Source organism: Cuculus canorus, chromosome 27 (assembly GCF_017976375.1).
Source record: "Cuculus canorus isolate bCucCan1 chromosome 27, bCucCan1.pri, whole genome shotgun sequence".
Lineage (NCBI taxonomy): Eukaryota > Metazoa > Chordata > Aves > Cuculiformes > Cuculidae > Cuculus > Cuculus canorus.
The window spans coordinates 5,870,744-6,006,627 of record NC_071427.1 but is presented as its reverse complement, the minus strand read 5'-3'; the positions used below and the strand labels follow the sequence as shown (position 1 = coordinate 6,006,627).

The 135,884-nt window shown below is 50.0% G+C and overlaps 10 protein-coding genes across 21 annotated transcripts in view; 6 read left to right on the top strand and 4 right to left on the bottom strand.

Annotated features, from left to right (window-relative positions):
* The window catches only part of SLC25A42 (solute carrier family 25 member 42), a 22,199-nt gene extending 17,414 nt beyond the window's left edge, over positions 1-4,785 (bottom strand). For 2 of the 3 annotated variants that reach the window (XM_054050342.1, XM_054050346.1), the window contains exon 1: positions 4,681-4,785. The gene's annotated coding sequence lies outside the window, so the exon portion shown is untranslated. Of the gene's footprint in view, positions 1-3,816; positions 3,943-4,680 lie in introns of those variants that run through there. The other variant, XM_054050345.1, reaches the window with a different exon arrangement.
* A 971-nt stretch (positions 4,786-5,756) lies between these two features.
* ARMC6 (armadillo repeat containing 6) lies at positions 5,757-13,232 on the bottom strand. The gene is made up of 8 exons (XM_054050536.1): positions 13,074-13,232; positions 12,314-12,466; positions 11,775-11,857; positions 10,524-11,094; positions 9,884-10,029; positions 8,920-9,051; positions 7,945-8,082; positions 5,757-7,112 (listed from the first exon to the last, which is right to left on the bottom strand). Exons 2-8 carry the CDS (start codon positions 12,432-12,434, stop codon positions 6,900-6,902), a joined length of 1,404 nt encoding a protein of 467 aa, XP_053906511.1. The 5' UTR covers positions 12,435-12,466; positions 13,074-13,232; the 3' UTR covers positions 5,757-6,899.
* A 754-nt stretch (positions 13,233-13,986) lies between these two features.
* On the top strand, positions 13,987-31,497 carry SUGP2 (SURP and G-patch domain containing 2). Of its 4 annotated transcripts, none has more exons than XM_054050332.1 (10): positions 13,987-14,292; positions 15,850-17,466; positions 18,835-18,952; positions 19,634-20,142; positions 20,330-20,441; positions 21,527-22,047; positions 22,688-22,752; positions 23,422-23,558; positions 26,819-26,939; positions 27,134-31,497. In XM_054050332.1, exons 1-9 carry the CDS (start codon positions 14,172-14,174, stop codon positions 26,937-26,939), a joined length of 3,321 nt encoding a protein of 1,106 aa, XP_053906307.1. In that variant the 5' UTR covers positions 13,987-14,171; the 3' UTR covers positions 27,134-31,497. The 4 variants fall into 4 exon arrangements, with proteins under 4 accessions (XP_053906307.1, XP_053906308.1, XP_053906309.1 ...); XM_054050333.1 differs by having other exon boundaries at positions 27,986-31,495; XM_054050331.1 differs by having other exon boundaries at positions 13,988-14,292; positions 29,968-31,495.
* Positions 31,498-34,658: 3,161 nt separating this feature from the next.
* LOC104065829 (semaphorin-4E-like) lies at positions 34,659-42,925 on the top strand. The gene is made up of 14 exons (XM_054050308.1): positions 34,659-34,992; positions 35,384-35,529; positions 35,841-35,900; positions 36,099-36,197; positions 36,357-36,456; positions 36,633-36,743; positions 37,106-37,257; positions 37,573-37,748; positions 38,913-39,069; positions 39,401-39,623; positions 40,079-40,194; positions 40,601-40,770; positions 40,950-41,002; positions 42,052-42,925. Exons 1-14 carry the CDS (start codon positions 34,890-34,892, stop codon positions 42,669-42,671), a joined length of 2,286 nt encoding a protein of 761 aa, XP_053906283.1. The 5' UTR covers positions 34,659-34,889; the 3' UTR covers positions 42,672-42,925.
* Positions 42,926-44,812: 1,887 nt separating this feature from the next.
* On the top strand, positions 44,813-67,415 carry HOMER3 (homer scaffold protein 3). Of its 4 annotated transcripts, none has more exons than XM_054050310.1 (10): positions 44,813-45,373; positions 54,252-54,396; positions 56,266-56,422; positions 57,755-57,886; positions 58,305-58,412; positions 61,145-61,266; positions 62,193-62,349; positions 63,793-63,903; positions 65,005-65,085; positions 66,364-67,415. In XM_054050310.1, the coding sequence occupies exons 2-10, from the start codon at positions 54,383-54,385 to the stop codon at positions 66,550-66,552; spliced, it is 1,071 nt and encodes a 356-aa protein (XP_053906285.1). In that variant the 5' UTR covers positions 44,813-45,373; positions 54,252-54,382; the 3' UTR covers positions 66,553-67,415. The 4 variants fall into 4 exon arrangements, with proteins under 4 accessions (XP_053906285.1, XP_009566589.1, XP_053906287.1 ...); XM_054050312.1 differs by lacking the exon at positions 44,813-45,373 and adding an exon at positions 53,747-54,126; XM_054050309.1 differs by lacking the exon at positions 44,813-45,373 and adding an exon at positions 53,747-54,155.
* Positions 67,416-73,621: 6,206 nt separating this feature from the next.
* On the bottom strand, positions 73,622-79,386 carry DDX49 (DEAD-box helicase 49). The gene is made up of 13 exons (XM_054050396.1): positions 79,195-79,386; positions 78,994-79,117; positions 78,820-78,905; positions 78,291-78,412; positions 78,015-78,202; positions 77,719-77,859; positions 77,099-77,174; positions 76,909-76,985; positions 76,367-76,464; positions 75,956-76,030; positions 75,308-75,396; positions 74,846-74,917; positions 73,622-74,690 (listed from the first exon to the last, which is right to left on the bottom strand). Exons 1-13 carry the CDS (start codon positions 79,307-79,309, stop codon positions 74,514-74,516), a joined length of 1,440 nt encoding a protein of 479 aa, XP_053906371.1. The 5' UTR covers positions 79,310-79,386; the 3' UTR covers positions 73,622-74,513.
* Positions 79,387-79,466: 80 nt separating this feature from the next.
* Positions 79,467-86,080, top strand: COPE (COPI coat complex subunit epsilon). Its single transcript, XM_054050397.1, has 10 exons — positions 79,467-79,633; positions 80,502-80,564; positions 80,971-81,071; positions 81,266-81,418; positions 82,672-82,725; positions 83,187-83,268; positions 84,240-84,395; positions 84,859-84,927; positions 85,185-85,259; positions 85,726-86,080. Exons 1-10 carry the CDS (start codon positions 79,505-79,507, stop codon positions 85,771-85,773), a joined length of 930 nt encoding a protein of 309 aa, XP_053906372.1. The 5' UTR covers positions 79,467-79,504; the 3' UTR covers positions 85,774-86,080.
* A 3,151-nt stretch (positions 86,081-89,231) lies between these two features.
* On the top strand, positions 89,232-102,955 carry CERS1 (ceramide synthase 1). The gene is made up of 7 exons (XM_054050090.1): positions 89,232-89,508; positions 98,372-98,531; positions 98,999-99,179; positions 99,447-99,608; positions 100,459-100,606; positions 101,196-101,344; positions 101,671-102,955. Exons 1-7 carry the CDS (start codon positions 89,281-89,283, stop codon positions 101,711-101,713), a joined length of 1,071 nt encoding a protein of 356 aa, XP_053906065.1. The 5' UTR covers positions 89,232-89,280; the 3' UTR covers positions 101,714-102,955.
* Positions 102,956-103,285: 330 nt separating this feature from the next.
* On the top strand, positions 103,286-106,060 carry GDF1 (growth differentiation factor 1). Its single transcript, XM_054050092.1, has 2 exons — positions 103,286-103,925; positions 104,921-106,060. The coding sequence occupies exons 1-2, from the start codon at positions 103,649-103,651 to the stop codon at positions 105,754-105,756; spliced, it is 1,113 nt and encodes a 370-aa protein (XP_053906067.1). The 5' UTR covers positions 103,286-103,648; the 3' UTR covers positions 105,757-106,060.
* Positions 106,061-106,686: 626 nt separating this feature from the next.
* Positions 106,687-131,330, bottom strand: UPF1 (UPF1 RNA helicase and ATPase). Of its 4 annotated transcripts, none has more exons than XM_054050086.1 (24): positions 130,957-131,330; positions 124,878-125,020; positions 123,956-124,045; positions 123,248-123,415; positions 122,170-122,350; positions 121,508-121,669; positions 120,522-120,606; positions 120,262-120,360; positions 119,962-120,079; positions 118,942-119,101; positions 118,703-118,821; positions 118,262-118,447; positions 117,935-118,049; positions 117,598-117,741; positions 116,709-116,922; positions 116,387-116,504; positions 114,622-114,778; positions 113,481-113,623; positions 112,649-112,823; positions 111,838-111,919; positions 111,441-111,602; positions 110,879-111,096; positions 110,372-110,494; positions 106,687-110,260 (listed from the first exon to the last, which is right to left on the bottom strand). In XM_054050086.1, the coding sequence occupies exons 1-23, from the start codon at positions 131,179-131,181 to the stop codon at positions 110,375-110,377; spliced, it is 3,384 nt and encodes a 1,127-aa protein (XP_053906061.1). In that variant the 5' UTR covers positions 131,182-131,330; the 3' UTR covers positions 106,687-110,260; positions 110,372-110,374. The 4 variants fall into 4 exon arrangements, with proteins under 4 accessions (XP_053906061.1, XP_053906063.1, XP_053906062.1 ...); XM_054050088.1 differs by having other exon boundaries at positions 118,262-118,426; XM_054050087.1 differs by having other exon boundaries at positions 119,962-120,070.
* Positions 131,331-135,884: the final 4,554 nt, after the last annotated feature.

Sequence of the window (135,884 nt, the reverse complement as noted above, 5' to 3'; positions counted from 1 at the left end):
ATTAAACCATTAAAAACAAAAGAGAGATGCCCTGCAGACTCAGCTCTCCTCAGTCCCATCCATCTTGCAGTCACATCCAAACCCGAGCCCAAAACATCAGCTATGAATAGTCCATTGCTTTTCTTCCTCTAAAGACCTGTACAGAAACGGTTAGCATGGTTTTAGAGAATCACTCACTAAAAGACTCAGTAAATTACAATATCTGGAAGGGTTTCCTTTTTTTTTACATGCTTTCTTAGCTCCGAAGTACAAAATAAACGCTCCTCCTGTCTCCCCCAGCCAAACACAACTCAAGGCCGCCAATAAAAGCGAGGATAAAGACACAAATCCTCTGACGTAAATTAAGCTGAACCCTGAGAAACAGTTAAATCTGAACCTCTGTGACCAAAGGCAGCTGCATTATTCAGAGGAGCCCAGGAGCATTTTGAACGGCGCTTGGAAGGCAGGCAGGAGCCACGGAACAGAGGAAAACTTGGCAAGGAAAAAAAGAGTGCCTCATTCTTCGGCTGCTACAAGACGGCTGTTGCTTGGAACACCTCGACTACGCTTCCCACAGCCAAAAACTGACGACCAGTTCTTATCTGCAAGGCAGATAACAGCTTTATCTGAGGGAGAACAGGGCAGTTACACAAGGGGATGGAGTCACAGGGGCCCGCTGCTGAACCCATTCCCTCGGTCAGACGGCAACCACCTTCCTTCAGCAACAAGAGGCAGAAAAACAGCCAACCAGCCACACGCACAAACCCCCAAGCATCCTTCCAGCTTGAACACTCCTCTCAAAAAATCATTTCTCAGAGGTAACGTCATAAAGAAATAACAGTAAGATACAATACATGACCTCTCGGTCATCAGACCCATGCAAACACGAGCTCTCCCACCACCGAACCCCGGATATATCCACTTGATGTCACCACATGAGGTCCCAAAGCGACAGATCCCAGCAGAGAGGATTTGGTTTCTAATTGAAATTGAGATTATTTGGAATGCCAGCAACCCCCAGTCAATACACCAGCAATCTTTGCCAGGAACTATTTCAACACAATAACGGGTAATTGCAATCTCTGCTCTCAAACCCCAGCAGTTTAAATTGCTTATGCGAAAGAAAAAAGGAATATAAAGAACTAAAATCTTCAAGCAGAACGACCCACAGGCGTGCCAAGCAGGTGACATTTCCTAATGGCAATGCTTCCCACGTGGACTGCATGGCATCCTGCCAGACTGCGAGCTACCAGCCCGCTCTTGTAGTCACTCTGCGTTGTACAGAAGTTACTGCCAAGTTCAGCATCAGCTCTGCTTGGCCAAAGCGTGGCAGATTTCAATTAAGGCTGATTACCCAACACAACATGGATCTGTTGGAGTGATTCTAGAAGAGAGGGCCATGAAAATGATCTGCGGGCTGGAACACCTCCCACCTGAGGCCAGGCTGGGAGAGCCAGGGCTGCTCAGCCTGGAGAAGAGAAGGCTGCGGGGAGACCTTAGAGCAGCTTCCAGTGCGGAAAGGGGCTGCAGGAAAGCTGAGGAGGGGCTCTGGATCAGGGAGTGCAGGGAGAGGACAAGGGGGAACTGTTTGAAGCTGAAAGAGGGGAGATTGAGATGAGATCTTAGGCAGAAATGCTTTGCTGTGAGGGTGAGGAGCTCCTGGAACAGGTTGCCCAGAGCAGTGGTGGCTGCCCCATCCCTGGAGGGGTTCCAGGCCAGGTTGGATGGGCCTTGGAGCCCCTGATCCAGTGGGAGGTGTCCCTGCCCATGGCAGGGGGTGGGATTGGATGGGCTTTGAGGAGCCTTCAACCCAAACCGTTCCATGATTCTATGACACAGACACGCCATCATTAACCTCACAGCAGCAAGGAGCTGTGTTGGAGGAGATTTAAAGTATAACAAGAGAGCAAAGAACTCCAACACTGTGTCTGTGACCTGGAGTAAGTCGTTTGCATTCCAGTTCACGCTTCCACACAGCACAAAAAGTGATTGCCCTTTCTAAGACAGCTACCAGGAACTTGGATCTCACCTGGAAAACAGAGAACAGCACTGCAATGCAAAGTATTGGTATCAGTTTCACCTAAAGAAGGCACAAACTTGAATGCATCTTCCTACCATCAGCAGCACAGTTACTAGGAGAAAATTTTTCCCGGTTCCTGAGCCTTTTTTTCTATCTGCAAACCTGTCCAACCTGTACCAAGCCCTGCTTCCCCAGGTAACCACACACTCAAGGCTGTGCTGGTGCTCACCTTCTGTTTTACGCAACCTCTTGAAGGGAAGTTTAACCCACCAGATATGCCCCAACCACGCACTTGCAGCGGGGACTGCCCACTCCATACACTGGCTACAGCTGCAGGTTAAGCAAAAAGGAGTTATTGCAGCTCTTGACTCAGGAGTAGACTACTGTGCTACCAAGAGCTAAAATTCCCCTGCCTGAAGCAATCACCAAGGCTGAAATCCAACACCGAGGCCAGCCCTGTCCCCTCTCCGCAGCAGCTCAAGACCAATACTCAGAGGTCCTCAATGATGGCATGGATTTGCTGGGGGAAAGGAAAATAAGCATCGGGTATCCACAGCTCTAGAAGGACACGAAGATGCTCAGAGTTACCTAGTGTTTTAGACCCAAATAACAGGATTATTTTCAAATGCATCCCCCCCCCAAGGTTGCTGGTGATGACACCAGCCCTCTTGTGCCCTCAGTACCGTCTCCGTCTCTCTTCCCTCAGCTGTTTTCCAACACCCACAGGCATTCCTCCTGTTCCTTTATAACCAGGCCCTTCCCAAAACAGAGTCATTTAAAAACCCAGAATGTTTTCAAAACACTCTAAATTCATCAAACCACAGGAAAAACATCGGAGGAGCACATTAACTTCCAGAAAAAGCTTTGCCATTAATGCGACCGTGAAGCATAAGAACCTGACACAAATAAAGAGCCAAGTGACGGCAGACTCCAAACCCACTCCAGGCAGTTTGCTAAATTAGCAGCCAACAGGAAAAACACAGCCAACAAACGCAAACACATCTTCAACTCCTCCAGACTTCAGGGGAGCGCAGGTTTAAGGTCAACAAAGCAACTGCAGCACCAACTGCTACACCTGCGGTACAGCGAGTCACGCGTTCGCACCAGCGAGTCACGCGTCCACACGCGGCAGAGAAGGTGGAACAGCACTCATTAACCCTGCACAACCACTTCCAGCATTTTCCGTCTGTCTTTTTATACCTTCAACCCATTCTGAGACGCTGCTTCCATTTAAACATTTGAGGCAGAGGAGCCACTGCTGCTCTGCAACTTTTTGCTTCCACTGAAGTCTGACAGAAGCAGAGAATCATTTAGGCTGGAAAAGACTTTTATGAACATAGAGTAAACCAACTCCACCATCGAACCACGTCCATAAGTGCCACATTCACAGGGTTTTTGAACACCTCCAGGGACGGTGACTCCACCACCGCCCCAGGCAGCCTCTGCCAGTGCCAGAGAACCCTTGCAGTGAAGGAATTTTTCCTAATATCCAATTTGAACCTTCCGAGCACAAATTGAAGCCATTTCCTCTTGTCCAATCCCTTGTTACTCTGGAGCAGAACCTGACCCCCACCTCACTACACCCTCCTTTCCTCCTTTCAAGGAGCTGCTGAGGATGATGAGGTCTCCCATCAGGCTCCTCTTCCCCAGACTAAACAGCCGCAGGTCCCTCAGCCGCTCCTCACAAGACATCAAGAGATCTGCATTTTAATGCATTCCTCGTTCTCTGGTCTTGACCCTTCAGCAGCGAAACACAAGCTCGCCTTATCCTCAGGTTCACGTCAACTTAAAAAAACAACAAAAAAGTCACATCTCACATCTACACACGCATCTGGAGACAGGCGCTCGCCTGAGACGAGCTTGGATTGGAAGGCTTGGAAGGAAAGAGGAGCCTGAAGCGCTCAGCACAGAGCCCAGGCTCACACTTCAGGACAGGGACAGGCTGCACAGGTAGGAGATGGGCAAGGTGAGCAGCGGGACAGCCTGGAAAGGTGGGAGGGAGGGAGGGCAGGGTGGGCAGTGGGGCAGCGCTAGGGAGGCGGCAGGGCAGGACAGTGAGGCGTAAGGCAGACAGTGGGGCAGAGAGCACGACAGGGAGGGCAGGCAGGGAGGGAGGGCAGTGGAGCAAGGGGACAGGGCCGGCAGGAGGGGACAGGGCCGGCAGGAGGGGACGGGGAAGGCAGGAGGGGACGGGAAGGCAGGAGGGGACAGGGAAGGCAGGAGGGGACGGGAAGGCAGGAGGGGACAGGGAAGGCAGGAGGGGACAGGGAAGGCAGGAGGGGACAGGGCAGGCGACTGGGCGGGCAGGCCAGGCTGGCTGTGGGGCAGTGGGGCAGGGAAGGCGGGCAGCGCCGGGGAGGTGGCAGGGAGGGCAGGCAAGGACGAGCACGGGGGCACGGAGGGCAGGCAAGCCTAGGGAGGCAGCGGGGAAGGCAGGGAGGCAGCAGGGAGGCAGCAGGGAGGAGGGCGGCGGGGCGCTCAGCCCGCAGGCAGCCGTGCAGCGGCGCTGCCCCGGGCGAAGGTTCCCGCCGCTGCCCCGCGCTCCCGGGAAGAAGCGGGCGGCACCGAATCCCGGCCGAAGGCGCCAAGGCTGGGCCGGGGCGGCGCTCCACCCCCCCGCCGCGATGTCACCGCCAGGCGCGAGGCCGCGGCGATGGGCGCCTGGGCCGGCCCGCACTCACCGGCTCCGCTCACCGCCGCCTCCGCCACTCGCTCCCCGCGACCGCCGCCCCCCCGCCTTCCTCCCAGCTGCGCCCTAGGGGGCGGGGCCAGCGCTGACGGGCGGCCAATCGCTGCGCGAGGAGGAAAGGCGGCAGCCAATCGGCGCGGGGAGAGGGCGGGATTTGAGGACGAGGGCGGGGCGAGGCGTACGGGCAGTGATGGCAGCCAATCGGAGCGGGGAGGAGGTGAGGTGGGTGTGGCCAAGGCGGACAGGCAGCAGCAGCAGCCAATCAGTGCGAAGTGGGGCGGGGCTTACGGCTGGGGGCGGGGCAGGAGCACAAAGGGCGCAGTCTCCCTTCCCCCCCGGGCAGGGTGCGGGGACTGAGCCCCGTGCCCCGTCCCTTCACCCTGGATCGGTCCCTTCCCTATGAATAAGCCCCTTCCTCCCGAGATCGACACCTTCTTCCCGCTGCCCCATCCCTGGGGGTGTCCAAGGCCAGGTTGGATGGAGCTTGGAGCAACCGGATTCAGTGGGAGGTGTCCCTGCCATTGGCAGGGGGTGGGAATGGATGGGCTTTGGGGTCCCTTCCAACCCCAAACCATTCCCTGATTCGATGATTAAACTGGAGACTGCAGCTGGAAGCAGCATAGCATTACACCAATGTTTGTTTAAAGCCAAACAGAAATAAATCCAAGCTTTCCTGCCACTGTCAGGGAAGGACAACTTTGATTCATGGTCAGCACCATGTTGAGTCTGGGTGCTGCAGCTCACCCACCCAGCCCAGCAGGCACCAGGCTGCATCAGAGCCATCAGGCTCACCCTCGAGTGCACCCACGGGACTGAGCACCCCAGGGCTGCTCTGCAGCTCTTCGTGCCCGCTCTTGCACAGAGGAGCAGGGCACCTTCAGCAAAGGATCCCAGCGAGGCCAGAGCAGTGCACCAATGCACTGAGCAGCAGGAACAGACCCAGGCAGCCTTTCCTCACACAAACGCTCCCCAGGGTCAGAAGCCTTTGAAGAACATAGTAACCTTGCTGTCTGCTGACACAGGGCTGCAGGAGGCTTCACTCACAAACATCACCAAGGCATTTCCACCACCTTTGTTTTCCCATCTCAGAAAGGCTCCATGAAGACCCAACCACCCTTGTACACTTTTATGTTTTATAGGGTCAGCATTTGCACAGAGACTATCACTTTAGAAAACATCCACTCAAGTACAGCATCAGTAGCAGCGCAGGATGAAAGTTCAGTGCCTAGAGAAGGGCTGGGAACAATACAGCTCAGCAAAGATCAGGAACCATTTGGCTGAGGGCACACAGAAGCCTTTAGCCAAGACTTCAGCACCTTTCTAGCTGCTTCACCCCTCGTGTTTTGCCCCTAAGTCCTCAACTGCCTTCAGTCCATGAGCAAAACGGCCTCTTCATTACAATCAGCACTCTCAGATTCAGGGAAGTGCCACTCTGCTAAGACAGAACCAAAGCCTGGCCTCCCCCGTGCTGGATTCCTGCTGTGTTGCAGCACTACCAGTTTGTCCCAGCTTTGAAACTCCCATCCTCGCTACCTCTCCCCGATTTGCTCATGTCACTGAAAGAGAACGTGAAGTTTCCTCCTGGATGCAGATGGCAACATCATAGAGTACGTCGCTTTGGGCTATACTATCCAAAATCCTTATTTTGCTTGAAATATTATGTTGGTTGAAAATCCAAAAGAAAGAAGCAACACAGAACATGGTAAGCAATAAAATAACAGTTAGAACAGTACAACAAGACAGGACACATTCACAAATGACACGATTCCTCCTTGCCCATCCCAATACCGGATCAGGCTGTCAGCCTCCACCGGCAGAGAGCAGAGGAGCAAATCGGAACCAGCAGTCACAATCCATATCAAACTCCTACCAGGGAAGATCCACTTCTGCTCTCACTGCACAGAACAGAGCACGTGGGGGCGACGCTGTTCTGTACATGAATAACACATAACGGGGGGGAGCAGATCATCTTCAGGCATTAGATGATTCGGGAATGATTACTACATGGAGCTGATTTGCAGCCTGCGAATGCATAAAGCCATTTCACCTGTAGCTCCCAATAAAAAGTTCACTGCAGCCTCACAAGCCAGGCATTAGCTTCAGATATTCCAGTTCAACGTAACTGCAAATGAACCCATGCCACTTTGCTTCCCCCCTCAGAATTCCTGTACATCGATGTTTCGAAGCTCTGCTGCCCAGTGGGGTGAGGATTCACTGAGCGAGGCTTCCCCTCTGACCTGTCCACAGCTCCCGGAGCTCCACTTTGCAGCCCAGATCCCTCAGTGCAGCTTTGGCCACATCATCGCAGTCCTTGTGTGTCGCACGAGCTTCTGTTATCAGGTTCTCAGCTCCCATCTCTAAGATGGGCTGAGAAAAGTCCCGGCTCCGGGAGACCAAGTTGCGGATCAGCATGCAAGCCTGTTTCTGAGGAGAAAGGTAAGAGATATCAGCACACTTTGTAGGGAAAAACCATCCACGTAGGATGCTGGCACACATGGAACAGATCCAGCTCCCACTAAAGAACTTTTTCTGGGCAATCAAATGTGAGATACTGTAGACAGCAAAAAACTCTCTCCTGGAAGAATAAATCCACGGATAAAAGTATGGCTGCTATTTCACACTGAAGCTTTTACAACAAAACCTCCTGCTTCTGTCAGAACGCCAGCAAATCTCAACCACCAGCCAGGCAATACCAACACCGTGACAGAAGTCTCCACTTACAGCAGATTCGCCCTTCCACCCCCTTGTATCCCGTTCCAGGCACCTTCCCCATCACTGAGCTGGAGAGCACCACTCTCTGAGGAAATATTTCCTGTAGTATTTTTATATTCTGGAAGGCACAAAAGTGGACAGAGAACCTCCTGAGGCTTGCACGAGAGACCAGGGGCTAACTTCTTGCCATGCAGCTGTTTTATTCAGCTCTGGATGGCAATGCCTCCCATAGGATAGATAACACCACAGCACAGGCTGGGTCTGGATGAGCCTATCCTCATCCTGTTCTTTCAAGGAGGAAGAGAGGTAATGCCTGGGACACAAGCTTGGCATTCCACAGTCGCTAGAATCTGAATACAGGTGCGTCTGAAAAAGATTAAAACTTTGCACTGATCTCATCAGGGTGACAGATGTTGGAAGTCCTGCATTCCCAGCATACTCAGAATTTTTGATACCTGTAAAGTAAAGGACCAAATCCCATCGAAACAGTGAACAGAGCCAACACCAATCTGGAATAAATAATCAAGCTCTCTGAGGCAAATACCTGTACGGCCACTTCCCGTGGGTGTGCTTTCATAGCCTGAAGAGCTGCCAACGCCCCTCCACCTTCCATGATGACACTACAGTTCTCAGGCTTGCGCAAAGCCAACATGCACAAGGCTGCACAACCTTGCTCGCAGATCTGCAAGGCAAAGGGGAAGAGACACTTGTGGGCTGCAAATGTTTTTAAGGAAAAAAAAGCATTTGGAGTTTGTTTCTTTTGGCAACTTTTTAAGATTTTTTTTTTTTTTAATTTTTTTAAAGTTTTTTTTTACTGAAACACCCTGTTTCTCTGGCATGGAAACTAAGCTTTATATCCCAGAGACAGAAAACACCGTATCCAATATCCATTCCTCACATACTATAGCAAACACACCTTGAACACTTACACAAGTATCTGCCAAAGCATAGAATCATAGAATCATGGAATGGTTCAGGTTGGAAGAGTCTTCCAAGCCCATCCAGTTCCACCCCGTGCCACGGGCAGGGACACCTCCTACTGGATCCGGTTGCTCCAAGCCCCATCCAACCTGGCCTGGAACACCTCCAGGGATGGGGCAGCCACCACCGCTCTGGGCAACTGCTCTCCACCCTCACAGCAAATCATTTCTTCCTAACATCTCATCTCAATCTCTTTCAGCTCAAAAATGTTCCCCCTTGTCCTATCCCGGCTTTCCTTGATCAAGAGCCCCTCCCCAGCTTTCCTGTAGCCCCTTCCCATACCTGAAGGCTTATCTGAGCTCTCCCCACATGCACTTAATCACTCTACAAGAACTGGATGCTAAAGCTTTAATACCTAGCTCAGCAGCAATCATTTAACAACTGTATTCAGAATGTATCTGCTCCCAGCATAAGCTGTTTACAAGTCAGAGCAGGGCTGCAGGTTGCTCCCCTTCCCAAGACAGGTTACACTGCTGTATTATGCAGCCCAACCCTGATCTTGCTTTGAAGAGAACCCATCTGCCACTGCGCTGTGTACCTGGGGGTTGGCAAGGTGATGGCTGATAGCGAGCACAATGAGGTCCGTTGCCCCAGCATCAACGATGGCATCTTTCACGTCGTCATTACCTGCAACCGCTCGGATGGCGCTCAGCACTTGCTTCACCACATCCTGCACTCACCAGAAAAAGAAAACGGTTTGGAAAGCTGCAGGAAGAGCTTTACACGCTTTGGAAAGTGAGCCAGTGTTCCCCAGCAATTCTTGGGGATAGGAACAGTGGGAATGGGTATAAACTGGAGAGGGGCAGATTTAGACTGGACATTAGGAAGAAATTCTTCACCATGAGAGTGGTGAGACACGGGAACATGTTGCCAGGGAGGCTGTGGCTGCCCCATCCCTGAAGGTGATCAAGGCCAGGTTGGATGGGGCTTTGGGCAGCCTGCTTTAGCGGGACATCCCTGCCCATGACAGGGGGGTTGGAACCAGATGATCTTTAAGGTCCCTTCCAACACTAATTATACTATGATACTATGAACTCTATTCCTACAGTTGTCATTCCCAGTTCTGGACGACAACACTACCCTCCGAGACACTTTCTTGCTAGACAATAACAAAGAACCTTGTTAGATTGGCAGAGGGTTTCATTGAAGCTTAAAGAATCAAACATCAGTCCTCTAGGACTGGAGCATCCAAGTCCTCTTCAACCTCTTCTAGCCAGAATGGTGGAAAACCAGCAGCTCAGCTTTTCTGGGAGCAAGGAGAGTTCTCCTCCTGGAGCATGGAGGAAAGGAAGTAACCATCAATGAGGGGCTCAGAATTCTTACCTGACTGAGCACCTGTAACCTAGTTCTGCATACAAGGCTGTAAATAGGCATTGATGGTTGGGTTTAACCCTAATTGCACTTAAAATAATGCATAGTCTAAGGCCCATTCACAGCCAGGACTTGAAAATGGAAAGCACACCCTGTTACCTCCGCTGCCCGGTACACTCTGTATCGCTCACCGGATGGTCGATGCAATCCGCCAGGAGAGCCACCATAAAGTTTAAGCCACCAAGGTCCACAATTTCTTGACAGAATTCGTTCCTGACAGAGAGGCGAGAAAGGGTGGCACAGAGTTCACTGAGAACACTGGAGTTATCTGTGAATGCTGCAGAGGAGAGAGGATGAATGGAGTAACCAGGAGCGAGGAGGGGGGGCTGCAGAATCAAAGCGTTTTACTTTGCTTCTTTAAAAAAAGAAAGAGTAAACAGAGTATTCCACTTTATAGATTAAACTAGCACAATGACATCCCGTCTGCTCTGTATCTAGACAGAGACAGAATGTTTTCTTGGCAAGAACACAGCACCTCAGCAGGGACAACGTGCCTGAAAACCTACAATGGGCTGTAAAATACTTCCTACCTGACTGACACACAGCTCTGATAACTGTCACCTTCATGCTGCCAACAGCCTCAGGAGCTGTTGGGGTTTTTTTCTCTCTCAAGGCACATTTCATCAAAAGAATTAAATATCATTTTAGCAGCAAACTCCTGAATCACCTCTGGGGAGCTTCAAGTTATGACAAAGCACAGTTTTGAGACAAGAGGGCACAGAAGATTCAAAATTAGGATCAACAGCCCTAATTAAATAGGGTCAATTTTACCTTTTGCAGCTTCAATGAGGACTCTTAGCCCATCGTTTTCCAACACAATCATTTTGGCGTGATCATGAGCATGGCCAAAGGGCACACGTATGTCATCATCAAACGTCATGATCCTGAGTGCCGAGGAGGCTGTTCGGACGACATCGGCGCTGTCTCCGTGCTGGATTATCGCTCCAGTCAGAAGCGGGAGAACCCCGCCTTTCACAAAGTCCTGTCGATTCTGCTCGTGTTTCAGACAGGCGTGCCGAATGCAGCGGATCCCAGCCAGCGTCATCTCCGCATCGTCTCCATATTCTCTCAGAGTTTGTAGCAGTAGATCCTGGCCAGCAGAGTCAAGGAGGTCTGGCTGCCCGTCCAATACAGCGGACAGCGTATGAAAGGCTTTCAGCATTAAATCTCTGTCTCCCGAAGCCAACTGGCAGGCAGAGAATATCACAGAATAGGCGCCGTTCTGCCCAGCCAGGTAGCGGAAAGCCAGCTGTTCTTTGCACTGATCAGTGAAGACCACCAGCTGCTCAGCCATCTCAGCAAGATCAGCATCAGCAACAGCTCTCCCAAGGGAATCTAAAGTCTACAGAAGAGAACGAGAGTTACTTTTCAACCCAAAGGAACAAGAACAGTTCTTTACAGTCAACCAAATTTGTTAATTTATAACAGCAGTCGTCTTTTAAATTTAAAACTAAGAAACAGCTGTCTCTAAAGAGCAGCATTTTGCCTTCACACAAAGGACCCTTGGAGGAATGGGGGTTGCTCTGTACTCCTGCCTTCACTGTACCCCAGTAAGATCAGCAGAAGGTGAACCAGGTCCAACTAGAACATTCCACAGGCAACAGCAGAGTGCATGAGCGCTTTTATACTCTCGCCGGTGAGGGGCTTTATTCAATCTTTCCGTCTGCCCTCAGCAGGGTCAAATAACAGCTACCGCTCCATTGAGCTGTATTTCCTTCATTAAAGCCCTTCAGTGGTTTGAGTTCACCTGATAACAAAGAATCTGCTTCTAAGTTATGAACAGCAGTCTCTAAATTTCCTGGGTAGGGAATTCTGGCATCTGGCACTTCCACTGAAAAGTGCATGCCAGCTCTTTGAATATTTACACTAGTTTCAGTTTGGAGAATAGACGGGGTTAACTGTGTGTTGAAGAGCTCACAAAGAAACAGAAGAGGCAGATGTATATCTCATTTTTCTTAGTCTATTACTTAAACTATTCTATAACCTTAGCCCTTAAACAACAACATAAATTTGTGCTCCTACCAGCAAAATTGCATGCTTTTGCTTCTGGCCGTTCTCCGAGGCAGGCTGCCGCACCGCTTTTACGATATTGCTGAGGTCAACACCTAAAATGAAAAACAAAACCAAGATTAATATTAATCACAGGAGCCTGGGTAAAATTTGTCAAGCTAACCACAGTGAACAAATATAAACTCAATATCAAGCATGGATCAATGCACAAAGATCCTGAAATGTTGCTAAAGTTCAAACTTTATGATGGTCAAATACATTTGGGAACAAAGCATCAATTCCAGCTAAATGTCATCTGGGGGAAAAAAAAAAAAGAGCTTAATTTCATGGACCAAATTGCACCCTGCAGCTTCACTCGAAGCAGTCTTTCAGTCATAATTACTCCGTCAAACGAGGTTAATATTAATAGTGGCTGTATTCCACTTCACAAAGCCTTCTTTTCAGTACTGGTTGATCAATCTTTGCATGTTGGCTCTCTTAAATATTAAGATATTCAAAACCCCAGTCCATAATACCGTGACCTGCAAAAGCAGATGAATTTACAAGAATACCTTGGGACTCAAATTGCTGCACAGCTTCTCTCACCGCCTCTTCAGGATCCATTTCAAATTCTGTAATGTTTTCTTGCACTGCTTCATCAAACGTTTCCTGCGCAATCTGTTTTGACCCCATTTTACTTAAACGGGATAAGCTGTGTCTTCGTCCTGTCATTAAGATAGTCCACAACTAGTTTTGGTGCAAGTTCTTCTAATTTTAATCAAACCTTCTAATCAACTTTCTAATTTTTATCAAAAATGAAGGAAGTTTTTGCTCTTTATCAAAACAAAAGCACAGACCTCAAGACCAAAAATATATAGTTAAAGGGAGATTTGTGGGTTGGTTTTCTAGAGGTATTTTTAACGAGCAGAATTATATGAATTAAAAGAAGGAAGGAGAAGTTCCAGAGGCACAAGATTTGGATGGGGAAGCCGCTGCTGCCATGGGTGTCACCGTGACAGGGCTCTCGCCGCCCCACGCAGGGGGCACGGCAGGCAGCCTGTCCGGATACACCAGCCCCGAGACCCCCTCACACTCGAGGGCTGACACACACGGAGCCCCTGGGCCTGGCTCCATCCCCGCTCCTCCCCCAGCGGGCTCTGCTGCATCCCTGCAACTCCTCATCCCCTGCATGCCCTGCACCCCTTGCATCAGGCCCAGGCCCAGCCCCTCAGGCTCGCGGCAAGGCCATCCCGGAGAGGGCCCAAGAACCAGGAGCAGGTTCTGAGGCAGCTCCCGGGCTCACAAAGGGTCCCGGTTCCCCTCCCGACCCACCTCCGTGCCAGGCCGCCCGCCACGCCGCTCCCCGCCGGGCTCCTCCCGCCTGACAAAGAGCTGCGCGCGAGGAGGTCGGACCTTCCTCGGCCACCGTACAGCGCCAGATCCGGCCCTGCCCTCCTAGTGCGCATGCGCCAGTGTAAAAAGTCACTCCCGTGAGGAAGGACGCGGCATGAAAAAGGACCCGGGGTGTCCCGGTGCGCATGCGCCCTGCACTGCTGCCATGCAGGTGCGCTCGTCCGCCTTCTGCGCATGCGCAGGGGAGGGGCTTGTGGGGGGGGTGGGTGCGAAGCGGGAGGCTGAGAGGTCATAAAATCATGGAATCATTAAGGTTGGAAAAGACGTTTAAGCTCATCCAGTCCAGTGCCGACCAAACTGTGTCCCAAGTACCACAGCCACGCTTTGAGCCCCTCCAGGGATGGGGACTCCCCCACTGCCCTGGGCAGCCTCCGCCAGCGCCCAAGAACGCTTTCCATGAAGGGATTTTTCCCAATATCCAATCTAAACCTTCCCTGGCGAACCTTGAGGCCATTTCCTTTGCAGAGCCTCATCCAATGGATCAGCCTGTTCAGACCCCTCTGTGATAGAGCGCTCCTGCCCTCCAGCCCACGGATCCATACTGCCCAGACCCCTCTGCGGAGCCTCATCCCATGGCCCCAGCCTGCCCAGATCCCTCTGCAGAGCCGTATCCCACGGATCAGCCTGTCCCAATCCCTCTGCAGAGCCATCAGCCATCCCACCCCACAGTCCTTCTCCACAGCTCCATCCCACAACGCGCGGGGTCCCTCTGCGCATGCGCGGGGCGAGCGGCGCCGCGGGGGCTGCTGGGAAATTCCCGAGCGGCGGGGAGGCTGCGGGCGGGGGGACCGGGCTGGGGGCGGCTCCCCCGCTCTCCTCCTCCTCCTCCTCCTCCCGGCGCGGGAAGGCGGGAGGCACTGGTAGCTGGTTTTTGCCCCTCCTTTCACGTCCTTCTTCAGCTCAGCTGGGGCCGCTCCGTGCGGAGGAACCGGGGGAGCCGCCGGGCGCTGCGGGGTCTGGGGGAGAGGGAGAGGGAGGAGAAGGAGGAGAGGCCCCGGCTTTGTGCGGTGCCTCAGGATGAAAATGGCCTCTCGGCGCCTCACCCGGGAAGCGTTTGATGCTGTGGTGCAGGACAAAGTGAAAAGGTACCGCATGGAGCGGGGCGATGCCATGGAGGAGCCCATCCATCATTTTAAAGGTGAGGAGACCCTGGGATGACGCCAGCGGTTCCGGTCACGGCTCTCCTGGATTCCTTGCCTCTCGTTTTATATCTCTTTGGATTCATACAGAGATCCACTTTCCACATCCATTTTTTAGGGAAGAGGCCGGTAGCTCGGTGTGACCGGCGCTATTCCAGCGTGGAGTGCAAATCCCAGGCAAAAGAACCCAAATGTTAGGATATAGAACTGTTGGGATAGGTCCGGAGGAGGCCACAGAGATGATCCAAAGGCTGAGCACCTCCTGTACGAGGACAGGCTGAGAGAGTTGAGGTTGTTCAGCCTGGAGAGGAGAAGGCTGTGGGGAGACCTTAGAGCAGCTTCCAGTATGGGAAGTGGCTCCAGGAAAGCTGGGGAGGGGCTCTTGATCAGGGATTGCAGGGATAGGATGAGAGGGAATGGCTTTAAATTGGAAGGGATAAGATTTAGATTAAGCATTAGGAAGAAATTCTTCATGATATGGTAGTGAGATGCTGGCCTGGGTTGCCTGGAGCAGTGGTGGCTGTCCCATCCCTGGAGGGGTTCCAGGCCAGGTTGGATGGGGCTTGGAGCCCCTGATCCAGCGGGAGGTGTCCCTGCCCATGGCAGGGGGTGGAACTGGATGGGCTTTGAGGTCCCTTCCAACCCACACCATTTTATGATTGCAATTTCAAACAAAGGAGTTCTGTTCAGGCTGTGTTGAAGAGGGGGTCCAATTTCAGGGAGGTCTCCAGAGGCATGGCTGCAGGGTGGAATTCTGTTGATGTCTGAATAAGTTAAATAAACACAGGAGTGAGTTTGAGGCCTTTGGGGCTTTGAAGGAACAGCTAAAAACAGGACATTAGTCTTGTGAATGTATGCAAAACATGATCTGCAAATTCTTTTATCTTCTAAATTTGACACTTAAAATATCTAGAAAATAACTTGGATTACGTTTATAGGAAATTGAGACTTACATCTGTTTTCTTAAAGTTGTATAAGCTCCAAAGAAATGATTTATTTGGAATACTGAAGTTGTTCAAGTGTTCTTTACTTTCTGAATTAAAGAATAGGGATTCTTGGATGCTTTGCTGGAAATTCTGGTGTTTCTGACTTTTATGTTGTCTTAGATAATTGTGTGTGAGTTTGTAGAAAATACGATCTTGTTTTCAACTGTAGAATTTCATGTAGAAACAGAAAGTGCACACTTCTGGTATTATTACATCTCAGAAATGCAAGTAGAAGCATTGACAGCACATCATTAGCATCTTCCTAGGCTGAGAAAGTTGTGAGTACATAGATGGTGAGATTTATAGCAGAACTTGTGCTTCAGCTTTAGTGAAAGTAGAAGTTTTAATAAGTTGGTTTTGGGCATTGTTAATAATTTGTTGGGGTTTGCTTAATACAAATTATTTAATATATGTCCAAAAGGAAATGGGAATATCCAAAGTTAGTGAAACTTCTGAAGAACATTACGTGTATTTTTGTTCACTCTTGTAAGCATCTAAATATGCGTGTTTAATTTTTTTCCTTAATCTTACTTGCAGTGCATTGGTATTTTTATATTTTTATCGTCATAGCTCCTCCGAGGCTGGTCCTGCGACCAAGGTACGAAGAGAGCTTTCACGATGATGGAAGATACGCTCACGACAACGCCCAGCACCATCCACACGATGACTGGAACGAAGACCCAAGAGACAACTATCCAGGACCTTCCTACAGATCTGCTAGTCCTCTCATAAGAAAAGATAACTATTACCATGAACAGTATGGCCACCCGGCTTCTCGTGACCGGGAATATGGGCGTCCAGCTTCACATGACCGGGAGTATGGACATCCAGCATCTCGCAATCGGGAGTATGGGCGCCTGGCTTCCCATGACCGGGAATACGGACGCCCAGCTACCCATGACCGGGAATATGGAGGTGTGGCTTCTCATGACCAGGACTACGGCCCTCCTGATTCTTGGGAATCCACCCACGAAACTGACTTTAGTTCTTCAGATATTTTAGGTGATTTTAGATCACCAGGACTCATGGAAGATGAATATGGCAACATGGAAAATCAGGAGTATGATGTGGACTTTGGAATGCAATCTGACGGCGAGTTCCGACCCCCGATACGGAGGGGCAACCTCGGCAGGGGAAGAGTTCTGCGAGGAAAGCGTATTACGAGGGGTGTTATTAAGACTAAAGTTTTCAAAGGAGATATCAAACCTCCCCTGAAGAAATGGAACACTAAAAAGCTGCCTCCAGGCCCCGATCAGAAGCCGGACGCACAACCTGATCAACTCCCAGAAGCTGCTGAACAACCCAACCAGAGGCCGTTGACTGTCCAGCGCCCTAATCAAAAGCTGCCTCCACGACCTAATCAGAGGCCAGCAATAATGGCTCAGAGACCTATTCTCAGGCTCCCAAAGCCTGCGCATGTGTTCAGAAATCTCAATTTTGACCTTGTGGACAAATCGGATATTTTTTCAACGTTTGGAATAGAAATTATAAAATGGGCTGGGTTTCATGCAATAAAAAACGATGCCGAGTTTTCCCGGCTCTTCGGAGCGCTCTTTGAGCTAGAGACAGAAACCTGTGCTAAAATGCTTGCTTCATTCAAATGCTCCTTAAAGCCAGAACACCGAGATTATTGTTTCTTTACCATTAAGAGTTTACAACATGCTGCTCTGAAAACTCCCAAAGTGGACAATGAGTTTTTAAATATGCTATTGGACAAGGGGGCTGTGAAAACAAAGAACTGCTTCTTTGAAATAATCAAACCTTTTGATAAATACATCATGAGGCTACAAGACCGCCTCCTAAAAGGTGTTACACCCCTACTCATGGCCTGCAATGCTTACGAATTAAGCATTAAGACAAGCGGGTTTGGTAATCCAAGAGAAATGGCGAGTGCTTTTGAGACTACTGTTTCTCTCTGTCGTAAATCTTTAGCACTTCTGGGTCAGACCTTTGCGCTGGCATCTGTTTTTAGGCAAGAGAAAATACTTGAAGCTGTAGGGCTCCAGGAAATGGCTCCGTCACCAACGCTATTCCCCAACTTCGATGATTCAACATTATTTGGAAGAGAGTACATTGAAAACTTGAAGGCTTGGTTGGAGAAAAGTGGGTATCCCATCCAGATGAAGAAAGCTGAACCAGAGTCCACAGCAGAGCTTGAAAAACCCTCTCCTGACACACAAGCTAAAAGTGAGTGAACTGTCATAGGGTACTTTTCAGTGTCTAATGTCTTTATTTGTCACTACCATTTTATCTTATTTTTTATGGTTTCACTGGGTCAGGGATTCTGGGAATTCCATATAAATCCCTAGCAATGCTGAGGCAGGTGGGAAATACTTTCTTTTGTAACAATCGCTTTCAGCTTTTTGGGTGAAAGCATGTCTCCCTCCTCTCTTCTGCACCTGCTTATGCATCAGAAGTGCGACCAGAAGGATGAGGGACAGGATTCTCCCCCTCTACTCCTCTCTCCTGAGACCCCACCTGGAGTCCTGTGTCCAGTTCTGGAATCCCCAGCATAAGAAGGACATGGAACTGTTGGAAAGGGTCCAGAGGAACCCGTGAAGATGATCCAGGGGCTGGAGCATCTCTTGTACGAGGACAGGCTGAAAGAGTTGGGGTTGTTCAGCCTGGAGAAGAGAAGGCTCCAGGGAGACCTTAGCAGCTTCCAGTACAGACAGGGGCTCCAGGAGAACTGGGAATGGGCTCTTGATCAGGGGGTGCAGGGATAGGATGAGAGGGAATGGCCATAAATTGGTAGGGGAAAGATTTAGGTTAGACATTAGGAAGAAATTCTTCACAGTGAGGGTGGGGAGGCCCTGGCCCAGGTTGCCCAGAGCAGTGGTGGCTGCCCCATCCCTGGAGGGGTTCCAGGCCAGGTTGGATGGGGCTTGGAGCAACCGGATCCAGTGGGAGGTGTCCCTGCCCATGGCAGGGGGTGAGACGGGATGGGCTTTAAAGTCCCTTGCAACCCAAACCATTCCATGATTCTGATTTGCACGTTGTGCCCCAGCTGCCCTCCCCTCTGGCTTCACGGCTTCCAGGGAGGGAGTCTGGGACTGCTGCTGTAACCGGCTACATCACAGGGGGAGTGTTTGCATAGAAGCAAAGCTGGAGATGTTCCTGTTACTGCTTTTATCGGATGCAGGCGTATTTCTTTCAAGCTGTTTATATACCACCATCTACAAGAGCAGAGGGGCCCATAATTTGGAACTCACTCCTTTAGAGTGCTGTTCAAATATACTTCTTTTGCACAAAATCCTTTTGGAGCAACAAGAAATTGCTGTTTAAGGGTGACTTAACATGGCCAGGATGGCAAAGGACAAGTTTCTTAGACCGCAGTGCTTCTCATAATAAACTGTTCTAGAATTTAAGTTGAGTTGAGTTGAGAAAACAGTCGGAAAGTTTCTGAGGTTTATTTATACTAGTATTAATGCAGCCTTTTTTTATTAACCTGTTGGAATATTGCAAATATCAGCGTGTCAAAGAATGAAAAGGACTACATATTGATACTCTTTTGATGAGGATAACTGAATTACTGCATCATCTTTCTTCCTACAGCCCCACAGCGAGCGGATCGGAAAGTGGTGGAGACAATTGAACAGCTAGTGAACAGCATTGTTTCAGGAACCTTGTCTGCCAAAGAGAGAAATGCTCAAAAGAACTGCCCTGAATATTGGTAGGTGTTTGAACGGTGTGTCTTGATACTGGTCTCTGCTGAAGGTATTTGGAATGTATTTAATTACATTCAGTATTTCATTCGATTGGTGTAAGACCAAAGCCTATTGTATATTTAATCAGACTTACTGAAAGTATATTCTAAGCTCATTACTCTTCCTGATACCACTGGAAATTGTCCTATTGCTTCTGTTTGGTCTAGTAGATCATGTTCCTTTTGATCTGTCAGTAATGACTGTGTGTCAATCCAAACACAAGATTGTTAAAGCTATTTCTATAGAGAGGATAAAAATAGGAAGCAAATGTAGTCAATATAAACATACAATAAGATAACAGACTTATGGGTCTCATGTTCCATGAATAATGCTGGAAAAGGAAAGCTGAGACACTTCTAAGTGTCATAATCTTTTAATACGACGGTATCTCTTCATGTGTGCCTTGCAGCATAGCTGATTAATTACTATCCAAACGATTTATGTCAAAGCCCTCCATCATTTATTTCCGTGGCACACTTCACTTACTGCTTTAGAGGTGGAGGTGGCTGTTACGCTGAGAAAAACCTGTGCAGGCTACCATTAACTTGTGTATTCCCTTGGAAAAAAGGGTCTATTGCTACTGAATTTCTGATCTGAGAATTTGAGATCAGTTGTGCTTTCAGCTTTGTTTGTATGATTTTGTTTAGGTTCTTGTCTGATGAAGATAGTCTAGAGTACAAGTATTACAGACTGAAGTTGTCTGAGATGCAGAGGCGGACGTCCTCGGGAAAGGAAGAGGGTGGTGAGGGCAAAACACTAGAAGAATCTGCAACAGAATCGGTCAGGGCCATGCTGTATGCCAGGAAAGTTGCAAGCATTAAGAGGCGGCTATTTAAAAGAAAAAGGTTTGGAGCTCTCACACAATGTGGTATTCGAGGAAGGAGGATGAGGAGAGCAACCACAGGGACACAGACTGTGCTTTCAGCGGGGACAGTGCTCAAGCACCAGGACAAGCACCTTCAGGGGTCGGTCCAGTCGAAGCCTTCTGTGTCGGAAACCAGCCTGTCCGAGAAGAGCTCCTCCCTCGATGCAGCCTCAGCCTCGCAGTGTGCCTCCAACTCAGAAGGGGTTCTGCCAGCGGAAGAAAGAGCAGGTTCTGAGGATTTATTAGCACCACCTGAACTTTTCCCACCACTGTCCTCTCAGTTTCCTGATGGTAAGTGAATACTTAAGATTAGATTTTAAATTGTAAATTATATGAGAGAACCGTTGCATAGAATGTTCTGCTGGGAACTCTAAAAATAATTTATTGTGCTGAAGTATATATTCCTCAACTGCATTGACCTTTCAGCGATGCAGATTTTGTGTGAAGCTATAGGTAACGAGCTTTCTGTTTCTTGCAGTGGATGCTAAAACAATGGAAACTGCTGAGAAGCTTGCCAAGTTTGTTGCTCAGGTAGGACCAGAAATTGAGCAGTTCAGCATAGACAACAGTGCAGATAACCCAGACCTCTGGTGAGTAAACCACACATTGATCTGTGTAAAGAGGACAATAAGAAAAACCAAAATAGAATCATGGAATCATTAAGGTTGTAAAAGATCTCTCAGCTTGTGCAGTCCAACCGTCAGCCCAAAATCACCATCCCTACTAAACTGTGTCCCGAAGTACCATGTCTGCACGCTTTTTAACCCCTCCAGGGATGGAGACTCTACCCCTGCCCTGGGCAGCCTCTGCCAGGTCTTCACTCTCTCAGTGAAGAAATTTTTCCCAATATCCAATCTAATCTTCCCTGGTGCAACTCGAGGCTATTTTCTCTCATCCTCTTGCTTGTTCCATAGGAGTAGAGACCAGCACCCGCCTCACTACAACCTCCTAAACAATTACTAAAGAGAGATTTCCTTTTATTGTTTATTGGTGTATTCTTTTACTCACTGTGTTTAGGAAGAGAGGATTTTGAGCCTCCATTAATGATGAGTATCTGAAATAACTGAGAAAGAAAAACATTTCTCCCAAATGCACACAGGCACTGGTATATGTATATATATTGTCTTTTATATCTTAAGTAATTGGCTTGCATCTCGACACAGTGTTCTGCCAAAGTATTTTTAGTCTTGTTATTTTTTTAAGTGAGGCTTTGATTGTGATGGCCTGAATGCTCTAGAGTAAATTAGCACAGGTTTTTCTTTTAGTCATATGGAGCCGTGCTGTCTCTTCCGTCTCTCCAAATCAATACATCCGTTTGCACATAGACCGCAGGACTGCCATTTGGAAGACCTGGATTCTCTTCTGGGCTCTGCTGTTTGCCTTCTGGGTCACCCAGAGCTAGCATCTTTTCTTAGTTTCTCCATCTGTAGAATGAAGATAATGGTACTGAATTCTTTACAATGCAGGTAGAGAAGTGCTGGTAAAAAGCAGTCAGGATTGAGGAATGATTGCTTTTCCCAGTAGATGTTGTTGGGGAATCCTACAGCTCTCCAGAAACACAGCTGGAAAGACGGTTAAAAAAAAAAGTAATGAGAGGCTTATTTTTGATGTCTTGCTTCCTGCTATCTAAAGAAAATCTCTTTCTGATATCATTTTCACTGTAATTTTTGCTCAGGTTTCTCCAGGATCGAAACAGCTCTGCTTTCAAGTTTTATCGAATGAAAGTCTATGAGTTATGCCCATCCATTAACTTCAGCGCTGTGTCCGAAGCAGCCGATGCTGGGGAGAGCACTAAACCTGAAGAGAGGACCTTGGATATTTCAGAAGAGGAAGAGGAGGAGGAAGAGGAGGAGGAAGAAGATAATGAGGAGGAAGCTGAGTTTGAGGAGGATATCTCCCAGCCTTTGGAAGAGATGGAAATGGAGCAAGCGGAAGAAGGAGAAGAGGATGACATGTCAGCAGGTAGAAGTGTGGAAAACCTAGCTGAAGAGATGATTTCCAGAACAGAAGAGGAAATATCAACAGGTGAAATGCCACTAGCTGCATCATCTGATGGTGCTGTACCAAATCTGTCGACACAGGCATCGGCTCCTGCTCCTGGCACCCCCTTTCCTCGCAAACGAATCAGCAGCAAGTCTCTGAAAGTTGGTATGATCCCTGCATCTAAAAGGATTTGCCTCATAGAAGAACCAAAAGGTGAGCGTTACTTAAAAACATTTTGTAGGGATCAGTACAGTATTCTTGTTCTTTATGTACTTTGTACTGGCTGTCATTGGCTAAAAGAATTGCATTTCTTTAGCACAAAAGTGAACACAATGTTCACTTTAAAGGGTCAGTGACTGGATCTGGAGGATCTGAATAAATTGTGTAAAATTGTTTGTATTATACTGCAATAGCAAAGTTTGCTTCAAACATCAATCCTCAAATATTCCTTAAGTATATGTGAATGTAATCCTCTCTCTGCTGCATAGAAAACTCATGGTAGTAGGTTTTGCGGGGTTTATTTTATCAGTGTATGCAAGGTTTAACAGACTTAAGTGTAGCACCGAACACATTTTGAGTGTTTATCTGAATACATTTAGATTTGGATCGGCCAAATCCTTATCATCCATGAGTGTATTGCTGGCACAATATGCCCAAAAATAAGCACATGCAGGTATTAATTACCTTTTTTATGGTGGAGGGGAAATACCTTACTGTTTCATTTCTTGTAATTCCGATCTTCCTTGTTGGTTCAGACTTATTGAGTCGAGTCCCACTTGAGACGTGCTTTTGGAGTTCTGTATTACAGTTGTTTTTCTTTACAGCTGAATTTTGTCTTTGATTTGACTTGCAGTGCATGAACCTGTCAGAATTGCTTATGATAGGCCTCGTGGTTGTCCGGTTACAAAGAAGAAGAAGGTAAAGAACTCTTCTAGTTTGCCTTTGCACTCTGAGAAACAACTGTCTTTACAAGAGGCGGCCTCTGAAAAGATGTCACTGTCGTAAAACCGAATTAGAACCTGAAGAGCCTGATCCCGGCAAAGGCTGGACTAAACCTGAAGAAAGCCGTGGCTCCTGTTGTCTTTTAACTACCAAAATTAAGCATTTTGTGATTACAACACTATTGAAAAGCTGTGTGTTAATCTTGTCTTCCAGTTAAAAAAAAAAAATACAGAAATCAGTGCGTTGTTCTCTGCAAATTCCCAGACTTGGTGAGATGTTGTTTGACTGCTTCTGTATTTGTTATAGAGATTCAGTCATCAGATCGTTCAATATTTGTTAATAAAAAACATAAATGCGTTTTAAAATATGAAGGTGTACTCCTTGCCATTATAATAATGTATTTAAACAGTTCTTGAACCTGAAATAATCTTTCAAGCTAGCAAGGCAGATATTTACTCTTTGATAGACGTTCTCTGTGTGGCTAGAGAAGCACTGGAAATGTTTCTGTATATCATATTCTATGATATACAGAAATGCAAACACACTTAGTTTATGGGTTTATTTCTTTGAGGGACGTTCAATCCATTATCTCCCTGTATATCAAAAAAACTAAAAACTTTGTTTTTCTGTTTTTCCTCTCCACAGAAACCAAAAGATTTAGAATTTTCCCACAAGAAGCTGACCAACAGGAATGTGGGTTTCCAGATGCTCCAGAAGATGGGTTGGCAGGAAGGACACGGCCTTGGTACACGAGGAAAAGGAATCCGAGAGCCTGTGAAAGTGTATGTAACGCGAACACAGTGCCGAAATGGGACAGCTCTGGAAAAGGCTGGGATTCCAATAGTAACGCTGCTTATCTACCCCACCTAGCTGTGGCCAGTTCAGTGTTTTGTGTCCATCTTGACGTTGGCCTTTGGCCTCAGCAAAGCTGAGAGTGGCGAATTCATGTGTTTTTCTGGGCAAAGCTGCTTTGGCAGGTGGCCGATTCTGGCCACCCGATTTGGCATCACTGAAGGCTGCAGCATGACCATTGCAGCACGAGGACACTTTCTAAAGACATGTGGGTGCCCCTGTTCTCCAGGAGGTGTTTTTTCTTATTGATTAGTTTATTTTTAGGATTGTTTAACACAGTATTATCTAGGGGCTCTCCTTGCTACCACACCAGGTACATCATATATAAGTAGACATTAGTTATATCGCACGTGGTGTGATAACACTCCTAGGTTTAGGCAGCAAAGGTATTTTCACTCTAATTATGTGATTCATTCTGCCGCGTACTGAAAGAGGTAAGTGCATCTGCCAGAAGGTAAGCGTGCTTTTCCTTCAAAATATACTTCTCATTTTGAATCTTCATTTTGTCTTCTAAAGCTGCTGTATCCAGTGTCCGCTGCTGCCAGCACGGAGAATGGATAACGCCTCCTTCAACTCCCTGACTGAATAAGGAGGCAGAAATTTTCTGAACCCATATTCCAGTCCACACATGCAGTCTGTGATTTAACATCCTTCTTTCTGCAGGGATTTCTATGTTCCCTTCGTGCCTTGGACAGCACTGGGAACTCCTGGCTGTTTGCTTTCTTTATTCCGTTGTGCTCCCAGTGGTCCAGTGGCCATCATTATACTTCCTATAATTCCTTCTTCAGTGTTAATGGACAATGAAGAAGCACCTCACTTCACCTGCAGCTCTCGTGTTCACCGGTGTTAGAACCTTGGTGCTTAACCTCAAAGCTTGTTGGGACCAAATCTATGAGTAATTTGTTTCTGTAGCCCCTGGCACAAGTTTTGCTGCACAGCTAATTAGGAGTTGTTTAATTGTACCTGATCTGACAGCCCACCACATCCTAAAGGTTTCTGGCCTTCTTTAAGAACTGCATTTTTAATGAGTGAAAATACAGTTTTTCCAGGTTGAGTCCATTGCTGTGTCACCTTGTAAAGACACCTGGAAAGAGCAGTGAGGAACTGCGTTCTGTACCTCGTACAAAAGCTCATTGACCTTTTCTGTAATGTAAAGAGAACTCCATATTATTGTTTTCATGAACCACTCTCTGCTTTCCCATCAAGGTCGTTCTTTGGACAGTAGTACTTCAGGACAATTTCAGTGAGGATGAAACCAGTGCAATTTAACATTTTGCTTTCTCTGGTTGTTTGGTACAGTGCAGGGGTATTTTTATCCATTTAGCAATCTGTAGCCTCTGCTCTTTTCTCCCCTTTCGAAAACTACCAGCTCTTCTACTGATGACTTGTTTAAAAGTCCACGTGCTACCTAATTTCATTCTTTTAATAAAAGGGGAGGAATTAATAACTGGAGACACTCCGTTTCTAGTGTTGAGTGCCTCTTGATCATTATAGAGCGCTGATATCTAAAACGGATTTATTCAGGTACATCAGTTATTACATGAAGACATTTGAGGCCTTTTTTTTGTTAGGAACACCTAAAGCCTGTCTTTGGCAGTGAGAGCAAGTCATGTTTGCGGGTTTGAGGAGGTGTTTATATGGCTTAGTAAAAGATCTATGAGCTGCATGGAGACTCCCTATGGAAACGATGGGTCCAGGGATTTTAAATGGAGTTTCATCTCAATCTTGTGAGCTGTTCCCTGTCTTGAGAACAAACTTGTCCCAGCTACGGGTCTGACCAGTTCTGTGGTTCAAGAGATGTTTTGGAAGAAAAGCGCACACAAAAAAAACCCCAAACCCACACTCAAAGGCTTGAATGTTGTTCAGGAACAGACCCTCCTCTAAGTAATTATCTCATGTCTTTGATTAGGGTTTTTTTTGTTCTGAAAGTAATATAGAAGAGGAAATGTGGGGTAAATAGGAAAAAAAAAATCTTTCTGTTTGGCAGTGAAGGTGGTGTGGAATGGAAACAGCAAACAGAGTCTGCTTCAAGTAGGTCTTATTACAAAAGATAAATAAATGGAAAGTTTTGGGAGGCCTTCTAGGTGACTTTACTTTTAACTGTAATTTAAAACATAATTTAATGTGATCATCCAGCTGCCCAGTCACACTCTCCGCCATTCAGAATTAAAAACAGCTCCCAGGGTTTCTGCTGTAGACTGTGAATTGAATTTGCTTTTTAAAGTCTGTGAATGTTCTTTTAGAACTGCACAACAATCCGCTTGGCTTCAGTGGACCTGTTATTGCAGAAATTGGATAAGAATAATTTTTCTTTATTCTACTTAAGGTTCTCAGATTTTACCCTGACAGCAGAACAATCCCAGTTTCAGTACAAGTCTTTAATAGATAACACTAATGCAACTGAGCTGGAGGGTAAAACTGGCACAAGGATCATTCCTGTGGCAGAGGTTTCATTAATCTTACCTTTGTTATATCTACATCCTAGGCACATAGCCTGGAAAAAGAGATGGGGTTTAATTATTTGTGCCTCTGCATTCTTGTGGGTCATCCTCTCCATCTACTTCTAGGGCAAAAAGTTGTTCTGATATTGTCGAGGCCTGCCTGCTTCTGTCAGCACGTTTGGATGAAGAGAGAGGAGTTAATAACTCATTTTTCCTTGGAGGGCAGGAGCTCCAGGTTTTGTCTGTGGAATGTGTCCTACAAGACTTCAGCTGGCTTTGAGCACTAGAAATTTTAAGCAAGCAGCATTACATTCCCTTAGTAACGTAGTAATGTGGTGTGTTCTGCTCATTCCTCAAAGTCTCTGACTTCTGTCATTTTTGAAATATAAGAAATAAGGCAATTTTTGCCATCTTTTCCAGAGAGGCTCCCATCTACCATGAACAGCGTGGTTAATACAGGCGTTCGTGTAAGAGTTCAATCTCTTAGATGACTGTATCTTCACTGCTCCCTTAATGTCAGAGGAGCATTTTCTTCTGGTGGGTATTTGCATGTGTGATGGGAGGTGGGAACGAGTTTATAGCTGATCTGGTGTGTAGGTACCGAGCCTCCGCTCCCTTCTCCCACAGTTGAAGGAGAATTGCTTTCCACTTGAATTGTGTCTATGTTGAAAGCTATTGTTTAGATCTCTTCTGCACGTTGTCAAATGTAACAGCAACAGAGTGTTCTAACTATTCATTTTACTCCCTAGGGGTGCTACCTCTGCAGGGGAGGGCTTGGGTGTTGCAGGGGAAGAAAATAAAGAAGATGCATTTGATGTTTTCCGTCAAAGAATGATTCAAATGTACAGGCAGAAAAGAGCAAGTAAATAGGTATGTGCAATGGACACGTCTGGTTTATGAATTCCTGCAAACATTAAAATACCAGGGGGTTGTTTAAGTCTTCCCTTTACCAAGAGAATGTTGCTGTTTCCATTAGTATGTCTGGCTTCTTAACATGTCGTGAAAATCCAGACCTACGTTGAACTGCTTTGAACTGCTCAGTTACCCCAAATCTTACTTTCTAGGTTTGACATAAGAGACTCGCTCTCTAGAAAGCGCACGGATATGCAAAGGCTGCTGTGGGAAAGACCTGCGGCAGAGTATGCCAGTACGAAGAACGCTTTGTTTTATAGTAGCGGACTTGAACACTAATGTATTTAAACACTTTCCAAGATTAAAGTTAGTCTTGTATTTAATTGTGCAAGCTAACAACTTGGATGTCATCTTCTGAGGAAGAAACAGCTGATTTTGTTCTCGGAAGTGCCTGTTTACCTCTCTCTTTGGCCAAGGTTGCCTGTTATGTGATGAGATGACTTAGCACAAAACAGAATAAGCAACATGAAAAATATGCCTAGCCTGTTTTGGCTTGGATCCTTTCTGAAGTTAAGAACCTTCTCAAATTCAGATCTTCTTGCAAGGCAGTTCAGATTTTATTTTATTCCATTTTACGGATGGGCTGATCTGATCTACTTCTGGATGCTGTGTAAAGCAGTTTCCTTTCCTCCATATGCCAATTTTAAGAAGAGCCTCTACCTGCGTGCTTATTTTATATAGGATTCTAAACTTTAAGTGTAGGGTGAATAACTGGGCTCATCTGAGTCTGAGAACACTAAACTCTTCCTTTAAAACCTTGGCTGCTAAGGTTTTTGACTGTAATGAACAGGTAGTACCTATTTTAAGTATATTTTTTATTTATACGCACACTTGCAGCTCTTCCCCCAACAAATTCTTGCATAATTTCTTTGCCTCTCAAAGAAGGTTAAGCCATGAGCAGGTCCTATCTATGTGTCTGCAGAAAATACTGAAGAAGACACTTAGAAGTCATCTGGAAATGGATCATCAGTTTTATAAGACCATCATTTCTGTTTCTGTTTAAGGTTTGCTTTGCAGAAGTTCTTTTATTGAAAAATCCCAAGAAATATGACAAAAAGCTTGTCCTTTAAGGGACTTTACCAGAACTTGCTGAAAAGAGAAGACTGGATTAATCTACTGTGCTTCAACAAAAAGCATTACCTCTCTGGTGAAGCATGACGTGAAAGATTTAGCAGTGTTACCACAAACAAACATTCAAGGTCTGATCATTCATCTTTTCTCGACTTGCACATCAATGAGGGAACTGTGCCTGGATTATTGAGAGGGACAGAATTTAATACCACACTCTTTAGTGTACTCCTTCTCCATCATTGCCTTTCTAAAACTAGCCAGGAGTCTTCACTTGAATGTTAGAGCACCCAAACCTTCCTCAGTGAAGTTCTCTTAAAGGAGTGGAGCATGAGCTGACGCATGTTTTGTGGCAGTGAGTGCTGTCTTGCCGATGTTTCCATCCCGCACCACGGTTCTTGTAGAGCACAGAGCGTGTGGGACACCACTAATAGCACCCCATGGTCCCGAGGCAGCATCTCCAGTTCCTAACTGACAAATATGTAAGAAAACGTGTTCTTCAGTTACCAACTTGCCTGTGCCTGCTGTTTAAAGAACGAAATTATATTCTCTCTTCATTAAAAGCCCTGCCGGTTGAAAGGGAGCGTCTTCCCTTTCATTCCATAGCAACAAACTTTTCCTTGCTTGTAACAACCAGTTTTAGTTTATGAATGCAAGGGTTTTTTTCTCTTTACTGCATGGATCTTTGAAACCACAAGAAAAACAATCGTGTCAGTGCAATTTTCTGATGGCTCAGTTTTAGTTGCCTTGAAGCACGTAATCACCAAATAAACCCACGATGGCAGGTTAAGAAAAACACGCTGGTAGTTCTGGTTTTCCATGAGCATCATGTGTTTCTTCGCATTTACGTTACAAGAAGTTGAAGCATGAAGGCTATAAAATACAAAGGAGTTTATCTGTCTGTCAGGCTTGATTAAGGATGTTTCGTAGCCCAGAACATTTCTCATAGGCTTTACTCAGACGTTTAAAATCCTTAACTGTTTTGCACCTCAGGCTGCTTGAAAGATCATCAGTTGCAGTATTTGGCAGTGGATGCTTACCTGTTAAGTTCCTATTTGGGTGTGTTCTTTGCTGCCCCTCTTTCTTTCCTGTGCCCAATTAGTACTTACAGTGTAAAATGAGCCTTTTTAAAGGCAATCTGCCAGTCCCAGGTTTAGAATGACACTGGAACCGGTATTGTTGGCCTCCAGGTTATTTCTCAGACCCGCTCCAGAGGCTTGAGCTGTTCTTTTGGTTTCAGTGATGAGGCTGCCGGTGTTTCTGTTCACAATTTTTATGTCCCCACAAACTTCCAGTTCCTCTCTTTGTATTTTGGAAGGTTTCTTGATTACGTGTTACACTATGCAGGAAGGCAGGAGGCGAGGTGGAGCTTCACACGAGATCAAAATCCACTCTCAGCCCCCAATGAGTGTTCTGCACTGCTCCAATTTAACCTGAGGTGGTTGGGCACAGTGCTATTTGGGGCACGTTTGATAAATGCTTGCTTACCCAATCTGGGAGAAGCGTTGGGATCCCGACTGGAAAAAGGTGCCGTCCTTTCCAAGTGCAATTCAGTTTAGAGTATAACACTACCTTGAGAATAAAGGTGACCCTTGGGCAAACCCTAACCTGCTGCCCTGGATTGCTGTGGAATGGTCTGTCCTTCTTGTGCCAAACTTTAATTTTGGACAAGGTCTCGGTAGAGCAGTGCTGGTGCTGAGATTCCAGTGTTGCTCTCCAGTGGGTTACCCTTTGCCCCTTTTTATTTTACCAAGAGATGACTTTACACTCCTTTTGCAAAAGGAATTTCCTTTGATTTTGACCTGCTTTTGCAGGCAGCTCTGATTTGCCAGTTATAAATACTTGTAGATGTGAAACATTTGTTATGCAGATGCATTGCCTTGTTTAAAGTTTACTAGCTTCTTTTCTGTTATTTTAGTTCCAGGCTCTCTTCCATGAAGACTGCAAGCTTCAGTGAACATTTTAACTAACTTCAGTGGTGTGTCTACTGTCTTTGGGTTGGTTTTTGCCATTTAAACTCGTAGGGCAATTTGCTAGTTTCTGTTCCGTGCACATTGGCCGCAGTGCTAAGCTAGTGACGATTAGATGCTTATGTTATTGGGTAACTGACATTTCTTTTTAGTGTAAGTAAACCTGTTAGCATTGTTAATCTTTTAATATCCGCAATAAATGTAGAACAAAACAGTTTTCTGGTTTAAATGTTTTACTTGTGAATTTGGCCATTTGTAAGAGATATGCATCATTTTGGCACAAAAAAGTTGAACTGAGATTATGCGGTGTTAGATTAGTGTAAAGCAGGATTTTATGGTGTGCGAGGGAAGGAAAGTCCCTCTGTTTCAGTGCTGCTAAATGCCTCTATTGAGAATTCCCACTAAATCTCTTCTGAGTTACTTCTTCATGTGGCTTCTGGTGCATTCAGTCCAGCGTTCCTTTCCATATGAACGCCAGATCCGCTGTGCCCCAGCCAGAGCGTAAGAGTTTTACCCTTTATTCACACATCCCAGGAATTAGTCGTCTTTCTGACCTTCTTCGTGTACTGGCTTAAACAACTAATTTACTTTCTATTTATGTACGTGTGTGGTTTACTTACTTTACATTCAAATTCGTTTTTTAGACAGGATTTGAGGGGGGAAATAGCAATGAGTGGGGATTCAACGCTGGTGCAGCTGCTCTGTCGAGAGGTAAAGCAAGAGTATTCATTAAGTCCCTTGCGTACTGACAGCTTGGAACAGCTTTGTGGAGCCCAGGGCAAGCCCTGGCTGCACCTTTTTTCTCCTTTTCCTTAAAAAATGTGCTGTCTACAAGGCCCTGGTTCTAGGGGAAAGGAGATCCCCATTTTAGGGGAGGTGCCCTAAGAGTGAGAGCTGCAGTCGGAGGAATTGTGTTGGACTAAGGAGGTGCTTTCATTTTTTGCCTTTGAAGCTTTCCTTTGGTGTAACACCAATAACATTTTTCCTATTTATTATTTCATATTATAAAGACACTATGGCATCCCTAGTGTGAACACTTCATCCGTGCTGAGATGCTATTGCTCACAAATCAGTGTATGGCATTTTTTTCTATTGATATTCCATTCTGCTTTAAATTTAACCCTGATGTGTTGTGCTCAAAGAAAGTCTGGACTCAGAAATTCAAGTATCGCTATTTTGGATTGTTTTCTATCCTACAGGAAGGTGTATTTTCTAATTAAGAGTGAATTCCTGAAAGTCCTGTGTCCTCTTTAATCCTGCATATCTCGTGACTGAGTGGCCAATCACAACCAGACTGTAGATTTGAGCAATAATAAACACCTGAACTGAGAACATGCTCAAAGAACCATAGGGTACGTCTGAAATCAATAGTTTTTGTGAACCTTGTTAAGTAGGTAACTTGCTGAATTGCAGCAAGGGTGGAAAATGTTTGCATTATCTGTGGGCAATAAAGTTACTGCTGTTTAAGAAAGTGCTGGCACATGGTGTGTTCTCTTCAGCTTTTTGTGCCTATTTCATGTCATTAGAAGTGCTGATTTCCTTTGGAATTATTTCCTAGGCATTGAAGGGGAAGTCATATTCCGTTATCCTGCCATAAAAATATTAAAGCAACAGCAAAGCAGCAAATAGAAAGAAATAACATCTGATTTTTAAAACAGGTGCTTCGTTGGTAGAGGTTCGGCATCAATGATTGGATTAGTGGGGGTAACAGAAGTTCTGTCTGAACAGTTTTTGCAGAAACAAACTGGTTTGGGATGGGAAATGAGAATTTTGAAGAACATAATGAGGTCACACAACACAAACATGGAAAGGGAATCCATAACTCCTGGCTTCATTTGATGCCCTGTCAGTTACTGGGTGTTCTTTCCTGGTGCCAGCAGGAGGAGGGTTTGCAGAGGGAGTTCAGCCACGGTCTCACTTGTGCACACCAAGTGCGGAAAATCCAGTTTATTTTACTGTTCAACCCTGGTAACTGCGTCACTAGAAGGATGCAGACCCATTCTCATCCATACACACACGTAGTTCATGTCCCTAACTCACCAAAATGAATGTGAACATGAGTTGTTTGGGGTGTAATGTGGCACAGAAATACTAGTGTCCCTGCTGAGCACAGCAAGAGCTGCTGTTCCCTGCTCCTGCAATGGGGATCAAGCAGGAAACTGAACGCTGGGACAGGAGTCCACTACCTGCCTTTAATTGGGCTCAATCCCCTACTGTTGGCTGGAGGGTATCTTAATGGGCTGCAAAAATTCATACGAGCATAAGAGCATCTGATTCTAATAATAGATTAGGAATTCTCTTTTCATAACATATGGCTGATTTGATAGATATATAACGGATATATAAAAATGGGGGAAAAGCACCTCATATACGTGGCCAGGCTGGGAGAGCTGGGGTTGTTCAGCCTGGAGAAGGCTCTGGAGAGACCTTGGGGAGCTTCTAGTACTGTAAAGAGCTCCGGGAAAGCTGGAGGGGGGCTCTTGATCAGGGAGGGGAGGAAGAGGATGAGGGGGAACAGTTTTCAGCTGCAAGAGGGGAGATTGAGATGAGACCTTAGAGAGAAATTAATGAGGGTGGGGAAGCCCTGGCCCAGGTTGCCCTGAGAAGCTGTGGCTGCCCCATCCCTGGAGGGGTTCCAGGCCAGGTTGGATGGGGCTTGGAGCCCCTGATCCAGTGGGAGATGTCCCTGCCCATGGCAGGGGTGGGACTGGGTGGGCTTTGAGGTCCCTTCAACCCAAACCATCCCACGACTGCATTATTTAGTTGATTTCTCCGTGGTTCTCCCTGCAGGCTAACGCCTGCGTTCCACAGCGCCCACCTCCCCGCCAGCCCCCGGCCCCGTGCTCTCCTGTCCTTGGTCGGGGCGGAGGAGGCAGTTGCTCCGCTCGCAGCACCGCCACGCGGAGGCGGTGGGCGGAAGTCACGTGGGTGGAGTGGGCTGTGTCACGTGGACTGGGTCACGTGAGCGAGGCGTGACGTGTCACGTGGTGCGGGGCGTCGGGGCGGTGTCACGTGGGTGGCGTGTGCAGTGTCTCGTGGCCGCGCGGCGAGGCGGGAGCGGCCGAGCCTCGGGGGACGGGGCTGAGGGGACGGCGCCATCTTGGGGGGGTGGGCCTGGAGTAGATCTCGCACCTCAGCGGTGGTTGCTAGAGCCGAGCAGGGTGGCAAGGGCGTCCCCTGAGGGGTGGGGGAGTAAAGCTGGGCTGGAGTGAGGTTCGAGGAGCCTTAGGCTGTGAGAAGTAACGCCCCACCTGTCCCTCAGGCCGGGGCCGCCTCTCCTCTGTGGCTCCTGTGCAGCCTAGGATTGCCCCTCTGGGAAATGTTAAAGCAAAAGGTGCTGTAGGAATCCAGGGTGGGAGCTGGGGTTTGCCTGCTGAAACAAAGATGTGGTGGGACAGGGCAGCCACAGGCTCTTGGTGTCTGTTGTTGCCAGGGCTGCCTGTCCCAGGTGCTGCACAAAGAGGTGGTCACGGGGAGCACAAGCCCAGGCTGTGGAACAAATCTGCTCTCCAATACCGTGATCATGTCTGGGAGTTGGTGCTGTAAGACAAGGCAGTGTCTTGGCACGTGGGTAGGATTTGCCCATGCAGGCTGCTGCTCTGGCTTACAGGGGCCAACAGAGTTGTTTTCTGGAAATTTCTAACCCATTTTGCTAATGAAAAGCGTTCTCACCCACGCAATGTTTCACGTGGCTTGCACTAATACAAACTGTTTCTTTAGCTGTTGGCATTTGGTTACAGATGAAAATGCAGAAAGAGCAGAGATCCATTCTATGTGAAAGCAGATTTGGAATCTGACTTTGTGGTTTCTGCAATTGCAGATGATGAGTACCTGCTTTTAATTGTGCTCAAGGGCATCTTCCTTCAATGGGCTACTAAAATTCCAGGCACCTGATTCTAATTGTCTTACTAGAATAGGAATTTTCTTTTTAATAACTTACGGCTGATTTGATAGGTGAATCTATATAACATATATATACAAAAAGGGGGGAGAAGCGCCTCCTGTATGAGGTGAGGCCAGGAGAGTTGGGGTTGTCAGCTTGGAGAAGAGAAGGCTGCAGGGAGACCTTAGAGCAGCTTCCAGTATAGAAAGTGGCTCCAGGAAAGCTGGGGAGGGGCTCTTGATCAGGGAGCACAGGGACAGGATGAGGGGGAATGTTTTTGAGCTGAGAGAGGGGAGATTGAGATGAGACCTTAGGAGGAAATTCTTAGTTCTGATAGTGGGAAGGCCCTGGCCCAGGTTGCCCAGAGCAGTGGTGGCTGCTCCATCCCTGGAGGGGTTCAATTCTCCAAAAACTGGAGAATTACTGTAAATAAATCAGTTGTAGCTATGATTCTCTTAACTATTTAAACCAGCAAACTGCTGCAAAATGTTCCCACTTGTTCTTACTGTTTGTGAAATAATACTGGACACCCTGCAGAAAAGCCAAAACTTCAGATCCTGCAAATGAGAATCCTGGGTTTGGTGCAAAGCTTGATTTGCTTGGTAACAGCTTGGAATTGCTGTTAGATTTGTTTCTAATTCTGATTAGTTTAAATGCAGGTAATAGCTACAAAATCTTGTAACAGGGTTTGGTTTTCCGTCTGTTATAAAAATAAAGGGATGTTACAAATTTTACAGTGAACAAATATATACAAATATATACAAATATTACAGCGAACTTAAACTGCTTTTAATTTTAGGCCATCTGGAAGAAGTTATCTGAAAAGAAAACTTAAAAGGTTTTGACAAGTTTCAGAAAATATTTTAAGACTACAGATACTTTGGAAGGCTTTGCAGGAAGTTTTCAAGGACTAAGAAGAAATTTCTGCCTGTAATTATTTAATGAGAAGGAAGAACAACTGAAAAGAACTTATAGTGGAGTCTAAAAATGAGTAGCACTACTCTTGTCCTTTTCCTTGTTTTGCAATTAGCACACCCGGTAGAAACATCTGTTGCCAACTGCATTCCCAGAAAAACAGTGAAATACCAAGGTAAGTAACAAATAGGAATTTCAGAAGCAGAAAGAAACAGTGCAGGGTTAGGAGTTATTTTTTATTGGGCATAGAAAGAATGCAGTGAATGGTTTCATCTCGAGCATTGCAGATGCACTCATCCACATGTGGCGAGGAGTGTCTGCACAGTCCTTGTTATAGCTGAAGGGTCTGGGCTATAGGTAATAGTGGTAGTGTTTTTGTTCCTGTGATAAATTGAGGAAAGAATATCCATGAAGTTAGTCAACTGCTTTCATATTATTTAGAAGATGTTCTGGAAATGTGCATAAGCTTTTATCTTTGCTCTGTTACGATTTGTCTTCAATCCGGAAATTTTATTACATAACACTGATAAATATATTTAAAATAACTTATCTTCTGTGTTTTACAGCTGGAAAAATAACCGCTTTTATGAAAGAAGGATTATCCAATGTTTCCACTCTCCTTGTGAATGAAGAAACCGATATGTTGTTTGTTGGAGGCAGAGATGCAGTGTTTGCTCTTGACTTGAATAATATTTCTAGAGAAATAGCCAGGGTAAATTAAAGACTTTCCCCCCCAGGCATACTTTCTTTAAATAAATATTTTGCCTGGGGTTTTCTTAATTTGAACCTAATGTTCTGATTTTAAATATAATGTATAAGTATTACTGTTTCAAGGCTTGAAACTTTATCACAGAATCTTCTAAGCAAAGCATTACTTAACCAGGTTATTGCTTATGCCTTGTACGCCACAAAGGTGCATAGAAAAATGCTTGCTCACCCAATAAGTCCAAGGGTTTGGGTTTTTTTAAACACAACATTTTGTGATGAAAGAATTGCAACCTTACAAGTGTTTCTGGCTTTTAGGAATACTGGTTTGCTACACAGGAGAGACAACTGGAATGTATTCATAGAGGAAAGGACGAGGTAGGAACTTCTGTTTCCCTCTAAGTTATTACCTAAAATGAAAATGGTGATAGTATTGAGCTGCTTTGTTACGAACAAAGTCAAAGTGGATTCATTCATATCTGTTGGGCTTGTTTGCTTGCTGCTGCTAAAACACCAAGATGTCTTCAGATGTAAACCGCTACACTATGTAAATGTTGGTTCTATTTTCTGTTTTAGCTAAGATGCCAGAACTACATCCTCTCCCTCCATAAGATAAATAACTCTTACCTGTATGTTTGTGGAACCAACGCGTATCACCCGACTTGTGATTATATGGTAATAGTATTGGAATACAAGTTTTACTGACCATATTTCTAAAAATAATCCTATTGAAAATGAGAATTTTTCCTAATTCTCTTATAAAAGAATGGCCAGAAAAGTACTTATTAATTGTTTGGGGGTTTTTCATCCTATTTAAATGTTCATTTGCCTTAGCTTATCCATGGGATGAACCTGAGCTTGCAAGGAAGAGTTGAAGAGAGCAGAGGGCGGTGTCCATTTGAACCAACTCCGAATTATGCATCTGTTTTTGTAGGTAAGTTTGGACTGGCATGCAATCTGAAATGGTTTTCCTCATCTAAACGAAGGTGCTGGTTACTGTTACCCTAATCTGGTTTTGCATGTCAACCCCAGTTTGTTCCCTACATTATGTCTTTGCATTTTAAAAATAAGTACTTTATACTTTTCTGGGTTTTTTCCAAATCTTTACAGATGGGGAATTTTACTCGGCTACTTCAAATAATTTTTTGGGAACAGAACCTATAATACTTCGCAATATGAGAAATCCTGTAAGAACGGAGTTTAAAACATCATGGCTAAATGGTAAGAAGGTTGTTTTTTATATGTTTCAGTTTCTTGAACTTTAGTTTATTGTATGAATTCTCTCTGCAATGCAGTTGTATGTTACAGATTGATGTTTTTGAACAGGAGCTTTTCAACAAAGCACAGACTTTTAAACGAATTTGTGACCACGGACTACAGTGATAGATGAGCCACAGCCCCTTTCCATTCATGAAGGCACAGTTCCTTCTCTTAATGTTTGATAGATTTACAAATACTTCTCAGCCCCTTCCTTGTCCACTAGTCCACAAAAAAAGTTCAATTAGAGTTAATTTTAAATTAATATCTGGCATTTATGTTTTTCTTGGAATAAACTTAGTGTTTTGTGTATTGATGTGTTTCAGAACCAAGTTTTGTCCACATGGAATTAGTGCATGAAAGTGAATCTAATCCAAATGGAGATGATGATAAAATTTACGTGTTCTTCACTGAAACAGCTGTTGAATTTGAATTCTATGACAAGCTTCTGGTGTCCAGAATTGCCCGTATCTGCAGAGTTGAGTATATGTAGTATAAAGATCTTCTGTAGTGTATTTCAGCTGAAGTTTCATTGTGATGAACAAAGGTATCTACACCGGCCAACTGCACACAATTCTGTCATAGGTGTTTCATTTCTGAGCAAACTTCCTCTTTCCCTGCTAGAACAGCATTTGGTTGTCCAGGTTGCATGTGGTAGCTAAACCTGCTCTTTTTGTCTTTGTCTTTAACTGAGATTTGTATTGAAAGGCCAACTATCTTTTTTCCCACTAGGTGAAAATCGCATCTGTTTCTTTGTGCGCTCTACAGTGTTGGTGTTGTTCTTTTCATTTAGGGCGATCTTGGTGGAAAACGCATATTGCAGAGACGATGGACATCATTTTTAAAGTCCCGCCTTTCCTGTTCCATTCCAGAATTAAACTTCCATTTCAATATTGTCCAGGACATCTTTTTCCTTAGGAGAAGAAAGTGGCAGGAGAGCGTATTTTATGGAATTTTTTCCCAACAATGGTGAGAGAGAGGGCTATATTTGCTGTTCAGGTGTGTCATGAACTGAGTGAGGGTTCTTGCTTCACTATTAACTACATATGCTATGTGTTTTAATGGACTACATTTGTTTTTCTTACAAAAAAGCTTGATCCAAAACAAAAATGGGTTTGCTGAAACAGCTGAAAACAAAATGGGTTTGATTCCTGGGCCAAAGCCTTCCATAAAGACCAACCAAAAGCTTCTAAGCCAAGTTTTGAGAGTTAGTTGGATGGCAGGGCAGTTAAAACTTACTAGATATAAAATTACATAATTATGTAAACAAAGCCCTGAGTTCTTCTGGTCGTTATTGCAATGAAGGAAATAGCTGACATGTCAAGGTGTGGAATTATTTTCCTGTTCCAAAAGGACTATCTGTCATGGCCTGTTCATCTGATGTTCTGTGAGAATGAAAACAGAACTCCAAAACAAATACCTTGCAAGTTTTAGGGTTAACTAGCTTTTTTTTATTGCTCTCACTAATGAAGAAAAACAAGACAAAGGGTATCAAAGCTTTACATGTCAAACAACACTAATGACAAGGTCACCGGAGTAGGTAAGTAGATTCCTTTGGGTGTGGCAGAGGCTCTGGCTTGGCATGCACTGGTAGAGCTCAAATCACATCAGTGCCTGATCCGGACACTCCTAAAACGCTACCTGGATCTCCCGGCATCATTCTGAAAAGTATTGTAATTGGAGGCAAAGAAGGAAAGTATTGTGCTTTTCAGTAAGAAGAGCTAAAGGGATTAGGAGAGGAATTAATGGTCTGTGTCAGCAGTGTGGAGCTAAAGGGAGGAGAGTTCTGTCAAACATTGATTATTGTGATAGTTGGGCTCATCTGTCTGTTGACAAGAAAGGTTGTCAAAAGGTCTGCTTCTCGAAGTTTTTCCAATTGATTTCAGGGCGGTTACTTGATTTTTAACAAAAGCAGATTTAATACCATCTTTTATGAATATTTTGTTGTATTGTCGTCTTAGTGACTCATAACTGCAACAGGGAAGTGGGTTTAGTGTTGGGTACCTTCGCACTAATCCTGGAAAAGATACAGCCATGCACGCTGTAGAGATGGGATTATTTTGTAGTAGTTCTTTCCATATAAAATAATAAAATGTGCTTTTATTTTGTGTTGATATTTTTTTTCCTTCTCAGGGGAAGATTAGACATCTCAGCTGTTTGTGCTTACAGCATGAAAAATATTGAGGAAGTCTTCTCCAAAGGAAACTACAAAGTAGCTGTGGCTGTTGAACATTCCCCTGTTAAGTGGATGGTCTACAGGGGAGAAGTGCCGGTTCCACGTCCGGGCGCTGTAAATATAAATTTATTTGTTCTGATTAAAGAATAGCCTCTGGATTATCTTTGGTAGCAAATCTTTAGCTTGTGTTTTACCGATATAAAGGCAGTGTTTATAACTGGCAGAGAGATCCCTGCTTGTGAGGGCTCCTGGAAAAGCTGCCTTGCTAGCAGCTCTCCTCCACAGAGATGTGGGGATATTAGCTTGTTCAGAAAGCGTGAGGAGAATACTGATTTTGAAGATAAGTAGAAATAACTGAGTGTTTAGAAGGAAATACTCCTTTTTTTATATGCCTTGGTGAAATATAAAAGCAATTGTAATCATGTTCGCTCTGTTTTGTTCCAAGTGCGTTGACAACTTTGCCCGGAGTCTTGGCTATAACACTTCTTCTGACCTGCCTGACAAAGTTCTGCAGTTTGTTAGAGATCACCCTCTAATGGATAACTCTGTAAATCCAATTGGTGACAGACCTGTGCTGTTGAAGAGAGGTTCCACCTACACCAGGATTGTTGTAGAGAGGGTAACTGGCCTGGATAAACACACGTACAATGTCATGTTTCTAGGAACAGGTAAGTGCTTTTATTTTAGGAAAAGATACTCTACTTATGTATTTTGCTCCATGATTTTTTTCTAGACTTCAGTAAAGTGAAATAATTCATCAGCTGTTTGAAGTTTTGCATTCAGAAGCTGTCTTGCTAGTTTAATGTTTTCATCCCATTTAGATTAAATGTGTTTGTCTTGTTGGACATTCAAAGGCTCTCTTTAGAAACTTTCCATATCAAAGGGTATTTGACATAATAAAATTTGGGGATTGTTTGAGGTCTTTTTTTTTCCCCTGGAAAAAAAAAATTACTTCTCTGTTATTGAAAGCAAAAGTCGGAATTGCTTTGAAGAACTAAAAAAATTCCCCGTGCCCAGGAATGTCTTCTAACTCTCAATCTAATTTCAACATGAATTATCAGGCGAAAATGTTAGGCTGTGTTTAAACGAGTTTATCTTTAGAAATCCATTTCATTTTATGTAGATGATGGATATTTGCATAAAGCTTTCAGTTGTGATGGGGAAATGTTCATTGTGGAGGAGCTCCAGCTGTTCCTGTCTCCTGAGCCTGTACGAGCTCTCCGGCTGTCGTCTGAAAAGGTAGAACTTCTGTCCCTGCATACAGAAAGTGACTGCTCTAATAGCTTGCCTCTGGCCTTGCTCTGCTCTGTTGTTCTGGCTCTTAAATAGCCTGTAAATGTATAACTATTCTACTTCTATCATTTATACTTTAATAACAGAAGCACAAGACATCTTTTTTTTCTATAGAAGAAATTCTGTGTGTCAACATAGAACTGAAACAAGCCTTCATTAAAAAATCACGGAGGGAACTCTTCAGTGCTGTGGCAGGCTAGGTTTTTCCCTCAATCATAACCATCTATTATTACAGGATTGTTAGTTTGCTGATATTTTTAATAAGTACTAGAAAATCCTGCAATCCGTATTCAAAAACAACAGCTTACAATCTCAGTCACTGTTGTAAAGGAATTCCCTCCTGCTTTTATAGGGAGTGCTCTATGCAGGGTCCCAATCTCAAGTGGTGCAGCTTCCAGTTTCGGAATGCCGGCGATACAAGTACTGCCTGGATTGTGTCTTGGCACGGGATCCGTACTGCGCGTGGTCTCAGTCTGCTAATGAATGCGTCCTCCTGACAAAGCAAGCTGGCTCAAAGACTACGTAAGTCAAAAGCTATTGTTTCAGCTGCACACCTGAGGGGAGCTTGCTTTGTAAGTGTCCTCTTAACGGCTCTAACACAAACCTGGGATGGTTCCTAGAAATGGAATGACAGAAGCTGGAATGCTTCTGTCTGTGTTTTCATCTGTTTGGTCTTTGGGTTGTGTTGTTTTGTTTTTCAGGAATTTAATTCAAAGTGTGAAATATGGGGATGCTTCCAGCTGCCTCAACGTTGGTATGTGAATGTTTGTTTTAAGAAAGAATATTCTAACTTCCTGCGAGCTCTGATCTCTGTGCTCACTGGAATCTTTGCATTATAGAAACCTGCAGAATTAGTATTACATTTTTGAACTACAGAATTAAAATTACATTTTGTCACTTTTGAACTTAGACCAAAAAACCCCACGCTGAGCTGGTGCTGCCTGGTGCTCTTAACCCTCTTAAATGTCAGTGCCTCAGTTTAGACTGAAACTCTGACTCTCAAGGGGAGCGTAAATGGGACCTGTTTGGAGTTACTGGTGTCCCTCCCACTTCCACCTTGTGGAAATCACACACATCAGCTGTCCTGTTAAGTCTGTCACTGCTTCAGGGTGCTGTTCTGAAGATAATGATGTGATCCAGGAGCATGCTTGAAAAGAAGGCTGTTTGTTATCAGCCACTTAAAATCAGTTTGTTTGCTTTTTTAGTAGGCTTGGGAAATTGATTATTTTAATGTAGAGCTACAGATGTGTGGGATCCGTTGTGCAGGGACTCCATAATGAGTTGTAAGACACAATGCTTTTTGCAGTGACAGAAGGCGTTTCTCTTATCCTCACTTAAGTCTCTTCAAAGTCAGAGTTGTTTTCAGCCGTGTGTATTTTAGACGGCACAACAAATGATAACCAGGGAACTGGTGGGACAGTGGAGGAGCTCTGACATAGCTGATAGAAGCGCTGGGCAGGCAGATCAAAGCATTTCTGAGGAGAGATGTCTTTAACCAATATAGAAATAGAGGCATACAAAAGTGAATCTATTTATGCAGACAAAATCAGCCTAAAACCTGGAAGTCTTAAACTTCCAGTCCTGTATTCATTCTGTTCCATGGCAGTGGAATAAGGCCGGCGCGATGTCCCTGACAGATGGTCAGACCTGTCAGTAATGGGATTTCCTTGTCTTTACCCCTTTTCATTTCCTGTTGTCAAGACTGGTGAATGAAATTTGGTATTTATTTGAATATGTATTTGGTTTAGTAAGTTAAACTAAATCCCTGGTGTTCTTACTTAAAAGAATTCTTTGTAATTTCAGAAAATAGAGTGAGAAAATGTGTCTTTACCCTTGGAAACAATGTGTTTCTCAAATGTGTTCCCCTGTCCAATCTGGCAAGTGTGGTGTGGAAGTTTAACGGGAGCAGGCTTCGGACTGAGGACTCCAACTACCTCCTGTATGATGGAGGAATGGCAATATTCAATGTGACGCTGGATGCGGCCGGATTCTATGATTGTCTCTCGGTAGAGAAATCCAGAGGGAAGGAATTCCATATCATTGTGGCCCGCTATGCCCTTTACGCCCAAGAAAAGACAGAGGAAGCAAATGTTATTGCCATGGCAAAGAAGCACAGTGAAAAAGGAACTGAGGAGTTTCAGTCTTTAGAACCATCTTTGTTACCAGACGAGGCAGTGATACAGGAATCTCTGGGGAGCCGAAGAGAGAAGATAAGTTTAAGAGTCCTAGGGGCTGGTTCTGTTATTCTTTTCATGTGCTTATTGATTTGGAACTTCTGCAAGGGTCACTTACCTCTGCTGTGGAAGAGCAGAGAGGCCAGTTCAAAACCCACTGATGCAGCTGGCCCGGAAAGTGCAGTGCTGGCTGCAGAGGGTTTGGGCGGTGTAAGGGAGAGTTCAGACACACAGACGAGCATGTCTTAATGAACGCTTGTGAGCTTTTCATTAGGAGTGCAGCGGAACGCATAGCAGTGCGAGTTACACAGGGCGCTCTGGGAGCTTGCGGCTCCCAGAGCCCTTTGGGGAAGCTGACATGATGTTTCCTGTTCAGGAATGTAGGTTTGGGTGGGAGTCAGAGGCTCTGGTTTGAAGACGACAAGCTGTGCTGTCTGTCATGTTGTGTTACCAGTTATGACTTTACAAAAGCAAAATTCCATGTTTGGGTGCCTTTTGGACATGATAGAACCATAAGAATAAATTTCTTTCAAAAATTGACACTGATCCACTTTTTTGTAATGCTGGGGTTGCCCAATTACAGAAATTAATCCTTCGGAAGTTATTAATACTCAGCATTTAGTGCTTTCACCTTCAGACTCTCTGTTTAATCTACGAATAGCAACTAATTAAGTCTCCCAGTGCCCCAGGAGGTTGCTGCTATCCTCATTTCACACGCGAGGTTTACATTACTCGCCACTGACCACAGCCACTATTGTGTCAGATCTGGGGCTTTGTTTGAAGTTCCTGAGTCTTTTCCTATATTTTACCTACCCTTTTTTCCTCTCCTTTCCCTTTATTTAACTTTCTAAACTCTTTCCATGCATGTATTTTTACGACTTGCAAGAAGCCAGTTCAGGGATTGCTGCATCAGTCTGTTACGCTGCTGCTTGGCAACGTAGCAGTTTCCACGGAAGGATGCGAGGTGGGAACAGTGTCAAGGTAAAGCCATAGGCACAAAGTGTGGACAAGAGAACCAAATCAGATGGACGTCTGACAGTTGGAAGGCCACTGGCAAACTGTGACACCAAGGCCTGCCTGGCTGCCTGTCTGCAATGGTATCAGTGCCATGCAGGAACCAGATCGGAGGTGAATGTTTTGTATTGGTTTGAAAGGGAGTCTCCTTCCTTGCGGCTCCTTTGCCTCCCTGCTTCCTCTCTGCAAAGGGCTTAATGGACATTAATGATGCGAGCTGGAGGGTGCCATGTAACTAATGCACAGGAAGGGATCGAGACATCCATTCCTGTCTTTGGGGACACTTGATTTCTTCCCTTAGTGGCAGGGAATGCAGGTGGGATACAAAACTCCATTGCAGAAAATCCTCACAAGGCTACCGGTATTTGGTTTCAGTTCAATTCCTGCTGATGCAATTACCCTAATTTAAACGTGTAAAATAATTAGCCTCTAACAGAAGTTGTAGATGAGTTACAGTTAACAGGTTGATAGGAAAGATGCTGTGCCCTACTTTTGGTGGTGTCTGTGGTGCAGTTTCAGTCCCTTTGTCATTGGGTGCCACATTGTGCATAGGAAGGACAGAGGATTTGGGGCAGGAGGAGCGCTGGGATGCTGCGCCGGAGCAGAGGCCGTCCTTGGGCTGAGCAGCCCTACACTGCTCCAACTTGCACCCTGCAGCAACTTATCCGAGTACGCTGAGAACACCGACCTTCCCCATCGCTTCTGACCACAGCTCGGAACTCCTGAGTGCTGCCAGCTGCTGCCTTTGTTTCAAGCAGGGCATCACCTTAGCGCGCTCAAGGTATGTCCGGATGGCACCGTTCAAATGACAACTCCAAACACAGTGGTGGTAACAGTGGGGACGCTGGAGATGAGGAATTATAGCCAGTAAACTGCCCTTCTAGATACATCGCAAAAAGGGGTGGGGGTGAAACGCTGGAAGCTGGGTATGAGAAGCAGCGTTATTGCTGGTGTTTGTGCTATTGGGGTTGAATCTTTGCCTCTGGGAAAGCTGAGGAGGGACTCTGTCAGCGGGTGCAGGGACAGGACGAGGGGGAGCAGTTTTCAGCCGGAAGAGGGGAGATTGAGATGAGACCTTGGGGAGAAATGTTTTGCTGTGAGGTTGGGGAGGCCCTGGCCCAGGTTGCCCAGAGCAGCGGTGGCGTTTTCCCACTCTTCCTGAGCCTTCCCAGCTCTTTCTACTCTTCCTGGGTCCTCACAGCTCTTCCTGCTCTCTCTGGCTTTTCCCACTCTTCCTGACTCATCCCAGCTCTTCCAGGCTCTCCCGGTTCTTCCCACTCTCCCTGGCTCATCCCACTCTTCCTGGCTCTTCCCTCTCCCGTCCCTTCCCTCTCTCCCCGGCAGGTGGTGCCGCCGAGCCGGCCCAGCCCCGGGAATAAAGTCTGGAGAAGCAGCAGCCTGGAAATGTGAGCGGGATGGGGCAGCTGGCAGGGGGAGGAGGCGGATAGGGCAGAGCGAAAGCAACGCGAGCGGCCCCAGGCGTTGGAGCTGCGGCGGCACTTGCGGAGCTGCCGCCGGCTTTGTTCTGACCGGGCGGGGAAAGCAGCAGCTCAGCCCGCTCCGGGCTGGAGGGAGCCCGGCATCCAGCGAGAAGGAGCGGGGGCGCCGCGGGGTCCCTGTGCCTTCCGCCCAGCTCCGGGGAGCGCCGCGGGGTCCCTGTGCCCTCCGCTCAGGTCCAGGGGGCGCCGCGGGGTCCCTGTGCCTTCCGCCCAGGTCCGGGGGGCGCCGCGGGGTCCCTGTGCCCGCCGCGCCGGGGCGTTCCGAGCCCGCAGCAGCGAGGGCTCAAAGTGAAATTCCGGAGGAAATTTCAAGAGCATCCGGATCCGGAGAAAGACTGAAAGAAAGAGGAAGGGAGAAATAAATCAAAACGTGGAGAGAATCCCCGGCAGCTGAAGAAAGAAGGGGAGAGAGCGGGGCTGACGCCCAGCAGCGATGGGGTGAGCCTGGCGCTTGATTCCTGTCCAATTCCTTTTGTTTTCATAGCCGCTGAGCTGGTTTTAAGGGAATTGCAAAAGAAATGGAGGTTTAAAATTGCTTTTTTTTTCCTTTTTCCCCACGCTGGAAGCTTTAAAGTTTAGATTTGCACGTTATTTTGCGCGTTAGAAGGTGGGGAAATGCAAGTCTGCAACTCCTTTCATTAACCTGGAGCGTCCGGGAAGGCTCCGGTGGTCCCCGGGATCCACACTGGGAGGAATGGAGCCCGGGCTGTGCTCACAAACTTTTCCAGTAGCTAAAATTAGGGATTTGGTTTGGCAGTTGTGACTTTGGCATTCAGTAAAACGAATCCTGTTTGCATTTCTGAATGGATAAATCCCTGATGGGAAATCCCTGGTGGCTTCGTTAATGATCCCCCTCAGCTTTTCCAGGCGTGAAATAAACGCTGCATGGGAGCTGGGGTGGATTTTGGCATGGAAATAAGGGCTTAGCCTGGAATTTAGTTTATGTCCTAGTTATAAGTCTTAACCACGGCTCCCTAAGGACCTGGTGTGGGGCGCGAGTTTCTTGGGCACGAAGAAACTTCTTATTTCGCTTTGCTGTTTTTCCATCGGCGACTTCTTGGAGGCTGTGTGGAATCCCAGCGGATCCGCGCCCGATCCGCTCCCTCCGAACACGTGGCGTTGGCAGCGCAAGAAGAAGAAATCCCATTCTTAGGGGCTTGTTTGCCTTCTGCTAATTTTCCTCTTGGGTTGCCTGGGTAGAATGATTGAACGCGGAGCCGAGAGGCAGAAAAGGCAGAGGCGAAGGCTGAGAAGTGACGGCAGCGGGAGCCTGGCACGGATCCTTTGAAGTTGGCAGCGCCTGTGCTGATTCAGGGTAAATCAGAGTGTCCCGGTTTTCCTCTGAGGCTTCCCGTGATCCAGAAAGTTGGTGTAAAACTTCTAGAACTGCTAGGAGGGATTTAACAAGCAGAGAGCTTAGGACTAAGCGCTTTGTAAGAGTTGGTGGATGGATCCTTCTTGGACCCTTCAGTGCGCCCGGCGGCTCTCTGAGTTTTCCAGGGGGTCCCCAGCTCCCACGGAGAGCGTTGAGGTGTCACCACCTCAGCCTGCTCAGACCTCACTGCGTGGTTACAGCAGTGGCAAAACCCTTTGTTAAGCTAGAGGTGACCTTTCCACCCAGAATTCCTTATTTCCACTTGATTCCTGAGATCAAAGTGTCTTTTTTTGCTCATACGTTGATTACACGAGGATATTGAGGAGCTTTCAGCAGTGTTTTGATTCCTCTGGATACAAAAGAGATTGAAAGCACAGAGAATCGTAGAATCCTCACCTCTTGCGTCACATTCTGGCAGATGGTTTTAGTTTATTTATTTTCAAAGCAACGATTCTGGTCTCGTTCCTCCAGATTTGATTTCTTTGTGACATCACGCTCTGGTTTTTATGGATAAATTCTCTGTGGACTCTGTATCCACATTACTGGAGGTATTAATGCTGCGATTCCTCTCTGCAGAGGACGGTTGTAAATAACGCTCGGTTCCAGAGGAGGTGAATTTGGTTGGATCCCAGCTGAGTCTTCAGTGGACGCTCACATTTCGGACTCAAAATTGTCAGATGTAAGGACAGGGAGATGGAAACTTAATGGTTTCTTATCTGAGAGCTTGTCACTTATATCAAGCAGATGAATTCACCCTCTTTTATCTACGCTGTCATCCCACCGACCTCTGCTGAGCAGTGATGGGAACTGCCCGCGTCAGAGGCTGCTGGTTGTGTGTGGAGCCCTGGCGAAGGCAGGTCAAAAATAGCAGCAGGTCATAAAATCACGGAATGGTTTGGGTTGGAAGGGACCTCCAAGCCCATCCATTCCCACCCCTGCTATGGCAGGGACACCTCCCACTGGCTCAGGGGCTCCAAGGCCCATCCAACCTGGCCTGGAACCCCTCCAGGGATGGGGCAGCCACCACTGCTCTGGGCAGCCTGGGCCAGGGCCTCCCCACCCTCACAGCAAAACATTTCTGCCTAAGATCTCATCTCAATCTCTCCTCTTTCAGCTGAAAACTGTTTCCCCTCCTCCCATCCCTGCACTCCGTGATCCTGAGCCCCTCCCCAGCTTCCCTGGAGCCCCTTTCGGTGCTGGAAGCTGCTCTCCAGAGCATCGTGGCTGCTCAACGCTGTCGTGCCGGGTGCCTACCACACAGTCTGTGCTTTCACCTTCCTGGGACAGCTGCTACTTCTGCTCCGAAGCTCCAGCAGCTCTTCCTTTCCAGACACGGAGGCTGTTGCTGCGAGCCTGTGCAGCAATTGAAGTTCAAAACCCCCAGCAGGGCCAGACTGCAGTTAAGTAATTCTTTATACATTCCAGAAAACACGTCCAGTAATAACGAGAACCGGAGAAGTGGAGATGCAGGCATAATTCACAATGTTCCGTGCCTCCAACACATTCTGCCTCTGCATCTTCATGATGAGCCGCAGGACCCGCTGTACTCCCCGGCACAGCCGCTCAGCTTCGCCGAGAGCGACTCTTTAAGGTTTCAGCTAAAAGAGGAGAGGTTTAGGTGAGATTTTAGGAAGAAATGTGTTACTTTGAGGGTGACTGAGAAGGAGATTGGTTTCCAAAAGGGGAAAAAAATGTCTCTCTGGGCTGTGTTGTGTCTTTAAATGCCCTCCATCCCTGTCTCTGTGCCTGACCTTGCATGCTTGTCGCTGTTCCCCACGCTGATCCAACCGGAGCGCGTTCAGCCCGGATTCCTTCGCTGCCCTTTATCTGCACGCAGGCCATGAGGCAGCTGCTTTCCATTCCTGCGCTTGCCGGGTAATCTCCCGGGAGCCGGGGGAGGCCGAGGGGAAGCTCCTCTGCCCTCCTACAGCCCGTCTGGACGCCGGCGGCATCTCTGCACGCTCCCCAAGGTGACATTGTGTGGCACCGAGCGATGGCAAAGCTGCGGCAAAAGAGGGCTTGGAAACCTGCTCAGTGGTTGGAACAAAAGCTTGGGAATCCACCCTCCCAACCTGGGTTCCCAAAGCGGTTTTGCAGTCTAACAGTCAGTATCCTGGGGGGTTGTTCCCAAATCCTGGGCAGGAGATATCAAAGCGCGCTCTCCACACCCATTCCCATCGGCTCTGGAGGGAGTTACGCCCCATCCCTGGCTCAGAGGAAGGGTTGGACTTCGGGGAGGGGCGCGAAGCGAAGGAGATGAGGTTTGACTCTTATTCCCCACCGAATGGCACTGATGTCCAGTGAAGATAAAAGGAAATGCAGACAGCGGGGAAGAGGAGGAGGAGAGCGGTTCTCGTGCCCTCTCTGTGCTCCAGATCTGCCCTTGGAAATACTGGGCTATGTCTGAAACCCATTTCCCCCTTCTGCCCCAGCCAACGCCTCTCTCGGGTTGTCCCGGACGGTGGTGCCGTGTGGGGTTTCTGACTGTCGTGCTCTCAGGAGCCCCTTTGCGCCCACAGCCCAGAAACCACCCGTGTCCTGGGCTGCATCCAGAGCAGCGTGGCCAGCAGGGAGGGAGGGGATTCTGCCCCTCTGCTCCTCTCTGGGGAGACCTCAGCTGGAGGATTGGGTCCAGTTCTGGAATCCTCAGCATAAGAAGGAGATGGAGCTGTTGGAACGGGTCCAGAGGAGGCTACAAAGATGATCCGAGGGCTGAAGAACCTCCTGTACGAGGACAGGCTGAGAGAGTTGGGGTTCAGCCTGGAGAGGAGAAGGCTCCCAGGAGATCTTAGAGTGACCTTCCAGCATCTGGAGGGGCTCCAGGGAAGCTGAGGAGGGGCTGTCTGTGACTCCTGTGGCTTAAACCAAAAAATCTCTTCACCTTTTTACTTCTATTCCGCTATTGGACTCATCCGGAGGTTTGGGAGCATTTTTTCTGTCGAAGATTAAAGAGAGCGCTCTGTGAAACCCTCCTGTTAACGACAAACCTGGCAGAGGGAGTACGAGAGCCTTGCTGGGAGTGTGATGTGTTGAACCCCCTGTGCGAGATGGGCTCCCAGCAGCCTGGGGTCAGCCTTGCTGCTTCATCTTGGCTCGTGTTTTACCGTGTGGCTGCGGTGTAGGTACCGATCCGTAGGATCCCGTGCGTTGCAGCTGCGTCCCGGCACCCGTCTGTGGTGTCTCCCACGTGGGAGATGCCGCGGTCCCTCTCGGGGAGGTGGCTCATCTCCCTTTCTGTTCGTTTATCCCCAGCAGCATCAGGTTATTCTAGAAGATCCCATTTGGGAGAAGCCCCGCGTGCTTGGAAGGAGGAGGACACTCAAGGACAGTCCATGCAGTGCCATATGTGTTCAGATTACGCGGAGCGGAGGGGGCAGCGGCACTGCTTTGAGTCTTCTCCAGGCTTTGGCACCTTTTGTGCCCGCTGAGGTAAAACGTGGGGCTGTGCGAGGGACTGAATTGGTGCCGTCTGTTCCTCTTGGCAAGAGCGGTGCTTCCAGGGTGTGCTTCTCCTCCAGGGTCTTGGCTGTTCATCCGTGTCTCCTAACCTAACGAGGTCCCTCATCCAGCCTCAGTGATCCTGGTCCCTTCGGCAGGCTTAGTCCATGCTCTGCTGAGACCGTAAATTAAGAGGACAAATAATGATTTGCTGTCCTGGCAATGGTGAAATAAGCAGCTATTTATGAAGAAATCAATTTGGATGCTGTAGAGAGGGGAATGATATAAGAACCGAGGTGGAAATGAGACCAGTGTGCAGTTTTACATCTTGTCTTAATGACCACTAAGTCAGAGGCTCCAACCAGTGAGCAAATCGGAAGCGATTGATCCATGCCCTGAATTCACGTGTCCTCACCAAACACACGGTGACCTTCTTCCAGCTTCTCTATCAAGAGAAGCCACGAGAGGAGGCAATCGGATCTTTACTGAGACAGCATCCAGGAGCAGGGGCTCTGCTGGTGGGAAGCATCAGGAATAGCTGAAGCAGTTGGGTCATAGAATCATGCAATGGTTTGGGTTGGAAGGGACCTCAAAGCCCATCCATTCCCACCCCCTGCCATGGGCAGGGACACCTCCCACTGGATCAGGGGCTCCAAGCCCCATCCAACCTGGCCTGGAACACCTCCAGGGATGGGGCAGCCACCGCTTCGCTGGGAAAACTGTTCCAGGGCCTCCCCACCCTCATGGCAAAACATTTATTCCTAAGATTTCATCTCAATCTCCCCTCTTTCAGCTGAAAACTGTTCCCCCTCATCCTCTGTCCCTGCTCTCCCTGATCCAGAGCCCCTCCTCAGCTTTCCCAGAGCCCCTTTCCGCACTGGAAGCTGCTCTGAGGTCTCCCTGCAGCCTTCTCTTCTCCAGGCTGAACCCCAACTCTCCCAGCCTGGCCTCATACAGGAGGTTCTCCAGCCCTTGGATCATCTTTGTGGCCTCCTCTGGTCTCGCTCCAACAGCTCCATGTCCTTCCTGTGCTGAGGACTCCAGAGGTGGATGCAGGACTCCAGGTGAGGTCTCCCCAAGCGGAGCAGAATCCCCTCCTTTGCCCTTCTGCGGATGCTGCCCTGGACGCGGTCATCCCTTCGTTTCATTGTCCGGTGTTCGGTGTGCCCCGGCACGGGGCACCTTCTGCTGGACTGTTAGGGAACGTTCATGGGGAAGAAGTCATTTTGCAGTGGGACGTGGGATATTGGATTTTGCCCTTCGGGCTGGGAGCAAACCCTGGCAGCGAGGAGACCTGGCTCCTCTCCAGTTGCCATCAGGCGTTTGCTGCTCACGGTTGCGTCTCAGCCAGATCTTTGTCCTTTCATCATTTGCTTTGGGTTTTCTTAATGATCTGCAAGGACAGCCCCGGGGAGAGGTTTTGGTCACACCATGCCTTTCTCGCCGCCGTGTCCGTGTTGTTACGGGAACTCCCAGCTGGGAGCAGGAAAAGAAGTGTCAGCAGTTGGGGCTGTGTGGCGTTTCCAGCATAAACACGGGCGAAAAGAGGGCTGTAACGAGAGAGAGAACACGACAGTTTGAATCCTAGGCACTTTCTGGACTATTTTTAAATGCTTTGTGGTGTTTTTGGAAACACGAGGTCCTTGGCCAGAAGGAAGCTGAACGCAGACTGGTGCTCCTTAGGCGTTGCTCTGTTCGTGTCTCAGATCTGGTGCTCAGCTCTTGGTTTTTTCCTCCTCTGAACATTCCATAGCATCCGTATTCCTGCCTGGATCCCCACCACACTCATCCTCTCAAACCCTGCCTTGGTTCTTTGCCACTAAAGGAATGGTAGAAGGGTGAGGGAGAGCCCTTTTCCATTTAATGAGCCATTTGCGGCTCGTGTCTCGAGACTGGCAGAGTTTCTTGCTTTGATTCTCGCTGGGTTTGCGTTTCTGCCCACTCTTTCTGTCTGCTTTTTGTGTCGTTCCACCGCTTGGGCTCTAAGAGAGCTTTTGTTGTGTAGCATTTGCTTTAACCCTGTCAAACAGGCAGCAAGTGCTGAAGGGAGGTTTCCAGCCCAGCGTCCTCGACAATCGGATTCTTGTACTCTCTGGATACAAACCGTATCGTTTGATGGGTTTTAAACAAACAAAGACAGATTTTTTTCCCTTGCAAAAGGAGCGTGAACGTCTTCGCAGGCAGGGCATAAAGCTTTTCTTGAGCATTGGTGTCCAGAGAAGGGCAATGAGGCTGGGAAAGGGGCTGGAGAACAACTCTTATCCCAGGGATGTGGGGGTGTTCAGCCTGGAGAAGAGGAGGCTGAGGAGAGACCTCGTTGCTGTCTACAACTGCCTGAAAGGAGGTTGGAGCGAGGTGGGTGCTGGGCTCTTCTCCCAAGTGACAATGGATGGGATGAGTGGAAATGGCCTCAAGTTGTGCTGGGAGAGGTTTGGGCTGGATGTTAAGAAAAATTCCTCATCTGAGAGAGTGGTGAAGCCCCGGTAGAAGCTGCCCAGGGCAGCGGTGGAGTCTCCATCCCTGGAGGCGTTCAAAAACCATGTGGCCATGGCGCTTTGGGACATGGTTTAATAGGGATGTTGTTGGGCTGATGGTTGGACTGGGTGAGCTTAGAGGTCTTTCCCAACCCTAACGATTCCATGATACCCTACAGGGCTTAAGCAACTGCTTCCTAGAAAGCTCTGTCCCTGTGCCAGGCTGGCGCTGTGCTCAGGTGGTTGTGAGGAGACAACGTGCTGTGCTCATCGAGCACTCTCCCGTCGCCGTTATTAAGGACCTGCGAGTTGGCAGCAGCTGTTCCCGTCTGCAGTGAGGAAAGCGGAGCCGTGAAAGGGAATTGCAGGAGATTTCTGTGTAGTTTGCATCCGTCGTGGGAGGGAGGTGGGTGCAGGACCTCCCTCCTTGGCACCAGGCAGGCAGGTGAAGCTCCTGGCAAGCCCTGGCACTGTCGGTGCCCGTTTGCTGTCAGCTGGAAGCAAAGCGCATCTGGTGTGCCTGGCAGCCAGAAGCTTCCACGCCTGGAACGGGAAGGGATGGACCTCTCGCAGACACCGTGAGGTTTTGTTGCTCCGGGGGAGACCATGAATAAAGAGCGCAGGGATGGTGGGGCTCATGGAGGGGTGCAAAGAGCGGAGCATCCATCAACACAGGAAAGCTGGGGAGGGGCTCTGGATCAGGGGGTGCAAAGATAGGATGAAGGAGAACTGTTTTTAGCTGAAAGAGGGGAGATTGAGATGAGATCTTAGGGAGAAATTCTTCATTTTTGAGCATTTTGCCCAGGTTGCCCAGAGCAGTGGTGCTGCCCCATCCCTGGAGGGGTTCCAGGCCAGGTTGGATGGGGCTTGGAGCCCCCGATCCAGTGGGAGGTGTCCCTGCCCATGGCAGGGGTGGCACTGGATGGGCTTGGAGGTCCCTTCCAACCCAGATCATCGCATGGTTCTGCAGACACCATCGTTACGGTGTGTGTCCGTGTACCGGGATCCAGGGAAAGAGCGTATGTGTGGGGTGAGCGGCCCCGTCAGCCTCACCCGGGCGGAAAAATCTTAAGCTAAATCCCGTGAAGATGGCTTTTCTCCCATCTGACAGGCCTTCCAGTGGCATTTTATTGTCCTCTCCTAGTGCTCAGAAGGAAAGTGATGGTGGCTTTTGTGGTCAGTGACACTGTAATTATAGGACGGATGACATCTGAGTGGCCTCCGGAGCGCCGCTGGGGGATCAGTGGGAAGGCGCTGGGGTTTCCCAAGTATTGAGACCCTCTACTCTGAGCTGCCTGGGGGCAGAGCGGCTGCGCGACGTGGGCTCCCTTCTCCAGGCAGCCTTCATCGTGCAAGTTCACTTTCTTACCCTTTTCCTCCCTTTTTGAGAGCTGTGGTCCCGGTGGACGCCGGGGAGGGCAGAGCGGGGGCTCTTTGCTGGAGAGGCTGATTTACAGAGCAAAGGAAGAGCACAGGAGAGCCACCCCGGGGGTTCCCTTCACCGCTTTGCTCTGGGATCAGATCTGGCTCCTCATGGTGGGGGAATGGCAGCTGCGAACGCCGTCCTTGTGGGCAGAGCAGGGTCAGCTGCGGGGCGGTTGGAGCGCTCTTGTCAGGGTGCCTGGCTCGGTCCGAGCCCTGCAGCGTCAGCAGGATGGTTTCCATTGACTCGTGCAGCTTTGCTGATGGATAGCGGGGCCGGGAATAGCAGCCGCGCGGTGATCTCGGAGGAGGGTTTTCCATCGTGCAGCCAGCGTCACGTGTGTGTGATTGGACACGGGGGAGCCTTCCAGGCTCCTCGGTGCCCCTCTCCCACAGCCGGCGCCTGCTGCCAAAGGGATTTACACCACTGACACAGCTCACCCCGTTATCTCCCGTGACGGAAAAGAAAAACTTGTTTGGTGGTGAGAAATCATTGCGAATTACGAGCTCTGTGAGTTTGGGAGAAGCGAAGCCCCTAAACGCCGCCTGGTTGAACGCTCGGTCTGTGCTCGGTGTGATAAATAACAGCTGATTCTTCCATCGGTAGGGAATGAGTCGTGGTGGAGGCGACCCCAAAGAAGAGCCTCAGCTCTGCTGGGACCCCTGAGGAGGACGCTGTCGGAGGAGAGACGCGTACTAACTCCACTGGGGCGTAGTCTGTCCTACCCTTACTAACAAATGTCAACAACTAGGTAACGTCCTTCCTCTGTCCTCCCTGACCCTAAACTGGGGGGTTAAGGGGCAGAAATGTTCTTTTTCTCCGTTCTGTCTCTCAAAGGACAAGCTGTGACCCATGTAAAATTCACTATGTGTTAGCAGAGTCTGGGAGATTTGGATCTCATTCCAAATCCAGACTGTGGATGAGTAAAACCAAGCGGAGAGGCTGCTGAGATGGGGCTGGTTGAGCCCCTTGTGCCCTCTGCCCCTGAACGAGAGATTTGAGTCGAGGCTGTAGCTGCGAATGGGATGGAAACCAGGAGGGAGCAGGGAGCGTTTTATTTCCTTCCTAAGTTTTGTGGTGGGTTCAGAAAGCACCAAGCACGGTTGTCTTTGGGTTGATGGAAAGGTCTGCTCATTGCAGCTGGGAGGGCTTGGAATGGGCAGGAAATAGAGCTGTCTGCATGCTGGGAGCTCCCGGGATTGCGGCTGTGCCTTGTTTGCGGCTCTTGGGGGCAGTGGGACGCTCCCAGTCACGTCGGGTTTCAGGAGGCTCGGGGACGAAGGGTGGCAGTGGCCGGCACCTTGGGTTATAACCAAGTCAAAGGAACTCCCCCCAGCCCTGATGCACCTGGGCTGTTGCATCATGGAAACATTCCTTCCTGCCGCCTGAAACGCTCGAGTTACATCCTGATGCCGGAGATTCAACTCCTTATGTCAGCTCAGATATTCCTGGTTGCAGAACACTGGGCAGTGCTTGGTTCAGTGCTTTCTCGCAGCAGCTGCACGTTGCGTGGCAAAGTGTTTCCTTTAATTCATTGTCCAGGGATTTGCTTTTAATCCCACGATGTGACCTCTCGCTGCAGGATGCGCTTCCCAAGCGTGAGTCAAGGGAGGAAGAGGTGTGCTGAGGGGGGAAGGCGCTTCTTGTGCTCACATCCCAAACGCATCCTCCATCCATCCATTTCCCTAGAGCTCCAGCTGGGAGATCTCTTCTGAAGTGCAAATATCGCAGCAGCCTGAGGAATCGTGTACCTGCGGAAGCTGCCCTGATCCGAGCGCTGAGGGGCTGAGGGATGGGGCGAGAAAGCTTCGAGTCAGGCTAAAAGTGATACCACCCCTAATCATTAGCATCACTCTGCGACGCCGGCTGTGTTGCGAAGAACCATCCGGTTTGCCCAAACATGAGATTTTGTGCTGTTTGTGCTTCTGCTTGCAAGTTGCGTGGCCATCCTTGGGTGAACGTGCGTGTAAGATCTGCTGACCTGAGGATATAGGCTGTTATTGTTGGAATAACCAAGCTGTGGTCTTTGGGGATGTCTGCAGAGGAGGACAGAGGAACTCTAGAGGAAGGTACAAACCTTTATCTGCAGTTAAACACCCTTGGGTGCTTTGTTGTTGTGCTAAGGGTGTTTTCGTAGACCAAGGTCACTGGTGTGCAGTGGAATCTGCTGTCCTCGTGCTGCCCGGATGGTGTGCGAGTAGGAAGCGTGAACAGCTTTTATGTTACAGGGTCATCAGCTGGTGGTTCTCCAGCTTCTCAAATGGGCTTTTGAAGGGTGCCAAGTATGCGGAGGGCTCCTGCGGGGAGCCCAGGGGTCTTGGAAAAGCAACTGAGAGGAACGATGGAGAGCTTGGGTCAGGAGTCCTCTAATAAGAAGGGAAAGTAGATAAGACCAGACCTTATCTGGTGGAGAGCTGCTGCTCCCCGCAGAGGCTCGGGGAAGGGCTGCTGGTTGAGAAGTTCTGTATCCTTGAGCGCTGGTATCTCAGATCCCCGAAGAGGAGGTAAATAGCAGAAGTTCTGCTGGTGGTGCCTAATGCAACACGAGCGCCGGGAGGTCGATCCTCTTCCTCCATTGCTCAACTTCCCCTCCTGACGGCCCCGTACGTTTCTCTTGCAGGGAGCAGCCGATCTTCAGCACCAGGGCCCATGTCTTCCAGATCGACCCTGCCACCAAACGCAACTGGATCCCCGCCAGCAAGCACGCCCTGACCGTCTCCTATTTCTACGATGCCACGCGCAATGTGTACCGGATCATCAGCGTTGGGGGCACCAAGGTAGGGGGCATTTGCTGTGACAGCCAGTGGGTTTTCCCAGCCAAAATCTGTTCTGGAGTTGATGGTTTTGGGGTCAGGTTGATTGGTTCTCAGCGTGGGCACTCTGATGTCTTCACTGCAGGGAGTGGGAAGTAAAACACCACCTCCGTGCTCAAGGGTGTTAATAAGTAAGCGTTAGACGCTAGAATCCATGCTGATCAAAAATGTCCCTGAGGGTTTGATGTTGTCCCTCCCCACCACCCCCTGTCCTCACCCTTTGCCCCCTGAGTGCAGAATAGAAGCTGAACATACAAAGAAGTCACAGGCACAGGTTGAGGGAGTCTGAGGTGATCAGCAAAGTCGCTTCCACTAAACGCAGTTAACTCTCCCTAAACCATTCGTGACAGACATTGTCCTGACTGGTTCTTGAAGGCCTCCAAAGGCAGAGTTGCAGTCTTCCCAGGCCGTTTACCCCTAACCAGCACAGGGTGTTTTGTAATACCCAGTCCTGAGTGCTGTTTAAGCCTTTTTTTTTTTCCTCTTACTTGCCAAGAAAATGGAGAACATCAGAAAGTTGCTCATTCCCCAGAGGGACGCTGTCTCTTGTCGTCTTTTCCTGCACTGGAGCCCAGTGAAGCTGATGATACTGAGGCTTTTTCCTCCTTTTCTTCCCCCTTTTCAGCAGACAAGATGACTGGAGTTTGTTCATGTCACATGGCCAGACGAGAAAGACTTTTGGTCACCAGAAGCCTGAACTGTTATCTTATAGAATAAAACCCAGAGCTTCTACCCCAGTTCTTAGATGTCGATCCCACACCACTACCCTGGGGTGGTGGGATGGAGCTTTCTGACTCTCACAGAGTTGTGGAGTGGTTTGGGTTGGAAGAAGGACCTCAAAGCCCATCCAGTGCCACCCCTGCCATGGGCAGGGACACCTCCCTCTGGATCAGGGGCTTCAAACCCCATCCAACCTGGCCTGGAACCCCTCCAGGGATGGGGCAGCCACCGCTGCTCTGGGCAACCTGGGCCAGGGCCTCCCCACGCTCAGACAAGAGCATTTCTCCCCAAGATCTCATCTCAATCGCCCCTCTTTCAGCTTCAGACTGTTCCCCCTCATCCTGTCCCTGCCCTCCCTGATCCAGAGCCCCTCCCCAGCTTTCCTGGAGCCCCTTTCAGCGCTGGAAGCTGCTCTGAGGTCTCCCTGCAGCCTTCTCCTCTCCAGGCTGAACAACCCCAACTCTCTCAGCCTGGCCTCATACAGGAGCTGCTCCAGCCCTTGGATCATCTTTGTGCCCCCGTCCGAACTCGCTCTGACAACTCCACGTCCTTCAATTGTTGCCTCTCTCTCTGCAGGCGATCATCAACAGCACCATCACCCCCAACATGACCTTCACAAAGACATCCCAGAAGTTCGGACAATGGGCAGACAGCCGAGCCAACACGGTGTATGGGTTGGGCTTTGCTTCAGAGCAACATCTCTCCCAGGTAAGGGCGCAGCTGCTCCCAGAAACCTGATCCTGGCAGAGGGAACATCCCTGAAACCCCAGAGGGGACATCAGCCTCTGGAAAAGGGGCTTTAGGAACCTGTTGTAACACTGTTCCCACTGAGCTGAAATCTAATGCCGGGTGCAAAGATGGTAGGAGAGCTTTAAAGGAACGCTTGCAGAGCGTGGTGAGCATCACGAGTTGAATTAGGGCTTTGGGCTCAATTTCTGTCACTGCTGTTTATCTCCGAGTGCCACAATCAGGGCTGGGAAGGGGCGATTCCTGGAATTTTATTGTTAGTGAAAGAGAAATTAAAAAGCACGCTGAAGTTGCAAAGGGGAGGGGTAACCCAGGCGTCAATTTGAGTTCATTCCATGTTTTGGTGTAGCGCTGGAGTGAATTTTCTGCTCCTCTGTAGTTTGCGGAGAAGTTCCAGGAGGTGAAAGAAGCAGCGCGTTTGGCGAGGGAGAAGTCCCAGGATAAAACGGAGCTGACCAATCCTGCCCTGAACATCACATCTCACCAGGTAACGCTTGGAAAGGGCCGTGGGGAAGGCCAGGTCGGATGGGGCTCCGAGCATCCTGATCCAGTGGGAGGTGTCCCTGCCCGTGGCAGGGGTGGAACTGGATGGGCTTTGAGGTCCCTTCCAGCCCAAACCATTCCGTGATGCTATGATTTGTTTAGAGCTGGTGACTGAGGAGTCTTGGCCGGACTTCTCCTGGTTTTGTCATATTCCAGTGTGGAAGTGAGAGCAGAACCCACCCTCTCCCCTTGGGACCTCTCCCCTAAGGTAGAACTGCACACGACAGCCAATTTTCTTTCCCCCAGGAGACCAACCCAGAAAGCTTCAGCCCATCACAGCTCATTCTCACGCGCGTCGCCCTTGCGAGTGTTCCCTCTCTCCCTGTAGAGCTAAAGCAATTCCAGCAGCAGTGGGATGGAGGGGGGAGCATTAGCCGTGAAGAACTCAATGCTGTTTCTCCCCATGGTGAAGTGGTTCAATGCTGATGGTGAAGTTGTCCTCTCAAATAGTTCACTCCAGAGGTGACTCTGCGTTTCCCAGAGCTTCCAGCAGCGGGAGAGGAGCTGTAGGATGGAGGACGCTGCGTTCTCTGGGCTGAAGACAGATGGAGTGGCAGCAGAGGAGGAGGAGGGAGTGTGAACAGCACCCTGGCCTGCAGGGAGGGGAGGGGGAGGCTCCGCAGACACTGGAAATATCGTGAATGGTGCAAAAATGGGGAAAATCTGCACAGCTTTTGGTCCTGCTAATTCTATGCTCTGTCCGAATGGGTGATGAATGAAGAAGGGAGTAGAGTAGAGCCTTCAGAGCAGAACCAAATCTTTATGTAAAGGCTCTGTTCAGTGATAAGTGCCCAAGAGAGATTCCCAGCCGGCTGCAGCCTCCGTCTCCCAGCGCCTCTGGACAGGAGTTGGAGGCTGGGAGCAGAGATACTCCCTCTTATCCTGTTTATATCGGGAAGAACTCATCAGGTGCTACAACTGGAGACATTCCTCTGTGCTGTGATGGCAGCTTCTACCAGAAGGGATGAGAAGGTCAAGACCTCCAGAAGGGAGGAGGATTGGGTTGAACAGAGATCAAGGAAATGGACCTAAGGCTCTGTTTGTCCTTCTGAGCTGACTCAGCAGCACCAAAACTGCCACGATGGGAACCACACTCCCTCTTTCCATCCAGCTGCCTCACCTCTTGGCGGGATTGCTCGGACACGGGCGTGCACAGCCCTGCGTGGAGCCATCAGCACGGTGACGTGCAGTGTCCCCTCCCTGTGGGAATGCAGATCTTGTCCTGCATTTCCTTCCCCAGCCTTCACGTACATCAGCCCATCAGCCCCTCTCCCGGTGCTCATTCGCAGTCTCTGCATTAGTAGAGCTTCAAACATGACTTTCGCCCTTAAATAATTGATTGTGTCTCCGTTTGCAAGTGAGCAGAGAGCAGATCTGTCTCCTGGAATTAAATCAGGGCTCCCTCATTTTCTGCATCTGCACTGGTTTGCGTAGGCTGTACATCCTCAGAGCCGGGGAAATCCCAGGACAGAAGCTCTTTTCTCTTCTCCGGTGCCTTTTAGGCCAATCTCCATCCCATTTAGCATCTCCATCACAGAGTGTGTCACCGTGGATAACATAAGCATCAAAAAAAATGTGGAGCATCCTCAACCGTTGCTTTCAGTTGGACTCATAGGGGTTCAACACACCAGAACAGAAACTTCTTCCCTGCCTCAGTTTCCCCACCATGTGGAAAGAGGTGAGGCAGGGTTGTGCTTTGCAGGTCTCACTTCTCGGTCACTCTCTGGAAGGCTTCTTGCAGCCTTGCACTGTTCAGTGCATCTCATTGAACTGTTTAGGGATGTTGGCCGACGGCATTCGGGGGCTACTGAGCAGCTCCAGCGGGCTCACAGCCACCTGGACTCGCAGCCCCCGGCTTAGCATCCCAGAGACTCATTGTTCAGTGTTTTTATAGCTCAGTTTGCCCTGCAAATGCCAAGCTGCCTCGCTGCGGTGAGAGGCGACTGTGCAGACAGGGTCTTCTGGAGGGGCTGAGGGATGTGAACGCTGCTTTGGCTTCTGCGTATTCAATCTCTGCTCCGCCAGAGTTTATTAGGTCTTTGCACTGCTCTGAGAACCAGCAAGAAAATCCTGTTAGGAATTCATCAAACCCTTGGAACGGGCAGCTCGAGGCGTTGTGTGCCGCCGCGGGACTCGGGTTGCAGGCTGTCACGTCGCTGGCGTTGGTCAAGGGGAAGCCGAGAGCCCGAGAATTCCTATCTCCGGAAGGGAGGGAGGAGTGGGTGGTGTGTGCAAGCTGGGAGCCCACCTGCTCGGGGTGTCTGGCGCTGGGATCGCTGCCCCAGCGCGGCACGGGGACAGCGCAAGGCAGGACGTGGCAGCAGGGCAGCTGCTGGAAGGGCTGAGCTCTAATGCCAAGCCGAGAGAAAGCTCTGTGTCCGCGTGGCTTCCAAAGTCATCGCTGTGCTGCTGAGCCGTACGTGAGGATCTTTGCCACCCTTTGTCACGCAGAGAAGCACAGCGCTACCCGTGTGTTAGGACTGAAAGTGTTTCTCACAGGAACACCGTTTAGGTTGGAAAAGACCTTTAAGCTCATCAAGCCCAACCGTAAAGCAATCTCACAAGAATGCAGGGGCTGAGAATTAGCCCTGCGACCCAGGTTGTGAATGCATTTCAGAGACCTTGTGGCCACGCATCTTCACTGCTGTGTGACAACCACCTCCTCCTCATCCCCAGGTACTCCCCAGTCCCATCATCAGCTCCAACGGTCCAGGAGAAGATAAGCTATTCCGGAGCCAAAGTGCTGATGTGGAGATAACAACGGAGAAGGAGCGGCTGAAGAAGATGCTTTCAGAAGGGTGAGGCTGCAGCAAGTTCTCTCTGTCTCTGACTCCTAAACAGTCTGTTCTGGCAGGATTTGGTCCATGTCTCTGTCATCTCAGTGCTCACAGAGACCTGAATGACTGAGTGGCCTCATTCGAAATGCTTTTGACCCACTGCTACTTCTTTAGGTAACTGAGTGATGGACGCCCCACGTCCACTGCTGCCCAGACCCTCCTCAGTACCCATTTCCCTTCTTCCCCAGTAGGAAGTTATTCCAGGTTGGAGTTGGTATCCACCGTTTAGGCATGGGAAGGCGAATGCTTTGTGCCGGCGGCGGGGATGAGCTGATGCCAGTTATCTACAGATCACTAGTTTGTGATACCAGAAGATGTTCACGCTTTTCCAGCTGGCCTGGGGCTGCGTTTCTGTTAATTCCCCTGAGAATTCCAGCACAGTCCCTGCTGCTTCCGTTCTTTGTCTGTACAAAAGGCTCTGGGCTGGATTCTGCCCTGTGGCTCCCTTTGAGCTCCCAGCTGAACACTTGGAGTATTTTTAAATCCAAAGTGTCTTTTTGCTACCAGTCCGGGGTGGTAGGGTTTTATTCAAAGCAAACTCAGATCTAACAAAGATGTCAAAAATGGATTTACAGCCCAAAAAGCTCCTTTCTAATAGCTCTATCTCCCCCACCCCATTAATCTCACAGCGAGGTTTCTGCAGCTTCGAGCAAGCGCACGTGGACTTAAAGTCAAATATTATCCAGGGGTAAAGGAAAGAGATGTAAATTCAGGGCTGGGTGAGGCATTTAGATTTGGGAAGCGGTGTGAAGGCCAAATGGAGAACAGGTATCCGCTCGGCACTTCCAAGAGTATGGTTTCGGTGCGTGTTAGCGTGGGGAAAGGAAGAAACCTTCATGCTTGAGGCTCTTACGCTCTCCTGCACGCTTCCCTGCTCTCTCACGCAGCTCAGTGAGTGAGGTGCAGTGGGAGGCTGAATTCTTCAGCCTCCAGGACAACAACAACAAGCTCGTGGCTGCTCTCCATGAAGCCAACGCCAACGTGGACCAGTGGAAGAAGCAGCTGGCTGCTTATCAGGAGGAGACGGAAACGCTGCGGCAGCGGGTGAGAGCAGGAGGGCCCTTGCGGTGGGAGGGAGCTCCGGCCCCGAGCCAGATGGTGCCCTTGACCCCGTTGTCCCACGAGTTTCCATAGGTGTCAGCAGGAGACGGGATGGAAATCCAGGATGCTGCATGAGCCTGGCAGGGAAAACATGTCAAGGAGTAAGGACTGGGGGGCTCTCGCGAGAGCTCTTGTTTCTGCAGAGGAAGATGGGGCTGTGCTGAGTCCCTGTGGATAAAGGGAAGAAACGAGAGCACAAAGTGAAAGAATACCAGCTTCCCTTTGGATTTTCTGGAAGCAATTCCCAGCTGCCAGCAATATTGAGTAGGAGCCATGCCCCCCGAGCATCAGGGTGATCTGCTGGCTGCGGACAGGCAGGATGAAGATTGCTCTATCTGTTAGAATTAGCTCAAATCCAAGCTGCAGCATCATGAAACCCGGGTGGCGCAGGACAAACCGGCCCTTGTTCGGTTGGAATAATAGGATCTTTTGACCTATGTCGTGTCAGAGAGGTCACGGATCAGCTGAGGAGGCCTGTGTGCATCTGGGCAGAGAAATGACGGTCCCGGGGCTGGGTTTGTAGGGAGGGAAGAGCTGCGGAGGACTCGGGAAAGGGTTTTAGGACAGTTGGGTTTGGCTGGGAAAGGGCTCCGGAGCCCTGGAGAAGAAGGCATAGAGCCATTTCGCTTTGAGACAGCTCATTCCAAAGACAGCAGGGATTTATAGCAATTAACAGCTGTTGCCACTTGATGGCTGTTGCGTGGCCAGGCCGTGCAGCAAACTGCCGTCGCCCAGGACTCACTGTGCCCGTTGCTAATTCCCAGTGCTGGAGTCGGGCAGGAAAAGAGCCGCACGGAACCAATTTTCTCCTCCGTAGCAGGAGCCTGCCCCGAGTCCAGCAGAGGTGGTGGCTGTGGGGGTTTGGGGCTCCGGGGACTGCTGCCGTTCCCGAGGCACACTCATCGGTTTGGTGGCCGCTCTCACAGCGAGGAGCTGGGACGGAGGATTTTGTGAGCCTCGGGTGAAGGGAAACCACTGGGGCCTCTGCAGAATCACGGAAGGAACCGCTAAATATCTAGATTTACCCAGAGAAGTCGTGGTTTCCCCAGCCCTGGAGGTGCTGGAAGCCAGGTTGGATGGGTGTTTGAGCAACGTGATCCAGTGGGAGGTGTCCCTGCCGGTCAGGCTTTGCTGGAAGTGTGAGGCTGCGGGAGAAAGCAGAGACACAGTCTTCAAACCGAGTTTCGCCGCAGTGCGTTTCTGTCTGTGGTGTAGGCAGAGCAGGAGAGAATTGTTTGCGAACAGCCCCAGACTGGGAGCTGCTCTCCTGTTGTAAGTCTGGTTGGGTTTGCAGGGAAGCCGAAACAGGGCAGAGGGTGACTGTGGGTGCTATGGTTCGGGACATTCCTGTATCTCCGTGTCTTCTCTGTGCTCGCTTCCGTGTAGGTAGCGGAGCTGGAGTCACAGGGAGCTCACGATTCCTCCAGCGAGAACAACAAGGAAGAGCTAAGCCAAACCCTGGAGGAGCTGGAACTCCTGATCAAGGCTAAAGACGAGGTAATAGCCCACAAAGCAGAGCAGAGCCTGAAACTGAGTGTCCCGTCGGTCACCGCCGCCCTTCCCGGGTGAGATCCCAGCCCGTTGCGCCGCTCCAGGCGCTGTCTGTGCAAGGACCCTCTGCACCCCCGTGGTGCTCTCCCTCCGCAGGGAGAGTGAAGGGTGAGGAGTTTCCCGTGCAAACAGCCCGGAGTGGAGAATCTCACTGCACAAAGAGCAGCGCTGGGTCTTCTCCTTCCCCTCTCGGCCATCGGCAGCTGCAGTTGGCCTCAAGCGTAGTCGTTGCTTCTCGCTTTCACTGCATTTAAATGAATGATTTAAAGCAGAGTTTTAATTACAGAGGCTGTGAAGGAAGGGAGATGTGGGAAGGGGAGGAGGAGCAGGCGCTGAGCTCTTCCCTCTGGTGACCAATGATAGGACCCGAGGGAATGGTAGGAAGATGCGTTAGGGTGGGTGTTTAGGGAAAGGTTCCTCCCCAGAGGGTGATGGAGCGCTGGAAGAGCTCTCAGGGAAGCAGTCACGGCACCAAGGCTGACAATATTCCAGAAGCATTTGGCCGACACCCTCAGCCCCACGGTGTGAATGTTGGGGTGTCGTGTGCAGGGACAGGAGCTGGAGTCGAGGAGCCTCGTGGGTCCCTTGCGGCTCAGGACGTTCTAGGGGTCAATGATTTCCACATCTGGGGGCTCTCTGGCGGCTGTGCTTCAGCAGCGGGGGGACAGAGCCTTGGGGTGCGGGGGGAGGTGGTTTGGGGTTCCCCGAAAGAGAAGAAATCTTCCTCAGAGCTACTCGAGGACTCGGGGGGGCTCAGAAGGGACTCTGTCCCCAAAAGCCGGAGTGAGGATTCAGCAGCGTGAAGAGAGCGCTGAACCTCACCGGCACTGAGCTGAGCATCCTGATTAGGGACTTAATGGCTTAAAGGGAGGCAGTAGGTAGAGCAGAAGTAGAAGGTTAGAAAAGGAGGTATTAAAACTTAGAGCCGAGTGTGGTTTTGTGATCCTTGGAGAGAGGGAAGGGGCCCTGGTTGGAGTGTGTGGTGGGAGATGGCCTCGCTGGGACAGGAGTGGGTCTGACGCGATGCTCTTCCGCTTTATGTTTCAGGAGATTCAGATGCTAAAGAGCCAGAAGTGTGGCCGATGGGAAGCGGAGGGCGAGCGTGAGGAGACGCTGCAGAAACTGCAGGTGACGATGGCAGATCTGGGACACCTCTGCACTCAGAGTAGAGGGATCCATCCCCATTTCTCCTCTGACCCAAAAAGCGAACGCTGCAAAGCTGCCATGTCTCACTCTGCCTCTGGATGAGGGGAACGGGTCCTCGCCTGTATCCCTGCATCTCTCAGAGATGGGATACGGGGTACAGTCAGCAGGCAGTAGCAAGCCCAGCTTTGCTACAGTCTCTCCCCTAGCACTGGCAGTAGATCCTGACGGTAGGACTGGAGCAGGATGGGTGATGTCCTGTGACTCTCTGTCTCTCTGAAATTCTGCTTATCCTGCCGGGTGGCTGCGGAGCAGAGCTCTGGCTCCGGCTGGCTGGCAGGAGGGACGCAAGCTGCTCTGCACCTCAGGGCAAGGGCACAGATGGAAGCGCGGTCTCTTGTGCGGTCTCTGGGGCAATGCCGGTCTGTGTTTACCTCCACGCTCCTGAACGAGAGGGGCTGCTGAGGGGCTCAGCCCCAAACACAGGCAATGGCTTTCAGGGCAGGATAATATCTCCAACCACATCCTGGGCTACATCCAAAGCAGAGGGACCGGCGGGGCAAGGGAGGGGATTCTGCCCTTCTGCTCCGCTCTGGGGAGACCCTGCTTGGAGCCCCGTGTCCAGTTCTGGAGTCCTCAGCACAGGGAGGACGTGGAGCTGTTGGAGCGAGTCCAGAGGAGGCTGCAGAGATGATCCGAGGGCTGGAGAACCTCCTGTATGAGGCCAGGCTGGGAGAGTTGGGGTTGTTCAGCTGAGAGAGGGGAGATTGAGATAAGATCTTAGGCAGAAATGTTTTGCTGTGAGGGTGGGGAGGCCCTGGCCCAGGCTGCCCAGAGCAGTGGTGGCTGCCCCATCCCTGGAGGGGTTCCAGGCCAGGTTGGATGGGGCTTGGAGCCCCTGATCCAGCGGGAGGTGTCCCTGCCCATGGCAGGGGTGGGAATGGATGGGCTTGGAGGTCCCTTCCAACCCAAACTGTTCCAGGATTCCATGATAGGCACATGAAGTCTGCATTTGTAGCACCTTTGCAAACTGCAGGCGGGTTCCTGGGCTCGGGGAACGTGTGCTGACATCCGTGTGTGTGCTTGGAGTGCTGTGGCTCGAGATAGGGAGGTCCCTTGGTGAAAGAGCTGAGGGAGACCGCGCTGGCTGGGTGTGGGCAGCCTGGCGCTGAGGCGCTGGCAGGGCTGGATTGTGGAGATAAGGGCGGTGGTCTCTGAGCAGTGTCTATCAGCCACCTCACTGCACTTGTGTTCCTTCGGCAGGAACTGGAGACACGCAACGCGGAGCTGGAGCGAAGCCTTCACCTTGCTGAGCAGACACTGGCAGAGACCCTGGCCGAGAGGGAGAAGATCCAGAACGAGGTCACCAAGGTAGCCGAGATAATGGATGTGAAGATATTTGAGCTCAGCGAGATCCGGCAGGGACTGGCCAAGCTGGTGGAGAGCAACTGAGTACCAGCACGCTCAGAGGAGGCTCCTCCGGAGGAGGGGAGCCCAAGCTGGGACTGGTCCCTGACGACAATTATGGTCACGGAACAGCCTCGAGGTCTGTTCAGGCAGGACACCAACATACCAGCAGCTGCCTGGACAGTGTAGAGACCAGCCGCAGCCCCATCCTGCCCACGGAACACCCCGACAGAGGGCAGAGGGGACCTGAGCTCCCGAATCCTCTGCAGGGAGCATCCACCCACAAGTCACAGCCAGACCTCTCTGGACCCTGCCCTGGCTCCCCCCGCGCTGCCTTCCCAGCCTCCCTGCTGCCACACTGTCTCCAACGTTTTTACTCTTTTCTAGGGGAAGAGGCTGAGCAGCCTTCGCCTTTTTTCAGTAGTTTTTTAGGAAACCACTTGCCTTTTGCCAAGAAGCTGCCCGTTTCCCACCCAGGGAGGGAGGGAGCGGCCCCAGCGCACTGAGGTCCATAGTTGCTCCTTTTCCTCTTCCCCAGCCCTACCGACATCGTGTCTTCCTACCAGGATGCAGCAGCACTGGTCACTGTCGGGAGCTTCCAGAGATAAGGGAGAAGGGAGCTCGCCTGCCCCTGTGTCCTTTCCACTGTTCAGGCGCATCCTCCAGTGGAAAAAAAAGAACTGCAGGTTTTAAAGCTCTTATTAGATTAACACAGGGGGGTTTAATGACTTCTTAAAACTTTCCGCTGGGAAGAGTAGAGGCTTGGTTTGGAAGGAGGCATCTGAGAAATGGGCCATCCCCGCAGGGACTGCCAGCAAACTGCTAGAGGGGCGTCTCTCCGGGCCTCTGAGGGCTGCAGTTAATTGAAATTAAATGGAGCAAAGCGCAGTTGCTCTTGGTTTCTTTTTTTTGTTGTTTTTTCCTTGGGAAACAATCCCCGGGGACGCCCTGCTCCGTGTCAGCCCAGCAGTGCTCTTTGTGAAGAGTACGCGTCCCAGCTTGCCGTGCTTGGCCAGGTTAGGTGAGAGCAGGAGGCAGCTGGAGCGTGCTGGGACCGGTGCCCTGTGGGAAGGTGTGAGTTATGGTAGATCTTCCAGGCCAGGTTGGATGGGGCTTTGGAGCCCCTGATCCAGTGGGAGGTGTCCCTGCCCATGGCACGGGTGGGACTGGATGGGCTTGGAGGTCCCTTCCAACCCAACCCATTCTATGTTGTCTACTAATAGGGATGGAGCAAGGCCTGAGGGAGGCACCATGGAAGCCTGGGAAGATGCGTGTCCTCCCCGGCCCCCGCTGCGCCCCCGTAGTTCCCTACGAGCATGCTGAGCCCTGCGCTGAGTGACGAAGCAGTGGCTCTGTAGAAGTAGTAACCTTACAGGAATGTGGATGGATTTGGACTTTGTCAGGTGGGGTTTTTTTGCCCTCTTTGCCACTATAAGTTAGGCAAAGACAGCAGGAATCCCGGGAACGGCTCCCAGGTCTGCAGAAACTCCGGTACTCGGTAAGCGCTGCCTGCCAGGCGCTGCCCTCCTGCACCCGCCGAGCCTCGGCACGGCCGCGCGGCTCCTCAGGGCCTTTCCCTCACCCGGTGACCCCAAGAGGAACCCCCCGCGCTGCCTGCGACTCCGGGCAGGATGAGGTCCGGCACCGTGGGAACCAGCTGGAGCGGAGACCTGCAGGTGACTGGGCTGGGCAAAGCCCTTCCCTCTCCCAGCGGATCAGGAGACCCTGAGCTTTCCAGACCTGCGCAGCCCGGGAAGGGCTTTTCTGGGTTGAGATTGGGTTTATTTTGTTATTTTTTCCTTTTTTTTTCCTTCTTTTGTTGCATGAAATGTTCTCTCAACTGTATGGAGCTGGAGCCGCTGTAGGAATACTCTGGAGCCGCTGTAGGAATACTCTGGAGCCGCTGTAGGAATATTTGTTTCGGGGTATTTAAGAAGCGAAGGAAGGAACTGGCTGGCAAACATTTCTAGGGACTTGTTTACCACCTCACGCCAATGTTGATATTTTATTCCCACAGGAGCAGCCCTTTTTTTTTTGGAAATAGAGACCAGCTTCAAGAACGTGTGTTTGGTTTCCATCGCTGTCAGATGGAGGGGGGCGGGTGGGATTTGGGAGTGTGGGAGGAAGAAAGTGGAGGAGAGGTTTCTTCTGTTCTGCCCTCACACTTGCGTTCCGCGGCCGTGACACGAAAGGTGGAGCTGAGTGCGTATCCCTAACCTCCAGCAGCGCCCATTCCGTAGCCGTGCGCCCTGGCCGGTGCCCCCCTGGTGATGCTCTTCCATGGGGGAGTCATCACCCCCAGGAATGACCACGCTCCAACCGTTCCCAAGCGGTGGCTGCCGCATCCCTGGAGGGGTTCCAGGCCAGGTTGATGGGGTTTGGAGCCCCTGATCCAGTGGGAGGTGTCCCTGCCCATGGCAGGGGTGGCACTGGATGGGCTTTGAGGTCCCTTCCAACCCAAACCATCCTATTACTCTCTGATCTGCTGTCCTCGCTCTGGCGCAGCCCTGGCTTCGCTCTCCCACTGTCAGGAACAGAGAGCATTTTCCTTCTGGCTCTTCCCCACGGGTACTTGGCTGCAGTTCTCCTCTTTGCCAGAATCATCTGAATAGTGGCTCTTTGATGAGATCTGTCCTGCGCTCGGCAGTTGTTCAAAGCCTTTTATTGCGGGCTGGTGTGATGGATGGTTCTGGGAGGCACTTTCCGTCGCAGTCTTCCCCTCTTCTGAACTAATGAAAACCCATTCATCACCGGCTATTTCCACGAATGCCCTACATCTACCGTTAGCAGAGAAACAGCTCTGCCGTCGACGGCAAAGCAGCAAAGCTCAAATTCTGCCCCACTCTAGCGAGCAGTTATAAAGGACTTAATTGTGTTTCAGATGTGACACATCCCATCCACTTCCCAACCCTCACCCCTTCCCCGTTTATGCTCCTCTTGCTTCAAAAGGAGAAAAAATCTCGTGTTAGAAAAGCCGGTGGTGATCGGCAGGGCTGCAGTTTGCTGTTTGCTTCTGTCTCACCGTAACAATTACTGTCAGTATCTAACGAGCAGTGGCGTCCTCGCTGGAGAGCTGCTGATTGCAGGTGCCTTGAGAGACCTAATTCCGTTGGCAAATGAGGATCTTAATTATTCATAGGAACCCTAGACAGAACGTTCATAAACGGACCGTGGGGAGAACGGTTCACGTATGAGATCAGGATGAACAAATAGAAGAGTTTGCTGCCTTCCCCTCTGTGCTCAGCGTTCCGATGGGCAGCGGCAAGGTGGGATTGTGCTCTGGGTGGAATCCAAGACCTGGGATCTGCTCAGCGAGAGGAGACGGAGCTATCGCTGTGAGATCTGAGGGATGCCAATATCGGCCATCCTGGCTGAAGAGGAGTGCGGATGGAGTCCAGGTCTAGAGCCAACCCGGGAGTCGGCGCAGCTGCCCCCCTCCAGCCCTGCCTCGCCCTGCAAACTCCCTGGAATCTCCCGGCTTTGATTCCTCCTCCTCCACAAAGCAGGTAATTGCCCTCCTTGAAGGGCTGGTGGACTTCAATTCCTGGCTGGACTTCAATCCTTGGCATCTCCAGGGTGCCTGGAGAGCTGAGAGAAGAGAAGGTTAAGGCAGGCCAGGCTGGTTGATGCCCTGAGTCCCTGAGTGATTTTAAACAAGAGGTAAAAAGCTTTTTCTTCCCCAAAAGAGCCTCCTGGTAGCGCAGGTCGCGTTGTTAGCAGCCTCACATCAAAGCCACTCGGCAGCTTGTCTTTGAAAGCTCCATTTGTGTGAGAACACCGAAGTTCTTGATGGAGGGGAAGCGACCAAGCGCTTTGTTTTACATCTCCCAAAGCCCTAACTTGGGGCAATTTGTAATTAAATAACACCATTAATAAGAAAAAAAAATGAGTGAGCTAAGCCTTTAGAGCTGCTGCATTAGGGCTGTGGGGATCAGCGGCTCTGTGGCTCTGAGGATGGGTTATTTTTAGTTCAGAAATGGTCTGTTTACACTCGACAGCCCCGGCAAGCGGAGTGGGAGCGTCACACCCCAGACACAAACTGGCGCTGAAAGGTGATTTCGCCGTACACCAGAGAAGGCAATTAAATATGTGTGTGTTCTGGAAAATGCCACAAACGCGTAATAAAGCCCCTCAAAGATCCAGCAAGGTTCACAATCCCCTTGCCCAGAGTAGTTTATAATTATTATTGTTATTTAATTGTGGTGTGTGAAGGCAGTTTCTGCTCCAAGGGAAAAGAACGTGAGGGAAAGCTCGGGGGAGACCTCAGAGCAGCTTCCAGCGCTGAAAGGGGCTCCAGGAAAGCTGGAGAGGGGCTCTGGATCAGGGGGTGCAGGGAGAGGAGGAGAGGGAATGGTTTGAAGCTGAAAGAGGGGAGAGTGAGATGAGATCTTAGGCAGAAATGTTTTGCTGTGAGGGTGGGGAGGCCCTGGCCCAGGTTGCCCAGAGCAGTGGTGGCTGCCCCATCCCTGGAGGGGTTCCAGGCCAGGTTGGATGGGGTTTGGAGCCCCTGATCCAGTGGGAGGTGTCCCTGCCCATGGCAGGGGTGGAACTGGATGGGCTTGGAGGGCCCTTCAACCCAAACCATTCCATGATACTATGATAACGTGGAGCATTCCATGATGAGCTGGAGTGGAGCATCGCAGGGCTCAGGATCAGCTCTGCCCTTCAAAGATAGGGAAAATGCAGAGGCTCAAAGCGCTGACCGGGGCGGATCCCGACAGCAGCAGCACCCAGCTGGAGCCTTCTCCTCCCAACTATCTCCCTACCTTTTTAATGTGAATCTTTAACATCCAGCTGCCCACCCTGAGCCGGATCTCCCTCCAAAGAAGGTTGCGAGCACCCAAACTGACCCGGCTGCACGCGCGCTGCCCCGGGAGAAGGGCTTGGAGGGGGGGAAAAGGCCATTCCTGCTAGAAAAGCTTATTAAGCAGCTTTTCAAGGCTTTTAAAACAGCTGATTTTGTGTTTTCAAAGAACGTTCACAATGCAAAGCAGCAGCGGACGCAGCGCAGGTGACCAAGAAGATTTTGGACAGGAGGGAGAACCCGCGCGGAGCCACAGAGCGAAACACTGATGGAGATGGGGTGTGCAGCCCCTGCCAGGGAGAGCTGGAAACGCTGCACCTGCAGCAGCAAAGCTGGAACGCCAGCTCCGATGCAGAGCTGCTGTCGCAGCAGAGAGCAATTCCAAAGCCTGGCCCCAGCATTACCCTGGATGATTTAATTGCAGCTGCCTTTTCGTCACTGTAGAGACCCAGAGCTGTCCTGCCTGGTGCCGCACGGCAGCTGAAGGGGATGCCAGCTCCTCCTGTGTCACCAAACCTCTCCCTGCTTCCCTATTTCCTCGCTCTCCAGAGCAGTGGGGAGTTCTCAAACACCATATCTCACCTAGGAGGATCCCAGCGTCGCCCTTCTCCACGCAAATCTCGTGGGAAGCACTCCACAAAGAGGTCTGAGGGGCAGGGATGGGGGGAATGCTCCAGGAATACACAAATATTTCCTTAAGGACACACAAACAGCCACTCTTGGCACATGCCTGCAGCTCCGTGGGTGTAAGGGCGTAATTGCCCCCCAAGGTGGAAAGAGGAGGAGTGCATGCTTTCCAAGCCCCTTGGAGCAGGCTGGGGGATGGATCAGCACTCAGGGGAGACCGCAGGACGGGGAGGGCTGGCAGGGGGGCAGGATTGGTGCTCAGCAGCAGCACACGCGAGAAAAGGCAGCAATCCAAGATGCTGAATTGAGGAGTTTCCATGGCAACTCAGCCAGGGAAACCCCTCCAGAGCTGGGGCGCTGGGGCTGACGGAGAGAGTGGAGTGCGTGGACGGCAGCACCAGGCGATGGGCGCCCCAGCGGAGCGGAGCAAGGAGGAGCAGCCGCGCTCCAGCCACATCTTTCACAGCGCAGACAGCGGAGCTGGCGAGCTCCGAGGCTTCCAGCCCTCCACACAGGGCAGGAGGGCTTCAGCCACAGCACAATCCGGGCAGCGACAAGAAGGAAGTCCTGCTGTTTCTAGGGGATCCCAACCGTTCATAGCAACATTTAGAACATCCAGAATGGAATATCCCACCCTGACAGCACGTGCACAAACATCACCCGCTGTCCTTTGCCCTGGGCAAGCTGTAAATTCCTCATCTGGGAATTGAAGGCATCTTTCTACATCCCCACTAGCCCAGCAACCTCTTTTTCTGCTCAGCCACTCCCAGGCTGATCCTCTGATGCCAGAACATCTCAGCAGCGCTACAGAGAGCCCTTCTTTCCAGCACGTGTCCTACCCTCACAGAGAAGGCTGCTCAAGACAGACAAGGGGCGTATTAAAAGGAATTTTGAATAAAGCTTCAAGACAAGAGCCTTGATCAAACTCCGCGTGTCACAGTGTGCTGGAAGGAGACAAATTGAGCAACCCCTGCCAGGCTGGAGCAAAGAGACTTCAGAAAGCAGGTCAAGAAGCGTCTGCGGGAGGGAGGGGATCAACTGGCACATAAAGGCACCATCAGCACCCTCCCCGGCAAGGCAGGAGCTGCCTGTCCCAGACAGAAGAGCTTTTTAATCTAGAGCTAACAGGTCTGCTCCAAAAACCAGCATGCACGAAGCTGTAGAAGCATTTAGTATTCAGAAAGCATCAGACCGATACAAACCTATGTGCTGCTGCGGCAGCTGCCAGAGGTGACGGTGAGCTGCGCTACAAGGCGGGCGAGTGCTTTTTCCTTCCTGGAGGGCACCCAAGAGGACAAAGAGAGGAGGAACACCTTTGGGTATCTTCCAACCCCTCCACACCGCACCCATCTCACCTGCCATCCCCCAGGCCCAGCTCAGAGCTGCCTCCTGCACAGCCTAAAGGCACCTGGCAGGGCTTTTCCCAAGGGAAACACCAGCTTCCCTCTGGGCAGACCCCACCTGAGGCAGGGAATGGCATCACAGGGGTCGCACGCCCCCAGGAAAGGAGCCAGGCTGGGCTACGCCAAGGGACTGAGGGATGTACCATCAGCTCCATCCTTCCCCACCTCCTGAAACAAAAAGGATTTCACCTCCCAGCGGTTTGCCGATGCAAGCGCTGCTCCAGCCCAGAGATCCCACAACTCCCCCGTGTGTTGGAGAAGGTCAAACACTCGGGCACTTTTTGCAATAAATATTTACTTGGGCATGGACCATAGAAAGTATTCTCATAAGCCAGAGGACAGAAATAACCGATCTCCAGTCATAGAAAGCTCCGAACAGTAAAGAAGGCACCGAGGATCAAACCTGACATGAGAACAGGGCTGGCCAAGCTCTGGGATTTTAAGCTCTGGAAGGAAACACAAGTCTCCTGGGAGCCGAGTCCTCTCCAGCCACACCAAGGTCCTGTTCCAGCCACACAGGAGGCAAACTGACACAGAGGAGGGAGCCCAGAAAATCACACAGGGGACCCAATTATAAATCACACTGGTTACTCTGGGATAGTGCGTGAAACAAAGCAATCCAGCTCCTGGGGCTGCTCTTCTGTGCCAGAAACCATCTTTGAACCAATGGATCATGCAAAAACAGAGGCCCCAGCAGCTCCAAACCTAGACCCCGCTGTCCCTGTGGAGAGCGGCCCCAGGCTCGAGGCTGAGCCAAGGCTGACTCGCAGGCATGAGTATCGCTGCAGTGTTTCGATAAACAAGTGTGAGCGGCAGCAGCCCTGGAAAGAGCAGTGATGGAATGAAGGGGGAAGCGAGAGGGGATCTTTATTTCCCTTCACGTCACCAGGAATTCAGGTCTGGCCTCTCCTTTGCTGGAGGAAGGAAACATACTCTTGAGAGACATTCTTCCAGGAACCTGATCCAGCCTTCCAGGAACGGCCCAGGCCAGCAGCATTGTGCAGGAAGGAAAAACAGCGGAGACAGTTTGTCAAAGCATCCCTCCTCTCCTCACTCACAGCCCTCACAGTCTCGAACACTGACTGCGAGTCAGAAGCAGCCACGTTAAGAAGTGTTTGATCCCACTATTCCCAAAGCAGCAGCAATGTCAGGGCAACCCAAACTGAAGGAAGTTATTTCTCCTCCACAGCACGCACTTTGTTTCTCCGCTCCATCTTCTTCTGCAGTTTCCTCTTCAGCTGCAGCTGCTTTTTCCTCTGAAGGACCTGCTGCACCTTTTCACGGCACTTCTTGTTTTTCTTCTTGATCTTGGCCAGCTCTGCCTTCCTTTTTGCCTCCAGATCCGGATCCTGCAACGGCAAATGCCAAGACACTAGCGACGTGCCGAGCGCCAGCACGGAATGGACCTTAAAGCTCACCCAGTTCCAACTCCCTGCCACAGGCAGGAACCTCTTCCTGCAGGAACCTCTTCCACTAGAGCCATTTTTATGGCAACAATTCTCACCTTCCCTTCAAGGATCATTTGTTTCCGCTTATTTATTTCTTTCTTCTCATCAAAATCCGTTCCCTCCAGTTCCTGTCAAAGCAAAAACACAGCACCGCAATCGGTACCCAAGGTCTGAGCGGACGTGGGGAGAAGCCGCACAGCTCTGAAGAGTCGGCAGGGTGCACACCCGTGGTAGCCCACACACCTTCCCCTCAAAGCACCAGCCTCAACACCCGGCAGCACAAAAACGCTCCAAAAAAGTGTAATAACAGAGCAAACGCAGCAAAGAAAACTACAACCACCCTCCCAGCACACGCATCTAAGTGTTTCCCCTAGAAAATGGAATGAAAACTCATGTGCTCAAGAGGAAAGCTGAGTATCCAGAGCTGTGTATTAGACTGCAACAAACCTCCCGGCTGCGCCCTGCTGCCCGAGATGTCCGCTCCTCTGAGCAAACGGGCTTCGCGTTCACACACTTACTATTTCACACTCCCTCCTGGTGACATTCACTTGGGTGACGATGTCGAGCACAGACTGCTCCTCCACGGAGAACTCCTGCAGCTTCAGTTCTAAATCAAGGCGAGACATTTACAGACCATGGTTGGTGACAAAACCCAGAGGCAGACCCTCAGCTAGCAAAAATTCCCAAGAGTTCCACTGATTATCGGTGCAATTGGTGTCCTACTCTGTGACCGCTCTGACTCCTTCAGCCTACAACAAAGGATTAAACCCTCCCTCTGCCTACAATTCCCCGTAGCATGCGATGTTGCGTTTAGTAGGTCTACTTCCTAAAAAAAACCCATGAAGCCTGAACCAAAGCAACCTGTTCTTTTTATCCGCGACAGCATACACAGTAGCTTGGAAGTAAGGAAGAAGCTCCCTGGTTTAATAAAAAGGTTACAGAGAGAAAAAGCAGGAAGACAAACGCATTCCTGCCAGGCGCACTCAGGAGTGGAATCAAAGCTGATGGAGATTCCAGTGCTCCTGCTCTTCTCTGAGCCTTGGCCACCCAGGCAAGAGAAACCATTCTTATGCTGATGTTCTGACTGCGCATTGAAATCAGAGCTGCATGTACGACGGAACAGATGTGATCCCACATTTTAGCAGCATTAACGGTGTTGTACTTACTGATCTCCTCCTCAATGGTGTGTACGAGGTGGATGTCGTACTGCGTCACCAGCGTAATCGCTATTCCTTTCCGACCTGGGTGATAAAAACACAGTGATAGATGTGATAGAATCCTGATAGGCAAAGGGAGATGGAGCCTAACCCATGGCAAATTCCATCCATCCCCGTCAGCCAGCCCAGCACATCAGGGTGCCGCGGTGATCAGAGGGGTCTTTATTGCTCTGAAAAATCAGGTAACTGACTTTTAAACACAAGTTGGGGTGAGCCATCATTAAGGCAGGATGCCAAGCCAGTGATCCGAGTAGATCTGGCGCTGACGGAAAAGGCTGTATGGCAGCTGCTGCGAAGCCTCCTCGCACCCCCTGGGATCCCAGTTCAGCCAGCGACCCGTCGGCACTTCGCCCCGCTCACCCGCACGGGCTGTCCGGCCAACACGGTGAATGTAGATTTTCGGCAGGCCGGGAGTGTTGTGGTTGATGACAACTTGTACAGTCGGAATGTCCAGGCCTCTGGAACACGGGGAAAAAGAAGAAAAGCTGAGAAACGCCGCTCTAATACATGGAGTTTAAGTTCCTGCCCTCTGCTTTCTCCAAGAGCCCCATACTCTCGTTCTTTAGTGGCTTGGGCTGATTCAAGGCCAAACTCTCCCCTCACACAGCTCTCCAAAAGCCACAAAGGCAACATCACTTTGCGTCCTGCTGCTCCCTCCCAGACCCAGAGAGCACCCTGAGGCTCACAGAAATCCTTCTCCCGCTGTAGCAAAACAAGCCTGGACCAGAGCTACATGGCACACAGCTCAGAGATGTCCCACGCAGGACAGGAGCAACCCTGTCCTACCCAAGTGGGGGAATTTACAGCTCTGCTCTTGCTAAACCCAGCCTAATCCCCATGGTGCTTCAGGTGCTTAAAAAACCGGATAAGACCCTCGGCAAGAGAACGCGTTTTTCCCTTACCTGGCGGCAACATCGGTGGCAATGAGGATCTTAAAGATGCTGGACTTGAACTTGGCTAAAGCTGCAAATCGTTGTCGCTGTGAAGAGACAACGAGGGATGTTGTGGTCCAGAGGAGCTGCAGGGCCTGGAGAGCTCTGGCTCAGGGACACAGCTGAAAGCAACCACCTCCCAGATCCGTCCATCGCTCACCTGTTTCATCATGGAATGCAAAGCTACAGAAGGGAAGCTGTACTTCCTCAGCATCATGTTCAGGACCTGGCAGTCCCTTGAAGGGAAAGAGGGCAGAATATGACACGGAAATGTAAAGCTGATGGATTGGGACAGAGGTGGGTTCCTCGAGGAGCCCTCACACTGCCATCACCCAACACAGATGGTTCCTGAAGTGCTCGGACAGAGCGAGGGGACAGGCCACACTTGCTCACCCCAGAGACAGACAGGATCCCACTTGGGCTTACGGGAACATCACCAGCTCCACAGCTCAATCCCAGTCACCTGAACCCCCAAAGGACGGGAAGAGCACAGCGGGGCAGACGGGCTGATATTCCCCATCCCTTTTCCAGTATCCATCAGCAGGAGGAAAGGAATATACAAGGAGACAAAGCAGCTCAACCCTTTGGTGCAAGACATTTCTGGGTGGCCCTCCAGCACGACTGCTCAAAGGAAAAGGTATTTCTCTCTCAAATTTCAGAATAGACAAAGGAAGCAAACCCCATCCCAGCCTTCTGCCCAGCACAGGAGGAATTTGGAATCTGAACTGGAAACGCAAAGGTACCTCTACGTTAAGAGCAACCCCAAGGAATGCCACTCACTTGCAGGTTTTGGTAAAGATAATAATAGACCAGTCTTCGTGCTCATCCTGGAAGGTCTGGATTAAATGGACAAGGTAGGCATCCTTGATGGCCTCAGGTACGAGCAAGTAGCGCTGGTCCAATTCGTCCACAGTCCGCACCCTGTGGGAGGGAAAGGGAAAGCACCAGGAAGCACCGGTTTGGCAGGGGGAGAGGGAAGGCAGAAAGAAGGAAGAGGAGGGTGGGCAGAAGGGAGACGAGAGAACAGAGAGGAAATGGGATTCTTCACCTGCTCAGTGGAGTAGGTGAGGACTTACTCAGACACAGCCTCCCAGAAGAAGGGCCTATTCTTGGCCAAGCTCTTCAGCTCCTTCAGAGTGTCGGTCAGCGTGGCACTGAACAGCAGCGTCTGCCTGCGTGCGGGGACAGCCTCCAGAATCACCTCCAGATCCGCCGTGAAGTCAGCGCAGCCCTGCTCCAACAACCGGTCGGCTTCATCCAAAACCTGGGCACAGCCAAAACCAGATGAGCTCCTCTGCGCACACAGCTGACGATGTGACAGGCGCCGGAGCAGCCCCAGCGAGCTGCCTTACCAGGAACTTTATCTTTTTAAGGCTGAAGGTGTTGGAGCTGCGGAGGTGATCTGCCAGCCTGCCCGGCGTAGCGATTACGACGTGGGGTTTGCGGGAGAGCTCCAGTGCCTGCGCCACCATGTCTGCACCAAGATCCACAAGAGCTGAGTTACTGAACACGGGCACTAAAGTCCTTTGGTCTGTACAGCTGAGAAATATCACTGTCCCTATTCCCACGAGCCTGCGCTGCCCTGGGTGCTAGATAACAACTCCTCAGTGGGAGGAAAACAAGCCACGGGAAAGGAAGGCCTCCCTGGGCACTCTGCTCTTTTCTAACTCACTGGATTGGACTGGAAGGAACGCCTCCCCAGGCAGTAGGCTCTTTCCCAACCCAACCGTGCTGGAGAAGGAATGTCTCTGCAGGTGCTCTGTTCCTTCCCAACCCAACCGTGCTGGGGAAGGAACGCCTCCCCGAGTGCTCTGCTCCTTCCCAACCCAACTGTGCCAGATGGGAAGCGTGGAGGCTCCCACCCTCTGCACCCACACTCACCCAAGCCGCCCACGACCACGCAATCCTTCAGGCCGAGAGGCTTCCCCAGGACGCGGAACTGCTCGGCGATCTGGTAGGCGAGCTCCCTGCCGGGGGTGAGCGGGGAGGAGAGAGCTAAAGCGGGGCCGGGCCGGCTCAGGGGCCCGGGGAGCCCGGCTCTCGCCTCTCCCCTACCTGGTGGGGGTCAGCACGAGGCAGAAGATGCCGTAGGGGTCCTCGGAGAGCACCTGCAGCACGGGGAGCACGAAGGCGGCCGTTTTCCCGCTGCCGGTCTTGGCGCAGCCCAGGCAGTCGCGCCCTGCCGGGGGAGAAGAAGGGGCTGAGCGGCCGGTCCCGCGCGGCGCCGTCCCGGGAGGGGCGGAGGGGGTGGCTCACCCTGCAGCACGGGGGGGATGCAGGCGGCCTGCACGGGCGTGGGGCGGCTCAGCCCCACCTGCCGCGCCTGCTCCGCCAGCCACGGCGCCAGCCCGAGCGCGCGGAACTCCCCCATGGCCGCGCGCCGCTCCCGGCGCTCCCAATGGCGTCACCGCTGGCTCACGCTCACTCCCATCCCTCTCCCCTGTCCCGTACCCCACGTGCTCGCCCGCTCGGCGCGCTTCGATGACGTCACATACACAGCGCGTCCCCATTGGCTGACCCGGTGAGGGGGCGTGGCCTCCCTGCTACTTCCGGGTTCGTGGCAGCCATGGCGTCCGGGGCGGCCGCGGGCCCCGCCGGGCAGGGTGGAGATGCTGCCGACGAGCTCTTCGACGTGAAGAACAGCTTCTACATCGGGGCCTACCAGGCCGCCATCAACGAGGCGCAGCGGGTGAAGGTAGGGCCGGGCCGGGGCCTCCTTCCAGGCTGTGTGCGGGGCTGCCTGCGCGAGGAAGCATCGGGGAGGAGGGAGGGGGCTCTGCCGGGCGTCGCTGAGCGATGGGATGGGTTGGGTTGAAGGGACCGAAAAGCCCATCCAGTCCCACCCCTACCATGGCAGGGACACCTCCCACTGGATCAGGGGCTCCAAGGCCCATCCAACCTGGCCTGGAACCCCTCCAGGGATGGGGCAGCCACCACTGCTCTGGGCAACCTGTTCCAGGGCCTCCCCACCCTCACAGCAAAATATTTCTCCCTAAGATCTCATCTCAATCTCCCCTCTTTCAGCTGAAAACCATTCTCTTTCATTCTGTCTTTGCACCCCCTGATCCAGAGCCCCTCCCCAGCTTCCCTGGAGCCCCTTTCAGCACTGGAAGCTGCTCTGAGGTCTCCCTGCAGCCTTCTCTTCTCCAGGCTGAACAACCCCAACTCTCAGCCTGTCATCCTAGAATCATACAATCGCTTGGTTGGAAAACACCTTTGCGTTCACTGAGTCCAACCATACCTGTCCACTACTAAACCGTATCCCAGAGCACCTCATCCATCTGTATTGTAAATGTCTCCAGAGATGGGGACTCCACCACTGTCCTGGGCACCTACACCAGTGCCTGAGAGGCCTTTCAGCAAAGAAATTTTTCCTGATATCCAATCTAAATCTCTCTGGGCATAACTTGAGGCCGTTTCTTCTCATCCCCCAGCCTGTATCAATACTGGGGCTTGCCTCGATGTCTGAGATGGGGGTCTTGTGTGGGGAGCGGGGTTGCTGTGGGGTTGTCACAGCTGTGTGGGTCCCTGAGAGACTTTCTGGTTTCCTGTCACCCCTTCAGCCATCCAGCCCGGAGAAGGAAGTGGAGCGGGATGTCTTCTTATTCCGATCCTACATCGCCCAGGTGAGGAGGCAAGCACTGATCTGAGCATGGCGCTGGCTGAGGACGTCGTGAGGCTGAGTCCTGTGGATAGAGCATTACACGGTTTTGTAGTAATTCTGCCTCCGGCCCTGGATCATAAGGCATTCCCTGGCAGTAACGCAGTTGTGAATGCAGCGTTACGTGCAGCGCCAGAGTGACCTGAGGGCACCTTCTGGAGAGGCATTTCTCTGTCTTTAAAACAGTATTTGGGGAAGCAGCCCCCAGTTATGACTTTCGGCTGTATTTGTGGGGTGTGATGGGAGAAACTAAGTAGGAATTTGTTGTTCTGGATGTTTGTTGTAAAACTAAGTTTTAGAAGGGGAACGGTTATTTCTTGTGTTCTTAAATAGTTGGTAAGTTAGAGATGATTCTTCTTTGCTTTCGATAGAGAAAGTACGGTGTCGTCCTGGATGAAATCAAAGGCAGTGCTAGTCCCGAGCTCCAGGCAGTGAGGATGTTTGCAGAATACCTTTCAAATGAGAGCCAAAGGTAAGGCTGATAGTCAGATCTCAAGCCCTGTTAAACAGGGAATATGTTTCCATGCGGAAAGCTTGTTGTAGAAGCATGGTCTTTATTGAGGTTGTGCAGTGGATGTCAAACAGGCAGAGCTGTGGGGGGGGCAGGAGCTATTTCTCTCGCTTAATAACAAAACACTCCCAAATTTTCACCCTTGCTCTTTGTAGGGATGCAATCGTTGCTGATTTGGACAAGAAAATGTCAAAAAGTGTTGATGTCACTAACACTACTTTCTTGCTGATGGCTGCTTCCATCTATTTCCATGACAAGAACCCCGATGCAGCTCTGCGTGCTCTGCACCAAGGGGAGAGCTTGGAGTGGTAAGTGTTCCTCCCCAGGAATCACGGAGCTGCAACGCCTCGCCTGGTGAGGGAGAGGTGCTGCAGAAATGGCTGAGGTTTGCCTTGTCCCTGAAAAGCCTTGAAACCACCGAGAAACCACTTTGAGCTTTGCCTCCTAAGTAGGACAGTGTTCGAGAAAAAAAAAAAAAGACTGTCTGTAACTCTTTTTATTTAACTAATGAAGAAAATCAGCTATGATCACCTTCATGATTGTTCCCTTCTGAGCTGGCCCACGGCTGTGCATGATGCTGCCAGTGGTCAGAGCCATCCCGCAGATCATTATCTGAAAGGCTGTTGAGGATCTCCATTGGTTTTGCTTTCACATCTACTACCAAGGAAACACGGGTTCCTTTGAGTGCTGGTGGGATCTTTCGGAAGAAGCAGGAGTTGCAGGGAGCCGGGTCTGGCGAACAGGGTCAGGGCTGAAGCACTGGGGTGTTGTTACCAGCTAAAACCAGCTGCACAGCCAAAGCGCTGGGGGCTGGTGCGGTGTCTTAGTGCAAAATCTGCTGTCGTGTGTGGGCAGCCTGGGTGATCATCACCTCTCCTGCTTTCTCTGCCTTCTGAAAATCGTTTGTGCCATTCATAACGAAACGTGCACTCTTCACGCTCTTCACCATCGGCCTCAGTCAATAACTGAAAGTTTCCATTGTGGATTTTTTTGGTTTCACAAGAAATGCGGTGTGAATTTGCAGTTCGCTCTTGCACAGCAACATTTTCCAACAGAGGGTAAGGAGGAGTCTCTGTTTGAACACGCATCCACTTGTACCGAGTGAACTGATCAAGCTGAGCCTGGTCTCACTGTGACAGGGTAGAACATGTTCCGTAACCATCTCTTTCTCTCTCCCCTCCCACTCTTGGTTCCTGAGATGTAGGGTCAGTCTTAGGTTTTTGTGTTGCACCTCGGAAGTGATCTGGTGCTCATCCTGAAATATCCAGTCCGTTGCTCCCTTGTGAAACTTCAGAACGCTATTTATTGGTTCTTCTGTGTTCAGAATCGCTGAAAAGTCCATCCTGTCAATGCAGCGAGGGAGCGCTTGGGAGCCAGGAGCAAGCTTCTCCATTCCAGGTCGTGCTCCGAGAGCTGCTCGCTCTGTTGGGGTCCGCAGCAGGGAGGCTTGGCCCTGGCTGTGGGCAGCATGTCTCTCCACAAATCGTCAGGCTCCCGAGTGAAGCATAGGGCACCGTAAAGCACGGATGGGTGAAAACTACTTTGCTCTTGTTTGTTGCAGCATGGCCATGATGATACAGATTCTCCTGAAGCTTGACAGGCTGGATCTGGCTCGGTGAGTGAGTTTGTGTCCCTTGGCTTCTTCGTGGTGGGGCTTTGACAAGGGAATTTTCACAGCTCAGCCTCCCCCGGGGTGCAGCATTTAACACCTGCAGGGACAGGGGAACTTAGGTGGAGGTACAGGTGCACTGCAGAGGGTTTTTAGTCTTGGAGTTGCAGAAGTTGTGAGGATAATACAGTTTGATACAGCTAAAGAAAGAAGTGAATCTTTAGGTTTGATCTTGCCTTCAACAGGATGTGGTTTGGGTCTCTGGTCCCGTGTTTCTGACTTCCCACAAGGAGGTCTTTCTGTAAAACCTGATGAGGTGGTTGTGCCACGTTACTGACTCGCTGTGGCTGTTGTGCTACAGCGCTGGAAGAGCTGAGAGAGGAAATGACAGCCTTTTGTTTGTAGCATAAAGAAGGGCAGAAGAGGCCTTGTCTGTCTGTTGCCTGACTCCACTGTTGCCTCTGCAGCAAGGAGCTGAAGAAGATGCAAGAGCAAGATGAGGATGCAACTCTTACACAGCTGGCAACTGCCTGGGTGAACCTTGCAGTAGTGAGTATCTGAAATGGGAATCCCTAGCCTACACCATCCGAGGAACACTGCTCCCCATCTTCTCCCTGAATCCTCTTTCAGAAAAGTGTGCAGGTTTTTGGTGGCTTTTGGATTTTTCTTCTCCCTTCAAGTGCACAGAGAACGTTGGCAGCTGGCTTCACAAACTGCCTGTTTTGTTGGCCTTTGTGCACCGTAGCCTCCAGCTCACAAATGGAAGAGCTAAACCACACTTAAGTGATTCCCAAACCACAAATCTGACAAAGGAAGCTGCAGCATTACTGGCATCCAGACCTTGTAGTTGGACTTCAAGAAACAACTGTAGCTTTTAATCAGAGCAGACTGTCTTTAAGCGTGTTGTGAATCAAACCCACTCTGCGTGGTAGTCCAGACCAGGCCGGGTGATTGAAAGTAAGTCTCCTAAAATCCAGTGAAGTCCAAGGTCACACATGCTCTAAGCTGTTACACCATGGAGTTCTTTTGTAGTGTTGCCTTGGTTTTTGTTATGAAACTTCTCATGCGCAGCCCGTGCCTTACAACAGTGTGCAGCGAGGTTTTCCTCGAGCTGTTCCCACAAGGTAAGGGGAAGCTTCTGCACGTGGAACTTTTCTGAAGCTAGGAATTCTTGACAAGCCAAGTGTACATACCTACGTTTAGTTATGAAAATCTCATTTCATAATCCTTTATTACATCAAACATCTGAAATGGTTCTTTTGAAGTGTTTTTTTTTTTTTTCTTTTTGAATGGAAGCCTGGCTCTTTTGATTATTTCAGTGGTTCTTAATGTCTAATATTTTTACATTTCTTTCTCTGTGGCCTAACAGAGATCTGTTGTGGTGCAGGAGATGGTTCTTATGCTGTGCTTTATAACCCTAGAAATGAACTTTGTGCCTAGTCCTTCAACCATGGCAAGAGCATTCAAGCTTCTCCACAGCACGTAGTGAGCCCGTGGGTGTGTGTCTCCTCCCTTGGCAGGGTGGTGAGAAGTTACAAGATGCCTATTACATCTTCCAAGAGATGGCAGACAAATGCTCCTCCACCCTCCTCCTCCTCAATGGACAGGCAGCCTGCTATATGGCTCAGGGCAAGTGGGACGATGCAGAGGGAGTACTTCAAGAGGCACTGGACAAGGTACTTTTGCCAGGTGGATTTGCTGTTGTGGAGATATGGAGTGAACCAGTAAGGGCTTTCAACTGAAAGAGGGGAGAGTGAGAAGAGATCTTAGGAAGAAATGTTTTCCTGTGGGGGTGAGGAGGCCCAGGCTGCCCAGTGGTGGCTGCCTCATCCCTGGAGGGGTTCCAGGCCAGGTTGGATGGGCCTTGGAGCCCCTGATCCAGTGGGAGGTGTCCCTGCCCATGGCAGGGGGTGGGACTGGATGGGCTTTGAGGTCCCTTCCAACCCAAACCATTCCTGGGTTGTACATTGGTCTTGGGCTTAAGGGTGGTTGCTGTTCAGACCTGCCTTTCCTTCTACTTTGCCTTTTCCCGTGAAGAGAGCTATGGGTTTGGCAGAACTTGTTCTGGCAGAACTGTGCTGGTTGTGACGCTCGATCACAGCAGACATAAGTTGCATAGATGATTGTTCTTGTTTTCAGGACAGCGGCCATCCCGAGACCCTGATCAACTTTGTTGTCCTGTCCCAGCACCTGGGCAAACCACCAGAGGTGAGGCTTGGGTCCCCGGGAAGCAGATCCCATCAGCCCGGTCCTACTGCTGAGGGTGGCTCCTGCCCTCCTCGTACATGTGATAACTTTGTTTGGGCTTTTTAAGTGCAGAGAATGCACTGGGGCCCTTCACATTCAGGATGCTGAGGAAATCAGGTCTCTGCTCACTGCAAACAAATAGAGTGAGGTGTGATGCTTCAAACTCTTTGCTTCTCATGTTGTCACAATATTTAATTGTGTCTCTCTCATCCCATCAGGTTACGAATCGCTATTTGTCACAGTTGAAAGATGCACATAAGAACCATCCATTCATAAAGGAGTATCAGGCAAAGGTAGTAATCAGTATGAAATGAAGCAGATCACGCCTCGTACCCGCATCGGGTGGGGGCAGTGGGTTCTTTCCCTGCAGCTCTGTGTGCTTTTTCTGTGCCAGCACATTTTCCAGCCCCTGTGAGGGATGCTGGCAAACACAGTTGGTGTTACACAGGGGAGGGATGTGCCTGAGCCTGGTCGCACCTGGAGAGAACAGCTTTCAATCTGAGTGAGAAACTTGGTACCATCAGGCCTTGCTTGAATAGTGGAAACGTGCTTCTGGAAGAGACAGTTTGGGAAAGGGGAAAGAAGGATAAAGCTAATAGCGAAGGAAAAATGGAACAAATTGAAAACAATTGAGAAACTGATAGAGGTGATCTTGCTTCTTGGAATTGATAGTAGTGTTTTCTTCTGCTGATGAAAGTTTAATTAAATTTTCAGTGCATTTCAAGGTTTGTTCATGTTATTTTTGTTTCTGCTTTGAAGGAGAACGACTTTGACCGGCTGGCCATGCAGTATGCCCCCAGCGCCTGAGGAGAGGGCAGCGAGGCTGCGGCGCTGCTCTGTGGGACCTTGAGAACTGGGGTGGATGTGCAGAGCCTCTCTGCTAATGTGGAAAAGTGCCCTCTGCGAGTCAGCCTGGCTCGCCTCGCCGTGGTGGGGTCTTACAAACCAGCGAGCCGACGCTAAACCAGTATAGAGCGTGTGGCTACTTGAGTCTGGTAGCTAAAAAGCCAGGGTTCTGGCTTGCCTTGGGCCTGAACACTGTTTGAAATACAGTGTGAACCAAAAGTATGTGATGCTGTACCTTACACATTCCCAATAAAGCCTTTTCGGGATCTGTGTGCCCCTTAATTCCTGCAATCCTGGCAGTTCTGCGCTGAGAGTGAGCCTTGCCTCTGTACCATGGCTGTGCTTGTGGGAGGAGTGTGAAGGCTCATTTTTAAGCACCTGCATTCAGTACCTGGATGAATCCTGAGTTATGGATCTGTCAGTCTGACTCCTCCGTTAACTCCGTCATCCTCAAAGGAGCAGACCCAGCTGCAGGGGTTACTGCTGGTGAGAGGGAAAGCTTCCCCAGAATAAAAATAATCTGCCTTTAATAGGCTCAGCCTTAATCTCAGGTTGGTCAGATGCAGCAGAGCAGCTCCTGGAGCCAGGAAGCATTAGGTCTTGGCTTAACGGAGTACATCCTGCGGTGCCTGTGGAAGTGCATGTGTCGCCAGCCACTCCCAGACCACGGTGGTGGTGGAACCTGCCGTATTGTGGAACGTGACATGATCCAGCGCTGCGTGATGGTGCTTTATTTTTGCAGCCTTGAATTCCCATGGAGCATTTCATACTGCTGTGAGCGATGGTGGGCTGCCAGAAATGCCAAGAGCAGATGTCTAAGTGGAACCCTCAGCTGGAACCTCCTGAGCTCCAAAACTGGAATTATCTTTTGCATTATTGTTTGGGGAGGGGAAGAAGAGGGGTTTATTCTACACTGTAAACGCATCTGACTGGCGTTTCCTTTGTGCCCACCCTCCCCGGGGTTGCTCTGAAAGGGCTCATTGTCTCCTTCGTGGCTTGTTTCGGAGCAGCTCTTTTCAATGAGGGGTTATTCATGGTCCAGTCTTGAATGAATGTTTCCTTTGTGAAGCTGTCTGAGGGAGACCTGAAAGGGGCTTGTGTGTTCAGGGCAGCCATTCCCCACTTGATGGGCCATGATAAATTGACTTAAAAATGTAAACAATAAAAGCAAGCGGCCTAGCAGGAGCCAGCGCTGTCAGCGTGAGAAGAGGGGAACATGTTGTTGTTCAAACCTCTGAGAGGAATGGGGTTGTTCTCGTCGGTGCCCCAGAGCAATTAAGAGAGGTTCCAGAGGATGTGTAGGCAGGATGGCTGTGGCCAGAGGAATGACTTTAAATGACACAAAATGACGTATTTTGTCTCTTTCTATCCCAATCAAGCCAGTTCAAGTTACAGCTGGTGATGACGGTGATTATTCTGTGCCTCCCAGTAGTGAGGATCCCACAGATGTGATGCAGTCTATAGTTTTGATGCATTAGAGGGCAACTGAATCCTACTTTTTCCCCTGTGGCTGAACCTGAATGCTGCTGTGCTGTTCCAGGGCCTTTGGGCTGAGGCTCCTGTTGTGCCTTTACCATGAGATAATGGAAGTGTTGGGATTTTAAGAGAATCTTCATCTTAAACTCATGCTTCTCCTAGCGAGCCAAGTGGCTGCCTGGCTGCAGGTGGCTCTGATGTATCGCTTTTAATCTTAAACACCTGCATAAGGAGTTCCTGATCTTTTAGGAGGGTGTGTTTGCTTCTCAGGTGCATCTCATTTTTCCAGAGCCTTCTTAACTGCAGCAGGTGTGGATTTTCAGCTGTGGTGGGAGAGTGGAAAGGCCCTACTGTTCCTCCCTGACTCTTCTGCTGCTTGGAGGCTTTTGCTGAGAGGTGAGGAAGAAAGAGCTGGAGGAATGTGTCTGTTTGCCTATCAAATGGAAGAAATGTGGAAGGGTGGATGTTCAGCCAGGTGTTTTGAGCGTGGAGGACTGTCCGAGCTCTGTGTTGCTGGCCCGTTTGCCAAGGTGCCATGGGTAACTTCCAGCCCCCCGCAGCCACCCGAGGGAACACGTGGGCATGTCCAGCAGTTTCCCATCGTTCTATCGTCGACTGCCACCTCTTGATACTGGAATATTGGTGTTTGCCTCCAGTTCTACTCTGCTCTCACGAGACCTCACCTGAAGCCCTCAGCACAGATCTGTTGGAGCGAGTCCAGAGGCAACCACAAAGATCTTCCAAGGCCTGGAGAACCTCCCATACAAGGACAGACCGAGAGCGATGGGGTTCACCCTGGAGAAGAGAATGGTGCAGTGAGTCCTTAGAGCAGCTTCCAGTGCTGGGAGGGGCTCTTGATCAGGGGGTGCAGAGACAGGAGGAGGGGGAAGGGTTTTCAGCTGAAAGAGGGGAGATTGAGATGAGATTTTAGGCATAAATGTTCTCCTGTGAGGGTGGGGAGGCCCTGGCCCAGGTTGCCCAGAGCAGTGGTGGCTGCCCCATCCCTGGAGGGGTTCCAGGCCAGGTTGGATGGGGCTTGGAGCCCCTGATCCAGTGGGAGGTGTCCCTGCCCATGGCAGGGGGTGGCACTGGATGGGCTTTGAGGTCCTTCTTCCAACTCAAACCATTCCATGACTGCAGCTCCAGCCCATTGCCCGGTTTACTGTCTAAGGGAGCAGTTGCATTGTTGCGCTGAGTTGGGTTGTGCAAGAAACTGCAATGTAGCTTCATTTAGAGCCTGTGCTGATTAACGGGCACCTAATGAGCCGCTGCTGCCTTCTGCGTTGCTGCAATGAGCATCTAAGGAGTCGCTGCTCCACTCTGTACCGATGAATGGGCACTTAATGAGCTGCTGCAACCGTGAGCTGCTGCAGCGGGCACCTAATGAGCTGCTGCTCCGTTCGGGGCTGATTAACGGGCACCTAATGAGTGTCTGTTCCGTTCCGTGCTAATTAACAGGCAGCTAAGGAGCTGCTGCAACCGTGAGCTGCTGCAACGGGCAGCGAAGGAGCCGCAGCTCCGTTCTGTGCTGATTAACGGGCGGCTAATGAGTCTCTGTTCCGTTCCGTGCTAATTAAAGGGCACTTAACGAGCTGCTGCAGCCTTGAGCTGCTGCAACGGGCAGCGAAGGAGCCGTAGCTCCATTCCTCGCTGATTAACGGGCACCTAATGAGTGTCCGTTCCGTTCCGTGCTAATTAACAGGCAGCTAACGAGCTGCTGCAACCGTGAGCCGCTGCAACGGGCAGCGGAGGAGCCGCAGCTCCGTTTCCCGCCGATTAACGGGCACTTTCACGAGCTGCCGCAGCTAACGGGTGCAGCTCCGTTCCCCGCCGCTTCACGGGCACTACGGAGCCGGCGCTGCCGCGGCCGAACGCGCCCCCGAGGCGGGGCCGGGCTGCGGGGGGGGGCGGCGCTTCTCTCCCGGTACCGGCGGGGCGGGGATGGCCGGGGCGGGTCCCGCCGGGCGGGCGAGAGGCGGCGGGGGCAGCGCGATGGCCGGGCGGGCGGCGGAGCCCATGCCCGGGTACGCGGAGCTGGTGCGGCGCGGGTTCGGCAGCGCGGCGGCGGCGGCGCGGCGCTGCGGAGGGTGCGGCTGGGAGCTGGCGAGCCGCACCTGGGCCGAGAACGCGCACCTGGGCTGGGCCGAGGTGCTGCTCTGCGCCCTCGCGGCGCTCGGCTGGACCGCGCTGCGCAGGGAGGCGGCGGCCAGGCTGTTCAGGGTCAGTGCGGGCAGCGGCGGCCCCGGGGGAGGGGGGAGAGGGGGGGACTGGGGAGGGATGGGGGAGGATGGGGAGAGGGGGAGAGATGGAGAGATAGAGGGATGGAGATAGAGGGATGGAGAGATGGCAGTGGAGGGATGGAGAGATGGAGAGATGAAGACATGGGGGACTGGGAAGAGATGGGGTGGAGAGATGGAGGGATGGAGAGATGGAGGATTGGGGAGAGATGGAGGGATGGAGAGATCAGGAGCAGGGAGAGATGGAGGGATGGAGAGAGGAGGGGAGTGGGGAAGGATGGAGAGATGGAGGATTGGGGAGAGATGGAGGGATGGAGAGAGGAGGGGACTGGGGAAGGATGGAGGAATGGAGAGATCGGGAGCAGGGAGAGATGGAGGGATGGAGAGAGGAGGGGAGTGGGGAAGGATGGAGAGATGGGAGGACTGGGGAGAGATGGAGGAATGAAGAGATGGGGGACTCCAGAGAGATGGAGGGATGAAGATATGGGGTCTGGGGAGAGATGGAGGGATGGGGAGTGGGGAGAGATGGGGGATTGGGGAAGGATGGAGGGGTGGAGAGATGGGGGACTGCGGAGAGATGGGGAGCAGGGAGAGATGGAGGGATGGAGAGATGGGGAGATTGGGGAGAGATGGACTAAGAGATGGGGCAGGGAGGGATGGGGGGACTGAGGAGGGGTGAAAAGATGGGGGGGGAGGGATGGGCAAAGAGGGGGGGATACCAGAGAGGGATGGAGAGTAGGGATGGAGAGACTGGGGGGTCTGCTGGCACTGGGGACCACTGGGGAACTGGTAGCACAGGGAGGAGGGATGTACCACTCGCCTCCATCTCGGGCACATTGTGGGTGACTTGTATGGGGAAGCACGTTCTCCTTCCCCCGGAGCTGCATCCGGGAGGACTGAGCGCCCCTGCTGCACCAGAGGGTTCTCCCCCATCCCCTGTTCCCTTGGCTGCATCTCCCCTTTAGCTGCCTCCTAGGAGGGGTCGGTGTCTCCTTCCACCGCCTCCGTTGCATCCTAGGAGAGGCTGACGTTGTCATCTGCCCTTGGCTGCATCCTGGGAGTTATTTCTTCCGTGGGGCCAGGTTATTTCTTGCATGGCGGAAGGAGAGGGCTACACGTCTGTGTCGTTTGTGGTTTGAACGAAAAATGTCCTTCCCCGCGTTCCCTTTGGTGGTGCGGCGGGGATGGCTGTACTGCAGTGCTGGGCCAACCTGCTTCAGAGCTTGGGGGATGCAGGGATGCAAACATCTGACCCTCACGGTCTCCCAGCGGGTTTGCCGGCCGTTGTCCCCTCCTCATTAGTACAGCATTTAGTAAAGGACAGGATGAACAGGACACCCTGAAAGTGAAAGACAGGCCCGTTGGATTTCTTGCTGTGAAAAGCGTGCGGAATGAAACGCGTGCTCCCCTCTCTTTCTGATGGCTCAGCCCTAGCCAAGGCGATTTCTTACACGCTGCTTTCCTGGAGAGATGCTGTGCGCTCTGCTCTGCCATCGCCCTGGCCTTGCAAGGCAGGAGCAAGAGAGATGCAGTGTTTTGGCTCAAGGGACAGTCCTCCCCAGCTTTTGGGGACACGGAAACTATCGTTGTCTCACGTACCATGAGTAGCTGCAGGAGCCCGTGTGGTTCTCTGCGGCTCCGTGGTGCCGAGCAGCTCCCCGGATCCCTGGGTGAGCGGCTTCCTTCGGAGGCTGCTCTGCACACTGAGGGCAGCTACATCGCATCCCATCCTTAGGCTGTCGGGAGTTCCTGCTGCCCTCTCTGCCCCATCTGCTGCTGAGCCCCTTTGGCTCTTCCTTTGCTCTTCAGAGCTGTCTCTGCTTATCTGGTAACACGAGGTGGATCTTGACCTTGCGCAGGGTTCCAATCTGAGCCCTCTGGGGTCATTGGAAGCTGCTGAAATGCTGTGCAGGCAAGGGAACGGGCTGCCTTTTTATATAAGACCAAATTTCTCCTCGTTACCTGCCCCCCCGACTGCCGGCGGCTATGGATCGGCAGCGCCCGGGAATGCTGGGACTGAGTTGAGCGAGGTTGGAGGTAACCTTAGGGTTGTTGTGACAAAGTGCAGGTGATTTCCTTTGCGCTCCGCTTTCTCCTTGCGTGAGGCTCACCTTTACACAGCGAGAAGCGATCAGAGCGTGAAAAAAGGCTCTTTCCGCTTGGTGCCCTCGGAGGATGCTCGGCAGCGAGCGCCGAGGTGTCGCTCCCATGGAGAAATGGGTCACGCTTGTAACCGCAGAAGGGCGAAGGGGGTTGGTTGGTTGATTGGAGCCAATTCTTGTGCCTTCATCTGCATCTGTTATAGAGGGATGAGACGCGTACCGGGATTGCGATAGCATCATTTTTTTCCCAGCTGAGAGGTGGAGGGGAGCTGGTACGGAGAGACAGTTCTATTTATGTATTTTTTTCAAAGGGTCTGAAGCTTTTCTCTGTTTTTTTTTTTGTTTTTTTTTTGTTTTTTTTTTCTGCTGGATTTGCCTTTGGAAAAGCTGGAGGTGGTTGCTTTCATCTCTGTTATTTAAGGAATCAGTTTGTATTGCGTGGTTGCTGTGCGGACAGCGATGGAATGGGTCATTCAGCAGCAGGGAAAGGTTTCATCGCTCGGAGAGTGGGGAAAAATGACCCATTTAACCCTCTGGGAGGAAACTTTTCCCGTGCTCAGGACTTTGCTTCCCACGCAGACTCAGAGCATCCTTCCTCAATTTGAATCTCTTCGTGTTCCCTGCAAGAACTGAAACACTCCAAATTATCAAAATGAATCCACTCGGTGTCCGGAGAGTGCTACCTTCCTGCGTGTTGCTTATAAATAATAAATCTTTCAGCTTTGATTGTGGTTCTCTGCGTCTCAGGAGGAAGTGACTCTTACCACAAGGCCTTGAAGCTCGGGGCATAAAGTGCACCTCATTTAGCTCTGGCCGTGACCGCTTCTCTGAGAATCGAGTGCGTTAAAACCATGAGCCTTTTCCTGTGCCGTGCGTGGCCCTATTTTTATCCGTGTGACCGAGAGAATAGGAGGAAGGCTCCTCACTGTCTTCTGGGACCACAGCAGCAGCATCCGAGACCATCCTGCAATGCACAAAAGGTCTCGCAGTTGGGTTGAAGGAGCGGTAAACGTTGTGTTTGTGATGGGAAGAGGTTGGTTGGGATTTAGAAGCGTGGACTTTGACTTGTTGCAGCAGATAAGTCAATGCCTGTGCATTAGATGTGATTTTCCCATTGCCCTTGAAGCGAAGATAACTTTTGGTCCATTGCTTCTTCACAGAAGCCTCATTTGCTGCAGATCCAGCAAGGAGTTGTTTTGGTGGTAGGAAGGATCCCACTTACCTGAGGAAACGTGGCTTACTGGGTAGGGCAGGACCCCAAAGTCAGGTGTACGGGGAACACCGCATCCCTGAGGGCCGTATCCTCCCTCTCCGGGAAGCCTGAGCATCTCTTGGTCCCTTTGACTTCTGAGTGCACGCACTTGGATGATGCTCAGGGCACGTCTGATTCTATGAGCTCACTGGAGCCGCCTCCAGAAACGCAGACTGAACCGCTTCCAGGTGAGCATTCCCACCCCACAGAGCCCCCCTGGTTTGTTTGCCCCCCTCGTGCTGCTGGGGGTGTCTGAGCTCCGTTGGTCACTGAAAGCCACCGCCCATCGCGTGCGCCCTGCAGAGAGCGTGGCTGCAGCCGGGCTCAGAGTTGATTAAAGAGCAGCAACCTGAGCATCTCTGTGTTAGTTACACATCCTGGAGCGCCGCTGAGGCCAAGTGGGAATAATACCCACCCAAGTGGGAATAATAGCAGGCAGCTCTATTTGGGAAAGGCTGGGAGAATCCTGCAATGGTTTGGGAGGGAGGGACCTCAAAGCCCATCCAGTGCCACCCCCTGCCATGGGCAGGGACACCTCCCACTGGATCAGGGGCTCCGAGCCCCATCCAACCTGGCCTGGAACCCCTCCAGGGATGGGTTCCATGCTCAAAGGTGATCCAGGGTGGTTGCAGCCACTCTCAGCCCTAAACTACTCCAATCATCTTTGCTGCTGGGAGTTAAAGTCTGCAAAGGTAGCTCAGTGCAAGTCTGTAAGGGGGCAAAAACCTCATTCTGGATCAGAGTTGCCTCTGGAACTGGCGACGTTCCTCAGGTATCGCCTCCACTTCTGCCTTTTCTCAGCAGTGGGGAAACGCGTTCCGGTTTTGGCTCAGGCACTACTCGGTTTGCTGTTGAAATCCAGAGGACATTGCAGTGTCCTCTGCAAGGAAAAGCGTTTGCTACGTTGAAAAATGTGCTCTGGAATGCAGGGTTTCTAGGAGAGCGATGCCGTTTAGCCCCGGGAAGGATGTGGGAGCTGGAAAATGAGGGTCCTTGTTATCCCTTTCAGTGATTTACGCAGCTTTTCTCCACCCTGGGGTATCGTCAAGAAGTTTTTCCAAGTCTGAGCGCTGTCTTTGTGACTCGAGGGGGAATTATTGCTGTCCCCAAACCCTGCCACCATCTCCGCTGGGAGCAGCGGACACCGGCCGAGCCCAGGGCTGGGAGAAGGCTCTGCCACACCGCCCTTTCTCCGGCTCATCCCGCTGTTTGAAGCCCAAACTCTGGAAGCTGAGGGGGAGAAAGCCACAACAATGGGCCCTTTCTCCTCCCCGGGAGGGAGGGAGGCCGTGCTGCCACGTCTCGGCGCGGGGGCCGCTCGCCCTGGGCCGCTGTGTCAGCGCGTCGGCATGAGGCGCTTATTCAGCCCCCGCAGCGCCCCGTGGGCACCTCCGTCTCGTCCTCAAAGCGTGTTCTCTGTCGCGTCTCTCTCTTTGGGGGTGAACTTACTAAAGAAGAAATGACGCCCGTTGGTTCGGTGCTGTTGTCACAGTGCCTTTTTGTAGGTGGAATCGTAGAGTGATTCTCTTTAATGGTTATATGTTAATCTGGAAGGTGTTGTCCAGAGTCTAACACAGCTTTGTGGTGTCTTAACCGCTGTACGGGCAGAGAAACTGAGGCACCGAGCGGCTCCCTGCAGGCTGCGGGGATGGAGCAGCGCGAGCTGGAGCGCATCACGCTGTGCTCAGTGGATTCCCCTTTCTGCCCGGGTGTCCATAGGGCTCCAGGAGACTCATTCCTTCAGGTTTAGAGAGCAGCGGTGTTTTCCCGGGTCTTTCCTTCCGCAGGGTGTGTGCCCCATCCCTGGGGTGGCAGCTGAGCTGGATATGGAGGGGAAGGCCACCAGCGTCCTGGCGGGGATCAGCTCGGGGAAGGGATCGTCCCTCTGGACTCGGTGCTGGTGAGGCCTCGCCTTGAATGTTGGGCTCAGTTTTGGGCCCCTCACTCCAAGAAGGACTTTGAGGGGCTGGAGTGCGTCTGGAGAAGGGAACGGAGCTGGGAAGGGGCTGGAGAACAGGGGCTCTTGGAGCTGCTGAGGGACCTGGGGGTGCTTAGGCTGGAGAAGAGGAGGCCGAGGGGAGACCTCATCGCTGTCTACAAGCCTGGAAGGAGGTTGTGGTGAGGTGGGCGCTGGGCTCTGCTGCCAAGCAACAGGTGGTGGGACGAGAGGAAATGGCCTCAGGTTGTGGCAGGGGAGGATTAGATTGGATGCTGGGAAAAATGTCTTCACTGACAGAGTGGTGAAGCCCCGGCAGAGGCTGCGCAGGGCAGTGGGGGAGTCTCCATCCCTGGAGGGCTTCAAAAGCTGTGTAGATGTGGCACCTGAGGACAGGGTTTAGTAGGGACGGTGGGGTTGGGCTGACGGTTGGACTGGATGAGCTGAGAGGGTTTTTCCAACCCTAATGATTCTATGAAAGGCACCTCCGCAGCACTGAGAAGCCGCACGCGGGGCTACGGGGAGCTGTGCCGCCGCAGCGGAACGGGCAGTACCTGCCGGTCGTGGCTTCCACGTTTGGAACGGGAGCTCCGCTTGCTCCTCGTTATCGTCTGCACTGAGTAAAAGCTGGTGTAAAGCTGCCAGTTCGCTGGGCTGGGGCTGCTCCGTGTTCCTCCAGGGAACTCGGCGTGCCCGGAGCAGCCGGGGCACGGCTGGGGTTTGGCCAGGCTCGTGGCTGGGGAGGGAGCAGAGGTGATGGGGGTGGTCTGGGGGATACAATTCTGGGGTGACCAACCTCAATTCATAACCCATCCCTGCGAGCCTCCAGGCTGCTGGAAGGGCTCGTGTCCCGCTGCTTTACCCCGTTGTAGATTTACGGACCCTTGGCTGCTTTCCTCTCGTGCCGGAGGCTGCAAAAAGGGAGCGAGCATGTGTTTGCTTTTTGCTGCGGGTATTTTTTTTGACGCTTCAGCTGAGCTGCAGGCAGCGATAGTTTCCATTCGGTTTCTCTTTGCAGCTCCCAACGGCTCTCGCGGGGCGCTCTCCCCCGGCTGCGCGGGAGCAGTCACGTCCCTCACCCCACTGCGTTTCACGGCTGAGTCAGAAGACGCCTGCGATGGTTTTTGCGTGGGGGGAGCGAGGAGGAGGAAGGAAGAGCGGATCGCCCTTTAAGCGAAGCCCCATTACATCACTTGCCAAGAGCCTTGGGCTCTTTCAGCCGGAGCCAGATCTGCTGTTCCCACCGCAGCACCCGTCACCCTTAGCAACAGGCATCTCGGCACCGTTGCCATGGGAACGGCAGGCGGGTAGCGGGAGGACATCCCTCACCCTGCATCTCCCACCCAGTGGCGGGGGCTGCTCTGCACCCCCCTTGGCTCGCGCTTCCCTCTGTGAGCACCCCAGCTTCTGGGGGGCCTGGATTTGTCCCCCCAGCCCCTCGTGTGGGTCAGGGCTCTGGGACATCCCTGTATCCAAAGCCTGCTCCCCCTTCTCAGGGCTCAGGGTACACCTGAGGTGCTTTTGAAGGGAGGAGGAGGGCTCTGTGCAGGGCTCAGCATTAACCATACGTGCAGTGAGGGCTCAAACCTTGCTGAGCATCGGCCACCACGAGCTGGAGTGGGCTACCCCTTCCCTGGTTTTGCTTTTTCTGCAGGCTGGGAGCTGCTGCCGTGCCTGCAGTGGGTTCTCCATCGCAGCGAGGATTTACTGCGCTGCTGCGGTCTCTGCCGAGGGTCTGCGTGCCCACAAAGCGCAGCGGGTCTCGGCACCGTGTCCCTGCCCCACGGGTGACGTTCTCGCCGTCAGCTCTGCCTGCCTGGGGTAGAACCCCGCGGTCCTTCCCCTTTGGCAGGTGGGGAACTGAGGCGCAGAGAAGCAGCGAAACGACTTGGCTGGTGATGGGCAGCGAGGCTGCGGCGCGGATTTAAGGCTGAGCTCAGCATCCTAAATTGAGCCCCAGCTGAGAAGGGCAGGAGCTCTGCAGCTCGCTGTCGTGGTGAGCTGACCCCGTATCTGAGACGTTTCTCTGCTCCACTGTATGGAGACACAAATAATTCATGCTTTCTGGGCTCAGGACTTTCTGTCTCTACATTATTTATTCATCCTTCAAGCATCCTTCTCTTTTTCCTCCTGTGGCTCCCGTTGGAAGGAGCCTTGGCAGCAGTGCGTTCCTGCTCTCGACGAGGACGGCCGTGGTCTGAATACGAGATGTGTCGGCAAGGGCAGGACTGTGCTGCTCCGGCTGGAGGGGTTCCAGCACCTCAGCAGAGCTCTGTAGGGCTGAGGCTTCCAGATCTGAACGGTGCTGGGAAACTCCCAGCTTAGAACAAAGCACTTTTAGGCTGGGACGATGCTTGGAGTGGAATTCTATGAAAACCTGACGCAGAGAGGGGCTAAAAGCCAGGCCAGCCCCTGCCTGGGGACAGCTGGGGTCTTAATATAGCTTTGAGCATCGCGGAGCTGAGCGCCGGCTGCAGAAAATGCTGACCTGGGCCAGGATATAGTTACTTTGCAGGCATTTTGTTTTCATCTCCTATGAGCTTATCTGGTCTCTCCCGTGGGAGCTCTCGGCCGGGGGCCTTTGGGTGTTATCTGGGTTTTAGGCAGTGATGATGCCCTCTGGACCCCGACCAACGCTCCCCCGTGCTGGCGGCTCCCCGGCAGCCCCCGCCGAGGGCTGCGGAGCTCGCCCGGGCTGATACGGCTCTGTCATTCTTGTGATGAGAAGCAGAAGTGGTGCCTGGCGTTGCTCAGCTGCCACCGAGGGAAAACATCCATTCCTGGAGCCTCTGCTGAGCTCAGGAGGCGCTCGGCATGTGGCACGTGTTCCCGAAGGCCAACCGTGTCCTGGGCTGCATCAAAGGAAGCGTGGCCAGCGGGGCGAGGGAGGGCATTCTGCCCCTCTATTCCTCTCTTGGGAGACCTCATCTGAGGATTCAAGGTGCAGCTTCACCAGGGGTTGATCCCTGCCCTGCTCCCACTGGCCACCCCACGGCTGATCCAACCGATGGATGCTGTTGGCTCTCTTGGCCGCCGCTGCTCATGTTCACCTGCTGTCCACCAACACGCCCAGGTCCTTCTCTGCTGGCTACCGTTCTGGCTGTGCTTCCCCAAGCCTGGAGCATCCAATGGGGCTCTTGTGGCCCAAGTGCAGGACCTGGCACTTGATTTTGTTGAACTTCACCCAGCTGGCCTCAGCTTATGGATCCAGGCTCACCACATCCCTCTGTAGAGCCTCCCCAACCTCAAGCAGCCCTCCTGGAGCGAGGGTGGGGGAGCAGTGCCCAGGCTGGAGATGCGCACCCCAGGTTTCTGCCTTCTCCCTGTGGCTTTCCGGCTTTCCCCTGGGATGGCCGGGAGGTTCTCAACCCTCCTGTTTCTCTCTTCTCTCTCTCAAATCTCTTTGCCCTCTCTGTTCGTGCTGTAAAGGCAGACGGAAAACCAGGGTTGGTGCTCCTGGGTTTGCCCTGTCTGGTGGCGTACGTGGGGCTCGAATCTCTTGGAGCTGTGGTGTCGTTCGGCCCCGTGTGACGATGTTTCTCCTCTCTCCTTGCAGCCCTTCGGGGAGTGGTGCAAGCTGCGGCCGAAGGATGCTGCTAAGATGCCTGAGAGTGCCTGGAAGCTGCTTTTCTACACGTTATCCTGGTCATATGGCATCTACCTGCTCTTCTTCACCGACTACCCCTTCTTCTACGACCCACCCTCCGTCTTTTACGGTACGGTAGGAACCAGATGGGTTGGGATGTCCAGGTTCATAGGATATCTGGGTTGAAGAAGGGAGTGGGAGTTGGGATGAGCGAGGGAGAAGCCTCAACCCCTAAACTGCCTCTTCTACGATGCTGTGGTTGCAGAAAGGGCCCACCAGGCTCTCTCTGCTCATTCCGTTACAGAGAGAGGCACCTAGTGGCTGTTGCAGCCAGGGCTCCCCAGCTCCCCGGGGAAGGGAGTTGAGGAGTTAAACCAGTAGAGAAGCAAATCAAGGTTTCTTCTTTAGATCTAAGAGGCCAAAGGTCCTCTTCCAGCCTTTGCCTCCTGTGAGGTCCTGAAAGAGAGGACCTGAGCCCAGCGAAGTGCTGGAGCTGCGTGGGGCAGCCCTGGCTCTGGCTTGCTCCCCGCTGTTTGCACTCCTGTCTCTCTGCTGCTGATGGCATCTCCGTGCTCATGGCTCTTTGTCTCACCCCAGACTGGAAGAAAGGCATGGACGTGCCCACGGACATCGCCATCGCCTACCTGTTGCAGTGCAGCTTCTACGGCCACTCCATCTATGCCACTGCCTACATGGACACGTGGCGCAAGGACTCCATTGTGATGCTCCTCCACCATGTGGTCACGCTGACCCTCATAGCCTTCTCATACGCTTTCAGGTGAGGCCCTCTGCCGTGTGCCTGGGCAGCGCTGGGCAGAGTTAGATGAGAGATTAGGAAGGAATTTCTTCACCATGAGGGCGGTGAGGCCCTGGCCCAGGCTGCCCAGAGCAGTGGTGGCTGCCCCATCCCTGGAGGGGTTCCAGGCCAGGTTGGATGGGGCTCGGAGCAACCGGATCCAGTGGGAGGTGTCCCTGCCCATGGCAGGGGTCGGGACTAAATGGGCTCATCTGGACGTCTCCCTCCCTGCTCTCCTCTTTCCCAAAGGTACCACAACGTGGGCATCCTTGTGCTCTTCCTGCACGACGTCAATGACGTGCAGCTGGAATTCACCAAGCTCAATGTCTACTTCAAGCACCGAGGGGGAGTCTATCATCGCCTCAATGACATCATCTCCAACATCGGCTGCCTCACCTTCTGCATCAGCTGGTGAGTTTGCCTCCCTGCCCAGCCCCGATCCCACTTCTAAACATCTCTGCCGGCTTTTGGAACCCCTCCCCGATGCCTCGGGGTACCCCAGCTGGGTTTGCATGGGAACCAGCCCTTTCAGAAACTGCTTGGGAAGAGGTTCCTGCAGCGCCTGACCCCATGCTGGGCTTGGAATCCTTCTGTAGTCACTTTGTCTGTCACCACAGAAGTGCCTGTGAAGTCTTGCTTGAGGCGAGACAAATGACCTCAGGGGAGGAGGAGCCCTTTCCATTTTCCCACTCCCTTGGGTTTTCTGCAGCGAGAAGCAGTTTGGCAAGAGGGGAACGGAATGGGGCTGTCCCAGATTCCAGCCTTGCTGCTCCTCTGGGGGCAAAGCAGGAGGGAAAAGAGGCGAAGCATAGAGCTGGGGAACTGGCAGGCGGTCACTCCTCGCTTGTCCCTTTGTCCCCTTCCTCCCTCTCCGTGGGCTGCCCTGGAAGGCAGAGGTGGCAATGGGAGCCTTGGGATTGAGGGGAGCTTCTCAGTGATGAACTAGGGATGCACGGGACTAAAAACCTTCCAGCTCTATTCTTCTCCTGTCCCTCATCCTGTTGAGAGGATCTGTGGTGCAGAGCTGCCTCTGTGCCCTGAAGAAGCCCTTTTCCTGCCCTGTGGCTGGTGCCAAGGTTTTTCTGCCCATGGGAATTGTGTTTTCCCTTCGGTAGCTGCCCCTTCCTGGGGTCTGTGGGGAGTCCTGTCCAGGGCCAGGCTGTGAACCCAAGCCAGATGCCAAGAGGCTGTGCTGGCTCTCGTGTCTCTCCTGGGATCCCCGTGGGCCGTTAAACCCACCCTGCTCCCTCTGCCCTGGCAGGTTCTGGTTCCGTCTCTACTGGTTCCCCCTCAAGGTGCTCTACGCCACTTGCTACTCCAGCCTCCAGGTGGTTCCTAATATCCCCTTCTACTTCTTCTTCAACGCTTTGCTCCTTATCCTCACTCTGATGAACATCTACTGGTTTCTGGTGAGTAGGGGAGCTCAGCAGCCCCTACGCTGGCTTCTCCCTCCTCTGCTGCTCCCGCGTCGCTCCCGCTGCCGCCCTCGGAGCCCTGGGGGGCTGCAGGGAGGGAGGAGGCTGCAGAGGACTTGCGGGATGGCTTGGAGGAGAGGAGGAAAAAACAGCAGCGCCTGGAGGACTCCTCTGTGCCGCAATACGGACCTTCTCGCACCCCAGGGAGGGACCGATAAGAGCAGTTGGGGCGGGCTGGGACTTGTCCTGGGTGCGGACGCTCTGGCACGCCACGAAGATTTGGGGAGGGAGTGGAAAGCGTGGACATGGAGAGCTCACACCAGCGAGCTCGCCCCTGGGCAGCGTCCAAGTTCGTGTTCCTGCGGGGGTGAAATCAGTTAAAGCAGTTGCAGGATTGCTGCCTCCACCATCTGGGGGTCACCAGCCACGTGCCAGGGCTTTGGCCACCCCAGAGGGATCTGCCCTGTCCTTCTGACAGTTGAGGACAGCGGAGAAAGGTCCCACTTGGCCAACGGGATGAGTCGGGTGGGTGGAGCTGCTCGAAGCCTCGGCGGCGTTTGGCTGACAGTGTCTCTCCCCGCAGTACATCGTCCTGTTCGTGGCCAAGGTGCTGATGGGGCAGATGCAGGAGGTGAACGATGTGCGCGAGTACGACGTGGAGGACAGCAAGAAAACCACAACGGCCAAGAAGAAAGAGGCTGGACTGCAGCTGCCCAGTGCTCTGAAAGAAGGGTACGTGGGCAGGGGGAGTATCATACACGTAGGGCATCGCTGGGCTTGGAGAACGGATGCTCCAGAGCCCTGGAGCCACTGTCGAAGGCTTCACCGCTGGGCTGGAAGGCAGAAGAGCGGAATGCCTCAACATCACGGGCAGGTGTCCCTGCCCACGGCAGGGGGTTGGAACTGGATGGGCTTTGAGGTCCCTTCCAACCCAACCCATTCCCTGATTCTATGAAATTATCTGTTAGGACAGGCCTGACCTCAGCAGGGATTTGCGAAAGCGAGGGAGGGAGCATCGGTGCGGAGGCCGAGCCTCACCGCTGTGCTCTCTTTCGCAGGATGCACCTGAAGAATGGACTTGTAAAAGCCAAGCGGTTATGAGGGAAGCGCGGCTGCTGCCGCCTGCGCAGCCTGGCTGGATCTGGGGACTGACCCGGGACCCTGCACTCAAACCCAGCAAATGAAAGGCACAAAGGACTTCATCCCCGACACCCCTTCGTCCCCTGCCCGGAGCCAGGGAAGAGACGCCACGGACAGGATCTGGCCCCTCCCAGGCCTTCACCTGATGCTGATGTGTTTTCCGTAGCCGGTCCGCGCGGGTTCGGTTGGTGGCTTTGCTGGCCCAGGTAGGATTTGGAGCTGGCTTTAGGTGTCCTGGTGCTTCTTCTGTCACTCCATCCTTCGGCTGTTCTCAGTCCCTCTGTGATTTCCCCTGTCTTTCTTGTTGGAGTCTCCCGCTGACCCTTCCTCTGACCCGGCATCAAACTGGGGAGGGAAATGTCGTCTCCTCCACCGGCAATCACCGTCCCGGGCGAGGGGAACCCACAGCCAGCTCTTCTCTTGCTGCCAGGCAGGGACTGGAGAGGTGACGCTGTGCACCTCGGAGCCTTCTCCCTCAGGAGGGGTCACCAACACCGAGCTGCCCACGGATATCTGGAGGCACAGCAGTTCCCACGCCTGGAAACCCAACCCTGGAGCAGTATTCCAGCCTCCTGTCCTGCCGGATGAGGGCCAGGAGATTGGATTTGCTTTAAAAGCTTATCTAAGTCTTAAGAGTTGTTGAAACAGCCGGTCCTGGTCCTGCAGGGCTGCGTCCGTGCTGCGGTTCCGCAGTCCCTCACCCCACATCTGTGCCATTGCGGTCGTCGCACGGGGTCAGGACCGTGGGCGCGGTGGGCACCGTCCCGGCTGGGGATCCCGGGCGTTAATTCCAGGCATCAGAGGGGGGTTAATCAGTGAGGTTTTTTCTTGTTTGTCTGTCACGTCGACTCAACCCCGGGCGCGTTGTGGGAGCTATGGGGAAAGCTCTTCGGTAAACAGAAAGTGCCGAGCGGAGGCACGGGCTGTCGCCTTCTCGCTCGGCATCGCCTGGAAGGGTTTCGGAGGGGAGCATCTTGGTGCTTTCTTTCCTTGTCTTCCAAGCGGGATTTGCAGAAGGAAATGAAGGGAAGCGATGTCCCAGGTCTCTGCTCAATCCTAGCAGAGCCGGGGCAGCAGCGGTGGGTGACGGCGGCGCCTCGACAGTGCGTGGGGCGAATTCTATAGTATCGGCTTGGCCAGGCTCCAGCATCGAGCCGGGTAACTCGTTAGCTGGGTAACTCGTTAGGCAGCACTGTGTGCATCATACCGGGCGTGCTGGCTGGGTTCTGCTGTGGTGGTTTGGAAGGGGCTGTGCCAAGGGGGGTGTTGGGGGCTCGCTCTGGCTGCCCGGGGCAGGGACCCCGCGCGGGTGGGTGCTGCCATGGGTGCTGCCATGGGTGCCGATGGCTTGTCGCGCTGGCCCCGGGGCTGTGTGGTTTGTGGGCAGGGCGGTGTGTGCCGCAGGGAGCCGAGGGGTTTGCAGACTGGGTGTGTTGGAGGCTGATGGCCTTGAGAGAGAGGTGTGGGATGCTGGGATGGAAAAACAAAAGCTGGTGTGGGAGGAGGGAGCAAGAGAAGACCCTGATCTGGGGATGGGATGTCCGCAGCGGATGGGAACGATGCTCAACTCACCGGCAGCTTTTTTGCGGGAAGAGCAGCCTCTTCCCTGCCACCGAGGACTTTGTTGGACCTTGATGATGTGGAGATGTGGGAGAGATTGTAGGAGCTCTGAGGGAGGAGAGTGACTGCCTTCTGGCCACACAGCCTCAAAGGGTTAACAGGTTCCAGGGAGCCTGGTGGGACCATTTCACACCCTCTGCCCAATCCTGGGAATCCCTTGGTGCTAATGGAGCACTAACCAGATCAAAGGCTCCCATCAGGCCACCGACACCCCCCTGGCCCCGTCCTTGGGTCCCCAGCCCAGCTGCTCTTTGTCTGGGGCAGGACAGCAGAGCCATGGGGCTTCTCCCCAGCTTCAGGGCCACCCTGGCCTGGGCTCTCCTCAGCCTGGTTCTGGGGATGGAGCTAAGCTTGCAGGAAAGTTTACTCTTAAAATCCTTGGGTTTGAGTGCCAAGCCCAGCCCAAAAAGCCCTATTCCTGTGCCATCTGTGCTCTGGCGGATCTTCCAGCGGAGAAAGACGGTGCCTCCTACAAACAAAGACCTGGTAGATGCCTGTAGGGTAGAGGAATTTAATGTCCCTGGGAACATCATCCGCGTCTTTGCTGACCAAGGTACAGAAACGCTGTGGTTCGGGTCCTGCCTTTTGGAAGCCCCTCTGATCTCTGGGCTGGGAGACTTTGTTCCAATCCTTCCTTTTCCATCTCTCGGGCGTGGGTAGGAGAAGCTGGGGGAGGACAGGGCGGCAGCCGGGATCGGTCCCCAGGAGAAATCACTGCTGTGCAAACTCTAGTCCCTCTGGATGTTGCAGATAATTATTTATGGCTTAGAAATGAGGCAAAGCAGCAGAGGAGGGTGGGGAGATCCGTCCTGGAGTCCCCTAGGGCCATCCAGAGGTGCTGCTCGGATCTTGGGTGCTGGGCTTGAGCCACTGGGCTCGCGGTGGTGACTCCTTGGGCTGTGGGTGCAGCGAGGGAGCGCAGCGCCCAGCTTTGGGCAGGGATGGGAGGCTCAGCTCTTTGGCGGTGTGTTCCCCTCCTCCTTTTTGTCCTCCTGCCTCCGGCTGACCATGCGACACATCTGGCTGCTCCAGCCTGTGGCCTCTCTGGGCCGTTCTCACTTCCATGGGAACTGTTTGGTCGGTGTCCTCCAGGTCTCAGGACACCAGGGAGCTCATTTCTCTTGTGATTCCAGGTTTCCGATGGAAACCGAGGGCTGGCCAAATGAGGCAGCTTAGCAGTTCCCTCAGTCTGCTGCTGTTTGCCCTCCTTCCCCCTCCATCCCAACCCCTCTGTGCTGGAGGGAGATATTTACAGCTGGGGAAAAAACAAGAGGTTAAGTAGCATCAAAATGAGATGGGGGGAAAACGGAGACGTTAAGTAGCATCGAAATGAGATGCTGGCGCGGCTGCAGCACCCAGTGCCGCACCTCCAGACCTTTCCAATAGCCCTTCCTGCAGCTTTGGCATCTCGACCGACGACTGCAGGCTTGGCCGCCCGCCGCTCTCAGCCCCATCTTCCTCTGGCTCTGCAGCCAAGAGCTTAAATTGGATCGTGGCCGGCGTAAGAGGGTTCAACCACCTCCACCTCTATTTCTCCTTCTTTGTCAGGCTCCTTCATTCATAGCGGGCAGCCCCAGAGGCTGCTGTGCCTCCAGAAGCGTCTGTACTTTAATCTCTCCGTGCTGGAGGAAGGTGAGCGCTTGACAATGGCTCAGCTCGAGATCAAATTCAGCCACAACTCCTACCACACCTCCAGCCAGGGGCAGGTTTTTGAGCTGAGGCTCTACCAGACCTCTCAGCTGTCTCTCCGAGGGATGTCCTCCCACGAGCACAGCCGAAAGCTGCTGGTGGAGCAGTCCTTCGCCCAGCTGCACAAGTCTCTTCTCTTCAACCTGAGCGGGGTGGCCAAGGACTGGAGAACCTACAGCAGGAATCTGGGCTTGATCCTGGAGATCTCCGTGAGCGATAGGGACGGTGCGACAGCCCTGATGAGCGAGGGGCTGCAGAGCCTCTGTGCCGGCATCGACTCCTTCCTGGACACCTCTCTCCTGGTGGTGACCCTCAGCCAGCAGCAGTGCAAGGCTTCCAGGAGGAGGAGAAGCGCTCACCACCCCCCGGTCACTCTGAGCAACCTCTGCAAGCCCCGGCAGCTTTACATCAGCTTCAGCGACGTTGGCTGGGAGAACTGGATCATCGCCCCGCAGGGCTACATGGCCAATTACTGCCTGGGCGAGTGCCCCTTCCCCCTGACCGCCGAGCTGAACAGCACCAACCACGCCATCCTCCAGACCATGGTGCACTCGCTGGATCCCGAGGGGACCCCCCAGCCCTGCTGCGTCCCCGTCAGGCTCTCCCCCATCTCCATCCTCTACTACGACAACAACGACAACGTGGTGCTGAGGCACTACGAGGACATGGTGGTGGATGAGTGCGGCTGCAGATAGCGGGGAGGTGCGGGGCCGAGGGGGGGAGCGATTGATGGAATAAATCCAAGTGTGTAAAACCCCTGCTGTGCTGGTGTTCGGGGAGTTTCCCCGTTGGTGCATCGAGTGGCAGAGCTCCTTGTGCAGCCAGGGAGGAGGTCTGGCACAAAGGGATCGTTCTTGGACTTGTGATTGAGTAAGAGCTGGGTGCTTGGCCCTCGCAGCCGCCCTCTGCCAGCGGGGCTGTTACGGGATTATGATCAAGCCTGGCGCTGGTTGCCTGCTCCGTCCTCCGCAGGCGATGGCAGCACCAGGCTGTGAATCCCCGAGCTGCTGCGGGTGCCCGCGAGGCACCTGGTGGGAGAGCAGCAGTTGGGTTTGTGCTTTGCAGCTTTTTTTGGCTAAAACACTGCAGCTTTCTCGGCGCAAAAAAGATTTTTGATGGTGAGATGATGCTTTGGTGGAGCCGTGGCCCAAGGGGGAGGCGGCTGCGCGAGAGGGGGTTCTGGTTGAGGAGTAAGAGTGTAAAGCAGGGGGATGTGGTGACACCTCGTCCCCTCCCAGCCTGCTGTAAACAGTAAATAATTTACCTCATTTGCTAATTGATGAGCCCAGGGTCCCTCTGGAGAGCCTGAGCTGCAGCTGGAGCCGGACGGCAGCCACGCAGCGGGCACCACAGCAGTGTTACAGCCCGGACACGTCTGGCACCGCCTTCACGGGGTCAGGTTTTGTGCATTTTAGGATTCTTTTAGTTTTGGTTTGTGTAGTTGTTTTCTTTCATGGCTGTGGTACCCAGTCTGTTCCACACCACTAACAGGAGCTGTGCAGGGACCCAGCTCTGCTCCAGCACAGGGACCGCTCTCCCTGCTTTTCCTCCACCTTTAGCACAGAGGGGAGCGCTCAGACCTGGTTTTGCAGCCTGGGCAGAGCTGCTCGGCTCTTCCCGTGCCGCGGTCCAGCACCAGCCCTGCCCGCTGGGGCTTTCCCAGCCCCCCTCCAGCTTTGCTTTTTGGGGGGCAAGGGGGGAAAAAGAGAAAAATAATCTGAGTTAGACTTGAATTTTTTTAATTCTTTTGAATGTGAGCCTGACCCTGTCGCCTAGGTTAGCATCGTTGTTTTGCACCCATGCTGTTTTCAAGGCCCAATGCAGTATTGTTGAGCTGAGCCAGGCCTTCTCCCTCCGGGAAGCACTGAAGGTTTAACCACTATTGGGAGCGCAGAGGAATCGTCTTCCTGTCCCTGTGACAGCGTTTGTGACCCCCTACCCGTGTAGCTGGAGACAAGCCTGGCGCAGCTGCGGTGAGTTGATGTTTTCATGCCCAAACGTGGTTCTCAACAGCGCACGGATGAGCGGAGGGCTGAGGGCAGCCGCTCAGCTTCCCTCCCGCAGATGAACAAGAGCGCTGTTGAAACCCACTTCAAGCACTTTGCTGTTTTAAGGGCTTCGAGTAGGGCTCCCCTAAAGCAAGCAGGAGCCATTCCTTTCCCCTTTGAGATGGGCAGGATTAAGAAAAACCTGAAGTATTTCAGTTGTCGTACCTGTGCGGCGGTGGAGCCAAAGGCGCAGCTCACTGAGCAGGGAGTGGGTAGCGCAGGCTGCTTCCCTGGCTCTCCAGCCTGACGGAGGGTGACGGTCCCCTCTGTCACCGCCCTGGCCGGCAGACAGCCCCAGCAGGGCTGGAACGAGCTCAGCGTGGCGCCAGGACCAACCCTGAACCCCAGAGCTGTGTTTCAGCAGACACTGAGCCACTGCCAGGGCAGTCAAGGGCCGCCTCGAGTCCCACACCCAGAGCCCGGCCGAGCCTGTGACACAGGTAAAAGCCATTTTCACCTTGACTGCAGCACACGGGAGAGGCGAGAGATCTTCCAGGCAGAAGAACTCCATCCCTTCATAGAACCAGCCTTTGGGAACTCCACCTGAGGGCTTATCCCAGTCCCTGGGAGCCAGAGGGAAGAGTTTTCACGGTTCATTTGCTCACCCATGTACGCTATGCACACCCCCCACTTTTGTACTAGTCTGTGTTTAAAAAAGTAATAAACAAAGTTTATACAATCAGCCTAAGTTTTAATGAGCGTTGCCTGGTTTCATCATTGAAAGTTAGGGGCCACCTTGAATGCAAGAGCTGTTTATTAATATTTTATTGATGACAAACAGGTTTAAAACAAACTTGAGACAAAATCAAAAAAGAGTTAACACCGTGCTAGCACTGATGTCTGGATTTATAAAACTCAGAGTAACCGCTACAAAGGAAAAAACCAGCACAAAGCAGAGGCAAGCATTCCCATCAGTGAAAGAAAGGGGGTGAGGGGAGAGGAGGGGGCTACATTACTCAATGGATTGCATTGCACAGAGGGTTACAGCTTAAACCTATCGGAAAAGTCTATGCAACTACGCAGCCTACGGAAGGAAAGAACTTAAAAAGCCCTTCGGCAATGTTAATAAATAAAACAGTCCATCTTACAGGAAGGAAGGTGGCCTGTGTCTCCATTCTTTCACATTTTAGAAGTCTAAACTCTGGAGGCTTTTTATGAGAAAAGAATGGTTTTCATTTCTGGAAAAGTTTCTTGTTTTGCAGCTCTCGAACTCCGTTGGCTGCAGGGCTGAACGCAAACTTTGAACACCTGTCCCGTGGTGATGTGCACGCTACTCGCGCGGTTTGTGGGGCTGCTACGCCAGGTCTGCACTGGGGGAGAGACACTCCGGAAAACTACAGCAAATACAGGTTATGAAGCGGGGCAACAATCTACAGAAAGGACAGCAATGAAAGGGCTTTCTCCCCAGTTACAAAAAAGTGGGGGTTTACATCATTTAAGTACATTCAGATGAGAGGTATTTTGAGATCCCCCCCCAAAAAAAAGACTAGAAACACTTGGAGCCCTTTGAGTATAAAGCTAACTTAATTCAAACTTTAAAAACATCTCGGTTAGTGAATCGCACTCTACTGATCTCGGCCAATTAGGAGGTAGAGGTTAGTCTAATTTAGGGATCGGATAAAAATGGGTCTGTAGGAATCTTAAATTCTCTGCGCTGTTTCTAAAAAGGTTTAGACAGAAATAAAATGCTCCCAGTGTTCCCATATGACTTATTTAAGACATGGGTACAACTTAGAAATTGGATGGCTTCTCTTATGTGCTGTTTTCAGTTCTGACTTCCAGCTATTTCTTGAGCCAGCATCGATGGCACAGCAGTGTCCACTACCTGAAAAATAGGCTCCGGGTTTGGTTTTCAACACTTGAATCTCTCAGCTCTCTGTATTAATCACCGAAGAAGCCACACCAAAGCCTGACCCATTATCTCTAGTTAAACCCAGCTATCAGAGGCCACCTTCCAACAACTGCCTGCTTTGTCCATGTTTCCAACCTGCTTCGGTAACGTTATAGAGTCTTTACTTCAGAACCAATATAATCCCCAGTTTCCACTACTTCTTCCCCAAATCTGAGGGAGCGAGTGAAGCAGGCCTGTTAGCATCTTTTCCTCCAGGGCCGAAGGGCACAGGAACCCATCCCCTTTTCAAGCGCAAAGTTCATCTTACAGAAAGGCTTGTTTTTCACAGAGTAGAGTCCAGACAGTAGCCAATTAAAGCATACAGAAAACACTTTGAAACCCTCCTCCTGCTCGAGCGCGCAGGCTCCTTCCACTCTAACTGCTATCCAATGTAGGAAGAAGAGGCTGATTGCTGCAACTTTAAATCACACTGAAAGTTCTCAAGGTTGGTGCTCTAATTTAGTTTTGTTTTAAACTTTTTTTGTAAGCTTCTCAGAACAAGGATCTCCCAGGTCCACCACTACGAATTCAGAGACAAACTTCTAAAAATTCAGTGCTCCTTTGAAATAATCTCTTTAAAACCACCTCATCACGAAAGACCCGTTCAGAATGTGGGCGACACGATGACACTAGGATTTCAGAGCCAGTGTTGGACAACAAAACCTGCATCTCAGAGTTGAGCATCAGCTATGTTCCGCTGGATTTCTGCTTGGCTTGCTGTCACTTAGGAACTCACTCTCTCTCTCAGATACTCTGCTTCTAAATTGTAAACAGTTACTGCTAAAATATAGTACCCCTTTAGAACGAGAACAACTCTGAGATGAGGGTTTTCCTCTCCCCATCTGCTCTGAAAAGTAATGCCCTGCTCGCAAAGAGAAGTATGGAATGAAGTGAAACCTGCGTAAGGCCCTTCTCTTGAGCTTGTTTGACTGGGGGAGCAGGGACTCAGCTGACCACTCATTTCAGGGTGAGTTGCCTTCCCCGTGAGGCGCCAGCCAGTCCTTCGGTGCTCTCTCTCCTCTCCGGTCAGTCTCCTTGTCTCAGTGAGCTAGCAGTGGGCTCTCTCGCGCGCGCTCCTTTCTCTCTCTCTCTCTCTCTCTCCTCTCCGTTGGTTGGTTTCTTTCTCCTGTTGCTCTCACACAGTGGTGCTTCAGTTTTAGCAGTGGAAAACAGGTATCCATTTTATTTTATTTTTTTTATTACCCAGAATAAAATGCTGATGAACTAAGCTCCACGCAAGCTTAGCTCTTCTTCCTCAACCTGAAAGCAAAACAACAGTTGTGTTACGAACATCATTCTTAAGACAAATAATTTGTCCGTGAACTTAAATGGGGGGGAGTAAGAAGCAGTAGTGAAGCTCAGGTGCCTTACACTCTAATACTGTGACAGTCCCGTCACTCCGCCATGTTGATAAGCACGTTCACCCTGGTAAGTAGAGTCCTGTGACAGCGCCACGTCAATCTGGGATTTAAACTCATCACCAAGGTAACTGTCCTGAAAATGAAAGTGGCTGTTAAGCCTGTAACTCATCATCAAGTGCCCGCTTACACAGCGGAATACCTGGCAGCAAAGGCTAACGAAGTCTGATAGGTTTTATTTTCTTGGGGCTTTTGGTTTGGTTTTTAAATCTACTCTTTTGGCTGCAGAGTTTCTACAAATACTCAGGTTTTTGCGAGAGCAGCCCAAAGCCAAGGCTCACATTGAGTCTGTATGTGCAGCATTTTACTTTTATGCCCAAGGGTTACTCAAAGTCCAAGTGAAGGGGTATGAAATGCTGCGGCTGAGTCACTGAAAATAGTTTTGGTGGATGTGCATGTACACGGATCACCAACCTAAAACCCAGGAAAAGGAGCAGACCATACAGCAAATCCTGCTTACCTGTGATAACTCCGGTTGGGAGAGCCCAGGCTGACTCATCTGCGATGGCTGACTCATGGAGATATACCCCTGGGTCAGTGGACCCTGGGAGAAAGGCTGGGACACCACGTCTTGGCTCGCTTGACTATTGGGAAGGTTTGACTGACTAGTTCCAGGAATCCCAAAACGATTTTTCTGGCGCCCACCACGACCAGTTTTTCCTTTTGGCGCCCCACGTCCTGGAAAAGCATTTATCCCAACCAACGGTGAGAAGTTTTACATGTGAAAACAGGCAAGAATTAACTGTTTCTATGAAGACTTGATGACTCACAACAGGGAACATTTTACATGTACTCAACGTAGCAGGGACAGAGAAATCAAAAGGCAGAACCACCAGTGCAGACACAGTAACAGAACACTCGCCGGAGGTTCCAGCGCTACTGTGTTTGTACCCAGGCAACCTGGATTCATTGCTGAGGCACATCAGCTATGCTCATCAGCACTGCTGCTGGGGCAGCAATCACCATTCTGTGACTTTAGACCTAAAATGTGGCTTTTGGACAATTTCACCCTTGCCCCGTACCTGCGGCTGGTCCGTTAGCCTGGCCAAAGTATCCCGGCGGCGGCATCGGTGGCATCACAAGGTTGAAAGGGATAGGAATGTTCATAGCAGTGACGTGGCTGGGGCCAGCACTGATCATCCCGATCTGATCGTGGGTCTGGAAGTACATGTTGGATGGGCGCCCTGCAGAGGAAAAGCCACAAATACTGAAAAATCAAGTCATATTCCTGCCTTTAGGAGTAATGAGAGGACTTGTGAGCAGGATAAATCAGAACTAGAAACCATAGTTCCATGTTTTTCTGTAGTGGCTCTTCAGACATTTTTAAAAAGTGAACTCTCTAGATCCCACACCCCACAGACCAGTTGAGAGAAAACAAACCCAAAACTATAAAGGGTAAATTTTGACAGCTTCCTTTACCTTGACTGCTCCGGTCATAGACAGATCCTGGAATAATAGCCTCACGTGCATCATACATGGCAGTAGTCATGAAACGGGCACCCTGGAAGCATCGTAGGAGTTAGACAAAGCCTTCACACAGAAAAAGTTGCATGGCAACTTCAGTGTAAGTAATTTTGGGTAAGAATCCAGTTCACCTCCCCAGGTAATGCATACTCTACACATGCTGAGGAAACTAACTACTTCTAATACATGGTAAACATCCAACGATCATTTTGACTACACTATGACAACAAGAAAAAAAGATTCTACCAGCGGCCTATCTGAAACTGTGAAACATCTGCTGAATTTTCAGTGTTTGGAGGCTCTGGTGATAGTTCTTCCCTTGCTTTATTGCTACCACTGTTCTTTTGGGACAGCTGACAAGCTTCCCCCTGCCCTTAAAACAATGACTTGTGTTAAAGAACAAAGTAGAATACTCAACCTGCAAACTCTGATGTCCAATGCTATTAATTTACCCAACGAGCTTACCATGTCTAAACAGAACAGTTACTTGATGTTTCATTTACTTCAGAAGTTACCCCCTCAAAATTTTGTGGTAAAGACCAAAACAGAAGCACCAAGAAGGCTGTTCTACAAACGCTCAACTTGGAAACTGCTGTTGCAGCAATCTCATTGGATCACGCTGCGTTAGCCAGGCAACCAAAATGGAAAGTCATGGGTGTGTGAGGCTATGTGGGCGAATGTTTATTCTATCCATTTGTGATTGATCAACCAACCCCCAACTGCTTCATCCCACAAACACATGAGACTCTGGGAGAGGACAGCTTACAGGGTTGATGGTATTGACGAGTTTCCGGGGCTTGCTGAACTGCATAAGGCTTTCCCGCAGGTTATTCAGTGGTCCCTCCACCAGCACCTTCTGCTCCTTGTAGTAATTCAGCAGGTGATTCCAAAGGGGTTGTTTAGACAGTGCTTTTGGGTTCCCAACAATAATTACTCCGTACCTGTAGATCAACAGACAGAATAAAGCCACGTTACATATTAATGTCAAACGGCCTCAAAGCCAACCTCTCTTGCACAGCCCCTAACGGTGGCCCATGGGCGTGGGAGACCCTGATGCAATTGTTTTGTTTTAAGCAGATGATTTCTGTAGGATGACAACACACTTGGAAGGAGACTGCTACAGCCAGTTTCTCAATAATCCCAAGCTTCCTTTTGCCAGCTTGCCAAACGTGCCGGTGCACTCAACCGACCACACTGTACTGGTTTAAATCTTGCAGAAACCAAGGAAGCCAGCGAACTTAGTATTGACTCCACATCACCCTTCTGGGTAATCAAATCCATTGTGAGAGAAGCAAAATGTTAAAAAAATGGTTCCTGGAAGGGATACAGAAGCAGATGAAGGGTTCTGTCCTGCAGACATCAGGGAATAACACAGAGGCTTCTACAACCTACTGCTGCCAAACAGTCACGCTGATTAGGTGGAGACTGCTCTTGCGAATTGTAGGTAACGTGGAAATCATTCAAGGCTCCCTGAAACCAGATCGGGAATAGGCCTACTCCCCACAAAACAGACCTTTTGTTAGTCGTGCTGCATGAAGGCTTTAGCAGACTGAATTAGGTCTCTAGAACAGATAAAAATTTGCCTAATTTTACTTCACCTTGCTCTTGTAAGAGCTACATTAAGACGCCTGGGGTCATTCAGAAACCCTATTCCCTGGTGTTCATTGGCCCTCACACAAGAAAGGATAATAAAGTCCTTCTCTCGTCCCTGGAAGGCATCCACACTTGCAATTTCCACTTCCTGAAACAGAGGAAAACATGTAAATCATGTAAAGACAGTGCTAAACAGTTATGCTACCAACAGGCATTACACAACATGTTGGCTGAGCACTTGCAGTTCTCATCATTTGACAAAAATGTTATTTTTGTAATGACAAATGATTTGGTAATTCCACTGGTCACTAAATAGTTTCCCTACAGGAGAACAGACGGTCTCAGTTTAGGACAAATTGCTTTTATGTTCACTGCTTTACAGTTCTCGTATTTCCCCAAACCTGGCATTTGCGCTATGGAAAGCATCCCTTTTCTAGGTATGTTGCCAAAGAGACTTCTGACTATTCCAACACCTCATAGTAAGCTGGATCCAAATGAGCACTGCTTCTCCCAGCCTCCAAGAAACCCGAATCAGAGGGACAGATCATTCCTGGCAGAACTAGAAGTATTTTCACCAAGTTTTCCTTCAATGAAAACACTGCTCAAGTTCTCAATATTGCAAAACAGACTACATTAAACGTATAAGCAACTTGTTTGTAGCAACAAATGTCAATGTTTGGTAGAGGAGTTCCACTGATGGGAGGACGTATTCCCAAGCAAATAAATAGTATGACCATCAGAATTTATGGAGCCTGGATCCCTGCACGTCTCTTGGCACGATGCTTTTATCTAAGACACAAGCTGAGTGAAGGTTTTCCACAGCTGAAGCACTAGTGACCTCTCCCTCCTGTGCCTCAGTGACTGCTCAGAGACACACGGGCTCGTTGAAGCCTTCCATTCAGAGACCTCAACAGGGCCCTCTCCTTTATCAGGCCAACCGCTCCCCAGACACTGGCATTTGATACCTCTGAGATACTTCTCCCTGGTCTATTTTAACCACAATCAACTAAACTCAAAAATTAAAGAGTAAACACAGACTGACGTCTAAGAAGCCACATTAAAAATGAAAACACTGAAGTTTCACAATATCTGACTTTTCTAGCTTCTCTGCATCTCAGCGTTCTCGCTTGTGCAACGACTCCGTACCTGGTAGAGCTTTGTATGCAAGGAACCACTGAATTGCATGTACTGCACCAGATAGGACCGTTGACCTTCGTAAGGGGTAATGATGCCAATCTGATCTGGTTTGGCACCGGCTTTCAGCAGTTTCGTAGTTATCTTTTCCACATTGGCAGCTTCCGTCCTATAAAAGAGATTCATTTATCTAAGGAGAATCAAGGTCTAACTTCTTGCAAGTTGAGTCTAAAACACTTCACAACAGTATATATACTGTGCTAGCTTTTTGCCAGAAAGGCTACTTCATGGAAAAGATCAATTCTACGCTGCGCTGCTCAAGCACTCCGAATAACTTGGCTTAAGCTTTGCATGAACACTCACTGCTACCACCTCTTGACTTAGGTCCTGTGTATTCTCAGCCAGAAGGAGATGGGCAAAAGCCAGTATCTCAGAAAGAGGTCTCAACAACACACATCTCCTTCATATACACCTCCACCTTCTCAGAACAACAGCACTACAATAACGCGAATAGCAAAATTCATGGTGGCCATCATTCCATAATGGAACTCATTAACAGAGTTAGATGTACACGTGTGCTTTGAGCGAGATCATTAAAAATGTTCCAGCCAGCCCTGCAAACAGATCCTTCAGTTGCTTTATCTTAAAGTTTTAAATATAGACTGTTTTTAATGCCAATCTCTCTGCCAGCCAACTATTGTGCCACTTGTTTGTGCACAGTCTGGCTCACCACGTTCGGCAGTCTTGCACATGCTATTCGCAAAATGAATCGAGATTAAAAATAACACAGCAGATATTTTTCGTAAGTCGGTCTGGTCTCCCTTCCCGGCACATGAACAAAAACATGCAACCAAGAGGAGCAAGATGTTTTAAGCTTACTCTTTGAAAAAGAAGTTGGAATGTGCAAAAAAGGGGTAGAAAGAAGAAAGTTCAATTCCCACCCCTTTCTCGCCCCCACCAAGGGCTCTGCTTCAGGAGCTACTGGAATTCTGGCTTTGAAATCCAACTTGATCAGCATTTTCTGGTGCAGCTGCAGTCAGTTTACTTGCTGGCCCAAATATATCCTTCATATCGGGCACTTCATTGTCTTGTGCTCCATATATCACCAGTTAAGGAGCGCATGCACCTCCACGGAACAATTCAAAGCCACGCAAGGTCTGAACTGCTCCCACTAGAGCTGCCTTTTTCTCTTTGTTTACCACAAAGGCAACCTAGGCAAAGCAACTTCAAAATGTGGCTCAGCTTGCACTGTCCCTGAGAGCAGCTTTTATTGAAAAAGCACACAACCAATTTCAATCATAGCTGTTAATGGGAAACAACATTTTACTGATTTAAAAGAACTCCTGCAGAACATAAGGATTGCTAGCAGGGAAGAGCTGTATCCCAGCACACAACACATGTGAGGTCTGTGGGCTGGACTGCTTGAAGCACAGATACCACCTTCACAGAAACGGCAAGTAACTAACTCTTCTTAGAAAACACAAGCCCTTATTTAGCCATTTTGCCTTTTTTCACATAGCAAGGCACTACAAGTTCTGGTGAATACAGAATACAATGAATGTTGTTGCAAAGATTGAGGCATAGAGAAATGCTTTGACTTTTGGTTTGCAGTGGGAACTGTTTATTGCACTTTCCCTTGACTTCATTAACTGCGACTGTCCCTGAGGGGCATCACAGAATTATTGACAGATCCATTTACAAACTTCCTTATATTCAAGATACTCAAAAATACTTTACCCCAATGTAAGTTTATATTTCAGCATTGAGTTTTGTTTACCTGTTTAAATAAGAGGTGCCTGAGCTGGCAATTTCTTCCTGACCTTGTGTAACATAGAAAAACATCGGCTTATCTGGCTGTGGCCACTGGAAATCAAAACCTTTCTTCACACGGTCCGCTGAGGAGCACAAAAACAGTAAGGAGGAAAAGTTAGCACTGCTTTACTAGCAAGAACACTCACTTTCATATCAAAGCATTTTAAAGACTCAGAACTAAGTGCAGTGGCAATTCTCTTTTTATGCGAATGTATTAAAAAAACCCTCAGATTTTGACCCTCAATGAATGGAAAAACCTAATTTGCTGGAGTACTACTCATGTTTACCTGCAGTAACACCATTCTGGAGTGAGCCCTCGTAGAAAATATTGGATGGAAAAGCACTGAGCGCGGGATGCATGCGGTACTGCACTTGCAGGCGGATGGGGCGAATCCCCAGCACCACAAGCCTCTCAAAGAGAGACTGAGACAGGCCGGCCTTTGCAGCTTTTTTACACATCACAACAGGGCCCAGCTGGCAGTGGTCACCCACAAGAATAAGCTGTGGAGAAGAAAGTTCACAGACATACATCTCAGTTTTTATTTGACGAAACTTGCCTATTAGCTAGAAACAGCAGCAATAAGGAATCACAGAATTGTTTGGTTGGAAAAGACCTTTGAGATCAAGTCCAACCACACCTACCCACTACTAAACCATCCCTGAGCACCCGTCTGGGAAATACCTCCAGTAATGGGGACTCCACCACTGCCCTGGGCAGCCTCTGCCAGTGTCAAAGAACCCTTTCAGTGATGAAATTTTTCCTAATATCTAATCTGAACCTCCTTTGGTGCAACTTGAAGCCATTTCCTCTCATCTTACTCTCCTACCGTAAACTACATTAAGACCTAATCAGTCTAATTTGAAATAGGCTTCAGATCTAAACCAAGGCTTTATAAGCCTTTACTGTCAACTCTCAGCTCATCATTTCTGAATGAAAACTTCAGCGTCCAGATTGTTCAAACAGGGCCAACATGTTCTTGGCAAACATTATGCCATGGAAACAGAGAACTACAGGATTAACACAAAATACGGTCATTTAAATCTATATTATGGAAATGTCTTCCACAAAAGGAAAAGATTTGGTATCCCTGGTTGCCTAAACTGTGAATGTTACTGCTTGATGCTACTTTCTCTATTTATAAACTCTCTCCTTTAATGCAGTCCAATAGCTCTTACCTGTTTTGCTCCGAGGACGACCGGCACCATGCACTCCGGCTCAGTGGCCTGTGTGCTCTCGTCAATCAGAATGGAGCGGAACTGCATTTTTGCAAGTCTCGGATCACCAGCTCCCACACAGGTGCAACAAATCACATCCGCATTCTGAGACAGAAACATAAATGACGTTAATCAAGTAGGATATCAGTGGATAATATTTCTATATGGAAAGGTATTCAACACCATTCCAGGAATCATCCAAAAGGTAAATCGCACTCTGATTCCCCCCAGCAAATTGCAATTAAGCCTCAAGCAGGAGAAGCAATGGTTTAAGCTGCTAGAAGCAATGCAACTTTACCATCAGTAATTCACGCTCTGCTGTTCGTTTCAGTGCACGGTAACGTTTCTCATCTGCAGATGACAGTTCTCCAGTTTCATCTTTAAGCTGCTGCAGTTTCTGAAGCTCTGGCATGCTGCAAAAGAAGGCATTTTGCTTTACAGCCTAATTAACAACTTTGTAGGATTACAGTGGAACTCATTTGTAAGACTAAATTACATGTATGGAACCAAAAACATTACCACATCAAGCTAATTGTCATTGTCACCATCACACAGTTAATCAGCTGTGCTCATCTCAACACTGAATTTGTTTTGGTTCCCCTGCCCCCCCTCAACCATTTCTTACCTATCCATGTTTCGGATCTGGTTATGCAATGCCAAGAAGGACACAGGGGAGTCAATCGCTTCGCGACTTTTAGCGCAGAGACGCACCACTTTCAGTCCAGTTTGATGGATCTTCTCAGTCAGCTGATCTACAGCGATGTTACTCGGAGCACAGACTAACACAGGCCTTGAAAAAATTAAGCAAGAACTAAGTCTCAATTAGCAGTATGCTTTTTCCACTAGACTCGTAACAAAGTAAGAATTGTGTTACAACACAAGTGCCCTAAAAATATGCTGGGAAAGAACGTCTTCTGAAAGAGGTACAAGTCTTCCCAGAAGAGTATACTTCTGAAAAGTCTTTTCAGTTCAATGATACACATTAATTCTTAAAACCAAATTGAGTCTTGGATCTTGGTTAATGAAATAACCTCATACATAAAGATTTAGAGAGAACGTTTCTTACCCATTGCCCTGTCTGGCCAGATGATAGACAATTGTGGCCGACGTCACTGTTTTTCCGGTGCCAGGGGGACCCTGAATAAGGCTCAGAGGGCGCTGCAGGACAGTCTTCACAGCATAAACCTGTAATGTTTTTTTCAATTGCTATTTAGCATTCAGTGCTTAGGAAGTTGCGTTGTTCAACCTCTATTCATAAATCCTTTATTGTATTCTTCACACGTAGTGAGAAGGAGATGAGGTTACCTGAGAATGGTTGAGATCAGGAAGTCCTTGTGCTGTAAAGCGCTTTGGCAACTGGCATTTAATGATTACATCTTCTACCTCATGACCTAGCAGTTTGTGATAGATGTACCCAGACACTGAGGTCTCATCCACAGCAAATGTTTTTAAAGCACTCTGCATCCTGAAATGAGGGAAGGACAGGAGAAAAGAAATTGCAACAGCATGACCTCAGATATAACTAGCCACAAGTGTCCTCTGCAACAGTTAGACACCAGGTAAAAATTAAAGTAGACCTTGGGAAAAGAGAACAATGTAGAACACATACTAACAGAATTAAGAGATAAAAATTGGACTCCGAGAACACAGATCTTGTTTTGCTCCCACGTGAATATCACAAAGCACTGTAACCAAAAAAATCTGCAGGGAAACAGCAGCCCTTGACAGATTCTGCAACAGTCATTTTAGGTGCAAGATCTGAACTAAATTTCTACTCTCTATCTCTCTTTCAGGATAACAAACAAACTCCTGTCTTACAAAATGCAGTACAGACATGTCTGAAGCCTACTGACCCCACAGCCAATTCAAATGCCTTGAAATTCCAGCTACTTAAAGAGATTCAAAGTTTAGGAAGGCCAATTAAAATCAGAGCGCACTTTGTGATAAAGCAGTGTTCAGGAAGCTGAACTACAAAGCAGTTTTTCTTCTTATGTTCCAAGTATTACTAAACACAAGGTAATGTCTCCCCTTTGGTTCACGCCTTACCTTGATGTATTTGAAACAAACCTTAAGTGTGCCTTCAAAGTGAGAAAAGTTGACAGTCTGATGGCACTCAGATTAGCTGAACTTCTAATAAAAGCAAGGCCTGTTGCTCTACAAAGCAGCTGTTGTGTTCAGAGACTCAAAACATTCGGTATAACCAGATTTCTGATTGCCAGTCTCATGAAACAACATCTTGTTCAAAAATTCCCATTGAAGGTAAAGGAAAAAAACCACACTAGCTGCACCCATTATCTGCCAAGTTTTGCAGTGCTTTCTCAGTACCTGTCAAACGAAGTAGACTTCCATACGAAATCCACTTGGAAGTTATGAGTAACTTCCACCGGCGCTCCAACGCTGCTCCTCAGCTCAATGGCTATCTCATCACCATAATCTGTAGAACCTCGTTAAGTAGTAATCTATAGCAAAACTTTGAATTTGATTTTTCCCAATTGTTATTGTTTTTAGCAGATCCCCACGACGAATTAAAATGATCTCAAAATTAATTTATACGCATTTACTGATTGTTCAGAGAGACTTCAGCCTTTGCTAAGCCTCCCTGAAGGCTCACTAAGTAAAGGATACTATCAGGAACTTTGATAACATGACCAATTCCTTTCCACAAAGGGGCCAGGTCTCCCTTATACCTCAAGCAGATCTCATCTCCTTGCATCAGACGCATATCTATGAAGGACAAAAAAACTCTCTCAGAACATTCACTAAAAACGATGATTCCCCAGTACAAAAAAAATTAGCATTACCTTATAGGCCAGGCCAGATCATCACAGGGATGTTACTCACCAGGCATAAACAACCCAGACAAAACACGTTCAAGCTGTGCTTACCTGAATCAGTCTTTGGCAAAGTGAAATAAGCAATTCTTTTCTTGTTCAAGCCCAGATCCCATCTGACAGTGATGTTATCTTGGGTCTAGTGGTAAAGAAAAGGCATCCATTATGTTCTTAAAGAACTGTTCGCCACCTACAACAGCCCTTGCTGCCCTACACTTCCAAACATTTGCTGTTCCAATGTCACAGTACAGACACATATCTGTATTTATTCTCTTGGACTGAGCTGACACCATCTGCAGAAGATAATTCTGTTCTACAAGAGCCAGTCAAGAGAAGCAAAATGCTAATCCCCATCTACATTATTCTCTCACCTCATCTTTAGAACATTCACCAAGTGCTTGCATCACCTCATATAACTCAAGTTTGAACAATCCTGACTGATCAAGGTAAGTGCCAGTTATGAGGATAACAAAAGAACTTGGTCAAGTTGCACAATCGTACAATAGAATATAGTTCTTGGAAAGAAGCTCCGAATGCAGAAAAGATGGAAGTTCAAGTGTTTCAAGCTCTTTTTTAAAAACCTGAGTTTGAGTATTTTTCTTTCCTCTCCTTGTTATCATATATCACTACTGTAATTACTGTGATGTTATAGTACTGAACGAAGACAGCTATTTCACTCGAGCACTGCTGTTAACAGTGCCCACATAGAATCATAGAATCACTAGGCTGGAAGGGACCCAGTGGGTCATCGAGTCCAACCATCCCTAACACTCCCTAAACCGTACCTCTCAGCACCTCATCCACCCATCCCTTAAACACCTCCAGGGAAGGTGACTCAACCCCCTCCCAGGGCAGCCTGTTCCAGTGCCCAATGACCCTTTCCATGAAAAACTTCTTCCTGATGTTCAGCCTGAATGATCCGGCAGGCTCAGCCTCCTGAGTAGCTGAGACCACAGGCACATGCCACCACGCCCGGCGGTGTTTGATACCAGAGAATTGGTCAGAACACCCCTCAAACAGGTGTATTTCAAGCACACTACCTGAGACTCCTTGAGTTTCTTGTCATAGTCTGCCTCAAGCTTGACCAGAGGACCAAATATATTTTGGTATTGATAAGCATCTTCATATCTAAGCAGGACGTGCTGCGGTTCTTCGTCAACGCCAGGCTTTTCTAAATCCTCAAGGGTTGCAGATGGATTTTCCTAGAATTTAAAGCATATTTTCTTTCAAAGTTTTGAGCATAAAAGAAGTAACAAGCTCTCACTGTGCAACAGGACTGATAAAACCATATTTTACCATTACAGGAAGTTATATCAAGGTATAATGTGTTATTGTCAGGGTTGTTATGCAGGAGATGTACAGAAAAACCTCTCAAAAAGCAATAACTGAATACCAAGTGTGGACTAACAGCTCCCTACTAAGCTGGTTATGTAAAGCAGGAACAAGTGAAAGACTTGACACAGGGAAGGAAAGTTGTTTTTTCATATTGCCTGACAATACGTAAGAACCCAAGGGTGAAACCTTCCAACTTGGACAAACTATCTCTCGAATCCTTTGATCAAATCCCAGCTGCACTGCTTGTCAAGTCAGCAAGATTTAAACCTCGTGTGACTGAAGTTCCCTGCCTTATACAGCTGCTACAACAATCTTGTCCCTTCTTCAAACACATAAAACTAGTACTTGGTAGAAGAGCAGCACATACCTTCCAAAGTTCTTCCAGTTTGTTAATCTGCTGAGCTGTAATCTGACGGGCTCGCAACTGCTCCTGCTCAGACGGAATCTTTACCAGCCATGAGAGGAAACAGCGATCCTGGATAAGAGGCTGCCACTGTGAACTGTCCCAGTTAATATCCTTTAAACTGCTCTGACTCGCACATGGCTGCCTGCACAACCAAAATATTGAAAGAAATTATTAAATTAGACACGTGTAAGGAAAAGTCTATCATGTGAAGTAGGAAAACAGGCTTATCATGCTTTTAGAACACATCAAGCATCTCAGTTAAAAGGAAAAATCAAAACCACCTTAGCCTGCCGGGACAATTTATTTTTCCGTTCCTATGTATATTATTTCACCACCAGGAAGGCTCGGCATCATAGGCGGTATTTCTTGAGTGTTTCTAGAACTCAAAATGTCAGCATCTAAAATATTAAATATGATACTCACCTTTGAAAGTGGTTACAGTCCATTAAGATTGTGCACACACATAATATAAGAAAACATTTGGGATTACTTCCCACCCGTTGTTAAAACAAACGGAAGAACTCACTCTGTAGGAACACACCTTCTACTGTCACACACAGTGACAGCAGTTAATTAAAATACACACTTATAAAATATGATTTCTGATAGAACCTGTCAGAGAACAATTTCCGATTTACTGTCACCTTCAAATGATTCTCCAAGCTGACAGAAAACCACTCTGTAACAGAGTCACCACTCCAGCAGGGCTCCAGAGCAATTTCCTGAACCAATCTGTTATTCTCCCAAATCTGAACATCAGTGTAAAAGAGAAGAACAACACTTTTCTTCCTTCAAGGACTGCCTGATTTGGGAGAAATACTTCTCTACAGAACTAAGACATCTGCCCAGCATAAACAAATCTTCCTTTACTGCATTATCTACTTGTACACAAGTCAAGAAGTCTACATATAAAGGAAAAATGGCGCAAGATTAGAGTACAGAACATGTTCTGGTACAACATGAAAGTGAGAGTTGCCCTTTAGAAATAAGGTGATGCAATAGCCTTGATGCAAACATGCCAATAAAGGCATTCTCTCACCTGCACAGCAGAACAACCACAGAGTCTGCCTTGGCTGGAATAAAGCCAAGGAGAAACACATTACGACATCCGCAGTTGTAGCATTCCAAGACAGTCTCTCCTAGAGGTCCATCTTTATGGAGAGTCACCTCTTTGCACTTCGCTCTCACAAGATGATTAACAATGTGGCTGAAACCAGAGAGGACATACATTTATATGAATAGGAAAATCAGATTCAGTCCTAACTTAATAAACTATTTCTCAGTTATTAAAAGACAAACAAAACCTATTTACGCTATGGCAGACACTGCTAAGATCCCACTCCTTTCATCCATGTAAAGATGCTGCTATCACGGTTTCTCAGTACATGAATGCTTTAAGGCAGGCAAGTGTGAAAGAAAAAGAAACGTGGAAAAAGTCCCTTTTATGTTACTGATAATTGAAAGAAGCCTCCTGAAGCTCCACAGGTCAAGGGCATGCGTTCTACTGTACTTTGCAGGAACACAGTATTGGAATGAAGCAGCAAACTCCACTCTGTGGCGTGATTCAAGTTTTGCTGAGATCAAAGTCCAAGCTGGTAAGAGCAGAAAAGCTAAAGAGGAAGCTGGAGGTTCACATTTAAGTCACTAGACTTTGATTACCACAAACATAAGTCACAGCCATCATTCCACTTCCAAGAAACACCCTCTAAACCAATACTGCCATTACTCCCATCATTTGACGATTTACCTGCCAGATGTATTCCCACGCCCATTGCAGAACCACTTTTTGCTGGTGTTGCAGTAAACCACACAAGCAGGGTCATGGATACCACAGTAACTGGAATTAAAAAGGAAAAAACAGGAAGCAATTGGGTACTGCTTATAGGAAAATTCCAATACAAGATTCAAACTACCTGGTAGACTACATAAATAATGGCAAGTGAAAACACGAGTGTTGGTGTAAGTATCAAACACAAATCAAACTTCTGTTTTGAGTCACAAGCATTTTAACACTTCCCACCATGATCATTCCACTCTTGGCGCAGCCTTCTCCTCCTCAATGAAGGTCATAGAATCCTGGAATGGTTTGAGTTGGAAGGGATCTTAAACCCCATCCAGTGCCACCCCCTGCCATGGGCAGGGACACCTCCCACTGGATCAGGGGCTCCAAGCCCCATCCAACCTGGCCTGGAACCCCTCCAGGGATGGGGCAGCCACCACTGCTCTGGGCAACCTGGGCCAGGGCCTCCCCACTCTCACAGCAAAACATTTCTTCCAAATATCTCATTTCAATCTCCCTTCTTTCAGTTGAAAACCGTTTCCCCTCATCCTATCCTGGCATCCCCTGATCAAGAACCCCTTCCCAGTTTCCAGGAGCCCCTTTCGGTACATGGAGGCTGCTCCAAGGTCTACCTGGAAGCCTTTCTCCAGGCTCAACAGCCCCAACTCTCAGCCTGTCAGTTATTTGCAAGCCCTGCTGGATGTGGCAGAGGTGAACCTACAGAAGAGCTCACCAGAGGGCACCATTTTACCATTCTCATACCAGGACAGGGCTGTCTCCAAGAAATTTCCGCCCAAATTCTGAAAATTCTCTAAGCATCCCCCTTTCACTCACACAAAGTGTTCTTGCCCTCTGGAAATAATAAGCTTGAGGCAAAGATTAGTCTCACCTGCAAGCATGCACAGGAAGATCCTTTGTGTAATAGGTATCTTCTTCATCTTCTTCAAAATTCAGCTCTGCCAGAAGCTGGCTTGTTTTAGCCACATTATCATCCACAGCTCCATTCTGCAGAATGCCGTCAGGTCCATTAACCTGGAATACAGTGCTAGTGCTTAAGTTACAGAATGAAAATAGACTCCAAGACATAAAGCCAAGGGCAGCAATCTCTGCTCCTGAAAGCAAAAGCTTGTGTTTAATTTAGAGAAACTTAAAAGAAAATGAAAATGCTGCTAAAAGCTGAAACACGAAACAGTTCTATAGCAGTATTTGTTTAATTAGCTCCTATTTTACAGGATTATTTAAACTCAAGATGTCAGCAGCGTGACTTTGTGACACCTGGACCACAGAGAGCAGGTAATCAAGAAACCTGTGTTCATAAAAGCCTTATATATATATATATATTTAAAAAAATGAAACGTTTCTAGAAATAACAGGAATGGGTTTCCAGCAGTGTAACTCCAGGCAGTGTCACTTGTTCAGAATGTACTGACCATATTACACACTGAATCAAACATATTTGCAAAATCCATCGGGTATGGCAGTTGCTATGGTGTTACTTTACATTTGTTTTGGCAACAACATGATTTCCTGTAAAAAATGAGGCCGAAGCTATCCTAGAAAGCTGCAGGAGCCCCTCACAGCTGGTTACGCAGCTCATGTTCGCAGAGATCAGGTGCGCTAACACAGCACACACCCACCAGGCGTGCTCTCTTTCCGCTGCCGACTTGCTGACTGCCAGAATTGTGGGATTCTGCAGCATTTGGTGCTGTGTCAGCAACTTTGACACCCCAACCCTCACTCGTGTTAAAAATAACTCCTTTTGGGCAATACTGAGTACAGTGCATCCACCACCAGGACGGAAAAGTGTGGCTGTCACAGACCAGATTCTAGCAGGGCTGCCACAACTGCTGCCCCCCATGGCCCAGGAGTGCCCTGGTTTGACTCTGCTGCCCTCTCTACAGACCAGCAGCTGTGGGGAGCCTCAGCACATTCACACAATGCTGTTGGGATCCCCCAGGATGGCTCAATCCCCACAGCCCCAAACGCTCTGTTCACTCAGTCACTTCAATCTTTGATTTGTTTAGCCAATGCCCCACTAAACCCTGACATGAGAGAAGCAGACCATAATCTGTTATAACTTTGAGCGGGAAGAGGTAGGAAAGGCACCACCACCAAGACTGCAGTGATGAGCACAATAACAAAACATTTGAGATGAGTGCTGCAGGTCCCTCACACAGCAAAGTCATCAGCTGTATTAACGCCCCCCATGTTTTTGAAGGCATCAGATAAGTCAAGATGAGATTTGTGTCCGGAAACTGTAACTGGCCAATACATCAGTTGGAACGGTTGGACTCGATGATCCAATGGGTCCTTTCCAACCTTGTGATTCTGTGATTCTGTGATTCTGTGATCAGAGCACAGGAATTGCTCAAGGACTTTGTCTATCACCATAGTGTTTTAATAACTTTCTTGCGCTTGGACATCTAATACAATTTATCTGCTATCTGTAACTTAATTCTTTGACAAGAGACGAGAAAGCCATCCACAGTGAGAAGAGAGCTAAATCTTCACTAAAAGAAATCTAATAAAAATAGCTGTGGTAGCATTTTAAAGCTACAATTCATAAGCAAATCCAAACAAGCTTAGTTCTCTAAGAGTCCCATTCAGATGCCACACAAGCCCAAGCCAGTTTCAGTATTGCACATTAAAATGCAACAGCCAATCACAAGAGTTAAATCTGAAGTAAGTATAAGCCACTTCATGTTTGCTCTCAGCAGCAGGAACTAGACTCCACGGCACAAGCTTTGTTTCATTATTCAGAATGAAATGCATTTACAAAACACGGTCTAAACGGTCTGACTTTTTATTGATGTTACCTCCCAGTCCTGGCTTTTACTAGAAGCTCAGCCAAGAGGAACCAGTAGCACAGGATGTGCAAAAGAAGCGAGGGGGAAAAGGAAAAACCAAAGAAACTGCAGCAACACACGATGACCCATTAGTGTGGTGAACCCAAACCCAGCCAGCTTGCTGCATAAGAGCATCTCCCCAGGTGTTTGGAGATAAATACCCATTTTAGATAGAGTGCCATTTTACCAAATATGATGATAATTTATTAACTGCCCGTGGAACAGGTGGAATTCCAAGGCCCGAATTTAACCTGAATTTCTTAGAAGCACAAATACCAGGCATACACTGGTGCATTTCTACCACTCTGTTTCATGAGCCAGAACATGTTATCACACACAACAGCTGACAAAGTTAATACATTTTTTGGGGTGCTCATAAAAAATGGATTGCTGAACAGTAACAACCTTGGGTTTTTTAAGGCAGAAACCCAAGAAATCACCGTACTGCAAGCTGTCTGTACCTCTGTACCAGGTGCCTGTTCCCTGCACTCCGGGAGCTCCTGCCCTTTCAGAGCTGGACAGAAGTGATGTCACCTGTTACTGCGAGGATCTGAACCCTGGGCCTTGGCAGGCACACAACCAGGAAGTGACACGACTATTGTTCTCAATCCTACCATGCTCTTAGCCTATGTGCATATTATTAACAACCTGGCACCATCGACCATTGTATGAGGCAGCGGGGAGGGCTTCTCTATTTTAAAAGTGTTGACTGAAACTTCTGGCACAGCAGGTTTAACAGCGCCAGCAGTCTGAACGCTGAGGTGCTCCAAAACTGTCACCAAGGTACTGGTCCCTCCCTCGTGCCTTTTCTGGCCTCTAAAATATTGGTTGAGAGACAACAGGAAGAGTCAAGGGAACTGAGTTACAGAGAAGTAAACCAGCTGATGTGAGTGGCTTCCACTGCCCACATGAGTCCCCAAATCGACAGCAACAGGACCTTACCACCCCGATTTCTCACGGTGCGCCTGGCTAACACACCCAACCCACACCAGCAGCTGATCCACAGGTGAATGCAGCCACATCCACTTAATGCAGCTCTACTTTAAAGTGGCTTATTTCAAGCTGTAACAAGAAAAATAATTGCAGTTAAGCAGGTATTTTGCTAGAAGAGCACTCCTGTTACAAAAGCCTGCAGCCCAATCACTCATGGCAATGCACTTCCACGCTGCACAGCAGTGGCAGAACCGACTCACATGGTCACCATGCTGGCACTTTTCACCTTATGCTTCAGGAAAAATACACACTTTTGGACTTGCAGGGATAACCCAACTTATTTGTTGTTTGCAGATTTTTTTATATTAAATCTTAGATTATCTACTGTACCTCATTATAATCTCTCATAGCGATTTGCTTTCCCTTTCAAAATCAGTGTATCTGTAAAGAGAACATCCACCCCCACAACACCTCAAAGCTCTCTTTCCGGATAGGGACTCAAGCAACGAGGAGTCAGTCATCGTGCTAAGACAAAAAATCTTCAGTAAAATTGGAAACTCAATCCAGCCCCCATAGTCCAGACCAAAAACCCAACAGTGACCCAGCCTCCTTCAACCCCTCCCTGAAACAGCTCAGCTAACACATTAACATCACACACCTTTTCTATGTTTGATTTTAATTTTACATTACTGTGTAAACAACCGAAATACCACTTCTGAAGAGAAAACAGTAGACAATGCTTCTGCACTACTAATCTCTCGCTATCTTCCATCAATTGGACACTAATAATCATAACAACATCTTCTTAAACTAGTAGTTAAATATACAGTGGGAAAGCGTGCTCTTAAAGACTAGATAAATCAAGTACATTTTCTTAAGAAATCTGGTACTTTGCATTGCTCAACCAATCTGTGTAAACACTAGGATACGAAGATGATAACAGACTAGGAAACAGCAGAGTAAAAGCACAGCCCTCTGATGTTTATCACCTCCAAACAGAAATTATTGCTTCAAGTAGCTTTAATTATCAACAGTGACAACATGTGCGGGATCAGTTTTTGCACCTTACAAGCTACTATTTAGTGTCCCCTGCCAAAAGACACAAGTTTAGATTATTTTTTTTGAAGGCAGCAAGATTTGCCCCAGAAATGGTTAAAACAATTTCTGATCTTAACACTGCTGAGACCGCTCAAAGGCAAGCTGGAACAGCACCAGGGAGCAGGGTTTGGAGGTATTTAAGCTCAGGACACTACACTTAATACGCTTTGAGAGTTCTTGTTGCAATAGGGTTCCCTGTTCTCCCCAAAATCTGCATTTCTTGAGTCAAAATAAGGATCACAATGACTACAAGAGTTCGTAGAAACTTCATAAACGCACTCTGTTTAACCAGAAATAACTCCCTCCCTGCTTGCGCAGGCAGATTGTTACAGGCACACCAGTACCTGAATGTGCTCTCTCCAGAATTTTTTTTTCCATACTTCAAAGGCTTTTCAAACATGCTTAGACAAAAAAAAAAAAAAAAAAAAGGACAAATTAATCCTCTCATCTGGTCTTTTAGCTTATGAGGCTGATTTCAGGGTGGTTTTTCTTCTTCTGGCCACATATTCTCTATTGCGAGTTCTGGAATGATCACAGCCCATTAAAGCTTTAAAAGCTAAGATTTAATTAAAACTGCCTTCTTAATCAATTAATGCATAGCCTGACTGTACATAGATGTAATTTTACTCTTACTGCTTAAATAATTCTGATATCTCAATGCTCAAATTGGCAAAAGTCTGCTAAGCCCAAATTCAAAAGCTGTAAGTAAACAGAAAATAAACAAACGGCCTGTGGAATCTTGTCTAATTCTGTCTCGCAAACGCTCTAATCCGGAGCCAGTCACACCACAGTGGCTGTGCCCAGCGTGCTGAGCACTTTCAAGCACCAGAAAGTCATTCAGTTCCTCCCCGGATAAACTCAGTAGGGCTGGGACAGGGTAACACCCCCCTCAGTCCCACAGTGCTCACCTGGAGATTCCCAGCACCTGGACAAGCTGGCTTCTTTCCAGTTCGCTCACCTCTGCATCCACAACTCCATCGTTTACAGACCCCGACATGTCGGGTTTTGCAAGTGAAAGGAAAACTCAGGCCCGCTCAAACTCTGGCTCAGGATTAAAAACTTACCTCACGCTTTTTAACTCTTCTTTAAAATTGAGGTAATTTAGAAACATTTAATTGTTAATAATGGGATTAAACAAGTATTTATCTTGATGTAATGAAGATCAGCAGAACATTCCATGATCTTTAAATGGAGTAAAGTTTGACTTTTTACTACACAGTCCAGATGCAGCTCAGTGACAGGTAACAGCTTCAGCTGCAACACTTCCTCACTTGTGAGCAGAGCTCCACTTCCTTCTTTTCTTTCACATTTACTTAACAACACCAAAGCAAATTAATTGTTGTGGATGTACCAGCCATCAACACACTACGTAAAAACCAAAATCACTTGTCTTTTAAGCTCTGAGGAACTAGATCTCTGAACTTAACTCTCAGCCCTTACAAACCCAAAACAAACACAGCAGAAAAGGTAAAAAAAAAAAAAAGTATATGTTATTTTAGTCCTAGAAAGACAGAAATCAAAGGAAGCAACACTGAACTTCTACAGTACTCAAGTTTTGATAATCTAATACTACCTGCGGTCATGTTTGCTTTAAAGGTGGGGAGGGAAGAACCCGAAATCTTTAAAAAGACAGAGGGGGAAAGAACTCGAAGTCTTTAAAGAGAGGAAAAAAGAAACTTGGAATGAATCCAGAAGCGTTTCTGACCCCTGACTTCCACATGGCACCGAAACGCGCCACAACTGTCAGGACGGAACGGCGGAGCCGGCTTTGCCCGCACGCGACCGGCTGCGGGGTTGATCCTCACCCCGTTTCCAGGGCAGAGGCGAACCGCCCGTTCCGTCCGCAGCTCCGCTCCGCAGCCGCTTCCACTTCCACTTCCCCGTCCCGGAGCGCCCAGCCCCGCGCGGGGGGGGCTCCCCTCCCTCCCACTCCATCAGCCCCGCTCCGGGAGATGCAGGGGCGCTCGGGGCTCCCCACTCCGCTTCCCCTTCCCCGTCCAGCCCTGCCGCCCGCCCAGGGACTCTTCCGCCCGCCCTTTCCGCTCCCCCCGGTACTGGAGCCGGCCCGTTCCAAGCCCCGCCGGGACTCACCTGCGCTTCGATGGGTCCCGGCGGCCCCTGCCCCGCTCCAGGGGGACCCTGTCCCTGTCCCGGCCCCGCCTGCCCGGGCCCGGGCGGGGTTTGGGTCTGGCTGGGGAGGGTGAAGTCGGTGAATTCGAATTCGGAGCCTTGAGTGTCGGCTCCGAGCAGCTCGGCCTCCTCCGTGTCCAGGAAGGTGAGGGTCTGCGAGCTGGGGCCGTACGCCTCCACGCTCATGGTGGCGGCGGTGAGGAGGACGAGAAGCGGCGCTTCCCCGACCCTCCCCAACCCCGTGCCGGGCCTCGCCTCACAGAGCCCGGGCGCCGCTTCTACGCGAGCGGCTGGATCCGCCGCGCGCACCAGGCCGCGCGTGCGAGCCCGGCCACCGACGAGCCCTCAGCCGCCGCCGCTCCCCGCCCCCTCGGCTCGGGCCGGAGCGAAACGGACGGTGAAAAACGAATGGGTGGCGCTAAGCGATGCGAGAGCCCCGTGGAGGAGCTGCTGAGCCGAGCGGAACCGTCCCGGCCGCGGTCGCTGCCGCCGCCGCGCGCCAGGCCGGGAGCGGTGACGCGGAGGAGGACGGCGACGCCAGCACGCAGCGCGCGCGCCGTGACGTCACACGCACGCACGGCGCACCTGGGTAGGGCGGGGCTACGACGGAAGGCGCGAAGCGGTTCGCGGGGGAGGGGGTGGAGGCGCCCTGAGCCACCTGGTGGGTGGGGCGGGTGGGGAGCGGTAACAGAGGCGTTCCCCCCCCCCCCCCCCCGGAGTGGACCGGACCAGGAGGGGGCGGGGCTTTGTTGTTGATTGACAGCTCTGGCAGCCAATGGAGCGTCGAGATAGGGGTGGGGTGTGATGGCGGCCCTGCCCTTTTGGGCCCTGGGGGGTGCGAAGGTCGTGCGGCCCTGCGGAGGAAGGAGAGGAGCTGTGGTGGGTTTTGACCCCGTGGAGGGGTTTGGAACCCTTGTGCAGGTGATGAGGCAGCTGTGGTGGCCCTGCAGCCATGTAGAGGTGATGAGGGAGGCTGTGGTAGTTGTTGAGCCCTATAGAGGTGTTTTGGGGGAGTCTGTGGTGGTTGTCGAACCCTATAGAGGTGTTTGGGGGGGACTGTGGTGGTCGTCGAGCCCTATGGAGGTGTTTTGGGGGGGCTGTGGTGGTTGTCGAGCCCTGTAGAGAAGTTTTGGGGGAGTCTGTGGTGGTTGTTGAACCCTATAGAGGTGTTTGGGGGGGACTGTGGTGGTCGTCGAGCCCTATACAGGTGTTTTGGGGGGGCTGTGGTGGTCGTCGAGCCCTATGGAGGTGTTTTGGGGGGGCTGTGGTGGTTGTTGAGCCCTGTAGAGATGTTTTGGGGGGGTCTGTGGTGGTCATTGAGCCCTATGGAGGTGTTTTGGGGGGGCTGTGGTGGTCGTTGAGCCCTATGGAGGTGTTTGGGGTGGCTGTGGTGGTCATTGAGCCCTGTGATTCCGTGATTCTGTGATTCCTATTTGAAACGAGTGTGTAGGGTTTCACAAAGACATAGCCTGGGTAAGGGAGTTGTGCAGAGGCTTTAAGTGTTTTGAGACAGACAAATTGTTTAAGAAGGATCTGGTATTACAGTAATACCTGCTCTGGCTGTAATACCTATTACTCCTGTAATACTGAATAGAAGAGTCTGATAGCCAGAAAGTTGAGTTGCTGGGGAGTGAGGGTAGTTCTGGCTGCAGAGGTTCTCTGGGGTTAAGAAGGGTGAATGACTGGGTTGTGCAGAGAAGTTGAATAGCACATATTTCTACCCATAAATAAACAGAAAGCTTTGGATTTGGGTGTCCTTGTTTCAATCCTTTTATTACCACACAACAAATCTCTTCTAAGATAACTTCCATATGTTGTAAAGTCATCGATGTGCAAGGCTAGATATGTCGTCCCTCATCCCTACTAAAGCATTCGACTGTAAGATGTAAATATGTATCTTCTTCTACAAATAAATTTGATTTTATTCTTCCTGTTGGTGTAGGATAAAGACTGGAACTGAAAGAGCACGTACCAGATTTGCAGCTGTTAGCCTGAAAAGACCTAGATGAAGATTTAAAAGCATCCTTGTCCTAGGAATATTGTACACTAGGTACAGAGGGGAGAGAACGAGTAGAGAGAATACAGGAGTCATCACTTCTGCATACAGACTGAATTAATCTTTATCTTTAAGCCTCTGTGAAGGAATAGACTGTACCAATAGTTTATCGTGCTATAATAGCATGCATACATAATTTAGCATTCAGATTAAAGTATAATCCAAAAAGGCACTAAAATCAAGAGACAAAATGGTAAATTGACTCTTGAATGATGACTGTCACAGTTTAACATGGTGACATCAGCACAAGTCATTATATTCCATACATCAGGGTTCGTCAGGGTTACAAGACGGTTTGGATGTTGAGACTCTTCATTCCTAAAAGTGAGATGCAGATGAATTAAAACCCACTGAAAGTTGTGTTGGAAAGCATCCATGGCTGAATTAAACTGGTACTTTCTTAAAACAAACTGGAAATTATCTGTTTTACAGTTCAGAGAAAAGCACTGCTGTGAGAAAACATCAAATCCTACCTGAGGATGAAAGTGGAACTGAAGAATGAATTTATAAAAGCACGTAGGCTGCTTGGTATGAGCACTTAATTATTAATAAACAGAACATACTTGTGACGTTTGGCAGGCTTACAGAATCCTCGAAGGTTTTGGAAACAGATCGAAGTTTTGATGTGTTGCTGGATTCCTTTCCCTGTCCCCTACATCATAGAGAAAATAAGAACGCTTTTAAAGGGGAGTTTGGAAAACACGCTAAAAATTGCAGGTCCTTTGCTGACTGTGCTGTCAGAAAGAAAATTTGGCTCCTGATGTGGAGGCAGCAGCGACTGTCAGCGTGTTTAGGGGCAGAATACCTGCAGTGCTGAGGCCACAGGGGTGTGAGGAGGCCCCCAGCGCATAGTGTGTTCTGCTCTCACTTCAAGGCAAAAGTAAAACAAGGGGCAGTTGGGTATGGAAAGCCTGCAGTACACTTTGGCGTATGTGGCTGTTGGTCTTCTGGTTTCTGTGTGACTGTGATTAGTCTTTAAAGCAATATAGAGGCACAGCTTGTGAAAAGGGGACGTCTATTTCATGACACTATTGCTTAGTGGTAGTTCACTGCTTGCTGGAAACTGTGAACTGCTTTGGTGCTTTTAAAGGTAACACCTGGAGGCACATGTGTAGGCTGCGGCACAAAACTCGTAGACGATATTTGTTGTATAAGCCATGTTTTGTTAAAGTTTTCTCTTTCCAGTCTGTGCTAATGCAGAGAAATGGCGCTCTGACTCATTGGTCTTTACTGTTGTGCATCCAATGTGAAATTTAAATGGTAAACTGGAACATGTTCTCGGAAAGTGCCGCTGCTTTACCATTTCTGTGCATGGTTCGAAGGTAGAATTCGCAGGACATGCTTAGCCGGAAGAAGCTGTTTCACGAGAACAAGTGTGAGTGAATTTAGTTTGAAAAAGGGTGCTCGCTGCTTGCTTCAGTGAGCTACGATGTTTAAGGCAATTGTCTTGAAGTGGTGATAATAAAGATTCCTGATGATTCTACGTGTAAAACTGGTGCATGCAGCAGTTTAGGTGTTAGTAGAATTAAGGCGGCGCTGACTCAGAATAATTGGCGTGCCAGAGGACTTTCCTTGAAACTCATTTTGATTCCAAGACACGGGATTTGATAACATCCTCCACTCAGGACTGCACAGGAGAGGGCTGCAAACAAGCTGTTAGGAAAAGGAAGGAACTGATTGGTCTCTGCAAACTCCAAGCCATGGAGATAGAGCTAGGAAGTGTCACGATGACGTGGGGGGTTCTGAGCCAATCACACCGAGCGTTAAGAGTCTTTGCAAAACTGCTTCTACAAATGACAGGGCTGGATCAAAAAAAAAAAGTGTATTTTTATCCTGGGATAAAACAATTCAGGTTGAGGGAAAATGGGTGTGAAGCAGAAATCAGATGCTCTTGGGAAAGAATGCTTAAGGAACGCTCACACTTTACATACCTGATGGTGCTGTCTATATAAGCACTGGGGCTAGCAATCCATTAATATGTTTGTTATGCATATTTAATCACTTTAACATCGTCTCTGCTCTGTCACTTCACAGCTGCAGTTAAATAGAATTTCTTCTTTTTTGTTTAATGTTCCGGTAACTCTTACTGGTTTTAAAGTTGTTTGTTTTCTGTCTCTCTCTGCTTTTCCTTTTGCTTGCCTCTTCCCCGAAACAAATCTTCACATGAAAATTCTGTGCAGTTTTACCTAGCTTACTACCCTGAGTGCCAGCAAACGGGAGAGCAAGAAATACCTGTTGGTGTTTATTGCAAAAAGAAAAGCTGTTCCCTGTACGCTGACAACATTTCAATGGAAGAAATGTCTTTATTTAAAAAAAAATGCACCAAAAAATGCAGCAACAAAGCAAAAATTTGTGCACGCTATAAATTAGCCATTCCATTGCGGATGTTACAGTGCTGCTTAGTTGCCACGAGAGGGACACAGAAGGAAAGCGAATGCGGCGCTAGGAGAAAACCAACAGGACAGCTTGATGCAGGGTCATAGCAACATGCATTTGCCTTTTGTTTAGGAAGATCTTCTGGGATTGTAACATTTCTGTCACTTCCTTCAGCCCATATAATCTGTAAAAAGCTTTATAGACCTTAGAACATGTGATGATGAGCTTTAATAGCTGAAATGGATCTTTTCCCAGAACTTCCCAGAATCTTTCCTCAGCTTTTTCCTATTGGAATGTCTGTAGCGGTGTCGGGACAGGGAGCGGCAGGGCTGGCTGTGGTTTTGTTCCATCTCTGGCTGTTGGACCAACAAATACTGTAGCATTGAGTAGGCATGTGGAGGAGAAGGCTATGGAGCTATTTGTGTTTATTTCTATTTAATTTTCACAAATTAATGGC

What these genes read in the sequence shown, in the direction of transcription:
- CERS1 (XM_054050090.1), top strand. Translation starts at nt 89,281, where the DNA reads ATGGCCGGGCGGGCGGCGGAGCCCATGCCCGGGTACGCGGAGCTGGTG. An exon ending in CTCACCTTCTGCATCAGCTG is followed by an intron (nt 99,609 to 100,458) that starts GTGAGTTTGCCT and finishes CTGCCCTGGCAG; the next exon opens with GTTCTGGTTCCGTCTCTACT. An exon ending in CCCAGTGCTCTGAAAGAAGG is followed by an intron (nt 101,345 to 101,670) that starts GTACGTGGGCAG and finishes TCTCTTTCGCAG; the next exon opens with GATGCACCTGAAGAATGGAC.
- SUGP2 (XM_054050332.1), top strand. Translation starts at nt 14,172, where the DNA reads ATGAAAATGGCCTCTCGGCGCCTCACCCGGGAAGCGTTTGATGCTGTG. An exon ending in GCAGATAACCCAGACCTCTG is followed by an intron (nt 20,442 to 21,526) that starts GTGAGTAAACCA and finishes ATTTTTGCTCAG; the next exon opens with GTTTCTCCAGGATCGAAACA. An exon ending in CCTCATAGAAGAACCAAAAG is followed by an intron (nt 22,048 to 22,687) that starts GTGAGCGTTACT and finishes TTTGACTTGCAG; the next exon opens with TGCATGAACCTGTCAGAATT.
- HOMER3 (XM_054050310.1), top strand. An exon ending in TGATCAAGGCTAAAGACGAG is followed by an intron (nt 63,904 to 65,004) that starts GTAATAGCCCAC and finishes TTTATGTTTCAG; the next exon opens with GAGATTCAGATGCTAAAGAG. An exon ending in AGACGCTGCAGAAACTGCAG is followed by an intron (nt 65,086 to 66,363) that starts GTGACGATGGCA and finishes TTCCTTCGGCAG; the next exon opens with GAACTGGAGACACGCAACGC.
- DDX49 (XM_054050396.1), bottom strand. Translation starts at nt 79,309, where the DNA reads ATGGGGGAGTTCCGCGCGCTCGGGCTGGCGCCGTGGCTGGCGGAGCAG. An exon ending in CATCCCCCCCGTGCTGCAGG is followed by an intron (nt 79,118 to 79,194) that starts GTGAGCCACCCC and finishes CTCCCCCGGCAG; the next exon opens with GGCGCGACTGCCTGGGCTGC. An exon ending in TGGCCGGACAGCCCGTGCGG is followed by an intron (nt 76,031 to 76,366) that starts GTGAGCGGGGCG and finishes TTTATCACCCAG; the next exon opens with GTCGGAAAGGAATAGCGATT.
- GDF1 (XM_054050092.1), top strand. Translation starts at nt 103,649, where the DNA reads ATGGGGCTTCTCCCCAGCTTCAGGGCCACCCTGGCCTGGGCTCTCCTC. An exon ending in CCGCGTCTTTGCTGACCAAG is followed by an intron (nt 103,926 to 104,920) that starts GTACAGAAACGC and finishes CTTCTTTGTCAG; the next exon opens with GCTCCTTCATTCATAGCGGG.
- UPF1 (XM_054050086.1), bottom strand. Translation starts at nt 131,181, where the DNA reads ATGAGCGTGGAGGCGTACGGCCCCAGCTCGCAGACCCTCACCTTCCTG. An exon ending in CTTCCTGTGCATGCTTGCAG is followed by an intron (nt 124,046 to 124,877) that starts GTGAGACTAATC and finishes TTTTAATTCCAG; the next exon opens with TTACTGTGGTATCCATGACC. An exon ending in CAGATCCGAAACATGGATAG is followed by an intron (nt 118,050 to 118,261) that starts GTAAGAAATGGT and finishes CTTCTTTTGCAG; the next exon opens with CATGCCAGAGCTTCAGAAAC.
- COPE (XM_054050397.1), top strand. Translation starts at nt 79,505, where the DNA reads ATGGCGTCCGGGGCGGCCGCGGGCCCCGCCGGGCAGGGTGGAGATGCT. An exon ending in TCCGATCCTACATCGCCCAG is followed by an intron (nt 80,565 to 80,970) that starts GTGAGGAGGCAA and finishes TGCTTTCGATAG; the next exon opens with AGAAAGTACGGTGTCGTCCT. An exon ending in GACAGGCTGGATCTGGCTCG is followed by an intron (nt 82,726 to 83,186) that starts GTGAGTGAGTTT and finishes TTGCCTCTGCAG; the next exon opens with CAAGGAGCTGAAGAAGATGC.
- LOC104065829 (XM_054050308.1), top strand. Translation starts at nt 34,890, where the DNA reads ATGAGTAGCACTACTCTTGTCCTTTTCCTTGTTTTGCAATTAGCACAC. An exon ending in GAATTGCCCGTATCTGCAGA is followed by an intron (nt 37,258 to 37,572) that starts GTTGAGTATATG and finishes CTTTTCATTTAG; the next exon opens with GGCGATCTTGGTGGAAAACG. An exon ending in CAAGCTGGCTCAAAGACTAC is followed by an intron (nt 40,771 to 40,949) that starts GTAAGTCAAAAG and finishes TTTGTTTTTCAG; the next exon opens with GAATTTAATTCAAAGTGTGA.
- ARMC6 (XM_054050536.1), bottom strand. Translation starts at nt 12,434, where the DNA reads ATGGGGTCAAAACAGATTGCGCAGGAAACGTTTGATGAAGCAGTGCAA. An exon ending in CGGATTGCATCGACCATCCG is followed by an intron (nt 9,052 to 9,883) that starts GTGAGCGATACA and finishes TGGTGAGTGCAG; the next exon opens with GATGTGGTGAAGCAAGTGCT. An exon ending in CACGGGAAGTGGCCGTACAG is followed by an intron (nt 7,113 to 7,944) that starts GTATTTGCCTCA and finishes CTTTCTCCTCAG; the next exon opens with AAACAGGCTTGCATGCTGAT.